Source organism: Punica granatum, chromosome 4 (assembly GCF_007655135.1).
Source record: "Punica granatum isolate Tunisia-2019 chromosome 4, ASM765513v2, whole genome shotgun sequence".
Taxonomy (NCBI): Eukaryota; Viridiplantae; Streptophyta; class Magnoliopsida; order Myrtales; family Lythraceae; genus Punica; species Punica granatum.
In genome coordinates, this window is record NC_045130.1 from 36,058,358 (window position 1) to 36,201,565 (window position 143,208).

General features: G+C 37.2%; 14 protein-coding genes, 2 non-coding genes and 3 pseudogenes across 26 annotated transcripts in view; 12 read left to right on the forward strand and 7 right to left on the reverse strand.

Annotated features, from left to right (window-relative positions):
* The window catches only part of LOC116204374 (uncharacterized protein At4g04980-like), a 3,460-nt gene extending 2,671 nt beyond the window's left edge, over positions 1–789 (reverse strand). Inside the window, exons 1-2 of the mRNA XM_031536454.1 lie at positions 250–789; positions 1–58 (exon numbers count right to left, since the gene is read on the reverse strand). The exon at positions 1–58 is cut by the window's left edge and continues 104 nt beyond it. Of these exons, the coding sequence (XP_031392314.1) occupies positions 1–58; positions 250–312 (121 nt within the window). The 5' untranslated portion in view covers positions 313–789. The remainder of the gene's footprint in view (positions 59–249) is intronic.
* Positions 790–6,716: 5,927 nt separating this feature from the next.
* On the forward strand, positions 6,717–10,363 carry LOC116203308 (ELMO domain-containing protein A). 5 transcript variants are annotated; one of them, XM_031534991.1, is made up of 10 exons: positions 6,717–6,822; positions 7,587–7,804; positions 8,069–8,235; positions 8,321–8,389; positions 8,574–8,689; positions 8,851–8,905; positions 9,052–9,172; positions 9,280–9,327; positions 9,468–9,562; positions 9,692–10,363. In XM_031534991.1, the coding sequence occupies exons 3-10, from the start codon at positions 8,140–8,142 to the stop codon at positions 9,791–9,793; spliced, it is 702 nt and encodes a 233-aa protein (XP_031390851.1). In that variant the 5' UTR covers positions 6,717–6,822; positions 7,587–7,804; positions 8,069–8,139; the 3' UTR covers positions 9,794–10,363. The 5 variants fall into 5 exon arrangements, with proteins under 5 accessions (XP_031390851.1, XP_031390850.1, XP_031390853.1 ...); XM_031534990.1 differs by lacking the exon at positions 6,717–6,822 and adding an exon at positions 7,236–7,361; XM_031534993.1 differs by lacking the exon at positions 6,717–6,822 and adding an exon at positions 7,236–7,361 and having other exon boundaries at positions 8,132–8,235.
* An 8,375-nt stretch (positions 10,364–18,738) lies between these two features.
* Positions 18,739–20,202, forward strand: LOC116205705 ((R,S)-reticuline 7-O-methyltransferase-like). Its single transcript, XM_031538350.1, is given in 3 exon segments — positions 18,739–19,628; positions 19,746–19,761; positions 19,764–20,202. Coding segments are annotated over 3 exon segments (1,164 nt in total). The 5' UTR covers positions 18,739–18,764; the 3' UTR covers positions 20,048–20,202.
* A 7,418-nt stretch (positions 20,203–27,620) lies between these two features.
* Positions 27,621–29,760, forward strand: LOC116205754 ((R,S)-reticuline 7-O-methyltransferase-like). The gene is made up of 3 exons (XM_031538407.1): positions 27,621–28,035; positions 28,810–29,165; positions 29,382–29,760. Exons 1-3 carry the CDS (start codon positions 27,621–27,623, stop codon positions 29,679–29,681), a joined length of 1,071 nt encoding a protein of 356 aa, XP_031394267.1. The 3' UTR covers positions 29,682–29,760.
* A 2,041-nt stretch (positions 29,761–31,801) lies between these two features.
* Positions 31,802–33,154, forward strand: LOC116205975 (annotated as a pseudogene).
* Positions 33,155–54,036: 20,882 nt separating this feature from the next.
* LOC116205650 ((R,S)-reticuline 7-O-methyltransferase-like) lies at positions 54,037–55,682 on the forward strand. The gene is made up of 3 exons (XM_031538283.1): positions 54,037–54,517; positions 54,673–55,028; positions 55,227–55,682. Exons 1-3 carry the CDS (start codon positions 54,103–54,105, stop codon positions 55,302–55,304), a joined length of 849 nt encoding a protein of 282 aa, XP_031394143.1. The 5' UTR covers positions 54,037–54,102; the 3' UTR covers positions 55,305–55,682.
* Positions 55,683–57,674: 1,992 nt separating this feature from the next.
* Positions 57,675–59,546, forward strand: LOC116204375 (annotated as a pseudogene).
* Positions 59,547–60,605: 1,059 nt separating this feature from the next.
* Positions 60,606–61,848, forward strand: LOC116204377 (annotated as a pseudogene).
* Positions 61,849–70,433: 8,585 nt separating this feature from the next.
* On the reverse strand, positions 70,434–74,399 carry LOC116202669. Its single transcript, XM_031534264.1, has 2 exons — positions 72,164–74,399; positions 70,434–71,659 (listed from the first exon to the last, which is right to left on the reverse strand). Exons 1-2 carry the CDS (start codon positions 74,328–74,330, stop codon positions 71,025–71,027), a joined length of 2,802 nt encoding a protein of 933 aa, XP_031390124.1. The 5' UTR covers positions 74,331–74,399; the 3' UTR covers positions 70,434–71,024.
* A 22-nt stretch (positions 74,400–74,421) lies between these two features.
* LOC116204378 lies at positions 74,422–78,067 on the reverse strand. The gene is made up of 5 exons (XM_031536455.1): positions 77,901–78,067; positions 75,465–76,335; positions 74,897–75,422; positions 74,652–74,734; positions 74,422–74,475 (listed from the first exon to the last, which is right to left on the reverse strand). The coding sequence occupies exons 1-5, from the start codon at positions 78,065–78,067 to the stop codon at positions 74,422–74,424; spliced, it is 1,701 nt and encodes a 566-aa protein (XP_031392315.1).
* LOC116206486 lies at positions 75,712–75,818 on the forward strand. The gene has a single exon (XR_004156715.1). It is a non-coding gene; the product is annotated as a small nucleolar RNA R71 (small nucleolar RNA).
* Positions 78,068–86,267: 8,200 nt separating the features above from the next.
* Positions 86,268–88,308, forward strand: LOC116202773 ((R,S)-reticuline 7-O-methyltransferase-like). Its single transcript, XM_031534385.1, is given in 4 exon segments — positions 86,268–86,729; positions 87,343–87,692; positions 87,818–87,997; positions 88,000–88,308. Coding segments are annotated over 4 exon segments (1,059 nt in total). The 5' UTR covers positions 86,268–86,320; the 3' UTR covers positions 88,120–88,308.
* Positions 88,309–89,873: 1,565 nt separating this feature from the next.
* On the reverse strand, positions 89,874–91,232 carry LOC116204379 (transcription factor bHLH104-like). The gene is made up of 3 exons (XM_031536456.1): positions 91,180–91,232; positions 90,834–90,996; positions 89,874–90,125 (listed from the first exon to the last, which is right to left on the reverse strand). The coding sequence occupies exons 1-3, from the start codon at positions 91,230–91,232 to the stop codon at positions 89,874–89,876; spliced, it is 468 nt and encodes a 155-aa protein (XP_031392316.1).
* Positions 91,233–101,910: 10,678 nt separating this feature from the next.
* Positions 101,911–103,376, forward strand: LOC116203079 (xanthohumol 4-O-methyltransferase-like). The gene is made up of 3 exons (XM_031534745.1): positions 101,911–102,389; positions 102,518–102,867; positions 102,942–103,376. The coding sequence occupies exons 1-3, from the start codon at positions 101,981–101,983 to the stop codon at positions 103,239–103,241; spliced, it is 1,059 nt and encodes a 352-aa protein (XP_031390605.1). The 5' UTR covers positions 101,911–101,980; the 3' UTR covers positions 103,242–103,376.
* Positions 103,377–108,298: 4,922 nt separating this feature from the next.
* LOC116205745 lies at positions 108,299–111,278 on the reverse strand. The gene is made up of 6 exons (XM_031538396.1): positions 110,488–111,278; positions 110,155–110,375; positions 109,728–109,956; positions 109,495–109,580; positions 109,305–109,396; positions 108,299–109,181 (listed from the first exon to the last, which is right to left on the reverse strand). Exons 1-6 carry the CDS (start codon positions 110,575–110,577, stop codon positions 108,937–108,939), a joined length of 963 nt encoding a protein of 320 aa, XP_031394256.1. The 5' UTR covers positions 110,578–111,278; the 3' UTR covers positions 108,299–108,936.
* Positions 111,279–136,444: 25,166 nt separating this feature from the next.
* LOC116205182 (putative cell wall protein) lies at positions 136,445–137,248 on the forward strand. The gene has a single exon (XM_031537690.1). It carries the CDS (start codon positions 136,544–136,546, stop codon positions 136,982–136,984), a length of 441 nt encoding a protein of 146 aa, XP_031393550.1. The 5' UTR covers positions 136,445–136,543; the 3' UTR covers positions 136,985–137,248.
* Positions 137,249–137,960: 712 nt separating this feature from the next.
* LOC116205181 (protein SYM1) lies at positions 137,961–141,316 on the reverse strand. Its single transcript, XM_031537689.1, has 7 exons — positions 140,671–141,316; positions 140,054–140,194; positions 139,848–139,961; positions 139,576–139,749; positions 138,866–138,981; positions 138,681–138,762; positions 137,961–138,404 (listed from the first exon to the last, which is right to left on the reverse strand). The coding sequence occupies exons 1-6, from the start codon at positions 141,046–141,048 to the stop codon at positions 138,696–138,698; spliced, it is 990 nt and encodes a 329-aa protein (XP_031393549.1). The 5' UTR covers positions 141,049–141,316; the 3' UTR covers positions 137,961–138,404; positions 138,681–138,695.
* Positions 141,317–141,776: 460 nt separating this feature from the next.
* TRNAQ-CUG lies at positions 141,777–141,848 on the reverse strand. Its single transcript has one exon. It is a non-coding gene; the product is annotated as a tRNA-Gln (tRNA).
* Positions 141,849–141,931: 83 nt separating this feature from the next.
* LOC116204739 (pentatricopeptide repeat-containing protein At1g03560, mitochondrial) overlaps positions 141,932–143,208 on the forward strand; it is a 3,467-nt gene continuing 2,190 nt past the window's right edge. For all 7 annotated transcript variants that reach the window (XM_031536993.1, XM_031536994.1, XM_031536995.1 and 4 more), the window contains exon 1: positions 141,932–143,208. This exon is cut by the window's right edge. In XM_031536993.1, the coding sequence (XP_031392853.1) occupies positions 141,959–143,208 (1,250 nt within the window). In that variant the 5' untranslated portion in view covers positions 141,932–141,958.

Here is a 143,208-nt window from a genome sequence, read left to right on the forward strand (position 1 = left end):
ATCCACATGAATTTTCCATCTCTGTCTCTACCTCATCTTCCGAAATCACCAGCAACTCCTGAAAATTCAGCCGTCATCTTTTTCAGGTATTTGTAAATGTGTATTCACTAAGCTACTTCTTCGATGATTATCGCTTTATTCGATCATGACACTCTGCTCTATTCACAGCTTCTGTTTAGAATCTCCGGATCTTTAAATTAAAAATGGAAACAGGATGCGGTTAATGCATTTCTTGATGGAAATATGTACCTGAAACGGAGCGGATTTGTTGTGGAGTAACATAGGCATCTCCCTATAAATCTCAGAAGCCATTTCTACCTGTCTCTACACCTTAATATCGCCGAAAAACCATTGGCTTGCGATCCCTTGTGAGCGTTTAGACTCAGGATTGCACAAAATCGATGAATACAGAAGCGAAAGTATGAACAACATCGAGATCATGCACGATCCGGGAATATGTTTCAAGGGATAGATATGCGAATGATTGAAACCGGATATTGGAAGGAAGTCGGCCGGCGAAAGAGAGATGTAATGGCAGCAGCCGCCTTTATCCTCGGGAGGGTCAACTGTGACCCCTTGGGGGCAAATGGTGGGATTTCCTCAGGGCTGAGCCTATAATATCTGACGCCATTTGTTTTCCTTCGATTTAGGAATTGTTGGATCCAAAGTCTGCCACTTGTGTTTGTGTACTGTAAATACATCTATGAATTGATGATGGAGATGGCTTTTATGTATGCCATGTATGGCCATGCTGGATCAACCATAATTCATGGACCTTTCAAGACCAGAGAAAAGAAAGACACATGAAGAGAGAGAGACGAAATGCTATTCCATGACTTTTTTCGATTCCATCTCCATTGTATTCGGACCAACTTAAAATGCTCATCAAGATTTAATTTTGTTTATCTTCTTCTGTCAGTAATAATCCTGGGCAGTCACGAGCTATGGGATCCACATTGCAGGAAATGGAAACGCTGCGTTGTGCTGCAAGGATCTGGCAGAGCTACAATGACACAAAAAGCCATTTTCGCATAGACCGGCAGCGGTATTATATTACAATGTCCGTGAGGACTTATGTCGCCTTCTCTACCATGCTATGTAATTGAAGTACCATCTCTTATTATGTCGGTTTCACTTTGCTCAAGTAAAATGCAGGGTGGCTTCGTTTTATTGGGTGCTTGCAGATCTCCCCAGGGCTTATGGACTAGTGAAGATTTGCCTGGAAATAGAATGGTCCGTGCCAAGTAACTACATGCTTCCCCCAAGAACTAGAAGTCATCCTAAAACCCAAATTCTCTTCTCGACTGCCTGTGGATGAGACACACTGATGGCCGACTTGCAGTTGCACGACCTAAGAGAGCGAATTTGGGTGAAAGACAGAGCCGACACAAGTTCCATCTTCAGTTTGATGACAGCCTTCTTCAACTTTGAAGATCCCGAACTCGGGCTCCCCAGGTCACTCTTCGCAGACTTCAACCTGTATGTCTTGAGGAAGATCTGCCGCCTCTTGGCCCGGTCCCGCCGGTAGCTGGAAGAAGCCATTAAGTCTGGTGACGCCGCTGCTATTCTCCGATTCCGCCTTGAGAACGTTCTCAGGCCACGCCCCGATGATGTGCTCCTGACAAGAGTGTCCATTGCTGCACGGTTGGCTCAGATTTGTGGATCTAAGGCACTCTGCGGAAAGCATTTATATATATGTCTGAGGTTTGGTAAGATTTTTGAATTTCGGCTGACCGTTAATTCGTTCATTTCCTCCTTTGGGGCTCACAACGGTCAGAGCCACCGGCGCGATGTGGTGTGAATTAATATATAAAATCATATATTAGCTTTCATAAGCTTAGCTTAGTGGGCAATGATTTGGCTGTGTTAGGGACTAAATTAATTTAATCCTGGACCAAATATGGCATTAGTCAACACCGTCCAACACAACAATACAAACTTCGTGGGTGAGATTGGTTCAGAAGGATTTGATCAGAAGGATTGGAGGACAAATTTAAGATTGTGTTGCAGTCATCTTATGGAAAAATGGGGGGATTGAAAGTTTGAACAGCAAGATAGTCCATATGACTGATGATGGGGATATCTCATGTCGACTTGGTGGGGAAAGCGTAGCATTGGACGCTTTGCATTATATTTGAATGAAACTCTCGTGCAATCGACTATATATTGGGACTACTTAGTAAGCGCCATGCCGAAGTCTGATGGATAATTGCCAATGGGCCCCTTACCAAATAATCAATCTTATTATTTAGTAATGAACTTTTTTTTTGGGAAAAAATATATGCCATAGCATAATCTTTTGCTTTCGTGTCAATTTTATTATAATCTTTTAAAATTACACTATGTAACATAACGTTTAGGATATAGTGTCAGTTATGATCTGATGTTAAATTTTCCATGAAAATTAAACAGAATGCCGATGTGATGTACATGTGAATGAATAGTGGGGCCAGACTCTTATCACATGCGGAATAACTCATATTTGACCTGCTCGGTACCCTTTACCCACCAGACTCCCTCACCATCAATACTCGAATCTCATTCCCGCCTCTTCACATACATAATTGCTCTTTTTGAAAATAACCACGCCATCAATATAGCAAAAAAAAAAATCACATATAGAACTTATTGCAGTTCATATAGTGAATAAGGAATGAAAAATTGTTAGAAAGAAAATGGAAGTTCATACTTGTCAAATGAAATGCAAACTTTAATCCGTTCTCTTCTATGGGTAGAAACTATGGAGAAGTGTGAAGAGAGACTGACAAGCTCAATGGTGAAGAAGGGGAGAAAGGGTAAAGCGTTGAAAGAAAAAGAAATTTGGGGCTGTAGTGAAGTGGGAGATATGTGAAGAAACGTGAATGAGAGTCGAATATTGATGATGAGGGAGTCGAGTAGGTGAAAGGCACCGGGTGAGTCAAAATATGGACTATTTCACATGTGGCAAGAGTTTTTAGAGTGTAGTGTCAATTATAGTATGACATCAAAATTTTCGTGAAAATTATAGGGAAGGCCGATGTGATGCACCCAAGGATGAATAGTGGGCCCAAACTCTTGTTACATATGAAATAACCCATATTTCGACTCACTCGGTGCCCTTTCACCCACTCGATTCATTCACCATCAATTCTTGAATCTCATTCCCGCTTCTTCACACATCTCCCATCTTACTATACCCCCAAATTTTTCTTCCGTTCGGCGCTTTTCCCTTTCTCTCCCTCTTCACCCATGAGCTTGCCAGTTTCTCTCTTTACACTTCTCCCTCTTTTGTTCTGATAGAAGAAAACGAATGAAAGTTTACATTTCATTCGACAGGTATAAGCTTCCATTTTCTTTCTAACAATTTTTCATCCCTTATTCACTATATGAACTGCAATAAGTTCAATATGTGATTTTTTTAAATTCTATTGAGGGTGTGGTTATTTTCAGAAAGAGTAATTATGTATGTAAAGGGCGGGAATGAGATTCGAGTATCATGGTGAGAGAGTCAAGTGGGTAAAAGGGCACTTGACGGGTTGGAATATGGGTTATTCCGTATGTGGCAAGAGTCCGGGTCCACTATTCATCCACATGTGGCCCACATCGGCCTTCTATTTAATTTTTATGAAAAATTTAAAGTTTGACCATAATTGACACTACACCCTAAACGTTATGCTATATAGTTTAATTTTAAAAGGTTGTGATAAAATTGACACAAAAACAAAAAGGTTGTACTATGACATATTTTTCTCTATTCGATTTAACGAGTCAATTGATATTTACTACAATATTTTTAAAAACTAACATCAAATAAACTCATAGATAGAACAATATAATACAAATAAATTGATTGAAAAATTTGTATAATTTAGGAATAAATATAATTGTTTCACATTCAATTAATTAATTTTTTTTTTCAATTTTCAGTGCTACAAATGCTTCATTATATTCTTCAAATTGTAATTGTAATATTTAAAGGCTATTGCAAGTATTATGTTTATATTAAATCCATTTAGAAATTAAAAGTGATGCTAAATAATTGATTTATTTAAAAGTTCATAAAATGAATGAAATATTCCCTACCCTCTTTAATGCATCAAATTAAATGCACTTAAAATAGAAAAAATAATACAAGTAAATTAATCTAACAAGCTTAAATATATTCTTGAAATCAAATTCAAATTTTCAGTTAAAAAAAATTTCAGATATTTTTCAAAAATTTCCACACAAGTTGTTTTACTTACAATTTTGAAATTGTGAGGACCTTAGAAAAAATAATAAAAGTAAATTAATCTAAGAATTCATACCATTTAGAAAGAAATATATCTTTTCAAATTCAATTAATTGAAATTATTTTCTTTTTCATTTCCAATTCTACAAATGCTTAATTATATTTTTGAAATCGTAATTGGATTATTTAGGAAATTGATTGAAGAATTCGTATAATGTAGGAATAAATATAATCTTTTCACATTCAATTAGTTAAATTATTTTAGTTTTCCAAATTTTAATGCTACAAATGCTTCATTATATTCTAAAAATTGTAATTGTATTATTTAAAGTCCATTGCAAGTATTATGTTAATATTAGATCCAATTACAAATTAAAAGTGACGCTAACAATTTATTTATTTATTTAAAAGTTCATGAAATGAATGGAATAAATATAAGTTCTATTCCATTAAATTTACTTAAAGTCGAAATATTTGAACTCTATAAGTGATTTATTTTTGCATAAAAGATATAAATCAAAATATCTTCTACAATTTTGATATTGAAAATTAAGAATCTTCTCTACCATCTTTAATTCATCATATTAAATGCACTTAAAATAGAAAAAATCAAACAAGTGAATTAATCTAATAATTTTCAATTCCACAAGCTTAAATATATTCTTCAAATCAAATTCAATTTTCAGTTAAAAAAATAATGAAATATTTCTTGAAAATTTCTACACAAGTAATTACTTATATTATTGAAATCGTACGGACCTTAGAAAAAAATAATACAAGTAAGTTAATCTAATAATGCATACTATTTAGAAAGAAAAATATATCTTTTCAAATTCAATTAATTAAAATTATTTTCTTCTTTCATTTTTAACTCTACAAATACTTAATTATATTCTTGAAATCGTAATTGGATTATTTAGTTTGAAAAGGATGGTGAAATACTTTTTGAAATTTTTTCACACTAGTAATCACTTACAAAATTTAAATTGTTAAGAGTTTTGGAATAAACAATAACCATTACAAGTTTTGTGTTAATATTAATTACACTTGCAAATAAAAAATTATGTTAAAAGAATTTATTTCTTTAGAAGTTTATAAAAACGAATGAAACAAATTTACTTTCTATTTTTATTAAATTTACTTAAAGTTGAAGTATTTGAATTCTATGAGTGATTTACATTTTGGTGGTGCTACGAGGGACTTATTTTTATAGGAAAGATATATATCCATCTTCTACTATATTGATATTGAAAATTCAGATTCTTTTTAGAAAACTAAAAGGTTTAATTATCACCTTGATTTTATTCAAAATAATGTTATTCATGCTTTTACTAATCTTATTTATAAAATATATAAATTAATGCTTTTTAAATAAATGATATAGTTTCTTATGTATATAAGATAAATTTAAAATTTCTAATTATAGTTATTTTGACAATTATCAAAGAATTAGTTCTATAAATATAAACTAATTAATATTTTTAAAGACACTTTACAATAAAAATATATAAATTTATACTCCGGAAAACAAATCGAGTGTAACGCGGGGGTGAAATGACTAATTTAATATAAATAGATTAAGCATCCTAATCAATAACGTGAATTTTGAGTAAATTACTTGCACAGGCCACTTTGATAACTGGTTAGTGGGCAATGATTTGGTTGTGGGCAACGGTTTACATTTTGGTGTGCTACGAGGGATTTATTTTTATATGAAAGATGTATATCCATTTTCTACCGTATCGATATTAAAAATTCAAATTCTTTTTAGAAAACTAAAAGGTTTATTAATTACTTGCACAGGCCACTTTGATAACTGGTTAATTTGCCTTGGTTTGTGTGGTTTTCTTCGAATAATAACTTTGCATCCCAATTGTTTGAAAGCCCTTAAAGCCGTCCGAGAACCATTCAATTTCATGCTGGAAGATATCGATATTGTCGGGTCAGTCCGAGTCGATTTTTGTGTTTGGGGTTCTTTTCCTAGCATCTACTGATCCATCGACCCATCCACATTCAGACTACAGAATATGTACGGCTGTGGTGGCAAGAAAGTCCGCTAGAGCTTCCGGCTGTCGCAATTTTGCAGGGAGGAACAAAGCAGCTGAGATTTCATGGCAACGGAACAAACAGCAGACGGACAAAATTCTTGCCCGAAACTTCCTCGTCCCCTTTTCCTCTCTCTTCCTTCCTTCCAAAAAAAAAAAAAATGTCCGACCTTTGAAAAAATTAAGGGTGCGTTTGGATTCAGAGTTAAAGTAATTTTGATTTTGATTTTAATTTTGATTGTGGAAAAGGACAAATGAGATGTGATTATAAATTTGACTTGTGAAACGTGTGTTTTTGTTGTGTAGTATGTTGAGTTAAAGTTAAAGTTAAAATTTTTAACTTGAAAAATGTATACTTTGTTGTGTAGTGTGTTGAATTAAAGTTAAAATTAAAGTTAAAATTTTTTTATTGAAAATCCAAACGGGCATAAAAAATGTCATTTTCCTTCTCTCCTCTTCCTGTGACTCTCTCTCTTGTGTCTTCGACTCTGGCAACACCATTCCCTTCAGGGCGGGCCCACGACCATCTCGACAGCCACCGCCATGTCTTCTCAAACGCCATGAAAGGTATCTCTCACCTTTTCTTTTCTTGAAATTCTCCCTCTTTCTCTCTCTGGGTGTTGTCTTTCTATCCCTCGTGCGTGGCCCGATTCGGGAATGTACCTCCCTTTTTGCCCCGCATGTTTGCTCTCTCCATGCCCATGAATCTTCCTATTGCACGACAGGACTTTTTGCCGGGTAAAAGTTGCAGAAAGCTAGCCCTTTGATTGCGCTTGTCAATTGGATCTTGTTGGCTTTAACATTGCCTCCGTCATTGTAGCTTTTTGACCCCTTTGAGAGGAGATATGATTGGCAATTTGTTTCACGTAGTAATAATATAAGGTGGAGATTGGAATCATGATGTATAGGAGAGCATGACCGGGTGCAATGAATTGACTGGTGACTTAATAGGCCTTCTTATGCTTTTACTTCTTTCGGTTAAAACCGACGCGGAAAGACGAAAAATCTCACCTTTGATTTTGGAATATTGGGCCCTCAGGCTCAGCCCCTCAATGAAGTTAAGGAGGCGTAGACAATGCATCCCGTCTTGTTCGTCTCTTCGCAGGGTAATTTTTCATATCTGCTAGAATAACCTCATGCGCCAAAGGATTCTGAACTGTTAGTTATCGGACAGTGTTTCATAAGTTTTCTAGTGTTGTCAGAGGAGCAACTCCTGTGTTGGCAAATGCCAAAAGAGTGTCCGCAACGTGCTTGATGGTTAAAAAACTTCCTTCTTGTCTTTGAGCTCGTATCCGTTGGACACTAACAGGGCTTCTGAAACTCAAATCCAGGTCGACGAGGATGAGATATACTGGAGACACAAGAAGGGTGATGAGGAGTTGGAATTGTCACATTACTCCAGCCACACTCACGTAATATCCCAATTGGGTCGATGTTTTAGTGAGTAGAGCTTCCTCCAGTATATGCTGCTACAAGTAGTTACTGCTGCTTCAATTATAATCTTCCACTGGATCACATTTTCTTACATTCCATGCCGTGGAAACTCGACGTAAGTACCTGTAGTTTTGTATCTTCTACTGGATCACGTTTACTTAGAGTTTTGCTATTCTGCTCTTACTTCTCTTTTTCTTTCTTGTTCTTTTTCCACCCAACCCCATCTTGCATCTCTTCCGAGTTTGTTTTTTATGTAGATTACAGAACCAACTGCAGAATCTTATTAGAGGGTTGCAGATTTTATCTTTTCAGCTTTCGAGAGAGTCGAAGAGTCAAAAGTGTCTTTGAGTTTAACTAAAATGTTAAGGATCATCCACAGGTCTGCGTCATTCTGGCAGATGCAAATTCTCATCTCACTCGATAATCGGATGCTTGGTTGCAGCTAATGCTATGGTTGGACCACGAACATGGATTGGAGGACTCTTTAACCGCCTAAGTAACAGAAATGACAACAAATTTCTTGACTACCCTTTGAGTCCTCTTCAGGTAAACTGGCTCCGATGTAGTTATATGACTTCCTCATTCGTCCCATCTCGAGCCCTCTGATTTTTAATGTGCTTTCCATTGCCAGCAACGGAGGCTTATGAGGCTCCAAGAACGGTTGCAAGTACCCTTTGACGAGACTCGACCTGATCATCAAGTATTGTCTCCGTAATTTATCTTCTTTTTAAGTCAATCAATTTCCTCTCTTTTCGTCCTTCATCAGATTTTCGGTCTAATGTTTATGACTAGTCATCAGTCCCTTGGACATTATATCAAATGCTAAAATCTTTTATATTCAACATAAATTGATGTGCGGAATGCTTTGGTTTTGGAACTGGCAGGAATCTCTTAGAGCATTGTGGAATTTGGCCTTTCCTGGTGTTGTCTTGAAAGGCATGATATCCGAGCAGTGGAAGGATATGGGTTGGCAAGGCGCTAATCCATCAACGGACTTTAGGTACGATGTTTGGGTTCGTGTTGCCCTGCAACCATATAGGATTTTTGTGAGGAAGTTAACCCTTACGTCCTAATCTGTACTCTTAAACCGGAAGCTAATTTGGACCAATTCTTTCCATGAGTAAACAGTAACATCAACTCTTTGTGCATTGGTCTCTGCAGGGGCTGCGGTTTTGTTTCCTTAGAGAACTTGCTGTTTTTCGCCAGGACTTATCCAGTATGTCTCCTAGTTCTTCCTGTGCTTCTCGTCACAAATCTGATTCCTTTTCTTAACTGTTTTGTGAAGCTCTATGATGTCATTTGACATTCATATTTGCATAAATTTTGGGTTTATAACTGATGGTAGGAAAATTCAAAATGAAGAAATCTTTTCATAGGTTGCTATTCAAGCAAGGTGGGAAGAGAGCAGCATGGGAGTACCCGTTTGCTGTAGCTGGCATCAATATCACCTTCATGTTGATTCAAATGCTAGACTTGTACTCTGGTCGGTGTTCATAATGTCGATTTAGTTTGTATTTTGACGTCCCATATGCTTAGAACTTGGTTTGAATTGTTACATTTTACTGAGTTCGTTCTCTGTTTCCGATGCAGGTAAACCTAGATGTCTGCCTGGGGTCAATTTTGTGAGATTATTAGGAGGTATGATTTGAATGAAGTTTCACATTCATTTCTTCTTCCCCGTTCGTTCACTTGTCGGGGTGCTGGTGAAATATTTTGAACTTCAGGACCTTTTTCCGATCTAATGGATCTAAGTTGTTTTCTGACTAAAAATAATGCAGAAGATGAAGAAGCCTTTGACGTGCTATACTGTATAGCCTTCGAATTGATGGATGCACAATGGCTTGCGATGCACGCTTCCTACATGGAGTTCAATGTACCATCTCTCTACCAATTTCCTGCCGTTCAATTTTCCATGGTCATTTTATTGATCTTCCTGTGGTTTGATATTCACACTTAAAATATATCCTTCTCTCATATCAACTGGTTACTTATGTTGTTTCAGGAAGTTGTACGGGTCACGAGGACTCAGTTGGAGAGGGAGTTGTCTTTGGAAGATGTCTATAGAGTACAAGACCTGCCTGCTTACAACCTCTTGTATCAATAGCCATCGCATGTATCCCTGCCTCAGATCCTCTCGTGCAAACTAGCTGTCTGAGAAAGAGCTCAAAAAGTCTCAAATACAACAGCTTTCTTGAGTCAATCCTATCTATGCCGATCTAGAATAATCATCTGTATTCGTAGCTGAAACTTGTACATTCTTTTGAACTCTGCTCAGGGACATACGAGGTTTAGGTTTGGTCCTGAATCTTGGACCAACTTGTCAAAATCACTGATGTATCCTCTGTCTCAAAGTGTCTGTTACGTCCATCGACTCCTCGAAGATGTTTTTCTCCCGTGTTTTGCTTTATTTATAGAGAGTTTGAACATCAAAGCAGAGTTTAGACTGTTAGAATGCTGAGTTATGGCTAGTGGTGAGTTGGTCATGAAATAGTTGTAAGGAGAATATTCTCCATGTGAGCATAGATCAGTCGATGATGGCTAAAGATTGGGAGCATGTCCGGGACCGATGGAGCTCCAGTCTATGGCTTTCTGTAATCCGAAAAGCCCGGAAAAACCGGGAATCCTCGCTGTTGGGTTTCTGATTCTGAAATGGATATTTCTGAAATGGATGCCTGCAGGTTGCAGCTTCAATCCATAGGCATAGGCTTAAAGTAGGATTTTAAAATCAGGTTTTGATTTTGAAAAATAGTGATATAAATGGAGCTAACCATTTGACTTTGTGTGAGTTATTTTGTTTTGTTGTGGAAAAAGAGTGGTATAAATGAGGCCCACCATTTGATTTTGTATAAGTTATTTTGTTTTGTTGTAGGTAAAATTAAGTTAAAGTATAATTTTAAAATCCTACTTTGAAACCAAACAATCCATTAACATCTATGTAGTACTGCAAAGTTTGATTTTGATACACTTCCTAACAGTTCTAGGATTAGTTTTCCTTAATATTAATTTATGCTACTATATTAAGCAGAAAAGTTTCCTCATTGGTGCTACTTTTCACATGCAAATTTATTCATATTACATTAGTTTTACTAATTGATTACCATTAGATTAAGGACACGGTAGTAAATTCAAAAGGATAACCACTTGATCACTCCTCACATTTTTCTACCTCCCCCGCTCTTTTCTCTCCCAACTGTCTCTTTTTTTCTTTTATATTTTGGGTTATAAAGGAGATTCATAGTACAATGAAAGGAAATAATGCAAAATAAAATGGCACATAAGTCTTACTAACTCTGGACCACTTGATTTTGAGTCAGATGCCTTGTACCACTTGTCCTCTTTTGCAATTTAAGAAGATTAGAAATTTTATTTTATTTTATTTTCAAATTTCAATCAATTATTATTTCATTAACAATTTTACTTTTTTAAATTTTTATTTTTTTATTGTTACTTACATTTTATCAAGAAAAACTTACATTTATATGTTATTTCATTTTTTTAAATCACAACATCTATAATAAATTTTAGGGTAAACGACCTAAACAAATATAAATTTTTGCTCATTTCTCATTTCTAGCCTGAACTATCGAAAATTGCATAGAAAATCATCAATTTTGATTTTATTATCCCCCTAGCATGCCGTCAGTTTCCCCATCAAGTTTAACGGATTAAACTGATGTGGCATTAATGGTGGGCCCATAAATTTTTTCAAAAAAGAAAAAAGAAAATGAAAAAGAAAAAAGGAAAAATCAAAGCAAACTACTGAAGGAGAGGGTGTTGATATGGAAAGTTCATGCTTAGGTTATTTACCTTAAATTTTATGAATTTTACTAACTTTTAACTACAAAGAGGCTCATAGACATTCACCAAAATTAAAAAAGGAGGCTCATAGACCAATAGAGGATAGGTTAAGGGAGAAGAAAGGAGCACGAGATCTCATTAATGAAATTTGAATATGAAATCTTTCATTTCTGTTTGTGGTTGAATAACTTTTCTTATCAATTTAATAAGACCTACGCAAAGCGTTGGCTGTATCTAGTAATTACTCAATACCACATTTTATTAATAACTGAAAAAAGGTAGACACATGTCAATATTTCAATGGACCTAATTTATTAATCGAAGTGATTTTTACAGCCTTAATTGTACGAGTATGATCATCATCGCCTAAAATTGATTTCCCCAACTCTTTGAAGGCATTTATTATGTTTCTCCGGATTGTACAAAGTTACTCCGCACAAGTCCTCGGCCATTCAAGCGGCGAGCGTGTCAAAGGTAATGACTATTCAATGCTATAGCTGGTATGTACGAGTTATAAAATCCGATAGACTACGAGGGTTGGCTATTTTTTGTTATCGTTCTATAGTCACAGTTGAATCGTACAATAAGGCCTACGTGTTTTAAGGCACTACTGTTAATTACGATGAATTCGGGCAAGCTTTCAGTTGAGAATTTACTATGCCGTTTACGTACTTAAAGTTAGATGGGGAGAAGACACGGATGGGATTACATTAATTAATCCCACGTTATTCACGAGATTTGCTTGACGGAAAGGAATCCGTCAGATTGATGTCACAACTGATTTTGTAAGAGAAGTTTTTACATAATTTCAATTATAATTTGTTTTCCTCATGGTAGCTATCTAACGTACGTATAGGGCGAGATGGACAGTTATTGAACATTGTGAAATTTTCAAGATTATGATGACCGTATGCTCTAAAAGATAGTGCCATCTCGAAATTTAATAAGCTAGCCGGTTGAGTGATATGATAACTCATTCACGATTGATGTCAGCTGATGTGACATTAAAAGATTGGAGCCGTTATCTCATCTAAATTTCATACGACGGATTATTATTTTTCATGTGATTCATCCGGAATAAAAAAAAAAAGGGAAGAACAAAATATGACAAGTAGTTATTTGTCATACGTGACCAAGAGTTCCCATTTAAGGAAGATTTGCATTGATTTTCGCATTATTTTCTCACAAGTAATGTCTTATATATATTATTACAAGGAAGACTTAGTATATGAATGAGAAAACTAAATAATTTTATTGGTGAGAATTGAACTTTAACCTCTTAATATATAGACGAGAGTGCAGGGACAACCTCAGAGTTTGAAGTTAAGGGGGGCCAAGTTTCCCGGAGGGACGAATAAGAAGATGTTTTTCTCCAGTTATGGGGTGATCATAATAAATTTCCTCAAAATTTGAAGAATAATATGTAAATTTACTTATGCCGTCAAAATTTTAGGAGGGGCCACGGCCCCCTTGGTCTATCCCTGCGAGAGGGATGCAAATCTTCCGTCCCCATTTCCTGTCCCATCTCTTGTCCCCTAGACTAGAAGATAATTAAAATTTAAAAAAAATCTTACATAGAACATAGAATTTCTATAACTATTACCACTTCGTATGGACTTCTTCTATGTCTGCTCAAAAGATTGAAACTTCAAAAAAAGAAAAAAAAAAAAGAAGAAGAAGAAGGAAACCCTACCCGGGTGTTAATTTTTTCTTCTTTATCAAACATATTATGATTCGCGGCATATCATCTTCAAGCATTTCTTCATTGTTAATGCATAGAATTTCTATTAATCCAATCAACGTGAAATTTGTCAAAAGCTCAAATCCTCAGCTTCTCATCACGTGATCCTTGACATATCTCATGATATTAATTAACTATTTCCCTTTATTACACGGTAAACCCCATTAGTTAGTCAGGGCTTCAATGCAGACTTATGACATTAATAAACCATGAATTTTATTTAAAAAATATGAAGCTCGTGGTGGAGGAAGACTACAAGGCCACAGCTAAATTTGTCCATTTCAAGAATAAGCCCGCTGAAGCGGTCCGTCTGGTGAATGAATGGGCTAAGAAGGAGACCAATGGACTCATCGACCAGATTAATATCACATTGATTAATCAATAATATTAATTCAATTTAACAAAAAATTCAATAAAATTAGTATTTATAATCTATATATTATAATATAAATTTTTTTCAAGCATTTACTATAATTAGCCAATTTACTTAAAAATTGTACCCTGACTTTCTTTTGTCAAAATTTAAAATCAAAGAGAGAAAATTACAAGAACGAATTTTGATTTTGATCACGATAAATAAATATATCTGAAATTAAATTATTTGTTTTTAGGCAATTCATTGTGTAACATAAATAACATAACAATATTGAAAATATATAAAAAGGAAGAAAATCAAATTCGATGAATAATTAATCCATTTTATGTATTTCAATAGCATTTAACAACGAACTTCAATTTGATGACAATGATTTTCTTTAAATAAAAATTAAATAAGAATATTAATAAAGGGCATGAAAAACAAATTATTGTAGAAAAATTTAGAAATAAATTCATAAACATAGTTTTTCAAATCAAAGCGTTATAATGAAAATGTTATCCAGACCATATAAGGCATGCATGCAATAGTAGACCATATAAATTAATAAAAATAATATACTAATTTAAATTGAAACTGTAAACTCTTAAAGTGCTTTTATTATGTCTAAAAGATGTAAAGTAAACTCAAAATATGGAAAACATCTTTAATCTTTATTTTAAAAATTGAAAGCATAAAACTGATTATGTTAATTTAATTTGGTTAAATAACTTTACTAACTTAATTCTACTACTCTTATTCGTAAAATATTTTAAACTTTAAACTCTTTTTTTTAATTTATAAATTTAGTTTTACTTTCATGTAGATAAAGCTTTGGTAGTTGGCAAGGAAAATTATTATTAGTTGGAATAACTCATGAATTTAATATACTCTATTAAGAGAGAACTTAAAGATTATGTAAGAGTAAATTTTTTATTGACAAAAAAATTACTTATTTCAAAGACCAAATTAACTATGATTAATAAAATAAATCATGATATATAATTAATTAGAAACTATGTTAATTTTTGTCATGAATAATAATCCTGCGCAACGCATGGAGAAGTGACTAGTATATATTATTCACTAATTCTCAGAATTTATAAGAATCAAATTATTTAAGTACCTCGACAGCAGATGCATTCCAATCAATTTAATTAGAACAAGTATGACAACGATGAAACGTATTAGGTGGAAAGTTTCAAGAAATTAAATCTTTTAAAAATCTTATTTTGCCAATCTACATTGTATGACGCAACAACTATATGTATATAGTTCTGAGTGTATGTACATATAAATATTCGACTTAAAAAATCAAAATGAGAACACTACTAGATAACTAACAAAAATAGATTTTTACCCAAAAAATGAAAAATAGATACCGATATTACAAAGTACTTGGAATTTATATAGCCTTTTTAGTTAAGAAAATATTTACCCGGTACAACTCACTAATACAGGGGTGAGTAGTACCCCCTCAACATGTGGTAAGTAACGTATAGTGAATGTTTTCCCGGATCTAATGGTCGTCCACATTTTAACTTATGTTTTTTAGGAAAATCCAATGGTCAATATTCCTTTATTGATTCATGACTATGAATAATATCAGAATGAGTTGCTCAAAGCGACCGCAAAAGTTGAAAAATAGAGTGTTGTACAGTGGTACAAGCTCTCACTTGAGAATTATATGAAATTTCAAATTCAATTTTTACTCTTGGGGCTATTTATTCCATGTTTAATTTTTTATTTTCTCGTATAAGATACATGGATCTCTTGTAGCCAAAAAATAACAAGTGATTGCAAAACCTTTCAAAAATATAATATACACCTTCTTTGTGGATAGTCTGTAAAATTTCAAATCATATAGACGCTGCTTAAATTAACTCCCAAGGCTTGAACTTTAGTCATTTAAAACGTTGTATCAAATTACCCAAGAAAAAAAAAACGTTGTATCAAAAGTTATTGGGCTTTGGCCCCGTCTTCAAAATACAAAAAAAAAAAAAGAAATAGAGAAAAAAACATTGTGGTGCTAGATAATAAGCTATGAAATTTCTAGCATGACTCCGTGTCATTATAATACGAAATCTCCACGTCGTTGGATGTGTAATAGGTCAAGGGATCCACTCACATCTAACGCAGGAGGACTGTGTTAATATGACACGAAGTCATGCTAGAGGGATTTGGCCAATAAGATAACAGTTGTCAATGGTGATTGGCATGACTTTTTTTTTGTTTTATTTTTTTCCCAGTAAGAAAGGGTCTAATAAATGAAAATGAAAGATAAATAAATAGGTATTGAAAGCCCCACGTATGAGAATTAATCAAATTTGAAACTTTTTAGTTTTTAGGTAAGAGTGTGCGTGCTAATACATCACACCCTCTTTAATTGAAAAAATTCTTAAATGATCTTATCTCAAAATGATGTGGTAATAAAGAAACAATAAGATTCTCGCAAGGCTGAGGCTATTTCCACCTCTTTTGGCTAATCCACCCCCTTTTTTGTTCATCATACCAAAAGACTGCCGATATCTATTATTTACTTTAACTAATATAGATAGAATCCTTAACTTGCTCTCTAATTTACTTTCCATTTGAATATATTATCTCTCTTTACTCTACGTATTCACAACTTAAAATTATTTTAAAAATTATTTTTAACCTTTGTACACTAAATAAGCAAAAAATATAATATTTCTCATACAACATAAAATCCCAGTTATTGTGTTCCATTGCTCATTTAATCTTTTTACCAAAAGAAAAAAATGTAAAAGAGCCAAATCTTCATATTCAATTGAAATTAATTTCAATGACATATATTAAAAACAAGATCACATAAATTAATATGAAATTTAATTTAAATTGTTACTTTTAATATTAATTGTATTTTAACTTTTAATGATGTTTACTTTTTCAAAAATGCATTTTGGTGGTTATTACACTAGATATTGCATGGTATCACCCGTGTCTCAAATCTATCTCATGGTTTAAAAATTACCCTAAAAAGCCCATGGTTTACATCTGATTTCCAATCTACCCTAGCATTAATTTCTCCTTCAACATTTAACGATGTTGCTGACGTGGAACATAAGTGAACCCATTCTTGCTACTATGACCCTTTCCCCAGGATAAATTTGAGAAAAAAATTAAAACTATAGGATAAATTTGAGAAAAAAAATTAAAATCATGAAATAGGTTTAGAGTCCACTTATGTTTCATTGATGGATAAATGGATAACATGATAGATTTGAAACAAAAGTAAACCATATGCTTTTTTTGGTAATTTTAAAATAGGGTAAATTACAAAAAAAAAACCCAAATTTTGTAAAATGTTTCAATTTTGTCCTAAATTTTGTTTTGTAACAAAAAAAAACCATAAGTTTTCTAAAATGTCTCAAAAATGACCTCCGTTATAACTTCTGTCAATTTTTGCTGCTGATGGTGGGTCCCTTTAACAGTCCACATAGGTCACACGTAGGCTAGTGGGTCCCTTTAATAGTCCACGTAAGTCACATGTAGGCAAAAATTGACGGAAGTTATAACGGAGGTCATTTTTGAGACATTTTAGAAAATTTATGGTTTTTTTTGTTACAAAACAAAATTTAGGACAAAACTGAGACATTTTACAAAACTTGAATTTTTTTTTGTAATTTGCCCTTTAAAATATGAGATAGATTTGAGATAACAGTAAAACTATGGGATATATGACATAAAAACCTATAAATAATGAATTCATAATTTTCCAAATAATCGATTTATACAATCATTGTCATATACTTGTGTTTTTTATTTTTTATTTTTGTATTTTCGTTTAGCTAGATTATGATCTTTTAACTTATGCAATATCAATTTAAAAAATAATTATAAATTTCTAATCCAATAGTTAGTGTATAATAAATTAGATATATTATATGAAAAAATAATACAATCCTTGCCATTAGGAAACAACCAAAATAAAGGATGAAAAATATAGCATCCACTACATCGACTTCATTTTGAAAAATTATATCTCTCGGAGAAATTATCCAATGAGCGAGAACATCGTCTCTTAAAGGGCATACATGTTCTATATATATATATATATATATATATATATATGTGCTTTTAAAAAATATACATATATTTTACAAGTAAAAATTTATTTTTGTAGATATAAATATTTGATTGTTATTTTTTTTTGCATCAAGTTTTCTAACCAAGTAATAGGATACTGGAGAATAGATATTTGGTACTTAGTGATAACATCATTTTTTTTTTATATTCATTCCACAAGAATTAAATTTTTTTAATTAATATTATGGGTGAGTGGGCTAGAGTAAAAGTGAGACAATTTTCAAATGGTTATAAGTTGAATACATAGATTAAGAAAGTGATTTAAGGGGTTTATCCATATTAATTAGAGCAATTAAGGTAATGCAAAGGTAATTTGGTACCATGGATAACAAATGGAGTGGATTAGCCAAAGTGGGGGTGGAAATAGCCCCGGCCTTCTTGCAATTAGCAACAATTATGATAATTATCCATATTATTAAAACCCTATTTACAAATTTACTGCATCTTAATTAGTTTTTCCTCACGTCATATGGCAATATAAAATCACCAGAAAATTTCTTCTTTTAACTGACATAGAGAAGTTAAAAATGTTCGTTGCTGTTTTTGGAAAATTTCCAGAAAACTTAAAAAAGAAAATAGAAAGAACTTTTCCAAGAGGTAGAACTGGCACTTGACTATATGATAGACGCGGAAAGGCCAATGAATCTCCCTACTCTGGCCTATTTAATTTTAACATAAAATAGAGAGGTGCGGGAAGTTACACTGGCAAAACATCAGAATTGAAACTTTAAAGTTCTGAATTTCACAACTTGTGTCCATGCATTAAATTTCTTTCCTTATTATAAAAAAAAAGTGTAATGCAGTCACGCATATCTTTGCTTAATAATCAAAATGTTTCAGATTCGATACTCGTTGTGGGACTATCCATACCCCTTTATTAACTATTCGGATTTTTATTTCATAATATTAGATCCATGGACTTTGCTCGTAACCAATAAAGAAAAATAAAACTTCCTTCCTTACTCCTGTGCCTATTTATATCATTCTTTCCTTACAGATTCCTTACTTCACTTGTCTTCCTCTATTTATCAGTGACATAGCAACATTGATTGGGAGACTATTACCAAAAATATGGATGCAAAAGAAGCCGAGGCAATGCTGAGGGGTCAAGTAGCCATATGGCATCACATGTTTGGATTTGCGGATTCCATGGCTCTCAAATGCGCTGTGGAGCTCGGCATAGCAGACATCATACACTCCCATGGCCGAGCAATCACATTACACGAAATCGCCGCTTCCATTGACGGATCCTCGTCCCCAGATGTTCCCTCCCTTGCACGCATCATGAGGCTGCTAGTTCGAAGGGACATCTTCGCCGCCCATCAGCCATCAGAAGGCGGAGACACGCTCTACGGGTTGACATACTCGTCTAGGTGGCTGGTGATGAAGTCGGAGTTGAACCTTTCTCCGTTGGTCAGCATGGAGAACCACCCGCTCCAGTTGGCTCCATGGCATTACCTCAGTGAATGCATTAAAGACGGTGCTGCATGCTCAATAATTTCCACTGAAAGGGGCTTGTTTTATGTATATGTGGAATTGTTTCGATTAACTCGCATAAGATATATATTTATTACACTAACAGGAGGGTCGACACCGTTTAAGAAGGTGCACGGGTTGGAAATCTGGGAGATGGCGTCGAAGAACCCTATGTTCAACAAGTTGTTCAATGATGCGATGGCGTGTACCACCCAGATCATTATGCAGGCGGTCATGGTGGCTTACAAGGACGGTTTCAGATTCATTGGATCGCTCGTGGATGTTGGTGGTGGGACCGGCAGGGTGATAACCGAGATTGTGAAGGCCAACCCCCACATTCGAGGGATCAACTTCGACCTGCCGCATGTTGTGGCCACTGCACCAGCATACCCGGGCGTCGAGCACGTCAGTGGCAGCATGTTTGAGTCCATTCCCGATGCAGATGCAGTATTCTTGAAGGTAATTAAGCATGTTGGTTTTCTTACAATATTACATATTCTCCATATCTAGTAAAAAGTGAACGGCTAAAATTGAATGCTCTCATTACACTGAACTCCATTTCATATATTTATCCAGCACGTGTTGCACGACTGGGAGACGAAGAGTGAGTGAAGATCCTGAAGAACTGCAAGAAGGCGATACCCGAAAAACGAGGGAAGCTGATCATAGTGGACGTGGTTCTACAGCCGGAAGGAGATGGGCTATTCGATGATGTAGCCATCATATTCGACGTGCTGATGTTAGCGCACCAATCGAGAGGGTCGAAGGAGAGGACTGAGCTCGAGTGGAAGAACCTCTTGGCCGAAGGGGGCTTCCCTCGGTACAACATCATCAAGATCTCTGCCCTTCCTTCCATAATTGAAGCCTACCCTAATTAATTAATTTCCTCTGATATCTTGTTGGTTTTTCACATTTTATTATTATAAGTTCTTTAAAATAATAAGGTTGCTATGAAAGAAGGTGTAGCGTAGCAGGACACATCCTCACTTGACAACCAAGAGGTTGTAGTTTTGACACTCAGTGAAACTATTTATGTCCCTTTGTTAGCTATTAGAATTTTAATTTCATTGTACTAGACTTATGAGCCTCCTTTATAACCGAGAAAAAAAAGGTTACTCAAATGAAATCATGAACGATCGGAAATTGTTCCATCCTAGGTCGTTTGAACAAAGTTATATGTATTTTTTTCGGTGTGTACCCCGATTTTTCAAAAGCTCACTTGGCTGTTCTAATCCAATTTGAGTAGGATTTGTTCACTAAGGAGTAAATTTCTTCTCACATTGATTTTCTTCATTCACAAGACCTGAATCTGCGACCTTATTTCGGAAAAGAAGTGCCAAACCACTTGAATTAATTCAAGTTTGTTGAAAAAAGCTATAATTGGCTGAAAATGGAATTAAATATGTATGTTGCGTTTAATTTCAAAATATGATTTTAAAATTAGATTTTGATTTTGAAAAAGAGTGGTATAAATGGGGCTCACATTTTGAATTTGTGTGAGTTATTTTGTTTTGTTGTGAAAAAAAGTGGTATAAATGGGGCACACTTCTTGACTTTGTATAAGTTATTTTGTTTTGCTGTGGGTAGAATTAGGTTAAAATTGTGATTTTAAAATCACATTTACAAACCAAACAAGTCAGTAGTTTCTTTTCCGTCTATTCATTATAAGATGTTTTCCGACACTATGAAAAGCTAATCGTTAGTGTTCCAATCGGGTAGTTTATCGTATATATGTACATTGGATATGTGACTTAAGCTTTGAAGCCAAAAGTTTTTTTTATGAAAGGAATGTTAATTGGATCTTCGTACCCTTTTTTTTTTTTGGGTAACAAAGCTTAAATAGGCCGATTGACTTAATATAAATAACAGGGCTCTAGAAGTCCACCAATGAAAATCAAATACAAAAATCTATTAATTCTATATCGAGGCCCGAATAGCATTGCACAAGGCCCTTTCTTTTTCACGTCTTTGTATCATTTAGTTTCATGAATCGAAGGCCTTGATCTCGTCATCTGCCAATAAATTACAAATTTAAAACAAGCAGAATTTATTTTCGACCAAAGATAATCATTTTTGACAAAGTAAAAACGTCCAGCCACTGGATCATGATTTCTTCTTCTTCTTTTTTTTTGGTTACATAGACAAGCTCATGAGTTTAATACAATGAAATCAAAATCCGAATAGCTAATTAAGAGATACAAGTAATCCCACCGAATATGAATATAGAATATCTAAGTTAACATGTGAGAGCATGTGTCAGTGGATACCCTCTTTGATAAGTTAAACTAGCTTTCGCTGGAAAAGTGAATGGGAAAACCAAATTCTCAGTTTAATGGTCAGGCCTAAAAATCTATGAAACTGATTATATTAGTTGGGCCACTCTGCTAGTAGTGTTCAGCCTTAGCCATTAAGCCTCTGCGCTGGCCCATAAAATTAGGTATATCGTCGTATATTTTTTTTTTCCGATTATAAGAGAGGTCTATGGACGTATTATAATGAAATAAAAATCTTAATAACTAGGCAAATGGGCATGGATAGTCCCACCAAGTATTTAACCTGAAATCTCTTGATTATCAGGCGATGCTATGCACTACACTACGTTACACTCTCTTTGGTTCATCATATAAATTTCAGTCATGAGAGAAAGAGCACTGTGCCATATTATTCGCTCTTGTGAAATCAAAATGTTGGAGCTAATGGTATCCCTGTCTCTTGTATCAAACTAATTTCTCTCCAGACTAACCCAATTAATCCTTTATCGGTTTCAGACGAATTACATTCCGTATGATTGAGGTAAACTCCATGCATGGGGGAACTTTCCATGGTCTACCGATAGATCTACCGACTCTATCATCTATGATGAGCAATTCTTTTACAGTACATGCCAATCCCATTTCGGTTTGCTCAACTATCGCCCTGTTAGATGAACAAGCCATGTCTAAACTAATTCCTAGTCAAGAAGCGATGTTAGATTTCCTTTACTCAAGTTTCACAAGAAGTGCTAGTTTTAACACATCAAAATGTTGGCATATGTATAGTATAGTCGAGTTTGAGGATGGATATTTAAAGACAAGTATACTAGGGAGTGTGTGAAAGACCCAATCAAACTTTTCAGAGGACTTGGACTATTTTTTGGCTCGAATCCATGGTTCACTATCAAACACCTATCGAGTCTCCACAGCTTTCACTCTCATTGCTGCAGGAATTTTTTTTTTTAAGGAGGCTTATGAACTCTAATATAATAAAAACATATTTTTTTATAGTTAATAAAGGAGCACATATAGTTTCTCAACAAGTATTAAACAATCATATATGTCACGGTAGTGAAAAATACTTAGTATAACATTGTTACAACTAACAATAATAACGAAAATTACTCCAGTGGTTAATACATATTCTTCGGTTTATTATAATTTGATTGATACTTCCTCACTTATAAAAAAAAAAAACTTTCTCATGTTACATGACAAGTAAAACCACCAGAAAAATCTCTCCATCCTCCAAGATAACACTCTACCATTATTTTTCATCAACAAAATTCCAAAAAACGACGCAAAAGAAAAGAATATCTAAATCGACATATGAAGGCATAAACAATAAGATATTTCAAGTAGTAAGTGATTTAATTATATTTAACATAATTTTCTTCATATGGATAAATTACTTAGAAATTTTTCAAAGGAGTGGGAATGAATTAATCCACTTTTTGGTTAGAAGATAGAGGTCTAATACCTCTATTTTGAACAATTTTAATATAGAGGCAATGTTTTTCATGGAAGTCCTTTCGTGCCGGCAAGTTTTTCATTTTGTTATGGGGTATTTACCTAAAATAGCTCATGGTTTGTCCGTTTTGTCAAATCTTTCATATGTTTTTTTGGTCAAATCTATCCCATTATTTACTTTTTGTATCAAATCTATCTCGGCGTTATCTTTTTCGTCAACATCTAATGGCCGTGCTGATGTGACACATGGAGAGATAGTGGGCCACACTTGCCACGTAGGCGCCACGTCAACACGGCCGTTAGATGTCGATGGAAAAGATAACGTCGGGATAGATTTGATACAAAAGGTAAACCATGCGATAGATTTGACAAAAAAAAAGCATATGATAGATTTGACAAAACGGGCAAACCATGGGTCATTTTAGATAAATACCCCTTTTACTATCAACAAATGCATCTTAAAAATAATAAAAAAGGACATATACTTAATTTATTCTCTCCAGAGTCCGCATTGATTTTTAGTGTGAAACATACGTTTTTTTTTTTCCAAAGAGAGGAACTCTTCAAATGCAAAGGGACTAGTAGAAGATAACGGCTACAGCCTAAGGCTCGTTCTTTTATAGATGGTTAGGAGCAAGAGATGTTGAGAGTTAAGAATGAGTTAAGTTCCATATCGGAAATATAAAAGGAATTCTACAAGTTTATAAGAGATTGAGTACCACAAGCTATCAACTCAAGGTTTTAGGTTGGAGATGAGCCCAATGGGTATTTAACATGATTTCAGAATGGGTAACGCTTCCGCGTGCACATGTGTGGACTCACACTACGCTAGGTTTAAGGTCTATTTGTGCGGGTAGCCGACAAATGAGTTTGTGTTGGCCCGAGAGTGGCTAGGTCCAGTTTCGAAGCAACCAAAAATGCATCTCTTGTTAAGTCAGGCCCGAGTGCGGAACTTGTGGTTAGTTTGATTTGTCCCCCTCGCCTGAGCACGAAAGAGGATGTCTAACTTGTAATCAGTTGTTGAGGACGGGTGTTTAAAAGCACGTGACAAGTGATGAACTACACGTTGCCATGTGAGGGCGGGTGTTGAGAGTTTGGTTTGTCCCCCCTCGCTCGAGCACGAAAGGGGATGCCCGACTCGTGGTCAGTTGTTGAGGGCGGAGAGTCTTTAATGGCATGTGGCACGTGATGGACCACACGTTGTCACATAAGGGGGTATTGAAAGTGAGGGCGGGTGTTGAGAGTTAAGAATGAATTAAATTCCACAAAGAAAATATAAGAGGAATTTCACAAGTTTACAAGAGATTGGGTACCACAACCTATAAGCTCAAGTTTTTGAATTAGAAATAAGTCCAATTGCTTATAGGCTCCGTGCATATTTTACATGGTATCAGAGCGGATTATGTTTCCGCGCGCACCTGTGTGAGTTCATACCCCGCCAGGTTTAAGGTCTGTTCGTGAAGGTAGCCGAAAAATGCGCTTGTGTTGACCCGAGTGTGGCTAGGTTCATTTTTGAGGCAACCAAGAATGCGCCTCATGTTCAATTAGGCCCAAGTGTGAAACTCTAGTTTATCCCCCCTCGCTCGAACACGGAAGATGATGCCCCGCTTGTAGTCAGTTGTTGAGGGCGGGTGTTTAAGGGCACGTGGTATTTGAGAGTTTGGTTTGTCCCTCCGTGGATCACGCATTGTCACATGAGGGCGGGAGTTAAGTCCTATATCGAAAATATAAGAGGAATTCCACAAATTTATAAGAGATTGAATACCACAATCTATCAGCTCGAGTTTTTGGATTGAAGATGAGCCAAATTACATATTTATCCAATGAGTATTATGACAATTAAAACCACCAAATTATGCCCTATTCATGTAAAAAAAAAGATTATTGACCTAACATGGGAGGATATTTTTGGTGAGTAAATAATATTCAATCAAATCTGCTATATATTCATTACACCTATTTCTTTTACCTTATTCTTAGCATTTTTTTCGATGTAAATCTTGGTTTATAGGAACCCAACGGACCCTGACTAATTCAGTCGAGTCGGGTCAGCTCATTAAGAGGTAAAACTCTCTCAGCATGAATTTTTTCTACCATAAGACTTGAACCCGAAATCTTATTTAAGAAAAATAAATACTGAACTACTTAAACCAATCAATGTCATTTTCTCAGGATTTACATGTCATTTTAGTGAATTAGTCTTATTTAATATTTTTTCTTTTCTGGGCTACAGTACCAATTCCAATAAATTACGAATTTGGAATGGTAGTTGATCCAATTAATGCACTCACTTTTCTGGAGAGAATATCGTACGGCACACGTATGCATGAAAGAATTGATTAGCATTTATCTCTTTTGACTTCTTATTTTTATACTTTTTGGAAATTTAAGTGAAACATTCTCCACCGTTATTCCATTTTTCATAATTTCGAAGATTGAATCACATCTTTCCACTTTTTATCAATTGCTTTCACTCTGAGGTAGATTTGTTGCCATCTTAAGTCAATTTTAACATATGCATACTTGGTAGTGCTCTATTCCCTGCATTGCGCATAGATTCAATTAATATGTATTTATTAGTAATTCACCCAAAAAAATATGTAGTTATTAGTATTTTTTTAATCTTATCGATACTACTAAATGTAATAAGAATTTTAAAGTTATTTTTAAGGTTTAAAAGGATAATGGTGGTAGACTATATTAACAGTAGAAATTTAGAAGATTTAGTAATAATTAAGCAGCAACTTCTGTTAATTCTTAACTTGTTTATTTCAATACATTGTTTAGATCGCAAAAAAGTGGAGGATTATTATAGATTTTTGTATGATAACCTTCATAATCCTTTGCTCTCTGCGATCCAGGTAAGTTCTACATTACAGAGCTCTTTCGCAGGTTTCTAATACAATTCTTCAGTTAATATTCGTTTTTCACATTTGTTTTTTCTAAGTGTGCTGATTCGAAAATCCCGTGAATCTCGACTAATTCAGATTCGAATATGGTGAGCTCACTAACTACTTAAACCAAAGTACCAAACCATATCAGTTTCCATATATATTTTAGGATGATACCAACTAGCGAAAATCTAATTTGATTTTTCATATTACTATATAATGGCAATATTAGTAACCTGTAATAGCATTTTTCTAAGATTCCTAAAAATTCCAAAACAAGTCAACAAATTACTTTTCAAACGCCGTGGTACTAAAGATCAACCTATCGGTATTTCTTACTTGTATGTATGGATTATCATTTAATAAATTTTAAGATACTCATCAGAAGTTTCTATTTTGTTAAATTATGCGGCGTTAATTACTTTTCTAGACAATTTTACTGTATGTCTATATAGAGATTAAACGCTATCTTTTTTTTCAGGACTTAATTTTCTTTTTGGTATATTCAAGACTAAATTAAGTTTTATAACTTCTCACTTTCAGAAAAAAAGGCAAACTAAACACATATGTATATGTATATGTATATGTATATGTATATATATATATAAATCGGAGATGGGTTCAGCCTAATGGCCTAGATTGCCCTAACTGCTGAATGGAATATTCTAAGATTTTTAAATTTTTTAAATTTTTATAGTAATTTCTAATAAATTCGACCTTCTTATTTTTAAAATATACTTCATAATAAAATCTAAATAAAACATAATATTTTTCTAATATTTTGATGAGGTGCCATTAGTTACATAATATTTAATAAATCATGAAACTTTGAATTTTCGAAATTGAATAAATATTTTTTGACATATAGATATAACAAAATATTATTAGATTTTTTAGAAGAATTTATTATATACATAATATTTAATAATCTTAATTTTTTCATTTAAGATAAAAAATTGTGTCTAATCACATCAATAGTAAAATTAAAATAAACATTAGTTTTTATAATAATTTTAATACAAACAATGTAATTTTTAAATGTTATTTTATGAAAGATCTAGAGAAAATAAAATATTTTTTAAACTTTTTTATTCCATGTTATGAGATACAAAATATTTAATAAATCGCGATTTTTAAAATTTTAAAACCGAATGAATATTTTCTGATCAGATACTAATTTAATAGAATATTTTTTAATTTTTTTATATGATTTCATTATATAATTAATAATTAATAATTTTGAATTTTTATTTAAGAGAAAAATTAAATTTCAATAACATCAATATTAATATTATACATATATATATATATATGTAACATATGTATTATCTACTAAATTTTCAGATAGAATATTTTTCAAACTTTTAATAACTTTAAATTTTCTGAGATTAGAAATCTTTTAAATTTGAGCTTTCAAACTTTACATATTTCATTAGTTTCTCAATTTTTAGTACTGGCTGAGATTAGTCTAAATAAGTATGTTTGAACAAAATATATATTATCCGCAAAGTGATTTTCAAACTTTTAATAGTTTAGAAAGTGGCAAAAAAAGATCAAGTTCTACTCTGTCTAATGCATGGAGTCGATGTCTACTGTCTATTAAAAGGAAAAGCCTTTCCCTAATGGGCAAGCAGCTGGCAATTTTGTGATGGAAAAAGTAAACTATGTATATCTCACATCACTCTTTGCTATTTATTTTATTTTATACTATTTTTTCATAAGTACATCACTCTTTGCCTATTTATATCCCTCTTTGTTGCTGATCAGATTTAGTTGTTATATTCTCAACTATCTCATAAGATTAAGAGCGTTAAATGGGAGGGAGCATTACAACAAATATGGACGCAAAGGAAGACGATGCGATGTTGAGAGGTCAAGTGGCTATATGGCATTGCATGTTTGGATTTGCAGACGCGATGGCCCTGACATGTGCTGTGGAACTCGGCATAGCCAACATCATGCACTCCCATGGCCGACCAGTTACGTTGCACCAAATCGGCGCTTCCATTGATGGTACCTCGTCCCCGGACATTCCCTCCCTCGCACGCATCATGAGGCTGCTTGTCCGCCGGGAAATCTTTGCTGCCCATCAACCATCAGATGGTGGAGACACGCTCTACGGCCAGACATACTCGTCGAGGTGGCTAGTAACGGAATCAGGGTCGGAGTCGAACCTTGCGCCCATGGTTATCATGCAAAACCACCCGCTTCAATTGGCTCCGTGGCACTACCTTAGTCAATGTATTAAAGAAGGTACTTAAAAAAAAAGAGCGTTCTCCTTAAAAAAAAAAAAGAAAAGAAAAAAAGGAATTAATTGCATTATAAAAAAAAAGAATTAATTGCCTTTTCATCGATGAAAACTAGGGCTTGTGTAAAGCGTAAACTTTTTTTTTTTAAATTATGTTTTCTCAGATAAGATATGATAATATCATTATGTTGGAGAAAAAGTGGTGATGTGAGAGGACACAATGTCCCACATCGGTTGAAAAGAAAAAAATGAGGAAGTTTATAAAAGACAAAAACCCAGTAACCCATTGACTTAACCTTTTGGATTGCATATGGGCTCGAGTCCAAATTAGGCCCATTTTTAATTTAAAAAATTTATCCAACTGCTATCAAAGCCCATGGTTATAATCCTGGGTGTGTAGGGCGGCTTCGTGCGCATAACGCGCATCCGTGTGACCCGTAGGCTCGAGTGTAAGCGTAACGTGCGCCTCGAGCAGGCACCCGTTGTGTTCGATGTCGGGACATCGAAGTAAGGGCGGGTGTAATTAAGTCGTGTGGTCTCGTCCATTGATTAAGGTCACGTGGCTCGTGTAAGACGACACGATACCACGTGAGGGTTGGATGTTGGAGAAAAAATGGTGATGTGAGAGGACATAATGTCCCACATCGGTTGAAAAGAAAAAAATGAGGAAGTTTATAAAAGACAAAGGCCCATTGGCTTAAGCTTTTGGATTGCATATGGGCTCAAGTTCGAATTAGGCCCATTTTTAATTTAAAAAAATTTATCCAACACATTAGCAGGAGGGTGGTCGACGCCGTTTAAGAAGGCGCACGGCATGGAGATCTGGGAGAAGGCATTGAAGAACCCTATGTTCAACAAGTTGTTTAACGATGCGATGGCATGTAACAGCAAGAACGTTATGCAAGCAATCATGGCCGCTTACAGAGACAGGTTCGGGCCAATTGGATCGCTTGTGGATGTTGGTGGTGGGATTGGCTGGGTGATAGCCACGATTGTGAAGGCCAACCCCCACATTCAAGGGATCAACTTCGACCTGCTGCACGTCGTGGCCACTGCTCCAGCACACCCGGGAGTCGAGCATGTCGGGGGCAGCATGTTTGAGTCCGTTCCCACTGCGGATGCTGTCATCCTGAAGGTAATTATGTAATTTTCTTACTTTTATTGCACTGATCTCAAGTCACCGTGCGCTTCATTTGTAACATACAATTATTCAGTCAGTTTCTTGCTGGTCCGTCTCGAACCATGATCTTCGCAGCTGGAGTCACTCCAAACCATGATTACAAAACTTATCTCGGCTATGACATACAATTATTAACTCTGGGAAACTTGTGACACCTTGCTATTTATGAAGCATGTGTTGCACGACTGGGGAGATGAAGAGTGCGTGAAGATCCTAAAGAACTGTAAGAAGGCAATACCCGAGAAAGAGGGGATACTGATCTTAATTGAAGTGGTTCTGCAGCCAGAAGGAAAAGGACCCTTCGACGATATAGCCACCATATTCGACTTGCTGATGTTTGCGCACCAATTGGGCGGGAAGGAGAGGACCGAGCTGGAGTGGAACAACCTCTTGGCGGAAGGAGGCTTCCCTCGTTACAATATCATCAAGATTCCCACTCTTCCTTCCATAATTGAAGCCTACCCTAAATAATCCCGTTCTATTTAATTGGTTCATTCCACATATCAAGTGTTTAGTGATAAATGTGTGCATGTCTCTAATAATAAGGTTGTTTCGCATTAAGACATGGGAAAAAAAAAAGTTCTTCTGCATTAGTGGAATGAACTCGTGTGTCCTTTGGATTGTGGTACGCCCGACATCTTATACCCACCATTACTTAGAAGACTTTCTCCCTCCCACACAGGCCCCAAAAGCTAGCGTTAGACCAAATATGGATGTAAAAGAAGCCGAGGGGATGTTGAGAGGTCAAGTTGCTATATGGCGTGACATGTTTCGATTCGTGGACTTAATGGATCAGAAATGCGCGGTGGAGCTTGGCATGGCCAACACGATTCATTTCTATGGCTGACCAATTCCATTGGACCAATGGTCCAAATTGCCGCTTCCATCAACAAGTCCTCGTCCCCGGACATTACATCCCTTGCACACATCATGATGCTACTGCTATCTAGTCCGTCGGGGCATCTCTGCTGCCCATCAACCGTTGGACTGTAATCAAGACAGGCTCTAAGGACTGACCTCTTCAAATTTTTTTGGTCACGCAATCAGAGTTGAACATGGCTCCCTTGTTCATCATACCTCCTATTTGCTCCATGTCATTACATACTTTGGTCAATGTACTGTAATTGTATTATAACAGGAAGGATGCCGCTTAAGAAGCCGGCCTCATGTTGCGGAGGGAGGGAAGGTGTGGAAGAACCTTGAATTGAACATGTTCAATGATACTATGGTGATATGTACCATGACCATATATGCAGGCGACCCCTGCCGCTTACAAGGGACGGGCTTGGATCCACAAGATCGATCGTACACGTAAGCGATGAAACTGGTGGGGGCTATAGCCGAGATTGTGAAAGCCAACCCTCACACTCAAGGGATCAACTTGGACCTGCGCAACATGTTGTCGCCGCCATTGTATGTGCCAGCATTACCCAGGAGTTGAGCCTGCTGGGGGCAGCATGTTTGAGTCTGTTCCCCTTGCGGATGCTATTCTCCTATAATCCTAATGTAATCATGTCATTTTTCTTAACATTTTTTTTTATTTCCGAATGGGGCATTCCTAGTCTGAAAAAATCGTGCCGGCTGTCACTGCAGGGACTTCTATTTCTTATGAGTTATGTATAATTGTAACTCCTGGGAACTTAATTAGATCCTCTTTTATGTATGACATTCTTGTTGCACAACTGGGGAGACAAAGATTGTGCGAAGATCCTATATAAATGCAGCAAGGCAAATAACCGAGAAACCGTGGAAGCTAATCACAGCAGACGTAATTCTAACACTGAAGTGAAATGGGCTCTCTGACTCCGATGGCATAGCCACCATATTCGACTTGCTGATGCCTGCGCACCAGTCGTGTGGGAAGGATAGGACCGAGCTCGAGTGGAAGAAACTGTTGGCTGAAGGAGGTTTATAATCACAAAGAATGCCAATCAATGAACGTGGTCTAGAAGATTTCCGAAATCAAGGAAAATTGCAATACACAAAGAAATTGCCAAGGATTACAATCACGATGTTCAAGGAAAGAATTTGGATGGCAGAATGCATGGAATGCACCGGGAAGGCAACGGGTATATTCTTGGAAAGTATTTAATTGTCGACGGCTCATTTCTAGGAGGCATCAACTCTATTTTGTTTTATTTTTCCTTGTAATACCTTCCTCTATATATGAGCTTGTTTGATTTTAGGATAGTATTTTAGAATCACAATTCTAACTTAACTCTACTCACTACAAAACAAAATAACTCATACAAAGTCAAAGAGTGGGCCCCATTTATACCACTTTTTTCCACAACAAAACAACATAACTCATACAAAGTCAAAATGTGTGCCCCATTTATTCCACTCAAAATCAAAATCAAAATCAAAATCTGATTTTAAAATCTTATTATGAAACCAAACGCAACCATAGATTTCTTGTACTCATACACAGAAGCCAAGTAAGGAATACACAGAGCCTCTCATACAAGATTGTTCTCTCTGTCTCGTCTCCTCTTATGCTCCAAGTATAGCATCCATATATGGATGCAACCAATGCAATGCTGAGAGTGCAAGCAGCCATATTGCAACACATGCTGGGATTCGTAGTCCGCATGGCCTTGAAATGCGCTGTGAAGCTCGGCATAGCCGACATCATACAATACCATGGCTGACCGATCTCGTTGCACCAAATTGCCGCTTCCATAGACGGGTCCTCGTCCCCGGACATTCCTTCCTCATGTGCATCATTAGGTTGCTCATCCGCCGGAGCATATTTGCTGCCCACCAATCATTGGACACGACTGGAGACCCGCCACACCGGCTCTTCTAGGTGGCTGGTGAAGGAATCATGCAGAACCACCCAGACCTATTGGCTCCTTGGCATTACATCGGTCAATGCATTAAAGATGGTACGTATATACTGTCAAAAAGTACTTCTTTCAAAAAGCACGCATCTTGAGGCTGCTAGTTTGATGGGACATCTTCGCCACCAATCAGCCATCAGAAGGCAGGGACACGCTCTACGGGTTTGACATACTCGTCGAGGTGGCTGGTGACGAAGTCGGAGTTGAACCTTTCTCCCTTGGTCATCATGGAGAACCACCCGCTCCAGTTGGCTCCACGGCATTACCTCAGTGAATGTATTAAAGACGGTGTTGCATGATCAATATATTTCCACTGATATATATTTATTACATTAACAGGAGGGTCCACACCGCTTAAGAAGGTGCACGGATTGGAAATGCGGGAGATGGCATCCAAGAACCCTATATTCAACAAGTTGTTCAATGATGCGATGGCATGTACCACCCAGACCATTATGCAGGCGGTCTTGGTGGCTTACAAGGAAGGTTTCAGATTCATCGGATTGCTCGTGGATGTTGGTGGTGTTACTGGGGGGGTGATAACCGAGATTGTGAAGGCCAACCCTCACATTCGAGGGATCAACTTCGACCTGCCGCATGTTGTGGCCACTTCACCAGCATACCCAGGAGTCGGGCACGTCAGTGGCAGCATGTTTGAGTCCATTCCCGCTGCAGATGCAGCATTCTTGAAGGTAATTAAGCATGTTGGTTTTCTTACGATATTACGTGTGGTCTATATTTAGTAAAAGGTGAACGGCTAAAATTGAATGCTCTCATTACACTGAACTCCATTTCATATATTTGTGCAGAACGTGTTGCACGACTGGGGAGACGAAGAGTGCGTGAAGATCCTGAAGAACTGCAAGAAGGCGATACCCAAAAATCGAGGGAAGCTGATCATAGTCGATGTGGTTCTGCAGCCGGCTATTCGATGATGTAGACATCATATTCGATGTGCTGACGTGAGCGCACCAATCCAGAGGGTCGAAGGAGAGGACTGAGCTCTAGTGGAAGAACCTCTTGGCTGAAGGGGGCTTCCCTCGGTACAACATCGTCAAGATCTCTGCCCTTCCTTCCATAATTGAAGCCTACCCTAATTAATTAATTTCCTTTGATATCTTATTGGTTTTTTCACGTTTTATTATTATAAGTTGTTTAAAATTACTAAGGTTGCTATCAAAGAGAGTGTATCGTAGTAGACACGCCCTCGCCTGACAATCAAGAGGTTGCAGGTTCGACACTCAGTAAGACTACCTATGTCCCTTTGTTAGCTATTAAAATTTCTATTTTATTGTACTAGACTAATAGACCTCCTTTATAACCGGAAAAAAAGCTATTAAAATTTATATTTAATTATACTAGACCCATGGGCCTCCCTTATAATTGGAACAAAAAAGGTTGCCCCGCGATCGTGGAATGAACTCGTGTTGTGTGATATATGGCTTCACGGTAATGCATACTTATATTGTTGATGATCTTAATAAACAATGTGCTTTCCTTGATGAAGAGGATCATGAACGATTGCAAATTTTTCCATCCTACGTGGTCTTAACAAAGTTACGAGTTTTTTTTTCGGCGTGTACCTTGATTTTTCGAAAACCCACTTGGCTCGACTAATCCAATTCGAGTAGGATTGGTTCACTAAGGAGTAAATCTTTTCCAACATGAATTTTTTCTATTCATGATACTCGAATTCGTAACCTTATTTAAGAAAAGAAGTGCCGAACCACTTAAATCAATTCAAGTCGGTTGGAAAAAAGCTATATTTGGCTGATAATAGAATTATATATATAGTTTCTTTTCCCGTCTATTCATTATAAGATTGCTACTGAGACTATGAAAAGCTAATCGTTAGTGTTCCAATCGGGTAGTTTATCGTATATATGTACATTGGATTTTTTATTTACGCTTTGAAGCCAAAAGTTCAAAAAAAAAGAAGAAGAAAAGGAATGTTCATTGGAATTTCGTACCCTTCTTTTTTTTTTTTTGGTAACGAAGCTTACATAGGCTGATTGACTTTATATAAATAACAGGGCTCTAGAAGTCAACCAATGAAAATCAAATACAAAAATCTATGAATTCTATATCAAAGCCCGAATAGCATTGCGAAAGGCACTTTCTCTTTCATTTCTTTGTATCATTTAGTTTCATGTATCGAAGGCCTTGATCTCGTCATCTGCCAATAAATTACAAATTTAAAACAAGCAGAGAATCATTTTTGACAAAGTAAAAAGGTCCAGCCACTGGATCATGATTTTCTTTTTCGGTTACATAGAGAGACTCATGAGTTTAGTACAATGAAATCGAAATCTGAATAGCTAATTAAGAGATATGAGTAGTCCCACTGAATATGAACATAGAATATTTAAGTTAACATGTGAGAGTATGGCCCACTGAATACCCTCTTTCATAAGTCAAACTAGCTTTTTATGAAAAAGTGAAACAGGAAAACCAAATTCTCAGTATGCGGACTCAAATTTCGTATCATCAGAGCCCCATGTGTGCAAGCGATCGCATGACTTGGGAGTGTCCACCTTCTCGGGGGAAGTGTGATAGACACGCATGAGAATAAGTCGTCACTACCTGTTTACGACCCGGAGGTTGATGGCCGGTGAGTTACTCGGGTCTAGGGATAATAGATACACCTAGTTGGTGAAGCATATGGTCTACGAAACCGAGGGCTCCAAGTTCGGGTGTTTTATTACATGCGGGCCTATATCCCGCAGACATTGTCGGTACTTTAGTTTGCGTAGGATTTGCCTTTTTAATTTATTTACCGTTTAATTAGGTTTCGCTCATCTCGCTCGGTTTGACACTATAAATTCATATAAATAATTGATTCAGATTAAGAAGCCGAAAGAGGAGCGGATCCTCGTATCAGGGAATCGATCTACCGTCTTCATATCTCTGCTAATCGGACCGTGATAGCCGATCAACTGCGTGGACCAGGCACGTAACTCGTGTGGTCCCGCTCGTCTCAGGGACCCATAAACTGACTCGACCGATTTCGACTCTCTGACTTCTCACTCGCTGACCGGGATTGTTACATGAATGAATGTACAAATAAATACCTCGCAATGTGCTCTCAAATAAATATAAATTACAACAAATGGATCTTAGTCGGTTCGCACTTGGTCAATATTCTGCTCGTGCTCACCATAAGGTTGGAAAGACTGAAACCGAAATTAATGCGACGCGGGCTCGTGAGATCCGGAGTTGAGTCCGATCGAACCGACGAATCTTGGAGGACCGAATGGTCCTTGAGATGACCGTGGGGGTCAACCTCCCGAGTGATTGTCTAACCTCGTTTCGCCCATTCGGACCTAAGTCATCCTCCGCTTTGATACTACTAGGGTCGAAACGGTGATTCGAGGCTAGATCCCATTCCGCACTCGGGTTGCGCGCATTCAGTATGTGTGAGACGTTGGACCCCGTGATCGATGGTTGGGGGATTGGACCCCGTGTGAACCGTGTCCTATGGATTCGAGCTTGAACCATCACAAAATAGACAAAATAGATAAAAACAGATGAAACAGACAAGTGGTATGAATTGATTGCCATGTTTATGTGATTATCAAATTATGAACTGGGGTTGCTTAGCAAACATGTCTATATCCTAAACGGACAAAAACAAAAAAAGGCACATGTGATGAAAGTCAATCACAGCCCGCGCCGGAAGGGCATGTAGCATTTGGGTTTGCTTAAAAATGACTTGATAAACATGATGTTTGTTGTCAAGCCTTGAGTGTGTGGGTTTCTTTTAAATTCTTTTGTTTTGTGATATTGACAAATTAGCAGATTATGACAAAAGTGTGTTTTGCTGGAATCCTAAAACCTAGGGTATTGCCCCACCCAGTTCTATGTGTTTTATTATGTCGAGTGTGTGATTAGTTCGGTTTAGTGTTTTATAATGGATAAATCTGATCTAATCACAAACTTAGGAAAGTGGGAACGCGAAGCACCATGGGGGTGCCAAGGTGTCTGCTCATACCCTATCAAAGGGAGAACAATTTTTCATGGGCCGTCCCCACTCGTGTCTCTGGTCCACCTTCCTAAGCACTTGAATTTTTGCTATGATGACAAAAACACTCCGGTCGAATAAAAAGAGCTTTACAGATAAGACTTGTGCCCGCATGGGTTTTTAGCAAGTCATGAACAAATAGTCGTGCCCTTAAATCAGAAAATGTGTGTGTGTGGAGTTAAATTGAGATTGCGCGATGCGAACTGTCGAGGTCAGTAGCCAGTGTTGAACGATCCCTTGGATCCTCCAAGGTCGTGTGGACCCCGAAGGAGCTGAAAAACCGGCCACTTCGTCTGGAAGTGGTCTAAGGAGGACTCCTACGTTCCGACTCGAGACACCTCAATCGGGACTAAACTCGAGCCAGAACACTTGAGTCTACCCTAGATGTCCATCCTACGTGTACGCGTGTCTCGAGATTTTATTTAAAAGTGAGTTTGAAAAAGGGCATGGTTACGGGTTCATGATCTGTCGATGCAATTACAGATTATTAGCCGGTTTGTTCAATTCATTAAAGAGTCAAGTGAATTAATTAGTCGAATGAATCGTCTCAATTATTATGTGTGTAGAATCGATTAAATTGAGTGAATTTGCCGAATGCATTGGTTTGCGAGTTTCAAACCTGCTGATGGACCGTTCGATAAAAGCTCTAATTCCCAACCGTATTGAAATTAGATCCGATTTTTAATCGAGTTTACGTGATTAAACTGGTTTCTACAAGGTCTTTATTAAAATGCATTCAAACATTCCGAAACACACGAATCATGGGCATATACGATCACAACAAAACTTAATTTGCCGGTTTTAAGTTCATGTGGATTTGTTTTCACTTCAAACAACCGGTTTTAAGTTCGTTTCTTTAAAATATTCAAATTCGTGCTCATATTAGTTTTTATCACATGTCTCGGTTTCAAGGGTCCGAGTTTAATCATTAAACCGATTTGTGCTCATTATCGTTCGAAACAACATGTCATATCGTCATACCATCCACGCAAAAAGAAAAAAGAAAGTGGGTCCTAGGCATGCAACTAACTCGGAATTTGATACCTCTCTTGAGCTAGTGTCGGGAGGAGCCACTCAAGCTTCGAAGATGCCTCAAACCAAACCTCGTACGGGCTATTCAAGCTCACTTTAGTAGCAATGACCGGGACAAAAAAACCGCACAATGAGCTAAAAGAGAACATGGATAGCGCAACCACGTCTTATGGAGCTCGAGGAAACGGCTCAACAACTTCGAAAGGGGCAGCAACATCAGCAATAACCAGTAGCACGGGGAGCTTAGGAGGAGTAGCAGTAGTAGCTGCTCGATGTGTGGAGTTGGGAGGAGCTTCACCAACAACACAACAGCTTCAAGACAATGAGGATGGCAACTCATGGAGCTCACAGAGAAGGGAAGGAGCAGCACACCAATGAGCTCAGGGAATTTGAAGTGGAGCTAGTTATAACTATGCGCATAGGAAAGGAAATGAAGAGAAAGAGATTGAAGGAAGAGGTTGCTAGCGTGAAGAAGAATGTGAGAGAGTGTAGTGAACAAAGGCAGTAGTTGAAGCTTGAGAAAGTGATGGAAGTTGGTACGGATGATGATAAAGGAATAAGGAGGCGATGGTGAGCTCATGGGAAGATGAGCGAAATGGGGTTGGTGATGGCCATATATGTGGGCGGAGGAGATGTGTGCTGGTGGTATTAACAGGGCGAAGAGAGAGTGAAAATGAGAATGGCAGATCAAAAGAAGTTAGATGGTGTGCTGGTGTTTTGAAGGAAGGAAGAAGATTATGAAGGGGTGATGGCCATGGGGCTGTCATGGTTAGAATGGAGCTGGGACAAAAGCAAGCAGTCGAGGAGAAGCAAGCGGAAGAAGTTGGGAGGTGATGATGATGATGATTAGTAGAAAAGGAAGAGGAGAGGCAGATGTTCGTGGTTCAGTAATGATGGGTGAAGATCAGGGAAGTGAGCTAATTTGGTAGGTTTTTCTGGAGGAGCAAGAAGCAGCAGCATGAAGGTGGCATAAGGATGAGGAAGTTGATATCTCTGTTTCCGTTGTTACTGACTTTTGCAAAGGGATCGAGAGGGAGAGAGGGACTCGAGAGTGATAGAGAGAGCCACTGGAGAGAGTTAGAGATGGCAGGGATGGTCAATGAGATGGCCGAAGAGAGGAGAGGGAGACTGGGATGGTCATTATGGAGAGGAGATGCTAAGGACAGAGGGAAAGCAGAAGATGGATCATGGTCATTTTCCAAAAAGCAGTGTTATCATAACCGGACCGGATGTTGAATCGAGCAAGGTATGGGTTCACGGGTTCGATAGGTTCAACCGGGGTTCGATGGATCGGACCGCACATTTAATTAAAAATTATATAATACATAATTATTATAAAAACAGACCCAAATTTTTTTAATTTTTTCAAAAATAACCCCACTTTTCTCTTTTTCTTCCCCTATCAGCACCTACCCTACCTCCTTTTCGTCTGAAACCTCTACACCCCTCTTCAAATTTTCTCAGTGTTAATCGTGTCTCATAACACAGACACATCAAGTCACACTGTTGACCCACCCACCTCCCCTTTGTCTGCCCTAGTTGTTGTTCATCTTCTCCAAAATAACTCCCCTGCTCTTTCGTCCCCTTCTAACCCGCTTTCTGTCTCCATCACCACACCAAATATCACAAATCTCATTTACGTTTAACTCAACAATTCAAATTACCTTGTCTAGAAAACACTATTCTCCACTTTTCTGAAATCTCATGACCTTGATGCTTACTCTGTAACGTCCTCAATTTCTCTAGCCCCGGAGCGCTCAGACGAAGCAGAGAAGAGGGACTCGATTCTCACCAGCAACGCAATTAGCTATCGGAGACGGACATGGACGCCATCCGTTCGGACCTGGCTTCGAACGACGAGCAAGCTCCTGCTGCGTTAATAAACAAGTTAAGGGATGGAGATTCGATTTACAGTTTGCTCACGAACCAAAAGATGAACTTGACTAATCTTCGATCAGGCGGAGCAGGTGACTTGCAATTGAAATTTCGACCTTCGTTCGTCAGTTCACATGGAAACTTCGAGATCGAGATTTCCTACAACAGAGAAGCGGTGAATTGGTGAAGATGAAGACTAGGGTTTCATAATTTCATTTGGCCTTTTAAGGGTTTTTGTTTCTCAGATTTACCTTTAGGTCCTTCATGTTTAAAATATTTTGAACCCATCCAACCGGCCGGTTCACATGGCTTCGATGGGTTTGTCTAAAAACCGTCCGATTTTTTGGGTTCACCAGTCCATTTGTGCATTTTCGATTTTTAAGCTAACTGAACTGGACATAGGTCCGTTTTCCAGTTCGACCGGTCGAACAGCCCAGTCCGGTTCGGTTTTGATAACATTGCCAAAAAGGGCTGCTACTGTTGTTGCTGCTAAAAATGGAGCAACCGAGTGAGAGAGAGAAAGAGAAAGCGAGAGAGAGAGAGGGGGAGGGGTGAAGGAGCAGATGTAGAGAGTGCATCCGAGAGGCATGGCTGGTTGTCATGATGATCATCAGCTAAAGAGTGTGAGAGTGATCCGCTTTTGGCTGAGAAAAAAGCAAAGAATCATATTTCTCATTATGGTCCAAGTTGACTGTGTAGATGAAGATGTTCGTGAAAGAAGCCGAGAATGCAGGATGAAGGAAAAGCTATTGTGACTATGTTCAGTTGATGTTATTGGTGATGCCAAGAGAAAGGAGAGAGTGCAGGAACTAGTCTGTTATCTATTATCTGTTGTCTGTCTGTCATCCCCAGCCAGAGAGAAAGAGATAGATGTAAAAACGTAAATTTAATTAGCCTTAATAAGTCACAAAATTGAACGATAATTCAAATAGCAATTCGGACAAATAGAATACTATCAAATTAACTGAATTTCACTAGTGTAAGAACTTGGAAATTCAAACCGAAACAAGGCGAAACCGAAAGATACGAGAGAGCCGAGTTCTGTGTTAGACACAAACCCCTTGAAACAGAATTGTCCCCTCCTGGATGCTTGAGGTCACGTGGACAATCGTTTCCCAGGGTAAAACGGCAACAAGCGAAGCAGCAGCACAAACAGCAACGCTTCAGCGAACTCGAAGAGAAGCGTGAACACTTTTGAGAACGGCTACAGGAAGCAAATGGCATGAGGCTCTTATATTTTTTTCCTTTTTGCCGTGTGCTCCTTTTATAGACTACGGGTTCCATCCGTTATATGACTCCTCCTATTCTCCTTTTATGAGGAATAACTCACATATATTCAATATATGTGTTAATGGTATTTGATTATTCATGAATGCAATTCACTTATTTCTTATAACCACCAAGAAAATCAAGAGTCATTAGCTCGTGAGCAATTTTCTCATTCACCCATTAGCCATAATTTCCAACAATCCCCCACATGAATGGAAATTGTTTTGTTTCGACTCGTAGATAGTGTTCACCAGTTGAACCTGTATAGGATAGGTAGGTGTCACTACCCTTGAACCTTCCCTTGTGAAAATGCATGTACTTTACTAGCAGTCCAATAGACACGATGTCCTTGAATTGTTCCGCTGTTTTGTGTAAAGATATTACACACCTCACACAAGATTCAACTGACTTCCTTCGGTTCTCATAGTTGTGTCCATTTGTTGCCATGGAACACCGTTCTGGTTCTGTGAGAGTTTCTGAAGAATTAAGTCCATAAAAATTCTCCTCTAAAGCGGCCCCACTTCTCTCTCACATAGGTGATTTCACATATCATTAAAGCAATTTAGATTGCTAGCCTTATCCGTTTATCACTGTTTCATCAAGGAATGGTCCAGGGATTTTCTCCCCTACAGTGATTTGATTCGGTTCTATAACTTGGTTGTCCCATTGAACCTAGATCTTGGGATCTCCAGTCAGCTAGGTTGGGTGTCCGCTATAAAACCTTTCCTCTAATGGACTTTAGACTCATTCCCTTTGACAACTTCTCAAACTGCTCTTTACTTAACCCTTTGGTTAGCGGATCCGCTATATTATCCTTTGACCGCACGTAGTCAATAGAGATAATTCCAGTTGAGATCAGTTGTCTAATGGTGTTGTGTCTACGACGTATATGTCTAGACTTACCATTATACATATTACTTTGTGCCCTTCCAATTGCCGTTTGACTGTCACAGTGGATACAAATTGGTGGCACAGGTTTTTCCCATTGAGGAATGTCCTCTAGAAAATGGCGTAACCATTCAGCTTCTTCTCCACATTTATCCAGAGCAATAAACTCAGATTCCATTATGGACTTAGCGATAACAGTTTGTTTCGAGGACTTCCATGAAACTGCTGCACTTGATAGTGTGAACACATATCCACTAGTGGATTTTGAATCCGTTATATCAGATATCCAATTCGCATCACTGTATCCCTCTAGGACAGCTGGATATCTAGTATAGTGCAGCCCGTAATCTCGAGTGTATCTAAGGTATTTGAGTACCCTGACAATTGCCTTCCAATGGTCTCCACTCGGATTACTCGTATATCTACTGAGTCTACTAACCGAGTATGCAATATCAGGCCTAGTACAACTCATCAGATACATCAGACTTCCAATGACCCGCGAGTATTCTAACTGAGAAATACTCTCTTTTCTATTCTTTGATAGATGAAGATTATTGTCTATTGGAGTCTTTGAAATTCCAGAATCATTTTTGGTAAATTTTTCCAGAATTTTATCTATGTAATGTGACTGACTCAAAATTAGTCCATCTGATGTTCTCATGATTTTAATTCCTAAAATCACATCAGCGAGTCCCATATCTTTCATATCAAATCTTGAATTCAACATATTCTTCGTAGATTTGATCATTCTGTCATCACTACCAACAATGAGTATGTCATCCACGTAGAGACATAAAATGACGTAACCATTTTCTGTTTCTTTAATGTATACACATTTATCACACTCATTGATCTTAAAACCTTTGGAAATCATTGCATTATCGAATTTTTCGTGCCACTGTTTTGGCGCTTGTTTTAACCCATACAATGATTTGACCAATTTACAGACTTTCCTTTCTTTTCCTGGAGCCACGAACCCCTCGGGTTGTTCCATATAGATTTCTTCATCTAAATCTTCATTTAGGAAAGCTGGAAAGCTGTTTTCACATCCATTTGATGAACTTCCAAATTACGCAATGCCGCAACTGCAAGTATCATCCTAATGGAATTTATTTTTGTCACAGGAGAATAAGTATCAAAATAGTCCAAGCCTTCCTTTTGCTTGTATCCCTTAATTACAAGCCTGGCCTTGTACTTGTCAATGGATCCATCTGCTTTCATTTTCCTTTTAAAGATCCATTTGGATCCTAAGGGTTTACAACTAGTGGGGAGATCCACTAATTCCCAAGTGTGATTTCGCAGAATCGAATCAATTTCACTTTTGATTGCCTCCTTCCAGAGAGGTCCCTCAGAGGAATTCACTGCTTCAGCATAGCTTTGTGGTTCATTTTCTAACAAATATGTCAGAAAATCATTCCCGAATGATTTTTCAATTCTAGCTCTTTTGCTGCGTCTAGGTTCAATCTCTTCATCCGAACCCTGCCTTTCATGATTTACGTCATGAAGTCCATCATTCATAGTGCACGAGGTTCGTTTCGATGAACTCGATGCCTCATTCAATTTACATGGAAATACATCTTCAAAGAACGATGCATTCCTTGATTCCATTATCGTGTTCTTGTGTATATCGGGAATCTTAGATTCATGCACAAGAAATCGATAAGCACTACTGTTATGTGCATAGCCAATAAAGATGCAGTCCACCGTCTTAGGACCGATCTTTACTTTCTTTGGTGCCGGAACGACTACTTTTGCCAAACACCCCCACACTCGCAAGTGATCGTAGGATGATCTCTTACCTCTGAATAATTCATAAGGTGTCTTTTCCCTTTTCTTTCGAGGCACCTTATTTAATAGGTAATTGCTTGACAATATTGCTTCACCCCACATATTTTGAGGTAATCATGAACTTAATATCATCGCATTCATCATGTCTTTCAATGTGCGATTTTTGCGTTCAGCAACACCATTCGATTGAGGTGAATAGGGTGCAGTCACTTCGTGTATAATTCCGTATTGTGCACAGAATTCTCCGAAAGGCGTTACGTATTCGCCTCCTCTGTCACTCCTCAATCTCTTGATTTTCTTGTTGAGTTGATTCTCAACTTCATTTTTATAGAGAACAAATTTCTCTATGGCCTCATCTTTGCTTTTCAACAAATATACATAACAGTATTTTGTACTATCATCGATAAAGGTAATAAAATAATTATTTCCTCCTCTTGTTGTTGCGAACTTTAGATCGCATACATCACTATGAATTAGATCAAGTGGCTCGGTGTTCCTTTCAATCGTTTGAAAGGGTGACTTTGTCAATTTTGCCTCAACACAAATTTCACATTTGTGCTGTGAATCAATTTGGAATGTAGGTATGTGATTCAAGTTAATTAATCTACGCAAAGTATTATAATTAACATGACCTAGTCTTCCATGCCACAAATCAGGAGACTCAATCAAATACGCAGAAGAACCAGAATTCTTATTGATTATGGTCATTACATTGAGCTTAAAAAGCCCGTCACACACATATCCCTTTCCTACGTACATTCCAGACTTGGACAAAATAACTTTGTCCGACTCAAAAACCATCCTGAACCCATGTTTGTTCAGCAATGACCCGGAGACTAAATTCTTCCGAATCTCAGGTACGTACAATACATTGTTCAGAGTCAACTCCTTTCCTGAAGTCATCTTTAAGACTACCTTTCCTTGACCTTCAACAGCAGAATGGGCAGAGTTTCCCATATAGATCCTCTCCCCAGTGACTGGTTCGAGCATTGTGAATAGGTTTCTGTTTGAGCACACATGTCTGGTGACACCGGTATCAAGCCACCATTCCTTTGGGTTGGACCCAATGAGGTTCACCTCTGAAACCACAGCAGATAGGTTGATATCTGCCACATCTCGAGCCATTTCATTAACCACGTTTGCTTCATGGTCCTTTTTCCTTTTTGGGAGCCTGCAGTCAGCAGATCTGTGACCTTTCTTATCACAGTTGAAGCATTTCCCCTGAAACTTGGGCTTGAAGACTCCTCCATTCGTACCCAGCTTCTTCTTGCCTTTTTTGTTCTTAGAGCTTTGCCCTTGCTCCATGACATTTACCTTAGCAGCAGGGAGGATGAGATCCTTTCCGGAGTTTTTATTGTCTTTTTCAATTCGAAGCTTGACAACAAGATCTTCCATTGTCATCTCCTTTCGTTTATGCTTCAGATAATTCTTGAAATCCTTCCAACCAGAAGGCAGCTTCTCAATGACAACAGCTACTTGGAAGGATTCACTTAGAGCCATTCCCTCAGCCTGAATCTCATGTAAGAGCACTTGCAATTACTGCACTTGACTCATTACGGTCCTTGAATCCACCATTTTAAAATCGAGGAATCGTCCGACGAGAAATTTCTTCGCACCGGCAGCCTCTGATTTATATTTACGGTCCAAGGATTCCCATAGTTCCTTTGCCGTCTTAAACCCCTGATAGACACTATACAGGGAATCATGAAGACTATTCATGATATAATTCCGGCAGAGATAGTCGGAGTGCTTCCAAGCGTCAACCGCACTGAGAGCCTGCACATCTGACTCCCCCACAGATAGGGTTGGAGCATTTTCAGTCAAAAATCTTGCAAGGTTCAGAGTTGTGAGGTAGAATAGCATCTTTTGCTGCCACCTCTTGAAGTTCAACCCATTGAACTTCTCGGGCTTCTCGACATGGTTCACAGGGACCATCGAGGGAGCAGCCACGTTTTGGCTAACCAAATGGTTAGGCAAGATAGGAGCAGGGCCGGAGCCAGTAGTCTGGCTTCCGTTGGTCGTATCTCCATCGTTCCCCGACGCCATTCGAATCGTTCAAATAACAAAATTCTGTTTCAAGATTGTAAAAACGTAAATTTAATTAGCCTTAATAAGTCACAAAATTGAACGATAATTCAAATAGCAATTCGGACAAATAGAATACTATCAAATTAACTGAATTTCACTAGTGTAAGAACCTGGAAATTCAAACCAAAACAAGGCGAAACCGAAAGATACGAGAAAGCCGAGTTCTGTGTTAGACACAAACCCCTTGAAACAGAATTGTCCCCTCCTGGATGCTTGAGGTCACGTGGACAATCGTTTCCCAGGGTAAAACGGCAACAAGCGAAGCAGCAGCACAAACAGCAACGCTTCAGCGAACTCGAAGAGAAGTGTGAACACTTTTGAGAACGGCTACAGGAAGCAAATGGCATGAGACTCTTATATTTTTTTCCTTTTTGCCGTGTGCTCCTTTTATAGACTACGGGTTCCATCCGTTATATGACTCTTCCTATTCTCCTTTTATGGGGAATAACTCACATATATTCAATATATGTGTTAATGGTATTTGATTATTCATGAATGCAATTCATTTATTTCTTGTAACCACCAAGAAAATCAAGAGTCATTAGCTCGTGAGCAATTTTCTCATTCACCCATTAGCCATAATTTCCAACGATAGACAGAGCAAAGATGATGGTGAAGATCGAGATCAGATGGGGCAGCAGAGGATAGAAGCTACAGAAGGGATGTTGATCAGCAGAAGGATAGTTGTAGAGCTGTAGAGGGTGAGGGCTGCAAAGGAACTGAGGAGAAGGTGGATGATCAGAGTTGATGGTGATGACGTGAAGATTAGCTGCCACAGGTCAGACCAAGATTTGTTGCGGGTGGGCAGAACAACTTGCATAAGAGCTGTAGATTATATATATATATTTACTTGTACGGGCATCTTTTGAGCGAAATTTGATTTCTCGAGATCCGTCGATAATTTCGAAATGAAAACTTCGAAATTGAGAAATTCGAAAAATAATCGGCTCCATGAGAATTCCAATTTGCATCGACGGAGATCAAATCTCGATAAAAATCGACATCGAGCCTTCGCAATACGTCGGTCGTAATTGTTTGATTGTTGCCAAATTTCTTGTCGTTTCAGTTGGATATTCGAAAAATAATCCGAGACCACTGCTATTTTCAGAAAAATTCGAGAATCAATATTATGTGGAAAATTATTTTTCAGCCTCTAGTTTTGTTCCATATTTTGAAAATTAAACTTAATGCACGTAAAGTCCGAAAACACATTAGAGTTTTTTTTTCTGAAAATATAAAATTAGAGTTAAATTAAAGAGATGCCCCGAGCTCATAATCAGTGAATATATTGAGGGATAGTCAAAGATGACTTTCTCGATAAATGAGAAATATAGTTGGGTCCTCTTCTACGATTCCCAAGCGTTGATAAATCAAAACGGGATGCTGACGCTCAGTTTAATGCTAGGCCTAATAATCTATGAAGCTGATTATATTAGTTGGGCCACTCTGCTAGGAGTGTTCAACCTTAGCCATTAAGCCTCTGCGCTGGGCCCATAAAATTAGGTATATATGGTATAATTTTTTTTTTCATCCTTCAATTGCAAGAAAGGCTCATGAGCCTGATATAATGAAATATAAATTTTAATAATTAAGTAAATGAACACGGGTGGTTCCACCGAATATCAAATCTAGAATCTTTTGATTATCAGGCGAAGGTGTGCACTATATTGCGTGACACCCTCTTTGATTTAACATATATATTTCAGTCATGAGAGAGAGCACTGTGCCATATTATTCGCTCTTCTGAAATCAAAATATTGTAGTTAATGGTATCCTTATCTCTTGTACCAAACTAATTTCTCTCCAGCCTAACCCAATTAATCCTTGCCAGTTTCAGACGAATTACATTCCGTATGATTGAGGTAAACTCCATGCATGGGGGAACTTTCCATGGCCTACCGACTCTATCATATATGATGAGCAATTCTTTTACCGTACATGCCTATTCCATTTCGGTTTGCTCAACTATCGCACTGTTCGATGAACAAGCCATGTCTAAACTAATTTCTATTCAAGACGCGATGTTAGATTTACTTTACTCCAATTTCACAAGAAGTGCTAGTTTTAACGCATCAAAATGTTGGCATATGTATAGTCGAGTTTGAAGATGGATATTTAAAGACAATCATACCGGGGAGAGTGTGAAAGACCCAATCAATCTTTTCAGAGGACTTGGACTATTTTTTTGGCTCAAATGCATAGTTCACGATCAAACATCAGGGGTGATCGGTTCCGGGTACCCTGTTTTTTTCACGATACCCGAACCCTACCCTGTAAGGGATCGGTTCCAAGATTTTGGAACCGGACCCTACCCTGTTGAATCCTGGAACCGGAACCTACCCGGAACCTGTATTATACCACAGGTTCCGGGTACCTTGTTGGAACCTGTAAAATTTTTTGTCTCGTAAATAAAATAGAAAATATCACGCCCATAATCAGTAATCACGGTAAATATAATATCGACATAAATTTAGATTAATTATATAAATAATCTTAATTAGTAATTACAGTGCAAACTCTTTCAATCAAACCAAGAGAGATTTAGCCCCACATCTCCAAATACGGACAAACTCACAGTAAACACGAAGACTTCCCTTTCCCCCCTTCATCTCATTCTATCCCATCTCAATCCTACAGCAGGGATTCAGCCCCTCACTCTCCCCACCGGTCAAATCCACGGTTCCCGTCAAATCTCCCCCGCTCCTCCCTCGCCTTTCGAATCCTTCATTCTAACTAAACTCAACGGGGAAAAAAGCCTTTCGAATCCTTCATTCAGCTTTTGAATGCTTCAACAACAGCACTAGGTAATCATTTTGTGCGATTCACCAGCCAATGGATGATTTTCACGAGCATCCAATCAATAAAATGTAAGTTGAATCAATCACATGCGGTGAAAAAGAAAAACGGAAACAGAAACTACCACCTATGTATATAAGCCCTTTCACGAAATTGACCATTACTACAGAAAGGCCCACACATTCTCGAAGTTTCAACCATGGCAGGCAGATCCAACAATCACATAAAAGCGTTCCTCTGAGGAAGAGCAAACCCAGCACCGCAATTAGCAACACATAGCTTCGCTCGGGACGTGATATACCGCTAGCTAACTACACATATTAACAAATAATATCTAAAACGACAACAGTTTCATGACTACAAGTCTCGGTTGCAGTCTTAAGCCTCTAAGTCCAGCAGATTGAAGAAAATCAAAATTGACGTTTTCGGGTGAGAAGTAACAGAACATTCGTCCTGTATCGATTGCATAGTAGATGGGCATCCCTCTATCTCTCTCTGTTTCAAGTTTTGCACCCGCAGCAACATAAATAAACAACAGTGGAGCGAGCGAGGGAGGGGGGAGAGGGACCTGTTGAGCAACACCGAGGGGCGAAGCAGTTATGTAGGTGAGCTTAAAATCGTAGAAGACGTAGGGATCAGCAGCAAGAGAGAGGCTCGAGAGCAGGGCAATGTGAATGACATAAAATCGTCGCCGGACTGAGGGTGAGATCTGTCGTCTTCAGCAGAATGGTGGAGGGAGTGGTCCGAGGGCTCAACTTCGTGAGCTTCCCCGTCGAATGCCGCCTCATTCTCCTGCGGGTCCATTAGGTATCGGACCAGAGAGGCGTCAAGAAAGCCGCTGAAGCGGAGGAGACCTTCGGTTCCGGATTCCGGTTTTTTACCCTATTTTTTTTTTATTTTTTTTTGTAATTACCATTCGGTTCCGGATTCCGGTTCCGGTTCCTTATTTTGATACCCGGATCCTATCCTATTTTCAATACGAGCTACCCGGACCCTACCCTACCCTACCGGGTAGATTCTGACCGGTTCCGGGTATACCCGGTATCCGTGCACACTCCTATCAAACACCTATCGAGTCCCACAGCTTTCACTCTTAGCGCTGCAGGAGTCCCTTTTTTTCTTTGGGTCATGAAGTAAAACGACCAGAAAATTTCTCCATCCTCCAAGATAACACTCTACCATTATTTTTCAGCAACAATATTCCAAAAAAAGACGCAGAAGGAAACAATCTCTAAATTGACGCCTGAAGGCATAAATAGTATGATATTTCAAGTAGTAAGTGATTTAATCATATTTAACATAATTTACTTCATATGAATAAATTACTTGGAAAATTTTCGAAGGAGTGAGAATGAATTAATCCACTTTTTGGTTAGAAGATAGAGGTCTAATACCTCTATTTTGAACAATTTTAACATAGAGACAATGCTTTTCATGGACGTCCTTTCGTGCCGGCAAGTTTTTCATTTTACTATCAACAAATGCATCTGAAAATTAATAAAAGAGGAGATATACTTAATTTGTTCTCTCCACATTGATTTTTAGTGTGAAATATACCTTTTACTTTTCAAAAGGACTAGTAGAAGATAAAGGCTCCAGCCTAAGGCCCGTTCTATTATAGATTGTTAGGGGAGGAAGATTTTGAGAGTTCCGAATGAGTTAAGTTTCACATCGAAAATGTAAGAGGAATTTCACAAGTTTATAAGAGAATGTGCGCCACAATCTATTAGCTCGAGATTTTGGATTGGAGATTGGCCCAATTACTTATAGGTCCAATAGATATTTTGCATGGTATCAGAGCAGGTTATGTTTCCGTGCGCACATGTGTGAACTCACATCACGTCAGGTTTAAGGTACGTTTGTGAGGGTAGCCAAAAAATGCGCCAATATTGACTCAAGTGTGATTAGGTCCAGTTTCGAGACAACCAAGAATGCGCCTCATGTTAAGTCGGGCCCGAGTGTGGAACTCGTGGTTAGTTTGGTTTGTCCCCACTCGCCCGAGCACGAAAGAGGATGTCCGACTATTAGGTACCACAACCTATCAGCTCGAGTTTTGATTAGAGATTGACCCAATTTCTTATAGCCCAATGGATATTTTACTAGGTATTAGAGTGGATTATACTTCCACGCGCACGTGTGTGGACTCACACCATGCTAGATTTAAGGTCTGTTTGTGAGGGTAGCAAAAAATTGAGCCCATGTTGGCCCGAGAGTGGCTAGGTCCATTTACAATGCAACCAAGGAAGAGCCTCATGTTAAATCAAGCCTAAGTGTCGAACTATGGTTTGTCCCCTCTCGCCTGAGCACGGAAGAGGATTCCTGATTTGTGGTCAATTGTTGAGGGCATGTGTTTAAGAGCACGTGACACGTGATAGACCACACGTTACCACGTGAGAACGGGTATTGAGAGTTTGGTTTGTCCCACCTTACCCCGAACACGGAAGATGATGTTCGGCTCGTAGTCAATTGTTGAAGACGGATGTTTAACGGCACGTGGTACATGATGGACCACACGCTGCCACGTAAGGGCTAGTTGAGAGTTAAGAATGAGTTATGTCTCATCTCGAAAATATAAGAGAAATTCCACAAGTTGAAACAACGGATATACCATAACCCATCAGCTCGAGCTTTTAGGTTTGAGATGTACTTAATCGCCCAGTGGCTATTTTACATGAGACAATTAAAACTACCAAACTATGCCTTATTCATGTAAATAAAATTAAAGGTTTACTTGTAACTCAAAAAAAAAAATGATTGTTTACCTACTATGAGTAGATATTTTTTGTGAGTAAATAATGTTCAATCAATCTGCCATATATACTATGTGAAATTTATAATACCTATCTCTTTTACTTTTTTCGTAGCATCCTTTTTCGATGATGGACTACATGATGGCGAATGTTTAACGGCATGTGACACTTGATGGACCACACGTTGCCACATGAGGGCTAGTTGAGAGTTAAAAATGAGTTAAGTTTCACATCGAAAATATAAGAGAAATTTCACAAGTTAAAACAGAGACTATACCATAACCTATCAGCTCGAACTTTTGGGTTGGAAATGGACCCAATCGCCCAATGAGTATTTTACATGAGACAATTAAAACTACCAAACTATGTCCTATTCATGTAAAATAAAATTAAACTTTTACTTGTAACTAAAAAAAAATGATTGTTGACCTACCATGAGAAGATATTTTTAGTGAGTAAATAATGTTCAATCAAATCTGCCATATATACTCCGTGAAATTCATAATACCTATTTCTTTTACTTTTTTCGTAGTACCATTTTTCGATGTAAACCTTAGTATTCATAAATCCAATAGAACCTGACAAATTCAGTGGAGCCGAGTCAGCCCACTAGGGGGCAAAACTTACCTAGTGTGAATTTTTTTTTTATCTACAATACTCGAACTCGAGAACTTACTTAAGGAAAAAAATGCCAAATCGCTTAAATCAATCCACGTTGATTTACTCTTTTTTTTTTTAGCATGTGATTGAAATTTATACTTGCCATTTTAGGGAATTTGTCTTATTCATTTTTTGGGCTACTGTGCCAATTCCAATAAATTAGGAATTTGGAATAGTAGTTGATACAATTAATGCACTCACTTTTTTGGAGAGAATATTGTACGGCACACGTATGCATGTAAGAATTGATTATCATTTTATCTCTTCTGACTTCTTATTTTTATACTTTTTGGCAGTGTTATCAGAACCGGACCGGATGATGAACCGGAAGGGGTACGGGGTCATGGGTTTATGGGTCCAACCGGGGGTTCGATGGGTCGGACCGCTCGTTTATTTAAAATAAAATAAATATTCATATTATTAAAAAAATTATGATAATTAAGATAAAAGTATGATGATTTTAAAGAAATATAACAATAGTATAAGAAAGTATCTATATTTAATATTTCTTACTTCAAAATAAATATTTTATTTTAATAAGTACTTAAAAGTAGAGTTAAAAGAACAAAAAAGTGGTGGTGGCTTGGTTGGTAGTATGCTACTATGAAAAGCAAGAGGTCATGAGTTCAAATCCTTACACAACCAACCAATTTTTACATTAAATAGGAAACCCATAAAAACCCATAGAACCGGCCGGTTTAATGAAATTTTGCTTAAAACCGGCCGGTTCAATGGGTCCGGCGGTTCAAAGCTGCCATTTCGGTTTTTAGGCGAACCGGACCGGATTTGGTGCCGGTTCCCGGTCCGACCGGTCGAACCGGCCGGTCCGGTCCGGTTCTGATAACAATGCTTTTTGGAAATTTAAGTAAAACGTTCTCCACTGTTATTCCATTTTTCATAATTTCGAAGATTGAATCATATCTTTCCATTTTCCATCAACTGTTTTCACTCAGAGGCAGATTTGTTGCCATCTTAAGTCAACTTTAACATATGCATACTTGGTAGTGCTACGTATTTGTTAGTAATTCACCCAAAAAATATGTACGTATTAGTACTTTTTTTTAATCTTATGGATACTAAATGTAATAAGAATTTTTAAGTTATTTTTAAGTTTTAAAAGGATAATGTTGGTAGACTATATTAACATTAGAAATTTAGAAGATTTAGTAATAATTAAGCAGCAACTTCTGTTAATTCTTAACTTGTTTATTTCAATACATTGTTTAAATTGCAAAAAAATGAAGGATTATTATAGATATTTGTATGATAACCTTCATAATCTCTGCTCTCTGCGATTTAGGTGAGCTCTACATTACAGACAACTCTTTGTATGTTTCTAATACAATTCTTGAGTTAGTATTCATTTTTCACATTTTTTTTCTAGGTGTGCATACACTGCCTGATTCGAAAATCCAATGAACATCGACCAATTGATATTCAAATCTGGTCAGTTCACTAACTACTTAAACCAATGTACCAAACCATATCAGTTTCAACATATTTTAAGATGATACCAATTTGCAAAAATCTAATTTTATTTTTCATATTACTGTATATTGGCAATATTAGTGACCTGTAATAAAATTTTTCCTAAGATTCCTAAAAATTCCAAAACAAATCAACAAATTACTTTTCAAAGGCCGTGGTACTAAAGATGTAATTATGGATTATCATATAATAAATTTTAAGATGCTCATCAGAATTTTCTATCATGTTAAATTATGCGGTGTTAATTACTTTTCAAGACAATTTTACTGTATGTCTATATAGAGATTAAACGCTATCTTCTTTTTTTTCAGGACTTAATTTTCTTTTTGGTATATCCAAGACTAAATTTTTATTTATAACTTCTCACTTTCAGAAAAAAAAAGGCAAACTAAACATATATGTATATGTATAAGTATATATATATATATATAGAAAGCAGAACTTTGGTGGGTTCAGCCTAATGACCTAGATTGCCCTAACTGTTGAATGGATTATTCTCATATTTTAAATTTTTTTTATTTTTATTGTGATTTCTAATAAAATCGACTTTTTTTAATTTTTAAAATATACTTCATAATAAAATCTGAATAAATATAATATTTTGATGAGGTGCTATTAGTTACATAATATTTAATAAATCATAAGACTTTAAATTTTTAAAGTTGAATAAATATTTTTTGACATATAGATATAACAAAATATTTTTAAATTTTTTGAGAAGAATTTATTATATACATAATCTTTAATAATCTTGATTTTTTATTTAAGATAAAAAATTTCGTCTAATCACATCAATATTAATATTAAAATAAACATTAGTTTTTATAATAATTTTAATAAAAACAATGTAATTTTTAAATGATATTTTATGAACTATCTAGAGAAAACAAAATATTTTTTTTAACTTTTTTATTCCGTGTTATGAGATATATAATATTTAATAAATCACGATTTTAAAAATATTAAAACTGAATAAATATTTTCTAATAAGATAATAATGTAATAGAGTATTTAAAAAAAAATTAGATGATTTTATTATATAATTAATATTTAATAATTTTGAATTTTATTTAAGATAAAAATTAATTCTAATAACATCATATATATAACATATGTAGTATCTGCTAAATTTTTAGATAGAATATTTTTTAAACTTTAATAACTTTAAAATTTTCCCAGATTAGAAATCTTTTAAATTTGATCTTTCAAACTTTCATGAGAAAAAGTAAACTATGTGTATATCTCACATCACTCTTTGCTATTTTTTTTTTTCTTAAGAACATCACTCTTTGCCTATTTATATCACTCTTTGTTGCTGATCAGATTTAGTTGTTATATTCTCAACTATCTCATAAGATTAAGAGCATTAGCTGGGAGGGAGCATTACAACAAATATGGACGCAAAGGAAGACGATGCGATGTTGAGAGGTCAAGTGGCTATATGGCATTGCATGTTTGGATTCGCAGACACGATGGCACTGACATGCGCTGTGGAACTCGGCATAGCCAACATCATACGCTCCCATGGCCAACCAGTTACGTTGCACCAAATCGGCGCTTCCATTGATGGTACCTCGTCCCCAGACATTCCCTCCCTCGAACGCATCATGAGGCTGCTCGTCCGCCGGGAAATCTTTGCTGCCCATCAACCATCCAATGGTGGAGACACACTCTACGGGCTGACATACTCATCGAGGTGGCTAGTAACGGAATCAGGGTCAGAGTCGAACCTTGCGCCCTTGGTTATCATGCAAAACCACCCGCTCCTATTGGCTCCGTGGCATTACCTTAGTCAATATGTTAAAGAAGGTACTTAAAAAAAAGCGTTTCCCTTGAAATGAAGGAAAAAAAAGAAGGAATTAATTGCCTTTTCATCGATGAAACTAGGGCTTGTGTGCAGCGTGAACTTTTTTTTCTTTTAATTCTGTTTTCTTTTAGATAAGATATGATAATATCATTAGCAGGAAGGTCGTCGACGCCGTTTAAGAAGGCGCACGGCATGGAGATCTGGGAGATGGCATCGAAGGACCCTATGTTCAACAAGTTATTTAACGATGCGATGGCATGTAACAGCAAGAACGGTATGCAAGCAATCATGGCCGGTTACAAAGACAGGTTCGGGCTAATTGGATCGCTTGTGGATGTTGGCGGTGGGATTGGCGTGGTGATAGCCACGATTGTGAAGGCCAACCCCCACATTCAAGGGATCAACTTTGACCTGCCGCACGTCGTGGCCACTGCTCCAGCATACCCGGGAGTCGAGCATGTTGGGGGCAGCATGTTTGAGTCCGTTCCCACTGCCGATGCTATCATCCTGAAGGTAGTTATGTAATTTTCTTACTTTTATTGCACTGATCTCAAGTCACCGTGCGCTTGATTTGTAAGTTTCTTGCTGGTCTGTCTCGAACCATGATCTTCACAGCTGGAATCATTCCAAACCATGATTACAAAACTTATCTCGGCTATGACGTACAATTATTAACTCTGGAAAATTTGTGACACCTTGCTATTTACGCAGCATGTGTTGCACGACTGGGGAGATGAAGAGTGCGTGAAGATCCTAAAGAACTGTAAGAAGGCAATACCCGAGAAATAGGGGAAGCTTATCATAGTTGAAGTGGTTCTGCAGCCGGAAGGAAAAGGACCCTTAGACGATATAGCCGCCGTATTCGACTTGATGATGTTCCAATTGGGCGGGAAGGAGAGGACCGAGGTGGAGTGGAAGAACCTCTTGGTGGACGGGGGCTTCCCTCGTTACAATATCATCAAGATTCCCACTCTTCTCTCCATAATTGAAGCCTGCCCTAAATAATCCCGCTCTGTTTAATTGGTTCATTCCACATGTCATGTGTTTAGTAATAAATATGGGCACGTCTCTAATAATAAGGTTGTTCCGCATTAAGACATGGAAAAAAACAGTTCTTCTGCATTAGTGGAATGAACTCGTGTGTTGTGATATATAGTTTTATGATGATATAAATGTACGTACCCATAAGTGCCGTTGATCTTTGGAATAAAAAATGTGCTTTCTTGGAAGGAATATTTAGAGCTCATTCATTTACCTGCTAGCGCATTGGTTATGTAATTCGTGGAGCTCCTTTGAGCAAAACCGATCGTGGTCATCTAGTTGTTGTCACATTCTCATTATTATTTGAGAAAACAGAGAAAAAAAATTTGAATGGGGGTGATACTGTGATATAGAAGTCCTTTGGATTGTGATACGTGCCACGTCTTATACCCACCATTACATAGAAGACTTTCTCACTCCCACACAGTCCCCACCTTGGTCGATCCCTGATTTTAACGAAAAGGGCAATTCATCTCACTCTTGCTTATTTATATCACTCTTTCTCGCTGAGATGTGTCGTCAATCCGCTTCTTCTACTCTTAACTATCTCCCAAATTAAGGTCAATTGGGAGGGCTAGCATTAGACCAAATATGGATGTAAAAGAAGCCGAGGGGATGTTGAGAGGTCAAGGAGCTATATGGCGTAACATGTTTCGATTCGTGGATTAAATGGCTCGGAAATGCGTGGTGGAGCTGGGCATAGCCAACATGATACATTCCCATGGCTGACCAATCCCATTGGACCAATGGTCCAAATTGCCGCATCCATCGACAAGTCCTCGTCCCCGGACATTGCATCCCTTGAGCACATCATGACGCTGATGCTATCTAGTCCATCGGGGCATCTCTGCTGCCCATCAACCATCGGACAGTAATCAAGACAGTCTCTACGGACTGACCCCTCTCTTCGAGGTTTCTGGTCACGGAATCAGAGTTGAACATGGCTCCCTTGTTCATCATACCTCCTATTTGCTCCGTGTCATTACTTACTTTGGTCAATGTAATGTAATTGTATGATAACGGGAAGGATGCCGCTTAAGAAACCGGCCTCATGTTGTGGAGAAAGGGATGGCGTGGAAGAACCTTCAATTGAACATGTTGTTCGATGATGCTATGGTGATATGTACCATGACCATATATGCAGGTGACCCCTGCCGCTTACAAGGGATGGGCTTGGATCCACAAGATCGATCGTAGACATAGATGGTGAAACTAGTGGGGCTTTAGCCGAGATTGTGAAAGCCAACCCTCACACTCAAGGGATCAACTTGGACCTGCGCAACATGTTGTCGTGGCCAATGTTACCAGCATTACCCTGGAGTCAAGCATGTTGAGGCAGCATGTTCTAGTATGTTCCCATTGTGGATGCTATTCTCCATAGTCCTAATGTAATCATGTCATTCTTATTAACATTTTTTTTAGCGAATGTGGCATTCCTAGTCTGAAAAAATCGCGCCCGTTGTCCCTGTAGTGACTTCTATTTCATTGGAGTAACGTATAATGGTAACTCCTCGGAACTTAATTAAATCCTCTGCTATGTATGCCATACTTGCTGAACAATTGGGGAGGCAAAGATTGTGCAAGATCCTATATAAATGCAGCGAGGCAAATAACCGAGAAACCGTGGAAGCTAATCACAGCAGACGTAATTCTAACACTGAAGTGAAATGGGCTCTCTGACTCCGATGGCATAGCCACCATATTCGACTTGCTGATGCCTGTGCACCAATCGGGTGGGAAGGAGATGACCGAGCTCAAGTGGAAGAACCTCTTGGCTGAAGAAGGCTTATAATCACAAGGAATGCCAATCAATGAACGTGGTCAGAAGATTTCCGAAATCAAGGAGAATTCAAATACACAAAGAAATTGCCAAGGATTACAATCACTATGTTCAAGGAAAGAATTTGCACGGCAGAATGCATGGAATGCACCGAGATGGCAACGGGTATTAATCGTCACCGGCTCATATCCAGGAGGCATCAACTCTATTTTGTTTTCACTTTCCTTGTAATATTTTCCTCTATATATAGATTTCTTGTACTCATCCACAGAAGCTAAGCAAGGAATACATAGAGCCTCTCACACAAAATTGTTCTGCTCCAAGTATAGCATCCAAATATGGATGCACAAGCAACCGATGCAATGCTGAGAGGGCAAGCAGCCATATTGCAACACATGTTTGGATTCGCAGACTCCATGGCCTTGAAATGCGCCGTGGAGCTCGGCGTAGCCGACATCATACACTACCATGGCTGACCGATCTCGTTGCACCAAATCGCCGCTTCCATAGACGGGTTCTCATCCCGGACATTCCCTCCCTCGCATGCATCATGAGGTTGCTTGTCCGCCGGGGCATATTTGCTGCCCATCAACCATCTAGAGACCCGCTACACGGGCCGACCAACTCTTCTAGGTGGCTGGTGGAGGAGTCGGAGACGAACTTGGCTCCCTTGGTCATCATGCAGAACCACCCTGACCTATTGGCTCCTTGCCATTACATCGGTCAATGTATTAGAGATGGTACGTATATACTTGCCAAATAGAGGAATTACAGCATTTCAATCATTAAGCTGGATAATAATGAAATACTTGTTTTAAGCGTAAAATAGCTTACGAGGAACGATGATATGTTAAATTTACATTTTCTCTTGAAAGCTATAATTACAATTATATATGAATTAACAGGAGGGATGCCGTTTAAGAAAGCTTATGGGATGGAGGTATTTGAGATGGCATCGAAGAACCCTCAGTTCAACAAGTTGTTCAACGATGCGATGGCATGTACCAACAGGATCATCCTGCTGGCGATCGTGGCAGCTTACCAGGACGGGTTCAGATCCATTGGATCTTTCATGGATGTGGGTGGTGGGATTGGCAAAGTGATTGCCGAGATTGTGAATGCCAACCCCAACATCCGGGGGATCAACTTCGACCTGGCCATGTCGTGGCCACTGCCCCTGCATATCCCGGCATTGAGCACGTGAGCGGCAGCATGTTCGAGTCTATTCAGCTGCTGATGCTGTCTTCATGAAGGTAATGATGTCGGTTTTCTCATTATTGTTGTATTATAAGACAAATGAAAGTTATCTACCACGATGCTTAGGTTGCGTTTGGTTTCATAGTAGAATTTTAAAATCAGATTTTGATTTTGATTTTGATTGAGTGGTATAAATGGGGTCCACCTTTGACTTTGCATGTGTTATGTTGTTTTGTTGTGAAAAAAAAGTAATATAAATGGGATTCACTTTTTGACTTTGTATGAGTTATTTTGTTTTGTAATGGGTAGAGTTAAGTTAGAATTGTGATTTTAAAATGCCATCTTGAAACCAAACAGGCCCTTAATTATGCAGTTGGTATTGCACAACTAGGGAGACGAAGATTTCGTGAAGATCCTGAAGATCTGCAGGAAGGCGATTCCCAAAAAACTGGGGGAGTTGATTATAATAGAATCGGTTTTACAGCCAGATGGTAACGGGTTCTTCGATGACGCTGCCTACTTATTCGATTTGCTGATGTTCGCGCATGCACCAAGAGACTCAACCGAGTTAGAGTTAAAATGTGCTCGAGAAGCAAAACGTCCACGTTTTAAATAGGGTTTCACACTTGTGATTTTCTTTAACAGGTGCAGGATTCCACTATAAATTGAAGGAACGCACTCTAATTCGAAAAACTCTATCATTTAGTCAGTTGCTATCGTCCTATCTAACTTAAGTATCGGAGGGTCAAATTGAGCCATCACCCCAAATTAGGCAGTACCGAAGAAACAGGAGAAGTTGATAATAGTACAAGCGCTTTTACAGCCAGACGGCAACGGGCTCTTCGATGATATAGCCCTCAATTTCGATCTGTTGATGTTCGCTCATCTATCAGACGTGAAGGAGAGGACCGAGCTCGAGTGGAAGAACCTCTTGGCTGGAAGGCGGCTTCCCTCATTACAATATCATCTAGATCCCCACTCTTCCCTCCATCATCAAGGCTGTCCGTAATTAATATCCTGTGTGATTTTATCGGTTTTTCGCATTTCTATCAGAATGCAAGATAGTGCGATCTTTCTTGATTTTTTTTTCCCAGTTATATAAGGGTTTATAGATTTAATACAATAAAATAGAAATTTTAATAGCTAATAAAAATGTATAGTAATCTTGAAAGAGCATCGAATCTGAAACATTTTAGTTACCGCATACGTCACAGCGCTAAACTCTCTTTGATATCTTTCTTGAACTTTAGCTTTCGGGAAGTTGATGCAATTTCCTATTGGCAGAGTTAAACATTTTGTAAGTGTTATTTTGAGTAGTTAATTCACCACCACTTGTCAGGAAAAAAAACTATTAATTAATTTATGAGTTACTGTCAATTGGTCGAGCAATTAAAAAATGCCATAAAATAATATATCGAGTGAAAACACGAAGTTCGCAAAACGCAAATCTTCGTTTTCAAGTAATTGGAAGTATTAAAATGTGTTTAATATAAAATATGTCAGCTTATCTACCCAAACATATATATATATATATATTAGCTTACCAATGTTCAAGTTTACTAGAAGGATGGGCTGAGAGAAGGATTGAGAGAGACAATCGCCCATCATATAATTCTAATAATATCGAAAAAAAATTATATTATTACTCAAAATTTCATGAATTTTTTATACCCCTAACTGCACTATTACGATCTTTATGTTTGTCCTTTGAAAGACCTCGTCCCTACCCCTCAGTTTAAGTCCAGTGTCCGTCCTTATTTTAGACCTTTGGCTTTTAGGTGGAAGAGGTTATAACTATATATATATATATATATATATATTTGTTACAATAGAGGATCATGGCTGAGCCAAAAAAAAAAAAGAAGAGTCTAGCTAGTACAATTAGATATATATATATATATTTTTTTTTATCTTTTCTTAGATTTATGTGTCTAGCATGTTTAATATCAAAAAAAGAAAATCTTATAACATATTCCCATGATATCACGCTTGCCTGTCTATATCATCCTTTCTCCCAGAGGATCAAGCGTCCAAAATCCATTTGTTCTAAACTCCGACTATTGTTGCCAAATATGGGTGCTAAAGAAACCGAATCGATGCTGAGAGGGCAAATATGGCAGAACTTGCTCGGATTTGCAGAGTCCATGGCTCTGAAGTGCGCTGTGGAGCTCGGCATAGCTGACATCATCCACTCCCATGGCCAACCGATCACGTTGGGCCAGATCGCCACTTCCATCAGTGGATCCTCATCCCCGGACATTCCCTCCCCTACGCACATCAAGAGGTTGCTCGTCCACGGGGACATCTTTGCTGCCCATCGACCGTCGGACGGTGGAGACACGCTATACTGGCTTAACCACTCTTCAAGGTGGCTGATGACGGAATCGGAGTATAACCTGGCACCCTTGGTCATCATGCAGAACCACCCGATCCAGCAGGCTCCATGGCATTACTTTGCTCAATGTATTAAAGAAAGTATTGCCAAAATCATATCCTTTACATATCTCTACAAGGCGTACGTACAATAATTACGATAATATCAACAGAAGGGATGCCATTTGACAAGGCGCATGGGGTGGAGATATGGGAGATGACAAACGATGCGACGGCGTGTACCACCAGGATTGTCATGCAGGCGGTCTTGGGGGCTTACGAGGACGGGTTCAGGTCCGTTAGATCAATTGTGGATGTGGGCGGTGGGATCAGCGGAGCGATCGCCGAGATAGTGAAGGCGAACCCCAATATCAAAGGGGTCAATTTGGACATGCCCCACCTCGTGGCCACTGCTCCCGCGTACCCGGGGGTCGAGCATGTCAGCGGAAATATGTTTTTGAGTCCATCCCCTCCACTGATGCGGTCTTCATGAAGGTGTAATCATGTAAGTTTTATTATTATTATTATGATTATTATTATTGTAATTATTAGTCAAACATCATTCATTTTCATTTACTGAAGGTAGAACATTATATATTCCTAGTTAGAAGATTAAAAAGTGGAAATCATCTATTACGTACGTGCATTGGATATTGCACGACTGGGGAGACGAAAATTGCGTGAAAATCCTGAAGGACTGCAAGAAGGCAATACCAGAAGGTAGAGGGATAATAATAGATGCGGTTCTACAGCCCGAAGGTAGAGGGAGTCTTTAACGATATAGCCGCCATATTTGATCTGGTGAAGTTCGAGCACGCATCTGGCGGGAAGCAGAGGACCGAACCCGAGTGGAAGAGCCTTCTGGCGGAAGGAGGCTTCCCCCGTTACAACATCATCAAGTTCCCCTCTTTTTATTCCATCATCGAAGCCTTCCCGAATTAATCTGCTTTGCCATTGTCTGTGTTGCGCATGTTATGTGCACAACGGTGAATGTTACACGTTCCTTGTAATTGGGGCAGCTATAAATAATAAGATTGTTTTACTATCATGGCCCAGTTTGAGACCCGTGCATACCATTCTTTAGCAGTAATAAAGTTCATTCTCACTATTGGGACTCTGAGGTGGGCCCATAAAATATTTAGGTTATGTTTGATAACTAAAATTAAGTACTGAAATTAAATTTTCAGCACTTAAACTTGTTTGATAAAATAAAAGAAAAATTAACTTAGCTTAGTTATTCAGTCAAAAAAGTGCTTAATTATCAAGTAAGTCATAACCTTTTTTTTTTTTACTGACTCGCTCATCCTGGGACTCTTTATACTATGTTTGCAACGTAGCCCCTCAACTTTTACAATATTTTCAGATCAGTCCACTCGTGTTTGGGACATTGGGGGGAGAGGGCGACGGCCCGACGAGTGGGGAGGGTGGTGGCAGCTAGTTTCATCGGCGACCTTGTCAAGGTTGTGGTGGCCGGGATCGAGGGTCTCCACTGCCTAGGATCGAGCTTCTTCTGTCTTCGATCGAAGAGAGAGAAAGCTCGATCTTGAGCGGCAGTGGCCTCCAGTCCCAGCCACCACCACCCTCTCCCTCTCCAATTGGAAAACCTTGATCTTTTTTTTTTCAATTTTCATTTTTTAAACTATTCTGAATTTTAAAATATTAAGATAAAATGTGGCCAAAAGTGAAAAGAAATTAAAGTATTGAGCATCTATCTAAATATAATTTTAGTCATTATAATTTTCACCTAACCGAACACTTTTCAATCAATTAATTAAGCACTTATTCTATTTATATCTTAAATTTTCAGTACTTAAGTCCAAATAAACGCACCCTTAATAAGAGGCTCCACTGCATCCTCAGCTCCTACTTATACCGAACTAATTCCTCTCTAGTCAAACCCAAAAAATCCATCTAAGTTCAACCCTATCACTTCCACGTGATTTTTAAGCATTCTTCCTTTTTGTTGTAAAGAAGGTTTATGGTTATGGATTTAAGATACTGAAATAAAATTTTAATAATTGATAAATAATATTGGTAATCCCATGAGAGATCAAATCTCAAATCTATTGATTTATGCATCAATGCACTACGACATCTTTTCTTTCAGTATCAACCTTGGTATTCGGAAACTTATCATGTCCTAATCAATTCAGTGTAGCCGAGTCGGCTCAATAAGAAGTAAAAGCTTTCCTATTCAAAGATTTTTTCATTTCACAAGACTTGAACCTGAGACCTTATTTAAGATGAATAAGTGCGAAATCGCTTCAACGACATCTTTTTCAAAGGAGATATATAAGTGTAATACGAGTAAACTTCCACTTTATACTTACTTTCCATATGCTCCCAAAAGATCCACTTCATCTCACTATTGTGACATAAGTTAAACGGCCTTCCTTAGCTCATTTTTCTAATAGATGTTACGCACGACATTGCAGCATCTGAAGATTCAGAACTTGACTGCGGAATTTTACATCCCTTAACTTCATAGGCTCTCAGCTGATAAAACACGGTTTCCGTCATATATAATCTGCAATGGCCGCAGTATTTGGTCTTTGTGCATACCTGGTGACTGCTCAAGGAATTGGAGGAAACTTCTGCAGCTCCGTCCTCTGATGTTTCCATTTATTAGTTATCGAGTTGGTTCTGGCTCTTCTATCTCTTTTTGGCATGACTCCTGGCTCCCAGTGGGTCCTTTGATCAAATTTTGCAGCAGAGGTCTCCATTGTTTCCCTACTCTTGGAGAGCACGCACAGGTGAGCGCTGTTCTGACGGATGGTATATGGTATTGGCCGAGAACTTCAAACCCTCAAGCCCCCATGATCCAGGACATGGCTGCAGCACTCGAACTTTCCTATCAAGACAGGGTCTTTTGGACCCCTCACAAATCGGGGCAGTACCTTTCTTCTACTGCCTGGAAGTGTTTACGTCCCATAAGTCCAAAAATTGAATGGAGCAATGCCATTTGGTTTTACGGGCACTTTCCTCGTTCTTCATTCATAAGCTGGCTTTGTGTACATAACAAATTAGCGACTAAGGACCGTCTTTTAAATTGGGGGATTCAGCTCGTAGCAGCTGAATGTGAGTTTTGTAGTTCACAGTGGGAGACCCGTGACCACCTCTTTTTTGAATGTCCCGTCACCCAAGAAATCTGGAGAAATCTGTTGGCTAGAATTGGCTTGCATCGCTCTATGGTCTGCTGGATTTCGGAATTCAATTGGATAACCTCCCTTCGAGGTAGGAAACTTGATGTGATTTATCTGAAACTTCTATGGACGCATTATATTTACAGTATATGGCGAGAGATGAATGCTAGAATCTATCAAGGTCAGATCTCATGTACAGCAGCCATGGTTCGGAAGATATTTGCAGACGTGAAAGCAAAGTTAATTGTACTCCCCCGGTTCTCTCACAAAGTTGTAAATTTTGTCCTAGTCGATTATATATTTAACCCCCCTCATTCTACTCATAGCTAACACATTCTACGGTGTAATTAGGGGTCTTTTAGTTTTGTTGATTTTTTGGGGTAAATGGTACTTGATGTAAATCCCTTTTGATTAATGAAAGTCTCTATCATTTATCCAAAAAAAAAAATCTGCAATGGCCACATTAACAGTTTTGCGTCAGTGTTCTCTCGAGCTTGATTATACGTAACTGTGCCTCCTATCATGCCACAACCTTATGCTGGGGTGATTTAAGGAGAGCCCTTAAATGGGATATGTGCTCATAGCTCGCCAGGAACAAATTAAGAGGTTCCATCTCCCGGCAGAAGTTGAAATATATTTGGTGGACAAGAACCGTGCTTGGATAGGAAGTTGATAATATATATATATATATATATATATATATATAGTAGATGTACGTAAGTACATATAAATGAACTTGAATTTTGTGTTTTTTTTTTGTGAATGAACTTGAACTAATTAATTCCTATGAGGCACTAATTTTCCTAGTTGTCTTAGGAACGAGATGGCAGTGTAGTGTAGGCACTTAATTTTGTCTCAGATATCCCGTATGTGATAAATGGATCTCTATAAGAATGACTTAATATCGGAATACCGAACTGATTGTACCCTCGGAAGCTTTTTTTCGTAGTTTCAAATGGTATTTGATCGAGGCGGCACATAGATCTTTCTATAGGACTCTAGTTATAAATAGCTTCGATTTGACATATCAAGGACCCCTAAACACTAATCAACCTTCTTATCAGGATGAGTTTATAAATCTACTCTTGTGTAATTTTGTCCTTAAACTTTTTATACTTTTTACAATACATGGCCAAAAATGAACTACTTGCCAATCAGTACAGGTTGTTCATTCTTCCTGACCTTCCCAAGTTTCTGTCTTTTAAGTGCGCATCTTAAAAAAAGAAAAAAAGAAAAAAAAAGTTATCGCTCATTTAGTAAAATTTTTGCGAGATATCTGTACTCCCGAGATCCTAACTTCTTCAATCTTCTTCAATATTCGAAAGGAAAATCTTCTTCAATCTTCAAGAGAAAGGATTTTATAATAAAAAAAAAAGGTTGATTGAAAAGAAATTAAGGTAAAAATGGGGTGCCGAACCGATGGTTCTACGTTCTTGAGCCGCCTTGGCTGGAGGTTGCGTGTCACGTTATTCAGAATCCTATTTTCTTATAATAAGATCATTGACGCCTTTATACTAAAAAAAAAAACATATACCACATACTATACCATCAATTTATGAAATATCTATAATCATATTGTGATCCTACTTTAGTCATCTAATGGAGACCGTGTATATATATAGTATATATACTAATGAATATATATATATATATATGACTATATAGTGAGCAGTAACAATCCTTTTTCAAGAAATTAGGATTACTGAATTCACTATCCCTTGGAATTGGAATCGTCATTATTAGGGGTTAAGAATTAATGGGCTGTGCTGACCGTTTCTTTTTTGTCAGTATGAGCCAGTGCGTGTGCATGCAAAACCGAAATAACTAAACGTGCGTAGCTCTTTATATAGCAAGTCAACCCTATCTAGATTACCTTATTGAGAGAAGGAAATTGGGCCATGAGGGTCAACATCAACAATTTGCACGTGAATTGTTCATGATCGAAGGTGGATTTTCCATCCGTAATAGTTATTATATGAGTAAATATTTTCTAGATAATGGTCCAATTTTACTTCAAGTATCGTTCTATATATAGGATCGATCCAAGACCACCTTTCGTACACGAGAATAGAATGGAACGGGAATGGAATCTATAGAATGAAATCTAAGGCTATGTTAGACCGTCGGATTTGGCATGGGGATTGGGGTAGGATGAAATGGGATTTGAAATTCCAAGGATATTTATCCTAATCAAGTGTTTGGGAGATACCAAGGTATGGAAATAATTATATAAGTTAAATGAAAAATATGTCCAAAAATAATTATTTTTTAAAAGCTTCCTAAGATAGCTACCCAAAAGAATTTCTTCAAATGATTCTCAAATAAAATAAAATAACTTATTTTTATATTTTAAAATAAAATGTTCTGAAATATTTTTTTGGGTAAATGAGAAGGGACGAGGCCCAATTGTATTAAAATAGAAAATTAAGTAATATAAGAGGCGTTTGGTTTCAAAGTTAAAGTAATTTTGATTTTGATTTTGATTTTGATTGTGGAAAAGGACAAATAAGATGGTATTATAAATTTGACTTGAGAAACGTGTGTTTTTATTGTGTAGTGGGTAGAGTTAAAATTAAAATTATGATTCTAAATTCATTTCATCAAGCCAAACGGATCCTAAAGTCTAGGTATAGTGACTCTTACAACATTTCCAAACAAAACAAGATCAAGCCCATGAGGGTAGCTATTCATCCCATGAACTCCCAAAGGAAGTGTTAGCGAATAATTCTCCAACCGATCCGCATACATGTTCCCCTAGCGATATAGATGTTCCGGTACAACTGACTAGTCCCGATGACACAAAGCACGAATGTCTCTAAGACATAAGGCAAACAAATATGGAGATAGCAGGCACCCCTAGTGAATGCCTTGACCCATAAAAAAGGTCTCAGTAGTCTCTCCGTTCCACAAAACTCGTAAGTTCGGAGTGGTCATGCAGTCCAGAATAACACTATGGAGCGTTACCAGTATACCTACCTCCTAGAGAGTTTCAACAATGAAATCCCAAGATAAACTATCGTACGCCTTCTCCAGATCAACCTTCACTGTCATGAACCCTTCTTCCTGCGCAAAGTTCTCATGATATGGATGAGTTCATGAGCGACAATTATGTTATCTTGGATATGCCTCCCAAGAACAAAGCTAGCCTAGTTAGGGCCACCCACGATGGCATAAAAGGGCTCAAGCGATTGGCGATGAGCTTAATAACCAATTTATACGACACATTGTATAATCTTATTGGGGCAAAAATTATGAATTACCTCAAGATTAGCCACCTTCGAGATAAGCACGATCAAGGTGTGGTTAATCTCCCGGGCTAATTTTCGACCGCTAAGAATATCCCGAACAAGACGTACCACCTAGTCCTTAACCACTGACCAGTTCGACTGATAGAAAAACGCACGAAATCCATCCGGCCGTGGGGCTTTGAATGGGAACATGTCCCATAGAGTTATTTTAACCTCATCTACTGAGACCTCCTCCTCCAAACACGGCAACCAATCGGATGCAACCACCGGGAAGGGAGAGTGAGAATGAGTCGTGAGCCAGAGATCTCCTCAGAGTAGAATCGGCGGAAGTGGTCTATGACAAAATTCTTCAAAGTAGCTTCATCGAAGCACCATTCGTCGTTCCCCACCCTAAGACCCTCAATCCTTAGTGCGTTCCTTTTAATTATAGCTTTTGAATGGAAATGCTTGGTGTTACGATCTCCAAGCTGCACCCAATCGCTCCATGATTTTTGATACCACAACAATTCTTCTTGTGCCAGCAGCTCCTCAAGTTCTCTCTCCGTTTCCATTTCGAGCTACTTCAAAAAGTAATAATGACATTGCTTCAAGGAATGTTTGTATCCCGCGAAGGCGTGCCAACAACTTGCTCTTCCTCTTGTTTATATTGCCGAATACACCTCTGTTCCAACATAGCAGGTCTTGTTTGAACTTCTCAAGACCGATAGGTAGCTCTACTTCCCGTGACCAACTTTGAGAGATAAAGCCCTAGAAGCTCGGATGGCGTTGCCAAGCTGCCAGGTAGTGATCCCTTTGCAAATATATATAAAAATAAGCTCAAATTCTACCAGCAAGTGTACTGGGTCAGATCAAGTAATATAGTGATGAATAGAGTGTCGATCCCACAAGGATTAATTAAGTACTAAACCTATATTAGATTCTATTATTATCTAAGCAATCAAATTAAGAGAATTAACTAATTAACTACTAATCAACCTAAATCGTCACAAAGAGCAGAAAGAGAATTGTACGAAAATATATCAATTGAAAGTGGGAAAAACAGAATCCACCCTAGTTTCACTAATCAGATTGCCATCATGTTATATAGACTGATAGCTATGTGATTATTCAAGTGAGTTTATCAAGCCTTTAAAATTAAAGTCTTAAACCTCTAATTAATCAATCAGCTCCCGCATCTCTAATTAATAGTGGACTCTAAATTATAATCATACACCTTCCAGTGCTATGATTGTCTAATGCCCTAAATTAATTATCCCTAATGTCTTAGCGAATAACTAACTAGAAACATTGCATTAATCCCTGGATAATCTCTAATTAAACTAATTAACGCAGCTATCGCATTTAACTAATTAGTCTAATCAAGAATTCCTAACAAACACTATATCAACTCCCGTATCAATAGTGTTTCTAACAATTATAACCAATTAAGAATTAAAATTGAAATTATAGGAATTGCAATCATGAATCATCAATACATCTATTAATCCTATAACATGGCGACAATCATCATATTAGCTACCTAGGGTTTCATCATATTCCCACAAAAGAAGCTTAGAATATCATGGAATTGAAAACACAATTATAATTCCAAGGAGTCATTGCAATAGAATTCATATTCAGCAGTAAACTCAAGATATTGAATCCTAAAACAAAAACCCAACAATTCCTTTAAGGAATTATCTCTTCCACAATTCTTCGCTTCAAATCAATTGATCCAGGTGACGGCTCCAGACAAGACCCTCTCCAAAAACTCTCTAGGTTAAAAGAATGGTGAAAGATGGCTCCCCCCCTAGGGTTTCCTAATCTTGTTATGAGGAGTATTTATATCCACAACAAAAAAAAGATTTCCGAAAGATATATGCTGGCTCCAAATTGCGCAAAACTCCTCAATATTGCTCGTAATTCCATCTAAGTCCTCAAAGACCTACAATATCAAATTACACATAATTAAGCACCGACTTCTTATAATTTCTATAAAATTAATAATAATTTAACATGAATTGCACAATAAAATATGAGTATAATATGCCCTTATCAACTTCCCCACACTTGAACTTTTGCTTGTCCTCAAGCAAAATAAATAAGACCAAGGAAAGAAATCTATCAGAGAGAGTACAAATTTTCATATTCACTGATTTAAGCATTTGATATCTCATAATTTATTACTCGTTATTTTGTGGTGCCCACTGCTCAAACCAAACTGGAAACATGTGATCAGAGTACTACAGTTGAAATTAACCAGCTAATCTAGAGAAAGCAAATTTTAATCCAAGCGTTTAGCCTAAGATTTCTATTTCAAAAGTAAATACTCAGTCCTATAAGGAAAAATACACATTTAAACTTCATAGCTGTTAGCAGGCATATAATCCCTCTAATTTTCCCTCCAAGCAAGTCAACAAGGTAGTGAAAGCATATGGTATCTGCTTCGTCCCTAGGTTTTCTTCCTTTTTATTACAAGTCTTAATTTATTTTTTTGTTTTTGCATTCAATTTTTCCTTTCTGTTTAAGAAGCAAAATTTTTTTTTTTTTTTCAAGTCCAATTTTTGTTTGAACTTGTGCCTTTCCGCTCTTCTCGTTATAGTGAGTTCATTGAGTCGGCACATCCCGGGCTCATCACCCAAGTGACCGGGTTTTAAAGGGACCCCTACGAACTCTTCCTCACTCTAACATTCAAGTTAGGATACTCATAACTCAATTCTTGAGTCATTGGAGTAAAGGCTATGCTTGCTTTTTTTTTTTTGAATGCTCACTAACACTTTTCAGACTTCTTTTATAGGAATCACTAAGTACAAAGCTTCTTCTACCTCTTTCACTAAATGTTAAAGTGCTATTAGAATAATTAAAAAGAGGATATACTAACTAACTTTGCTTAGAAGTAGACCTGTTTATTTTTCACTTAAGGACTTGACCGACTCTTAAACTTCAAACTCTAGGGCTAAAAACTAGGTAAATTTGATTTCTAAAGATTTGACTAATTAATTTTAACTAAGTACAAAAATCACAACAGTGGTGAGTAGGGCGCCTAAGTGAGTCAATTTTTTTCAAACAATTCCTGAACAAATGCTATCAACAGTATTCTTCGTACAATCTCTAGATTTCAATAATTAAAAAAAATTAAAAAAAAAAAAAGAATTTGGCCTAACAATTGCCAGATAACTTAAGGACAATTATAATTCAAGGTGACAGGGAAGTATAACTATTTATCAACAAAGACAGGCATCAGATGTCATGAGTAACAAATTAAATCGCAGAATTCAGACATCAACACTATACTCAATTTTATACTCCATCTGTTTAGTATCTCCCTTCCCCACACTTAGATTAAACAGTGTCCTCACTGTTCCTAATGTAGCTCTAGTAAAACGAAAATAAAAATAAAGAACATAAGAGAAAAAGAGATACTAGTACTTCCCCGGTTTCGAAAAATTAAGTTGAAGCAATTGGAGTTCCAACTGGTATAGCAATAGAGAGAGTCAGCAGTTGTTATCCACCCTGGCTTCAAAAACAAAAAGAAAACAACAAAAAGAACAAAAATAGCAGATAATCCATCTTAACTAAAACAATCAAATAGCAAATATCCCAAGTCTACCCAATGAGTGGGTGCTTGATAAAGTACAAACCAACAGCAAATCAAAATAAAACAAATGAAGCAAAAGAATTGAGAGCCAACAGGGACTTTAGCTCTTAGACATGGGCTGCCTCCCATGAAGCACTTAGTTTATAGTCGCTAGTTCGACTTTTCCAATTCTTCAACCGAATTTGCTAGATCCACCGTAGTGGCATCACCATCAATATTTTCCCCTTCAAAGTAATGCTTGAGAAGATGACCGTTTACTTTAAAAGTGCGGTCATCTTCTGACTTCAGCTCAACTGCACCATAGGGAAAAACATTAGAAATAACAAATGGTCCAGACCATCGAGATTTTAACTTACCTGGGAACAACTTCAAGCGAGAGTTGTATAATAGGACTTTCTGACCAGGCAAAAACTCTCGCTTTAGGATGTTCCTATCATGCCATCGCTTGGCTCGCTCCTTGTATATCCTAGCATTTTCATATGCTTCCTCTCTCATCTCAGCCATCTGATTCAATTGGAGCAATCTCTTTTCACCTGCAGCTTGTAAATCAAAGTTAAGGTATTTTATGGCCCAATATGCTTTGTGCTCAAGCTCTACTGGTAGGTGACATGATTTACCATAAACAATCTTGTATGGGGACATTCCTATGGGGGTTTTGAAAGCTGTCCTGTAAGCCCACAATGCATCATCAAGTTTTAAAGACCAATCTTTCCTAGATGCATTGACTGTTTTCTCTAAGATACGCTTTATTTCCCTATTGGACACCTCAACCTGTCCACAAGTCTGTGGATGATAAGGGGTGGCAATTTTATGAGTAACTCCATATTTTGATAATAATTTTTCAAATTGCCGATTGCAAAAATGTGATCCCCCATCACTTATAATGGCTCTAGGTACCCCAAATCTTGAAAAGATGTTCTTTTTCAAAAATCTGATTACAACTCTGGCATCATTACTTTGTAGAGCAACTGCTTCTACCCATTTTGAAACATAATCAACAGCCACAAGAATATATTTATTTGAAAAAGAAGAGGGAAAAGGACCCATAAAGTCTATTCCCCACACATCAAAAAGCTCAATTACAAGAATGCTATTTTGTGGTACTTCATGTCTCCTAGAAATATTGCCAGTTCTTTGGCATGGAGCACAAGACATAATGTAATTCCTGCAATCATGAAATACTCTAGGCCAATAAAATCCACAAGATAAGATCTTAGTTGCAGTTCTTTCCACACCAAAGTGGCCTCCTGCTTCCTTAGAATGACAGTGTTGTATTATGCTAAGTTGTTCAGTTTCAGGCACACAGCGTCTAATTACTTGGTCAGCACAATATTTAAACAGATATGGTTCATCCCAAAAATAGTATTTCACATCATGCAAAAATTTCTTTTTCTGTTGAGATGACAAACCATATGGTGTGATGTTGCTAACCATGTAATTGACTATATCAGCATACCAAGGTAATCCTTGGATTTCTGCTACATGCAATTGTTCATCAGGGAACTTTTCATTAATGGGTGAATCTAAACAATCAGATTCCAAACGGGATAAGTGATCAGCCACTACATTTTCAGTTCCCTTTGTGTCTCTAATTTCCAGGTCAAATTCTTGTAGCAGTAGAATCCAACGAATTAGCCTAGGTTTAGCATCAGCTTTGGCAAACAAATATTTCAGGGCAGCATGGTCTGTGTATACTATGATCTTAGAACCTATCAGATAAGGCCGAAACTTGTCACATGCAAATATGACTGCTAAAAGCTCCTTTTCAGTTGTGGCATAGTTCTTTTGGGCCTCATTTAAAGTTCTACTAGCATAGTATATTGCATGAAATACCTTACCTCTCCTTTGCCCAAGTACTGCTCCTACAGCATAGTCGCTGGCATCACACATCAGCTCAAACGGAAGCTCCCAATTAGGTGCAACGATCACTGGTGCAGAAGTGAGTTTCTCCTTCAATAAATTGAATGCCTGCAAACAATTGTCATTAAAAACAAAAGCAGAATCTTTTTCAAGTAAATTACAAAGAGGTCTAGAGATTTTAGAAAAGTCCTTGATAAATCTCCTGTAGAAGCCAGCATGTCCTAAGAAGCTCCTTACTCCTTTTGTTGAAGTGGGTGGTGGCAACTTCTCTATTATCTCCACTTTTGCTCGATCAACTTCAATCCCTTTCTTTGACACCTTGTGACCTAAGACTATACCCTCTCTTACCATAAAATGACATTTCTCCCAGTTCAGAAGCAGATTAGTCTCCTTACATCTTTTAAGCACACAGCCTAAATTTGTCAGACAAGATTCAAATGACTTCCCAAAAACAGAGAAATCATCCATAAATATTTCAATAAAATTCTCTAACATGTCAGAAAATATAGACATCATGCACCTCTGGAAAGTGGCAGGTGCATTACAGAGACCGAAAGGCATTCTCCTAAAGGCAAAAGTGCCATAAGGACAAGTAAATGTGGTTTTCTCCTGGTCCTCGGGTGCTATATGAATCTGATTGTAACCAGAATAACCATCTAGAAAACAATAATAATCATGCCCTGCAAGTTTTTCTAGCATCTGATCAATGAAGGGGAGGGGGAAATGGTCTTTACGGGTAGCATCATTTAGTTTTCTGTAATCTATACAAACTCTCCACCCAGTCACAGTACGAGTCGGGATTAATTTATTGACCTCATTTTTAACCACAGTCATACCACCCTTTTTGGGCACTACTTGAACAGGACTAACCCATTTACTATCTGAGATAGGATAGATAATACCTGCATCCAACAGTTTAAGCACTTCTTTCTTCACTACCTCTTTGAGAGTTGGGTTAAGTCGCCTCTGTGGTTGCACTATGGGTTTGCACTCAGCTTCCAACATTATCCTGTGAGTGCAAATCAAAGGGCTGATCCCTTTGATATCTGCAATAGTCCATCCTATTGCCTCCTTGTGCTCTCTCAGCACGCTTAGGAGCTGTTGCTCCTGATCACCTGTCAAGGAAGAAGAGATAATTATTGGCAAAGTATCATCTATTCCAAGATAGGCATATTTTAAATGGCTAGGCAATGGTTTAAGTTCTAGCACCGGGGACTGTGTCAAAGATGATACTGGTTTTGTCGCACTAGTGCCCAGCTCCTCATAGTAGCGAGCCTTGATTTCTGATACCTTCTCCACAGATTCTTCCTCATGCTCATCATCATCACTCCAATCGTCCAGATCCCTAAGGACTGATTCCATTGTATCCACACCTGCTTTCTCCTCCACAGACTCAGAGATAAGCTCATCAATAATATCAATGGTGTAACATGATTTGCCATCATCAAATTTCTTTATGGCGTCATAAACATTAAAAGTTATTTGTTCATTCATAACTCTTAAAGTGAGCTTACATTGTTCCACATCTATTAATGCTTTACCTGTCGCAAGGAACGGTCTGCCAAGGATCATGGGCACCTCTCTGTCCTCCTCCATCTCCAAGACTATGAAGTCGACTGGAAATATGAATTTGTCTACCTTCACCAGGACATTCTCAACAATACCCTTTGGATATTTGATACTCCTGTCAGCAAGTTGCAAGGTAATATGAGTTTTCTTGCATTCTCCAAGTCCAAGTTTCCTGAAAATAGACAGAGGCATTAAATTTATACTTGCACCTGAATCAATAAGAACGTTCTCAAAATGAAAATTCCCTATAGTACAAGGAACAGTGAAACTCCCCTGATCTCTTTGTTTGCGTGGTAAGTTAGGCAAGTCCTTTTGGAGAATCATAGAACACTCTCCTGTAAGCATCACAGGCTCACTCCCATCAAACTTCCTCTTTTTAGTGAGCAGATCCTTCATGAATCTAGCATATGAAGGCATCTGCTGGAGTGCTTCTGCAAATGGAATGTTGATTTGCAGCTTTTTAAAAACATCTAGGAATTTAGCAAATTGGGCGTCCAACTGTTGTTGCTTCAATCTTCCTGGAAAAGGGACAGGAGGAACATACGGTTTCACCCCTAGTGACTTCTACCTTGGTTCCTCCACCTTTTGCTTACCTTTGTCTTTCTCCGGACTCTCCTCCTGAGTTTGAGCTTTTCTATTGACTATTTCCAATTCCTTGCCACTCCTCAGCATTATAGCATTGACACCCTTGGGGTTCTCTTCAGTGTTGCTGGGTAAAGACCCTGATGGTCTATTACTCAATTGCTGAGAAATCTGACTAATCTGACCCTCTAGGTTTCGAATAGTGGCTTGTTGATTCTGTAGCATGGTGTCAGTCTTTTGCATATAGCTCAACATGAGCTCTTCCATTCTCGACTGACTTTGCTGAGGTGGAGCATTCTGAGCAGGGCCTTGCTTTTGGAATCCAGGTGGCGGTTTAAGTGCATTATTCTCATTCCTCCATGAGAAATTAGGATGATTACGCCACCCGGGATTGTAAGTGTTCGAATAAGGCCCTTGATTACTCCGTTGGAAGTTGTTGACAAAGTTCACTTGCTCTCCATTGGGTGAAGCCGAGGGATTTCCAGACATGCATTCAAGAGTCGAATGTGGTCCTGAACACAACTCACAAAAAGCAACCTGATTAGTATTAAAAGAATGTGCTGAGGTGAGTTTACTTACCTGGGTAGTGAGAGCTGAAATCTGGGTTGTCAAATTAGCAATAGTGTCCATGTCATTGACTGATGCCACTCTTGATTTACTTCTTTCATTCTGCCAATTATGTGCACTGGAGGCCATCTCTTCTATCAAAGCACCTGCTTCATCATAATTCTTACCCATCAGTGCGCCTCCTGCTGCAGCATCTACTAGAGACCTCAATGTATCATCCAGGCTAAGATAGAAGACCTCAATTAGGAGATTATCTGGCAATCCGTGATGTGGGCACTTTCTGATTGCCTCCTTGAATCTCTCCCATGCCTCATAAAGTGATTCACCATTGAACTTGGTGAAGTTAGTGATTTCGTTCCTCAATCTTGCAGTCCTAGCTGGTGGGAAAAATCTCCTGAGAAACTTAGATGAAAGGTCGGCCCAGGTGGTGATGGACTCTTGTGGCAGTGAATTGAACCAGGCTCTCGCTTTATCCCTAAGCGAGAAAGGAAAAAGCTGTAATCTAATAACATCATCAGTGACATTATTCATCTTTACCGTGTTACAGTATTGGAGGAATCCTGCAATATGCTCATCAGGACTCTCGTTGGGATATCCTCCAAACTGATTTGATTGAACCATCTGGATGAGTGCTGGCTTCAGTTCAAAGTTATTAGCTGGAATAGTGGGCCTTCTGATCGCAGAACCCATAATAGTAGGTACTGCATAGTCTCGAAGTGCTCTGGCAGCACCCTGTATTTGGCGGTTGATGTCATCATCTGCCATCTCAACTACCTGCAATTCTTCCCTTCTTCTGTTCTCTCTTCTCAACCGATGCAAGGTGCGCTCTATCTCAGGATCTAATGGTAGAAGTTCAGCACTTCTACTCCTGCGCATAGAATACCTGCAAAGAGAACAAGAAATAAACACACAGTAAAGTGCGCCTAAATTAACAATAGAACTAAAGGTGGTCTAATATTAAGTTAATCCCCGGCAACGGCGCCAAAAACTTGATCCCTTTGCAAATATATAAAAATAAGCTCAAATTCTACCAGCAAGTGTACTGGGTCAGATCAAGTAATATAGTGATGAATAGAGTGTCGATCCCACAAGGATTAATTAAGTACTAAACCTATATTAGATTCTATTATTATCTAAGCAATCAAATTAAGAGAATTAACTAATTAACTACTAATCAACCTAAATCGTCACAAAGAGCAGAAAGAGAATTGTACGAAAATATATCAATTGAAAGTGGGAAAAACAGAATCCACCCTAGTTTCACTAATCAGATTGCCATCATGTTATATAGACTGATAGCTATGTGATTATTCAAGTGAGTTTATCAAGCCTTTAAAATTAAAGTCTTAAACCTCTAATTAATCAATCAGCTCCCGCATCTCTAATTAATAGTGGACTCTAAATTATAATCATACACCTTCCAGTGCTATGATTGTCTAATGCCCTAAATTAATTATCCCTAATGTCTTAGCGAATAACTAACTAGAAACATTGCATTAATCCCTGGATAATCTCTAATTAAACTAATTAACGCAGCTATCGCATTTAACTAATTAGTCTAATCAAGAATTCCTAACAAACACTATATCAACTCCCGTATCAATAGTGTTTCTAACAATTATAACCAATTAAGAATTAAAATTGAAATTATAGGAATTGCAATCATGAATCATCAACACATCTATTAATCCTATAACATGGCGACAATCATCATATTAGCTACCTAGGGTTTCATCATATTCCCACAAAAGAAGCTTAGAATATCATGGAATTGAAAACACAATTATAATTCCAAGGAGTCATTGCAATAGAATTCATATTCAGCAGTAAACTCAAGATATTGAATCCTAAAACAAAAACCCAACAATTCCTTTAAGGAATTATCTCTTCCACAATTCTTCGCTTCAAATCAATTGATCCAGGTGACGGCTCCAAACAAGACCCTCTCCAAAAACTCTCTAGGTTAAAAGAATGGTGAAAGATGGCTCCCCCCCTAGGGTTTCCTAATCTTGTTATGAGGAGTATTTATATCCACAACAAAAAAAAGATTTCCGAAAGATATATGCTGGCTCCAAATTGCGCAAAACTCCTCAATATTGCTCGTAATTCCATCTAAGTCCTCAAAGACCTACAATATCAAATTACACATAATTAAGCACCGACTTCTTATAATTTCTATAAAATTAATAATAATTTAACATGAATTGCACAATAAAATATGAGTATAATATGCCCTTATCAGGTAGCGAAAAGGTCTAGATGGTTTCTTCAAATTTAGGTTTTCACAAAAATTAATCATAATGAGGGTGATGATCCGATTTAACTCCAGGTAGCACCCTGACCACAGCATCCGAGAAGCAAATTCTCCAGTTCGAAGTACGCACTGCTCGATCAAGCCTTTTGAACACCCGGTTATAACTTCCAGACCGAGACCCAATCCACGCGAACCTTGGTCCAGTACTACCAAGGTCCAATAGATTACATGAGTCGAGAACTTCCCTGAACTTGAGACACTTAATCGGGTTAGCTAGAGATGCCCCAGATTGCTCCTCTATGGCAGCAATTTCATCAAAATCCCCTAAAACCATCCACCACCACCACCACCCCTTCTCCATTCTTCTTCTTTCATTGGTAGATTTGGTAAATTTGAAACAAAATAAGGTCGATAATGTCATTTTCACAAATTATTATCTATATCCAACCACCAACCCTAATTGGGATTAGTTCCTTAACAAATATACTTGGTCTTATTCCGATCCCAATCCCCACCCTATTATCACTAAATATGAGTTTAGGATTTTAAAACTTTTATCCCAATCCTTCTCCCAATCACCAAATGCAGCCTAAGTGTGCGCACCCGAATTTCGTCTCGTCGGGGCACACGTGCGCGCGCCTATGCAACGCGGCTTGGGAATGTCCACCTTCCTAGGGACGCGCGACAGACGCACATGAGAAGGAGTCGCCGCTACCTGTTTACGACTAGAAGGTCGAGGGCCGGTGAGTCGCCCAGGTCTAGGGGTCTGGATACACCTAGTATGCTAAGGCAATGGTCTTGTATGGAACCGAAAATTCCGAATTCGGGGGTTCTATTACGTGTGGGCCTATATCCCACACGCCCTTTCGGTACTCTAACTTGCTAGGCTTGCCATTTTATTTATTTACCGCGTGATTTAGGGTTGCATTTGACTCGTCCGTTTTGACACCGTAAATTCGAAGAAACACTCAAACCGTCCACTTTCCGATCGGGATTATTACATGAATAAATATACAACATAAACCCTTACATTGTTATCTCAAATAAATAAAAGACAAATTACAATAACTGAATCCCGGTCGGTTCGCGTTCGGCCATTATTTCACTCATGCTCACCGTCTGGTTTTGGAAAAGACCGAAAATTAAATTAAATGTGCACTCGGTGTATGAGGGCATTGAATCCCGTGATCGACGGTTAAGGGCGTTGGACCCTGTGTGAATCGCCTCCTAAATGATCGGACTCGATCCACATAACAAACAAGTGTTAAAATATAACAAGCAAGCTCAAATAAACAAACAATGAGGTTTTTGTTATCGCCGAATTTACGTGAATTAATTTATTATTAACCGGGGTATCTTGGTATACAAATCCTACCTTAAAACAAACAAAATGAGTAATAGATAGGGCATGTAGCATTCGGCATTATTTTAACGGACCCGACAGACATGATATCCGTAGTCAAGTCCTGAATGTGTGGGTTATTTTTAGATTATTCTATATCGTGACGATATGACTTTTACAGATTAAGAGTATTTTCACCTAAAACCCGAAACCTAACCCTCTGCTTGACTATTTGCCCATGTTTGATTATGCCGAGTTTGTGATTAATTTATTTTCCCATGTTTTGACCAATTCTATGCACAAACCTACGCTAGGATTATTGCAGGACAAGAAACGGTAGTCATGCCATTAAATCGGTAAATATGTATGTGCATAAAAATCAAGATTACGTTGCGCATACCTCGGTACTTTTGAAATTGTGAATTTGAAAAGGGCATGGCTAACAGTTCTTGAACTGTCGACGTGATTACAGATTATTAATCGGTTCGTACAATTCATTTAAAGAAGTCAAGTGATTTAATTTCGCCAAATTTAACGTCCCGATTATCCCGTATGTAGAAATTTTAGGTTAATTAAAAATTTACCGAATGCTTTAGTCTACGAATTTCGAGTCGTCGGAATAGCCATTAGTTGACCGCCCAGTAAACTCTAATTTCCGACCGTCTTAAAATTTTTTAAAAAATTGATTTTAGGCCGAGTTTGCATGATTAAACCGATTCATGTGAGGTTTCAATTAAAACGAGAAAATAAAGCGTTTAAAACACAGATCAAGAGCACATTATCACGTCAAGCACGATAAACATACATATTTTTACACAATCGGTGCCGCCATGATCATGATAAACATACAAACATATACAAACATTATATTAACGGAATCGATAAAACGGCACCAACTCATGGAAGCGGGAAAACATAAAAGAACACACATTGTCATGTTATATACATATGATTACTAAAACAAAAAAATTTGAGCGGCGCACATACGTCAAGAATCCAAATAGGAAAGGATTGGGTATCTTTAGAAAATGTCCAGGGACTGAATTGAATAATTTTAAAAGAACAAGGACTGATCTGAACATTCGAATAAAGTTCAGGGGACTGATTTGAAAATTCTGGAAAAATTAAGGACTGTGTAAAAATTACTGAAAATGTCCCAGGACTTTTTGAAATGAATTTGAAAGTTCGGGATGATCTGAAAAGTGAAAAAATGTCCTAGGGACTGAACTGAAACAACATGAAAAGTTCCCGGAATAGGTTTAGAAATTCTGAACAATTCAGAGACTGATTAGAAAATGGTAAAAATGGCTGGGACTTGACTGAAAGGAATTTTAAAATTCGGGACAGATCTGAAAATGGCGGAAAATAGCCCCGGGACTAAACTGAAACAATTTAAAAAGTTCCTTAGGATGATTGAAAAATTCTGAAAAATTCAAGAACTGATTGGGAAATATTAAAATGACCAGGAATTGACTGAAACGCATCGGAAAGTTAATGGCTGATTTTTTTAAAAAGATGTCCTCAGGACTGAAGTGAGACAAAACAGAAAGTTCATAAAACCAAGTTCGGGACAAATCCGATCATCCACGCAGCCCAATAACGCTCATTTCACATCATGTCCATCCAAGCAAACGTTAATATTCAGAAATGGAGTCCTAAACATGCCACTAAGTTGGGAATTTACCTAGTTCGGGAAGTCGAGGGGCGATTCTGTAAATTAAAAAAAATCGCCAGATGAGTTAGGCTGCTGGGGGAGTGGGCCGAACTGGGCCGATGGGCTGACTGGGCTAACGGGGGCGAACTGGGCCGAATTGGGCTGAGATCCGGACTGGGCCGAGCTACCGCTGAACACGGGCTGCACTATTGGGCCGGCATTAGCTGCTGAACCGGGGCCAAACTAGGCCGTAAGGTTGGGCTGGGCCGCACTGCTACCTATGAAAGGAGAAGGATGGAGGCGGTTCGAGGCTCCCGTGATGGCTGGATGCGGCGGCTTCCGACTTCCAAGGACTCCCGGCGTCCTGCCACAGGGTGACTCACGCGCCAGAGGGGTCTAGCTTATCTCGCCAACACCTGGAACCGACTAGGAGTCGACGTGAAGTCGCGTCCGCGATTCGGTGCCCCGGGCCGAAGGAGTTATGGAGGAGCTGAGGGTGTTCGTCTGCGAGATGGGGGTGTTCGGAGGTCGAGCTCCTGAAGTCCAACTCCGTTTTTTTAAAAAACCGAGAGGGAGAGAGTCCGGGCGAGAGAGAGAGCTGGGCCTCCTCAGGTAGGGTTAGGTTTCGATCCTTTTTTTTTTTTCTGGAATCCCCGGCGCCGAGGTCAAGACCGCAAAGTTTTTCTTTCCCCTTTTTTTCTTATTTTTCATTTTTCTTTATTCTTTTCCTTTTTAGCCGAGAAAGAAAAACGGAAAGAGGAAGAGGAATGCGGCTAGGGTTTTCGAATGTGATGGAAGGGCCAGCTGGAGATTGCGGGGAATCGGCTAAGAAGAGGAAAAATCGGAGCCGAGATTTGTTTCCTTTCCGGATTTTTTTTTGCTCAGGAAGAAGGAGAAGGAGGAAAAGTCGGGGGCCAAAAGGAAGGGAAAAGAGGAAGGAAGAAGAGGACAAACTAGGGGGAGGATGGAGAGGAAAGGTCAACTAACCGTTGCCCTCCTTTTTTAAAAAAAAAATGGGGTCAGCAGTCGGTCAGACCCGCTCTGACCGACTCTGACCCCTTTTGTCCTTTTTCAAAAATTAGTCGGTCAGACCGGCTTTGACCGGTTCTGACTGACTCTGACACCACGCGCGTACAAAATTAAAAATTCTGTCTTCTTGATCGGACGTCGGAAAAATAAATCGAGACCGTCATCGTGCTTAGAAAAATTCGTTGATCGATATTATGAGATGAAATTATTTTCAATCTCGAATTTTTGAAAATTGACGTCGATGTACGCGAAATTCGAAAACGTCCCAAATGGTATTATTTTTTGAAAAAATCATAAAATTGATGTTAAATTAGGAAAATTTACTATTTCCAAAACATCGTGAATACTCAAATAATTAATCAGAAATACTTTCCTCACGGGTGAAAAAATGACGATTTTGCCCCTCTGAAGCCGATGGATCAAAATTGAGTGCTGACACTAAGTTTTTTGAAAGAAAAAGTACTCTATCAAGTCGAACAAAAAATGTTGTTTAAATTGAATGATTTTTCCAACACTAAAAACAGTGGAAATATAGAATATTATTTCGTTCTATTTTGATCCCATGTACCAAAGGGGATTTAAGTGATGCCAAATGAAAAAATGAAATGACAGTATGAGATATCAATTTCATTCCATTCTTTTATATCCAAACGAGACCTAAGTGTAAAGAAATGTGCTCAGCTGACACACTTAAATTTCAAAAAGGTCGTACCAAAATAACTTTTCCACTTTAATCGTCTCTCCCTCGCCCTTGAAAAAATATAAAATGAATTTAAGGATTGGTCAATTACTCTCTTTTTTTTTTCTGGGTATTTGGTCAATTACTTGATATTATTTAGCATCTAGTAATTCACTTATATTTCAATACAATATACTTGAGTTACAACTTACGTAAAATAGATTCACTTGAAATCTTTTCTGACAAGTGGAAATATAAATTTTCTTGAAGATTTTTTTATAATATGGGACCGGCATGTATGATATATAAGCTTCTCTCAATTTTGATTTCTTTTTATAATTAACTCATACTGGCTGAGTTGAACAATATGTAATTATATACCTTTCCATTAGTTTATCAAGGAAAAAAACAGTTAATTATAAGGTGTTGATTGATAAAATAAATACTTAAAAATTAAGCACTTAATTAGTTAAGGGATGAAATGTTTAGAAAGTGAGGAAGAATGATAAAGAAGAAAAAAGTTGAGAAATAAAGAGCATCAATAAGTAAAAAATGACTTACTTCATTAAGTTAAAATTTTCTACTTATTTTATTAACTAGTTTAAACTCTCATTTATCAACTTTTCACATTTTTTACATTCATTTTCTCCTATAACTAACTTGTAATAAATTTTTAGATACTTATTTAATTAAACTGAAATAAACACATCCTAAGTTACCATCAGATGGTTTGGTATAATTAAAAATAGCCATAAAATAATATGTCGAGTGAAAACACGAAATTTGGGAAACGCAAAATGCATCATGTCCAACTTCAAAAAATTAGAATAACGTACCAACCAATAAAAAAACCTAGCGCAGTGAGAACGTAATGAGTTTGAGCTGGAGATTATCAAGAAATTCTTATAAAACCAATTGTCCTTCGAGGTTGAAACGTATAATCAGTTTCAGACGATGACGTGTTCACCTCATGTCCACAAGTGACCGTTGGATCAAAGAGCAGACAGTAATGGTATGTTTAGTTTCAGAGTTAAAATAACTTTAATTTTAATTTTAATATTGATTGTAGAAAAATGACAAATGAGATGGGATTTTAAATTTGACTTAATTTTAATTTTAATTTTGTTGTGTAGTTTGTTGAGTTAAAATTAAAATTAAAAATTTTAACTTGAAAAATATGTAATTTTTTTATGTAACATGTTGAGTTAAATTTCAAGTTCAAATTTTTTTATTACAAATTCAAACACGGCATAATTTCCCCCTTTACTTGCCAACAAACAATGAAAGCAGCTCCGTCTGTCTCTTGTGGGTTTGGGTGTTGGTTGAAGTGGATATATTTTTCCCACTCGCGGCCCCACCATTCCCTTTTTCTTTTTAATTTTGTAAAATTTACTTTTTAAATTTCCCCCGCTTTCTTTGGCATTTTTTAAATTCGATCCGAAAATTATGTCGTGTAATCCAATCGATGCATTATGCCAAAAGATCTGATAATATGGTCAACACATTGCCCCTGTTTATTGAATTCATATTCGACACCAATAAAGTTCTATGTAATTCGGTCAACGTGTTATACTAAATGGTATGATCTAGATCGAAATGTTACGCCTTTTTAGTGTTTTCAAATCTAGATCAGATAAGGCACTATGTAATCCCATCAACATGTTATGCCAGATGATCCAATTATAAACCTTTTTATTTCATTTTTAGTAATTTTCATTTTTAAAAATCCCCCTCCCCTTTTTTTAAGCGTCATCAAATCTGATCCGACCGATGGCACGTTAACCAAAAGACCCGATCATAAGGTCGATGCATTACGCCTTTTTAGCGTTTTCAAATCTAACCCCAATGAGCTTGCACACAATGCGGTCAACTCGTTACGCCAAATGATCTGATCATTAGGTCAAAAAGTTAAGCCATTTTAGTGTTTTCAAATCTGACCCAAATAAGATATCGCGTAATGTGATTGACGTGTTATGTCAAATGATTCGATCGTTATAAAAAATACTTTTACCGTAACTTTTATTTAGAAAAATCAGAAGAAATTTGTACTAGAGGTACTAGATATACAAATTACAACATATATAAAGTTCTTTTTCAAATTTTAATTTGTGAGTGCGAAGCCATTTCCATCTCTCTCGCTCTTTTTTCCCTCTGTTGTTCAATATTTTTAATTTTGGCCCGATAAAGTAGTGATGTAACCTAATTGGTTCACCAAGTCAAATGACCCATCATTATGGTTGACAAGTTATTCATTAAAAAATATAATGTCATGTTTTATGTTCATGGTGTTACAAGTTTTTCACTTCTATTTATCACTATAAGATTTAACACCATGCATCTTACTATATTCTCAATATCTGTTTTGTCTTTTTATGAAGAGTTACAAATATATCTGGCAAATTCTTGAGTCCAGATGCTGAATATTTAATCGTTGCCCTTTTATGAAATATTTTCCTACTTAAAGAATAATATTTTGTATGAGAAGAATAATATTTCGTATTTTTGAATCACATGTAATATTTTTCTCCTTTTATCCATATGGGAAGACCTGGCGTTATTTTCATAAATTTACAAAATGCAAATAAATTTAGTTTCTTAAAATCTATCATGTCTTCCTTTACTTAATATTATTTTCAAACCTTATTTTACTTATCCTTTTAAGAGCAAAACTATAAATTTTACATTCAAGAATCCACCAATTTAACACACTCAAAACATACTCCATGAAATAAAAAGAAAAATGATATAATATATGATAACATGATATAATCTTTTAAAAATAAAAATAAAATTATTTACTATTGATAGAAAGTTCATAATTTTTACAAATAAGTAAATTTATTATAGTTTTATGTTATATACTATATTGATTATTACACAAATTATGATGATGAATCAAAAAATTGAAAAGAAATTTAAATCGGCGCGGGGTCGCCCCTAGTTCTTATAAAACCAATTGTCCATGTAGGTTCAAACATATACAATGCGTTTGTTTTCGGAGTTAAAGTCACGAATTTGTGATTGTGATTGTGATTGTAGAAGAAGACAAAAATATATGGGGCCCACCAGTTTGACTTTTGAAATATGAAATGAATGGAAGGTATAGATAATTAATTATAATATGATTGTATTTTAATAATATATGGGGCCCACCAATTTGACTTTTGAAATGTGTGTTTTGTTGTGTAGTGTTTTGAGTTAAAGTTAAAGTTAAAATCTTAAATCACGACTTTGAAAACAAACGGAGCAATAATCACTTTCAAACGTTGATGTGTTCACCTCATGTCCACAAGTGACAGTTGGATCAAAGAGTAGACAGTGGAATTTCCCCATTTACTATAAGAGGAGTTAGGTGGGATGGGAAATTATGGGCCCCAAACTTATCCAATCAGATGTTTGGTCCACGAACCTCACGGTTATCTTTAAAGAAGTCCCTAAACAATTAACGATGGGAAAGACGTCCAACGGAAAATGCATAGTTCTCAGGCAAAATCCGAACTTCCCATCAATCCATGCGTCCCCTAATAGCATATTACCTGTGAAATGATTTCAAAAATAATATTAAAAAAGAAATAATAGAATAGTTTGATTTTCAATTTAAGAATATGCCGATGACTTGTGTAATTTAAAATAATATTATTTTGATTAACACGATGAATTTTATGAATTTAATGTGCACTATTTAATTCATGAATATGATACGCATGCATGTGGACTTCTTGTTGTATCTATTAATAAAAAATCTTTCGTTTTTTCTTTATGTGTCTGGCGTGTATAATTAGAAAACAAGAAATTATAACATATTCCCTTGAAGTCACTCTTGCCTATTTATCACGCTTTCTCTTCTCCCCGAGGATCAAAGTACTGTCCAAAATCTATTTGCTCTACACTCTAACTATAGTTTTGAAATATGGATGCAAAAGAAACCGAAGCGATGCTGAGGGGGCAAGTAGCCATATGGCAGAACTTATTCGGATTCGCGGACTCTATGGCCCTGAAATGCGCTGTGGAGCTCGGCATAGCCGACATCATACACTCCCATGGCCGACCTATCACGTTGGACCAGATCCCCGCTTCCATCAACGGATCCTCATCCCCGGACATTTCCTCCCTTGCGCGCATCATGAGGCTTCTCGTCCGCCGGGACATCTTCGCTGCCCATCAACCATCGGACAGCGGAGACACGCTATATGAGCTTACCCACTCTTCAAGGTGGCTGGTGAAGGAGTCGGAGTATAACCTGGCTCCCATGGTCACGATGGAGAACCACCCTGATCTATTGGCTCCGTGGCATTACTTTGGTCAATGTATTAAAGATGGTACGTACATACCACCGAAATTTTATTTTTTTTCTTTTTAAGAAAGAGCGAAAAATTACAGTGTTTCAATCAATAAGCTGAATCATGTCTATTGAATTTCCATTGGGATTGATTAGTCTCATTTCTACTTAAAATCTTAAACTGATAAGGATTAGTACTCAAGTATCATATAAATCAATAAATTTTAATTTATCTTTTTCATGTGGGATTAAAATCATCAAACCCAACCTTGCGTGCAACACATGGCCTATTTATGCCTACACATTATCACATGCCCTTAAACACCCGCTCGGAACAATTGACCTCGAGCCGGACTCATTTTCTGTGCTCGGGTGAGGGGGGAACTAACACGAGACGTACTTTTGGCTGTACTCGGACATATAGGCCTGACATGGTGTTGGTGCGCACACATGCATGGACATGCATACACATAACGCATAATCTGACTGTGATACCATATTGAATTTCCATTAGGTTCATACGGAATTAATATCCTCAGCAATTTCAAAATGAATAATTGTTTTATGTGTGCAAAAAGCTCACGAGGAATGATGATATGTTAAAATTACATTTCCTCTTGTAAGGTATAATTACAATTATATGAATTAAACAGGAGGGATGCCCTTTAAGAAAGCTCATGGGATGGAGGTATGGGAGATGGCATCGAAGAACCCTCAGTTCAACACGTTGTTCAACGATGCGATGGCATGTACCAACAAGATCATCCTGCAGGCGATCGTGGCAGCTTACCAGGACGGGTTCAGATCCATTGGATCTCTCGTGGACGTGGGTGGTGGGATCGGCGAAGCGGTTGCCCAGATTGTGAAGGCAAACCCAAACATACGAAGGATCAACTTCGACCTTCCCCATGTCGTGGCCACTGCCCCCGCATACCCGGGCGTCGAGCACATCAACGGCAGCATGTTCGAGTCCATTCCGGCTGCTGATGCTGTCTTTATGAAGGTAATCTTGTTGGCTTTTCTTATTTTATTTGTATCTATCAGTCTTAATACATGTTTCGTTTCCATTTGACGAAGGTAAGAGTTCCTACTCAGCATATAAAATTCATATCACACGTTACTGTGCAGTGGGTATTGCACGACTGGGGAGACGAAGATTGCGTGAAGATCCTGAAGAACTGCAGGAAGGCGATTCCCGAGAAACTGGGGAAGTTGATCATAATAGAGTCGGTTCTACAGCAGGAAGGTAACGGGCTCTTTGATGACATTGCTTACATATTCGATTTGTTGATGTTCGCTCACGCGTCGGGGGGGGGAAGGAGAGGACCGAGCTCGAGTGGAAGAACCTTTTGGCAGCAAGTGGCTTCCCTCGGTACAACATAATCAAGATCCCCACCATCCCTTCCATCATTGAAGCCTTCCCGAAATAATCTTTTAGCATTTTATATATGTGCTCTATGGTGAATATCGCAATTCGAATCATCCTTATAATTTGGATATGTAGTTGTTTGTTGATATGTAGGATTTCCTTTGACGGTCTTGGAATCAGTTATTCGCTTTGTGATTATAGAATTCCATGGTGATATACGAACCCGTATTCATGTGATGTTTGCGGTAGATGATTGTCCTGTTGCAACTTTTGCATGCCATATTATTTTTCTTTACGCTATATGTATTTTTTGGGTAAGTTTATACTATATATATTTCCTCGCGGGTTTCGGCCCGTTTATCTATCGAAAAAAGAAAAGAAAAGAAAAGAAAAGAAAAGACACACACTTAAATGTCGCAAAACATAATGTGCAGTTCCTGTAGAAGGTAGAGATATCTGTATCGGTTTTCATGCATTATTTTTTCTCGCAGTTTTAGATTTAGAAGAATTGGAATTATAGATGGACAATTATTTTTTTCAATTATAATGGAGGTATGTAAATCTAATACATAAAATTTTAAAAAAATCTTAATAATTAATAAATGAATAGTCTCAAAATAAATGTCGAATATGAAACATCTTGATTATTAGGCGAAAATATGCTACTGCATTGCACCCTCCTTGATTTGTATGGGGCAACAATATAGCGGGTCAAACGTTAATTTAGAAAGATGCAAGAAAAATGATCCATAAGTTATGGCTTCAGGAAGAAACGTAATTAACAAGTGGTATTGGGGCAGTACAGGACATAATCCAAAGCTCAAGACATGTATGGTAACGTAACCTCCAATTTCAGCTAGATCGTCAAAGATATTAATTACTAGGATTTTACAAACAACAGATCTTTGACTTTTGGATAAGAAGATTTTGATAGCAATCATTAGTGGTGGCAATTTGTATCGTGTCGCGTCTAAACGGGTTCGTATCTAAATGGATTCGTGTTATCGAAGTCATAACCCGTACACGACACGATTATTAAACGGGTCAGGTTTTGGAAACCTGTACACGACACGGTTATATTCGTGTCAACCCGTACACGACACATTTAAATCCGTTTATCGAAACGTGTCATAATAGGTACACGAATACACGATACGATTATAACCTGTACCCAAACATGTTAACACGACATGTTTATCCGATAAATCCGATTACCAGAACACGTTTACACGACTCGTTTATCCAATAAACCCATTTATCCGGACACGTTTACACGACCCGTTTATCCATGCAAGCCGATTACCCGGACACGTTATACGATCTGTTTATCCGTTTATTTCCTTCATGCATTGCATAGTTGCACTGCAGCTCAACAAAATTTCAAACACCATCCAAATTTTACAAAAAGCCAAACACAAGTCTCCTCCATTAAATACAAGTCCCAGTTCTCATTTCGGATGTTCTGCAAAATTTTGAGCAAAACCTTCACAAAGATCAACCAATAATAACAAAACAGATGTTGAGACAAGGAATTCATTCAGTAGACACGATCCTGTTAATTCAAACAAAAACACGAAAACAGATATAAAGGACTAAAACGACAATCGAGTGAAGTTACTGGCACCGATTCACCTTAAAAGTATAGCGGTCAAATCACAATGACAGGGATCAATATATATACACCTTAATGGAAGAGAAGATTGCCAAATTATTGCACAGCAAATTTAAGCACCACTTCTCTTTTTCCCTAATGGAAGAACCAAAGACAACCCAAAAAGAAGAATTGAAATTATCCGCAAAGATGAAAAAATTTCACTAAGCAGCAGGTGGCCTCAGCTCATGGTCAGAAGATGTATCACGGGCAGATGGAGGCATGTACTGCCACATCGGGATTAAGCCATAGCTTGGATATACAGCCATCTTGTTTACTACTGGATGATGATAAGCTGCTAGATGAGTAGGCACGAACCCAGCAGGTGGGATGCTCATGGTTTTCAACTGCTGTTCCATTCTTTCTTTGTCAGCCTTCAGCGTCAGTTTCTCTTCTCGAAGCTCATTCTTTTCCACCTGTTACAAGTGAAAGGTTCAAAGTGTAAAACTCTGAGCAATTATCATAATTCAGTGATTTCTAGCACTTGAAATGGCAAACCAACTGCAAGCTTATGCCTCTAAAGCCCAAAAAAACTGTTGTTGGTTCAATCTCTGCCCCTCGCTCCTCTCTCCCTCTCACACAATAATTGGATCCGAAGGGCAATCTATTCTTAGATACCGCAACAGGATGGCCACGTATTTGTATTTGATGAGAAGAAAAGTGAAACAAACTATATAACGCAAGAGACCTCGTGTTGAACAGTACTCTGCAATTAGATTATTATAAAACCATTGGGCTGCAAAATGAAATATGTAATAGGCCACCATTGCATCCACACAATTTCATCCTTACAATGCCTATATCAATCAAAATGCAGCTCACACTCTCTTTTTGCAACCAGGCCTCTCCGTCAAGTTACTATGCCTCCCAAGCTATAGTCGGTGCTTGTGGTTTTACAGCAGTTTTCGGATCCTACCCACATGATCAATCACTTCTATTTTATGGCTTTTGACAGCCTCTCTAATGCTCTTCAGGAATGAAAGTAAGAAAATCAATTGCATTAACAGGTAAATGAGGGTATAAGAAAATATGAGAGATGCCATAAAGAAAAAGGGATAATCATTAGCACGGGTACACCATGTTGTCATTATCAGCCAAATTATAATATCTTCAATTGCACTTACCTTCAGGCATTTTATTTCTTCGAGCAGCTTCTCATTTGTTTCCTTGAGCTCTAGAGACTCAGATTTGAGTTGGGTCAACACTCTGATAGCATCATCAAGTATGGCAGGTTTTTCGGTTTTGCAAGATCTTCCAGGTTCTAAAACAGCACTCAAGTCTAGAAACCTGCATTATATATATACATATATATAATACCAAAACCAAAAGGGTATCAACAAAATTTCAAAGACTCATCCAAACTATACTGAAAGCCAAACACAAGTCTCCTCCATCAAAGACAGGTCCCAATTCTCAATCAACAAAATTTCAAACACTCATCCAAATTATACTGAAAGCCAAACACAAGACTCCTCCATCAAAGACAAGTCCCAGTTCTCAATTTCTGACTTGTAATCCTCCATCAAAGACACAGATTTATAGTCCTTGCCAGTCGCCCCAGTAAAAAAAATGGCAGGACACTGGGGGGTCACTGAACCTGAGTGGAGTTTCTTTCTAGGAATGAGGTTGTTAGCGACACAATTCAAGAGGAAATTCAAGGTCGTTGATGTACACATATTTGGGCAGACGTAGATTGGCCTGTGCAGACTTTTTTGGGTCTATGAAAGGAATAGCTTCATGTGATTTTAGGATGAAGCACAATTTTGTTGTTGGGGATATTATGGGCAGTCAGTCTTTTGTAGAATCTATCATTTCCTGTTCTTGGCTGAGGAAAAGAATGTCAGGACATAGAATGTTCAATAGCCAGAGTAACTGCCTTCTTCTTTTTTATCTTCCGTTAATTTCTGTCACCAGAACAACCATGAAAAGAGCGATGGCGGGCAAGAGAATTTGTCAGTGGAAGCATCTTCCTTTTTACTTTGTATATGGTGAGTTGTATTGCAGAACCAGTGAGGATTGGGAAAATTGAACAACACACAGCATGTTAGTTATACGTAGAGTATGTCCCTAGATACGACAAATGAGCAGAAGTAGGGCCGGCAATATTTGACACGACACGATAACACGACATGGATACGACACGAAGTTAAACGGGTTCGGGTTGAGATTTTTTGATATTCGGTCTAAACGGGTCAACCCGTTTAGACACGGTTAATAAACGTGTCTTAACGGGTTGAACCCGCATAACCCGATTCGACATTATTAAACCTGTTTATTTAGACGTGTTTAATCGTGTTACTTAATCGTGTAACCCATTAACCCGTTTATCTAACTGAATTTACCAATATACCCTTCCACTAACCCTAATTTTGAAATTCCTCCTGCCGTGTTTTCATTCTTGCCTTCCCGTTCCTGACTTCCTGTTGTAACCCTAAATTCCTAACCCGTAAGCCCTTCCTCCTTTGGTTCCGCCTCCAAGCCCTCCACGGCTCCACTGTCAGTAGAAGAAATTGAAGAATCCTCCACCGCTCCACCGTCCAAGCGTCCACGATCCGCTTCGCCGTTCTGTTTTTCTTGGTTTCACTCAGTTCGGGTACTTCATTTTCCTCGGGAAGGGCATTCTGCCAGAGCAGCAGCCGATTGTGGTGAAGGCCAAGCTCGTGTCCAAGACCCTTGAGAAGAAAATCAAGGAGGCCGGTGGCGCCGTCGTGCTCACCGCTTAGGTGATTTTTGTTAGCAATTTTACCTTTCTCTGTTTACATTGATCTGTGAACTCTGCTAGCCATATGGATCTCTGGAGCTTTCGTTATTGCTGCAAATTTTGCTGCTTTGACTCAATTCCGATGGACTCAATTCCATGCCTCTCTGTGATTCATATCGTGGGTTTGAGCTGAATGGATTTTGCTCATTAGCCGGACTCGCTGCTGTCGTAATGTCGAAAAAAGTTAGGACATTTGCACATTTGAAATCCGGCTATGATAATAGGAGAAACTCGCAAACATGATTTGATTTAGTACTAAGTAATTAATTCCAAATTGATATATATGAGTAACCCGAGGAGCGAATTGTGTTTGCTGTTGGTTCTCGCTGTACTGATCTGGGTAATGTATGTTGGGATGGATGGGTTACATCGTTGGTATACAAAAGTTTAATTAACGCTTCACTATCTGGTCATTGAGGATATTCAGTTCCCATATGACCCGTTCCCTTGAAGCAAAATCAGTTGTGCTGCTCCCGGACATCTCTGTTCCACAGCACTTTGCAGTAGAACACTGTTGCCCTAGGATAGCTCGGCCCGCTTGCAGAAATTGGTTCAGAGTTTTTCAGGTTTCGTAATGTGTGGGTCTTTAGTCATTGCTTCTCTATCCATAGTTTAGAGAACCATTCTCAATCATAGGAACCTTAGTCCCTATTCGTTGAATAGGGGTAAGAATTGTTTTTGGAGTTCGTTGAGAGGGGCTTTGTCATGCTCGAGAAGGAAGAGTTTCTGTTGGCTTTATTTTCCATTTGCAGGATGACTTCTGCTAGAGTTGTAGTGGTTGTCTTCCTTTCGCTTGTTTTAGCTCCGTGCTTTAAGATGATCAGTTCTGGAGATCAGAGGATGGGAAATCATTTCTAGGCTTGTTGTACTTAGTTGGGATGTAAACATTTTAAGATTTATCATTTCTTCTTATTTCGTTGTCTACTGACTTGGCATATATAATTAGACTGTAGTATGATACCTTTTGTTCTGCCGTGTTTATCTCAAGCACAGAAATTTCAAGCAGTAATACGTTCAAAGAGATATTTTTTTTTAATTAAAGTAGTTGAGGCAATTAGTTTGAGCAGGATAGTTTGGTGACAGAATGTAGCTTTCGTTGTGGTTGGCCAAAAGTTTATCTCTGAAGAGACTTCATGCGGTTCTCTTTTGTTTTTTTAATAAATGTTTTTCTTCACAGGGAGTATGTAGTTGATCTGGTTGGTGAACCCGGGAATGTGCGTGGTCCAGATTCATCGATCAATGGTTGTTTAATCTCTTTGATTCCCTCACCGTTCCAAGTTTCGTACCTGAAAGAATTCCAGCAGCCCTATGTGGATGATGCATCCTTTCATCAAACTCTGAATGCAGAGATTTCACAAGCTCGTCCGAATGAGCAGCTGGGGTAACTTCATTCATCGTGAGCAGCTGAACAATGCTACCTATTTTGGAAGAATTAATGATATGATGCTATTATAAGTTATTGTGATCTATTTTAAGACTAGACTTACATATCATGATATTTGTACTTCCTAGATTATAATCCATTTCTATGAATGAAATGAGCATGGTTAACTTTTTAGAAATTTCTGTTCGGAATAAACAGGTCGTAATCGTGTTAATGTGTCGAATAAACGGGTCGTGTTTACGTGTCAAATAAACGGGTCGTGTTAACGTGTTCGTATAATCGAGTTGATCGGATAAACGGGTCGTGTTAACGTGTCCGTGTAACCGGACTAATCGAATAAACGGGTCGTGTTAACGTGTCGGGTAACCGGTTATAATCGTGTCGTATACGAACACGTACCTATTATGACACGTTTCGATAAACAGGTTTAAACGTGTCGTGTCCGGGTTGACACGGATATAAACAGGTCGTGTTCGTGTTTCCAAAACCTGACCCGTTTAATAATCGTGTCGTATACAGGTTTAGATTTTGATGACACGAACCCGATTAGACACGACACGTATAAACACGACACGACACGAATTGCCAGGCCTAAGCAGAAGGTTAAATCCAAGAAACTAACCGTAAGAGCACCAAGCAAGCACTAAAATCGAAATGGTTGAGAAAACAACAAGATCGATAGAGCAACGCTAACACATAAATTCCAACACAACTCGAGAGGGTAGCAAGACAAACAAATAAATCCATCTTTTACTCAAATCAAGCAGGCGGAGAGGGGGGAAGAGAAGATCGGAAGAGACGAATGATACCTGCCGCCGGCAGGTGATCTGAGGTCGGAAAGGGGGAAAGATCTGTACTTTCTCCTTCGATTTTGGAGGCACAGAGAGAAGCAGAGACCTTGAGGTCGACGGCTCGAGGGTCGTTGGGTCGAGTCGAGGTCGCGGTCAAGGGCCCGAGGGTCGCAGCTCGCGAGTTCGTCTTCGTCTGGTCAGCTAGTCTGAGCAGAGGGCTTCGACTTGTGAAGATTGTGAAGATGAAGGATGAAAGGGGGCGTGTGAAAGTTGAAACCGGGGCGGAAGCTCAAGCCTACTGCAGTCAGGAAGGAAATTTCGAAATTAGGGTTAACCTAAGGATATTTTCGTAAATTCAATTAGATAAACGGATTAATAGATTACACAATTACAGTAACACGATTAAACACTGTTAAATAAACAGATTTAATCGTGTATAATCGGGTTATACGGGTTCAACCCGCTAAGACACGTTTTTTAACCGTGTCTAAACGGATTGGACCCGTTTAACCCGAATATTAAAAATATCCCATCCAAACCCATTTAACTCCATGTCGTGTCCGCGTCGTTAAATAAACAGATTTAATCGGGTATAATAGGATTATACGGATTCAACCCACTAAGACACATTTTTTAACCGTGTCTAAATGGGTTGGACCCGTTTAACCCGAATATCAAAAATACACAATCCAAACCCGTTTAACTCCGTGTTGTGTCCGCGTCGTGTAATCGTGTCGTATCAAATATTGTCGGCCCTAGCAATCATGGGGAAAAAGCAATATAATACGCGGCACAAAAAAAATCGAATCATTTATCAAATTTGGAAAAGTCAATTACGGATCTGTGGCCATTGCAGTCCTGCAGACAACTACATCTCAATTCTCTCCTTATATAAACCCAAAAGTTAGTATCAATCGAGGGCCATTGGCCAAGAGGGCAAATGCAATTTATTAAAAAAATTTGTCTGCGCATCTTTTTTTTTATTTTTTTTTTCTAGTTATGAGTATGAATAAGATAAGGGAGTTTCTATGTGTCCGGTGGATCGAGTCCAACAAAAGCGGAACCTCTGGGCCAGGGCCAGCACCGGGCAAGGCTTCTAAAGTCTCTTCTCGTTAGGGATTGTTTGGATTGAGGGATTAGGAGGGATTGGGAAGGGTGGAAAAGGGAGGGCGGCCAAATCCCATGTTTGGGTATTAGTTTTTAAGAGAGGGGGAGGAACATGGAGGGATTGTTAATCCCACTAAATCCCTCCAAACTCCTTATTCACCAAAATTGTGTAATTAAGAGGGATTGGTCAAAAAACAACTATAATCCCTCACAATCCTTTCTAATATTTAGCTTATCCAAACAAGATGAGGGATTTGAAGGAATAACTTATCATTTTCTATCACTTACTTATGTAAACCAAACAAGAAATTTCATTTCCCTCCCCACCACTCCCCATCCAAACTCCCCTCCCAATCCCACCCCTTAGGCTAAATAGGCTTTTCAATTCATTGCCCTTCAATTAATGAAAATGTTATTATATAATCACTAGAATTATTATATTGCGACATAATTTATTAAAGCTCCGAATAATAACTCTCCTAACTTAATTCTTAAAATCTCATTCTCTCTCATTTTACTAATACATGGTTACAACGTGCTCATTTGCTCATTTGTATCTATATATTAGTAGAATTAACATAAAAAGCAATAAATGCACTTCAATTAATACATTTAAAAAAGTTTGAAAAAATAAATACTATTTCAAAATTATAAAAATAATACTAAAGAAAAAATACAATATCTTTTTTATCATAAGCAAATAAAAACGAATCATTAAAGTTAATGAAATCATAATTTTGATCAATACATTTGAAGAAGTATAGAAAGATATATGCTATTTCAAAATTATAAAATAATTATAACAAAAAATGTAACAATCTTTTTCATCAAAAGTAAACAAAAATGAATCATTAAAGTTAACAAATCCATAATTTTGATTAATGCATCAGAGAAAGTATAAAAAGATAAATACTATTGCAAAATTATAAAATAATAATCTATCTATGTATATAAGCAAATTTAACTTGAAGAGCAATAAATGCATTTCAATTAATGCATTTAAAAAAATTATAAAAATATATGTACTATATATTTCAAAATTATAAAAATAGTACCAACGAAAGTACAATACTTGTTTTATCAAAAGGAAGCAAAAATGAATCATTAAAGTTATTGAAACATAATTTCGATTAATGCATTTAAAAATAAATACTATTTCAAAGTTATAAAAATAATACTAACGAAAAATACAATACCTTTTTTATCAAAAGCAAGCAAAAATGAAATTTATGACTAAAACTGTATTTGACACTTCCAATTTTATCAGATAATATTTGCATTTTATATACAAATTGATAATCATGTTTGAAGATTGAAATTAATAGTATATATAATTTTGAATATTTGACATAATAAATGCTTAAATCCTATACGAAATAAATATATATAATTAAAATAAGCATGTTCAATGCAAGGGACAATTAGTTGCAGAATTATTATTGAATCAAAGTAAGCCAAAATGAGTCATTAAAGTAAATGAAAATTTCAAAATTTTGCCAAAAAACATATAATATTAACAAGTGATATCTATGAAGGAATCTGTATTGCACACTTTCAATTTTATTAGCATTATATTTACCATTTATATACAAAATTGATGATCATATTAAAATATTAAAATTAATAAAATATATAACTTATTATATTTAACATCATTTACGCTTGAATATTATATGAAATATATACATATAGAATTAAAATAGCATGTGCAATGCACATCATGATTAGTTACAAAATTATTATTGAATCGTACAATGTACTCTAACTGTAATTAAAAATTGCTTATTTTACTCAAAAAGTTATTCCATCTTCTCTTATTGTTTCAAATTTGCATTTGATAATGAAAAAGATTGTAATTATAAATAAGCAAATTGATCATTCAATTAAAATAACATGATAATTGATACAAGAAAATCAATTCGTGCAACGCACGAGATAGACCACTTGTTATTTCTGTTTATCTCTATGAACAGCTCAAATTTATTTCTTACTATATTTTCCTCTTTATCTACCATTGTCTTTATTTCTTGTTCCCTTCATGGCAGTCAATTTTATTATTTCCGCCAGTAACCCTCTTTAACTCTTATTTTGTCCATGACATTCAACTTCTTTTTTTCCTAGAAAACGAGTATTGTTTTAATCATGTTGGCTCTTTTTTTATTATTATTATAAGTACTTAAATAAAAAAGCACGAACCGTTCATTTTTTTTACAGGTATTCAAGCAACAAAATTAACTTGAAATAATCACATAAGGTGAACTCTTTTAAAATGGTAAAAAAAAACTATATCAATAAAAAGTAAGCTAATTTTATTGAATATTTTTGAAATCTCATAATAATAAAATTTAGTTTAGGCCCGCAATATTCTCGGACTGTCCTTAATATATATATATACACACACACTGAACTGGACACTTGGCAAGTGGAGATGCAAAGTTACATATTTGCTGCAGCAGCATCGACTATAGGGTGGGAAGCTCGAGCAAAACCTAATTTATTTATTCGGTCTCGAAGAAAGAGTGAAATAATGCTATATTATAACAATTTAAGAAAGATTCCTAATCACGTGAATTGTGTTGGAACTTGAATCTGACCATTTGTGTTGATGACTTCCAAGTTTCAAGTATTGTCAAGTAACTTGGATTGATTCCGCGGTTGAACGCATGTTTCTCCTAATAAAATTTTGAATTCGTGTATAATTTCGAAATACTGGAGGAAACTTCAAAAAAATATATTCGAGAAAATTATAGTTAAAGTCCTAAAAGTTTGTGATTTTTGTTAATTGAGTCTTATATGTTTAGTTTTGAGTAAATCAATCCTAAAACATACAATCTGTTATACAGTTTCAGTCCAAATCGTAACTGAGTTGTATCGGACGATAACGTGAAACATAACGGTCGTTAATTGCTGATGTGACATTCTCCACGTGGTACTCTCTTCTAATGTGGCATTATTTAGGCGAATAAAAAAATTAAAAAAAAAAGAGATAGAGAAACTAATGGAGATCCCCGATGGAGAGCCTAGCGGCGCTCTCAGCAGGGAGGGGCTAATGGCCTCACCCACGGCTAGCAACCCTCTTAGTGAGGTCACCGAAGATGTCAATGGAAGCCGTTGACCTCATTAAGGGGGTTGTGGTCACCGGCGTGGCCGCTGCCCCCACTTCCCCTCCCTTTCACATACAATATCACATCCTTCGCTTCAGCTTATGTTTTCCCTGCAGATCCCATCTGGGTACCAGCGCGCCCTTTGTTCTCTTCATTGCGTGTAGAATTTTCCCAATTGGGGGATTAGCTTGTCCATTTTTGGCAATTGTTCGAGTTCTTGAATAGATTGCTGGCTCATAGCAGATCTAATGCTTTGATTTTGTGAAGGCATACAAGCCAATCTAATGCTTTTGTTTTTTGCTAAAAAAAAAATCCCATGCTATTGGCTTGTAAAACTATATCAATGTCTGAAGCAGATGTCATTAGTTGATGTCAACGCCACCAAGAATTGGGGTTTTACCTTTCTTCCTCGTCCCTGAGTGGAGACCAAGTACTATCTCTATTGAGGAGTAAAATGGGATAAATCTCACATCGAAAAAGAAAAAGAATATTCATGGATTTATATGAGCATTGGGTACCACCACTTATTAGTTTGAGCTTTTAAGTGGAAATGGGCTCAGGTCTGTATAAGCCCATGAAAATTTAATATGATATCAAAGCCTAGGTTACGCGTATGCGTACTTACGCGCGTGTGCGCACCTACACCACGTCAAGTCCAGTATGTCGAGTGCAGCCAAAGTGCGCCTCGTGTTAGTCCCCCCTCACCGGAGCACGGAAGAAGAGCCCGACTCGAGATCAATTGTTGAGGGCGGGTGTTTAAGGACACGTGACAATGTGTAGGCAAAAATAGACTACACGTTGCACGTGAGGGCGGGTGTTGAGGATATTAATCCCACATAGAAAAGATGTATCAAAATTCATTGGTTTATATAAGACTTTGATACCACCACTTATCAGCTTGAGCTTTTAAGTGATACCATATAAGATAGAGATAATTTGCTAGAATGTCACACATACCAAATGGTGTGAACGTGCTCTTATTTATAGTAGGTGGAATTCAACAATTGTAGAAATATCGTGTCAGTCCCCCCTCGCCCGAGCATGAAAGAAGAGCCCGGCTCGAGGTTGCACGTGAGGACGGATGTTGAGGATATTAATCCCACATAGAAAAGATGTATCAAAATTCATTGGTTTATATAAGACTTGTATACCACCACTTATCAGCTTAAGCTTTTAAGTGATACCATATAAGATAGAGATAATTTGCTAGAATGTCACACACACCAAATGGTGTGAACGTGCTCTTATTTATAGTAGGTGGAATTCAACAATTGTGAAAATTTATCAAAAATTACACAATATCATAAATATCAAATATTCTTTGATATTCCTAATTGATTTTCTCCATATCATATCCCTTGATTCTCTCCTTAATATAGCGATTTATATGGGATTGGATCTCATAACTTATCAGCTCGAGTTTTTAAGTTGAAAGTTGAGTTCAAGCCCATGTAAGCCCGATAGAATTTAAGATGATATCAGAGCCCATGGGAATGATCCTGGGAGTGCGTATGCGCAGGAGCCCACACTACGCCAGTGAAGTCTGAGACCGGAAGTAGAAACCCAGCTCATAGTTGTTGATCCCCCTCGCCCGAGTATGGAAGAAGTAGCCCACCTCGAGGCAGTTAAGGCCCGAGTCCGGAAGAGATGAGAGACCGGCTCGAGGGTAAGTTCTTGAGGGCGGACAGTTAAGGTTCACGTGGCTCGTGTAGGCAAATAATGAGAAATATACCACACGTTACACGTGAGGTTGGGTGGTGAGGAGTAAAATTGGATAAATCACACATCGAAAAAGAAAAAAGTATATACATGGGTTTATATGAGACTTGGGTAGCACCACTTATTAGCTTGAGCTTTTAAGTGGAAATGGGCCAAAGTTTGTATAAGCCCATGGAAATTTAATAGTCTCCATCCTTTCCCCAAGAAGCTCCTGCCCTATTCACCTTCTTCCTCTAATCCTTCCCAGTCTCCCTCTGCAGTTTCGAGCAAATTTCAAAAAATAATAATAATAATAATAATAATAAAACCCCAGCCACCCATCAAACTGGGTGATTTGTCCAAGGGGCGGCTCCCACCCCCGGGATAAGGCCACAGGCACCTTGAGAGATCGCCGACGACCTCATCCAAGGGGATGGGGGTAGCCAGCGAGCCCCCCACCACCGGGAAGCACGGAACCTGAAAAAGGGCCAGGACGACTTCTTCTTTTTCCCTATTCTTTTTATGTTTTATAAAATCATTTTCTATTTTTATATATAACAAGTGGAAAATATTTAATGGTATTAGTGGTCATGTCATTCCCATTACAGCTCAGTTATGATATGGTCTAAAAGTGTATAATGGACTATACATTATAGGACTAACTTTGCCAAAATAAAATATATAGGACTCGATCAATAAAAATTATAAATTTTTAGAACTTTCACTGTAATTTTTCCTAATGTATTCATTATCCCAACCTTGGTTGGACTTGTTAATTAATTTCTATATTTTATTAATTTATATTGACATTTAAAACTATATCTGGTGAGTTTTCCTATGGCATTTTCGCCTTAACCTATCACTCTCAGAGGAGTTAGGTGGGGTGGGACCAAACTTATAAAATCAGATGGTTTGGGCCCCGAACCTCACGGTTATCTTTAAAGAAGTCCCTAAACAATTAACGATGGGAAAGTCGTCCAACTGAAAATGCATAGTTCTCGGGAAAAATCCGAACTTCCCATCAATCCATACGTCCCCTAATAGCATATTACCTGTGAAATGATTTCAAAAATAATAATAATAAAAGAAATAATAGAATAGTTTGATTTTCAATTTCAGATTATGCTGATGACTTGTGTAATTTAAAATAATATTATTTTGATTAACGCGATGAATTTTATGAATTTAATGTGCACTATTTAATTCATGAATATGATACGCATGCGTATGGACTTGTAATTGTATCTATTAATCAAACAACTTTCGTTTTTTTTTTTTTAATGTGTCTAGCGTGTATGATTAAAAAAAATTATAACATATTCCCATGATCTCACTCTTGCCTATTTATCACGCTCTCTCTTCTCCGCGAGTATCAAAGTACTGTCCAAAATCCATTTGTTCTACACTCCAACTATAGTTTCCAAATATGGATGCAAAAGAAACCGAAGCGATGCTGAGGGGGCAAGTAGCCATATGGCAGAACTTATTCGGATTCGCGGACTCTATGGCCCTGAAATGCGCTGTGGAGCTCGGCATAGCCGACATCATACACTCCCATGGCCGACCTATTACGTTGGACCAGATCGCCGCTTCCATCAACGAATCCTCATCCCCGGATATTCCCTCGCTTGCACGCATCATGCGGTTGCTCGTCCGCCGGGACATATTCGCTGTCCATCGACAATTGGACAGTGGCGGCACGCTATACGGGCTTACTCACTCTTCAAGGTGGCTGGTGACGGAGTCAGAGTCGAACCTGGCTCCCATGGTCACCATGCAAAACCACCCGCTCCAGCAGGCTCCATGGCATTACTTCGCTCAATGTATTAAAGAAGGTATTGTCAAAAATTATTTTGTTTCAAAAGGAATTAGTCGTGGCCTTTTCGGCCAGTCGGGCCAGTCCAATAGCTGAGAATGATCATACTTTTAATTTTACGGTCTCATTAAAACTATATTAACTCAGGAGGAATGCCGTTTATGAAGGCACACGGGGTGGAGTTATGGGAGATGGCATCGATGAACCCTCACTTCAACAAGATGTTTAACGATTCAATGGCATGTACCACCAAGATCGTCATGCAGGCAGTCGTATTGGCTTATAAGGACGGGTTCACATCCATCGGATCGCTCGTGGACGTGGGTGGTGGGATCGGCGAAGCGATTGCTGCGACTGTAAAGGCAAACCCCAACATCCGAGGGATCAACTTCGACCTGCCCCATGTCGTGGCCACTGCACCGGCGTACCCGGGAGTCGAGCATGTCAGCGGGAACATGTTCGAGTCCATTCCGGCAGCTGATGCTGTCTTCATGAAGGTAGTTAATATTGATTTTCTCATCGTTAATGCATCTAATGAATAGCTGGAAATGATTTGCTACTCATGCAACAGTGGATATTGCACGACTGGGGTGACGAAGATTGCGTGAAAATTCTGAAAAACTGCAAGAAGGCGATGCCGGAAAAACTGGGGAAGTTGATCATAATAGAAGCGGTTTTGCAGCCGGAAGGTCACGAGCTGTTCGATGACGTTGCCAACATAATGGATCTGGTGATGTTCGCGCACGTGTCGGGGGGAAAGGAGAGGACCGAGATGGAGTGGAAGAACCTTCTGGCGGAAGGAGGTTTCCCTCGATACAACATAATCAAGATCCCCGCTCCTTATTACATCATCGAAGCCTTCCCTAATTGATCTACTTTCGGCTTATCGGTTTCACGAATTTTATGTGCCTAATGTTGATTATTATTTTTTTGATATGTGCCTAATGTCGAACGTTGCAGCTCCTTATAATTGGGCAAGTGTTAATTAATGACTGTTTTACGATCATGGCCCAATTCGATACCCACACCATTCTTTAGTTGTAAAATTCAACCTTATCATAGGGCCCCATCAATTGGGACCCTCTTGTACCATCATCATTTTTTTTAAGGTACAAAAACCCCCATATAGTTTTAGTTTGGGACAAATTGAACCATGTGATTTTTCGAAATATAACTAACACCTTATGATTTACTTCGTGAAACATAAAAGATCTCACCGTTAGTTTTTTATTACTTTTAGTCCTCAAACTTTTCCTTTAATCGTTATCACTCTCAAACTTTTAACTTTTTTCAATTTAGTCCTAAAATTCAAAACAAAAAGGAAAGGGGCTAGGGCTAGGGCCGCCTATCGGCGATCCCGATCACACCACCGAGATCGCTACACCCATAGAGGATGCCAGCTACTATGAAGGTGGGGGGCTGGGTTGCCTTGGATCTCGAGTTTGAAATCCTAGTCGATTTGGGAGTAGGGGCCACCAATCGACAACCCCAACCCCACCTTCTAGGTTTTTGGCGTTCTTTATGGGTGTCCGTGACCTCGATGGTGGGGTCAGGGTCGCCGACTGGCTACTCTAGCCCCTTCTCCTCCTTTTTTCGAATTTTAGGACCAAATTGAAAAAAAATGAAAGTTTGAGGGTGATAATGATTAAAGGAAAAGTTTGAGGACTAAAAGTAATAAAAATTAACGGTGAGTTCCTTATGTTTAACGAAATAAACCACTGGATATTAGTTGTCTATCGAAAAATCACATGGTCCAATTTGTTACAATCTCTAACCATAATGGGGATCTGCACGAGTGTTATTAAAACTGGACCGGATAGCGAACCGGGTAGGGCATGGATTCATGGGTTCACGGGTTCAACCGGGGGTTCGATGGGTCGAACCGCATGTTTAATTAATTGTATAATAAAGGTTTACATTATTGCTTTAGATAAAATAAATTGATAAGAAATACATAACATTTGTATAGTTAATTTAAAAGGGACATGTGGCTTAGTTGGTTAGTGAGATGGTCATAATTTGGGTGTGAAGTGGAGGGGCAGGGGTTCAAATCCCACCAGGGCCACCACATTAATTTATTTTGATTTAAATATAGTAAAACGTTAGACCCATAAACCGGCCGGTTTAGTGGATTTTTAGATTCAAACTGGCCGGTTCTGTGGGTTTAACGGTTCAAATGTGCATTTCCGGTCTGAAGGTGGAATCGGACCGGAATAATGACGGTTTCCGGTCCGGCCTGATAACTATGATCTGTACTTTTTCACTTTCTTTTCTTTTTTAAAAAATAAGTTCGTACGGTCATTTGTTATACTAATTCTCTCACTAGCCTTACCCGAAGAATCCATCCATCTTAATCTATAATGTGGCATTTACTTTTTAGTTAATCCTTCGTGAAATTGAATTTATAAAAATTAATTTATTATATTTAACAAATATAATTGATATGTCTCGGAATATGTCTTTTCCTTAGGAATGCTTTAGCTGAACTAAAGAGAGTGCATAAATCGAAAAGTATATGATAACTGCATAGTGCGAATGCATTAATGCAAATGAGAGACGAAGGGTTAATCAATGAGTTGAAAAATGATTTCAAACTAGGGTTTGACAATTATAACCTCTTTATTTAATTAACTCAACAAGACGTACGCGTTAACTGCCGTTATCTAGGGAGCCAACTTGCTGAAAGAACACCGAGTAGTAGGTCCCGTTTCCGAATTAGTCATTGGAACATCGGAAAGGATATTACAAAACTTTACTATTTGTCCTAATCACCCCTCGACCCTAGCTCAATTAATCTAGCTGAGATTCATTGATGATTCCGATTAAATCCATCCAAGTAGTCTAACATGCCAAGAATCTTTTCAATATTTCGATATGACCCTAAGGAGTGATTCTAATTTAGGTTGTAAATTTAATGTCCCATCACGCTCCGCATCTTATAATTACTAGACACAAAATCCCGCTCATGCGTGGGCTAGAATTATTATGATAATTAATAAAATTAATATTATATATTCTTCCATTATAACCTTTATTAAAAATGATTTTTATTTATTTTACATATAAATAGCATTTTATGCATACATGCCTACTATCTTGACGAGTCAAGTGATCTCAGTAATCAACCCAGTGTAAGAATAATAAGATATATCAGACCTCTCTAATTCAAAAGTCCCTCAAGGAATTTTTTTCATTCATACAAAAAAAAAAGTTTGGCCAAACAAAAAAAACAATGAATAATATACTAAACTCCACGATTATATTAATATATTTTCTCTAAAAAATAGAGAGTTCATAAGCTGTCCAAATAATAATTTTGGTTTGTACTTAATATTGAATCATCTTCCTCTAATCTATATAAATATAATCTACTCACCTTAAGATGATGGGCGGCTTTATGAATCCCATATCTTTGTAATTTTTATTCTAGGCAGTTGATGAGAACTTTTATGCTCAAATTTTCGTTCATGTAAGAGACCATAGAGCAAAAAAAAAAAAAAGGAAAAATTTGGGTTGTTTCTCCCTAACTCTAAATTAAGCCCTTAATAATAAGATCTAATCTATATAAAATAATAAAAGCTGAAACGACCTCCCAAGATGCGCCAGGTAAGATTCAAGAGACAACATGACAATGAGTCAAATGTCACATATTTATTGGTGATGACTTGAAAGGTCTCGCAATCAGAGACATGTTTTGTCTTATGTGACACATCCTGAGACCTGATTCCGGCTTTTATTATTTTATATAGATGCATATATGGAGAGCTCTCTCAGCAGTCCAAATATATATGTGTATGTGTGTATGGATGACTAGAGAGAGAGAGAGAGAGAGAGAGAGAGCGAGAGAGAGAGAGTAAAATGACTGATGTTCGTTGAGCAAATTCTCTTTACATGTGAGCTAAGTCTATACCGGTTAACGTTACTATTGCACTGATATAGTCCAATGGCCTGCCTAAACTAATGTCTGGTAGACCTCATATCCACGAGTTTGCATCAAAAGATTTTATAAGTTAATGGGAGATCTACTTCTCGTGACTTCACAAGAAGTGCTTAAATGTTACGGCACAATCTCCATTGTATTAACGTAATCAAAGGCCCTTCCTAAACTAATTTCTTATAGTCCTTTTACACGAGATTGCAGCTTCAATCGGAAAATTCGAAAGCTGATAAAAAATGTGCTTCTTGTGACTTCACAAGAAGTGGTCGCTTATAAGACACGGTCCCCATCATATATAATCTACAGTTCCACACGCCTTCTGTTCAATGTTCTCTCTCGAGTTTTAATTATGCGTAACGTGTCACCTAGCATGCCACTATCTTATGTTGGGGTCATTTAATAAGAGCCCTTAAATGGGGCATGTGCTCATGGCTCAAAGGGAACAAATTATAGGTACCATCACCTGGCAATGAAATTATTGTGTAATGGGGAGAGTGGGACTCATGAAATCCAAGCAACTATATGTCTATGCCTTCAGCCATATAAAGCCATGCCATCATCATCTGAACTGTTTGATCGATATAATTCCCCCCTTTTGACAAAAAAAAAATGTACGAAGCTTCTGTGGTTGGGAGTGATGATGGATGAGAGATTCAAAAGTGCAATCCCACCATGTGTCTACAGCTCATTTGACTTGCACGTATATAATGTCATGTCTCTATGATCGACCGCATCAAATGTTTCGGGCTTCTTCTTGTTGGTGGTTGGAACAGCCTTATCTCCTCCTTAACTCGATAACAAGATCCACGAGACACCGATAATGCGACTAACAAATAACTCTTTTCATTACATTACAGATCATCCCGAGCTGGTAATCAATCACTAACTGGAAAGAGGGTCGATGACGTGTCATCTGTCGGCATGGAGCCTCTCTCGACTTGATGCCCCTTTCCCATTTTCGGGTGATTAGTTATTCAATTATTTGGTGGGGATTATGACTGATAATGGCTCGGGGTTTGCATATATGAATCTGGTTAGTAGTTGCACTTGTGAGATCAAAGTGTGACGTTTACTTGTCAGGATAAAGATGGAGGGTTTCAACGCCCATGGACAAGCTCAAAGTGGATGACAATTTGATTGCACTCATAGGAAGAAAAAAGATATAAAAACTAGCTTCTTTCTAATTGTGGGCATATTCATAATTTCATTCAAGGTCCAATCAAATTCATTTATCGAACTAACAGATGCTATTGCATTCCGTAAATTATAAAACCATTTTGGATAGTCCGACAGATCTGATCCCTAAAAGCATATTAAATTCATATGATCCGTCGGTGGGAAGATCATATGTCCAGATTTATCGAGAAAAATCTGTAAAAAAAATCTTGTCGTGGGCACTTAGCTTATCTACTGATGCCATGCCATCATTCATTTATTGCATGTCAAAAAGGATAATTAATTAATTAATAGAATCTTAGTGGGGAATATGAGCTGACTATTATTTGGAAGATAAGGCCGGGGAGCTCTTAGTGGCCCGACCAACAACTTCCTTTTATCATCTCATCGTACTCATATTAGTTGGATGGCTAATTAAAAAGAAATTCGGATTTAAATCTTGTTAATTGATAATATTCAAGACCGGAAGAGCTTTACCCTTCAACGAGCATATTCAACTTGAACCTGCACTAATCGAGGTTTCTTGAATTTTCATATAATAAAAAGGCGTACATCGAAAAAAAAAATGGTGCAATTCCTTTATGGAAAATTTGAAAATTATGTCATAATTTTCCACCCAAAGTTTACATCAATTCCCATCCCAATTCCCATCCTATGTTTGTATCATCCTCTTCTCATGCCGAATAATTCACGTTGGTTTTATGTTTCCGTTCCGATTCCTGAATATACGCTAAATGCTTCCACTCAGATACAGTTTAGGTATTTTGTATGGAAAGAAAACAGTTACCGCTGGGAAATTTTGTCTCAGTCGATCATGGGGTAACTGATCCCTCGTGTTCCAGGGCGATTTCTGGATTGAGAAGATCTACAGAGCTCCGAGCGTATCAGAGTTGAAACCTATTGATCAAAATCCGGTTTTCCAGCAGGGGGGAAAAAAAAAAGGAAACAGAAAGCTGGTAGAATTGGCAAATTGGTCCAGCCAACTGAAATCTCAATCACAGACTAATCTACACCAAATTTCTCCTCTTTTTTTTTCTTATTTTTACAGAAGCAGTAAAATTACAAAACCTATTAAAAGCTCCTTTTTGGTTTTTTTACCTGATTTTCACAACTGCCGCACCTCAATCAGCATCTGCTAAAAGTCAAAGTACACCAAAAGCCTTCCCTATCCTCTGCATCCAACTGCTCAGCTATAACAGCCCATCAACAGCTTCTTTGGATTGTGTCAATGAAAGTAAAACACCTCTCGGGGCCACTCAAACCTTAGCCTCTAAACAGGAGGAAGGACCAAAACATCTGAAAAGAGACTAATTCCGGGTAGTTGTTCGATGCCCGTTGTTTTCCTTTATATATATATATATATATATTTCATTTTACGGATTTTTTCGGGGCGAGACTATGAAGCAAGCAAGTGGGGAGGTGTGAGTGTTAGACCCTTGATAGGCCTTTTCAGTTAGCCACGCCGAATCCCCGTGAAGTAGTCGAAGTCATGGTGCTGGACCCGAAGTTGCTTTAGCCACGAATCAGCCACGCTCAACAGGGACATCAGCCTCTCTTGGTCCCTCCCACACTTGCCCGAGACCCAAACATTGCCTTGCATCTTGTAAGTGGCCAACCCAAAGGGAGGGAGAGCGACCCCTTCCCCTTCCTTGCTCCTATTCCTCTGAGTCCACTCTATGTCATCGTCGAGGTCCATATCTGTGGAAGCATAAAGTTGCGTCTTTGTGAGATAAGAATATGAGAACAAACTGACACTCAACAAAAAACGTGATAGAAGATCGAAAGGGACTCAAAATGAAAGGCTTTTTGAGCTTTTGGTACCTTGGAATGAAGAAGACAGGGTGTGATAAGTGAGGAAGCATGTTGACAGGTCCTTTATGGTTCTTCCCATGGGGATGTGATATATAGGATACCTGAAAGAAAGATTTGTTAAAATCTTCCGGTAAGTAATCCATCAATAACCCATTCCCGTATTTCGAAATGTCGGGAAAGTGATAGAGCGGAGACTCACCAAGCTACTGCCATCCAACTAGCTGGTGAAAGATCAACACTCCTCAGAGACATCAAACCTGGGAACTTCTGAGCTAATTCATTAACCTGCAGGCGCATTTAGTAATGTCACATTGGGGAACACCTTAATCGAGATCTACCATACCATACCCGTTTAGTAGTTTCGCCGTTCCAATGCTTATTAGAGAAATCAGAGAGAAGTTGAATGGAGTAAGACAGAAATCAAAATCATACCTTGTCCATGAGAGGAACTCTTCCATAAGGATTCGAGCTTTCAAAGAACTGAAAGTAAAGGTAACCCAATCTATCATTCAGAGGCCATAGACTACTGTCAGGCTCAAACCCGCCATCCTCGGAAGAACATCCGTCGAACCTCCACAGCTTCTCGCTCTCACTCTCGTCGCTGCAGGAATCGCTGCTGAAGGAATCCCTCGTCTCGCACTCCCCAGAATCGGTCTCTTCCCTGATCAATAACACATCTCACAATGTAACTCTCTCCCATTGATACCATTACCCAAAAACTCCAAGAAAAGACCAAAAAGGAAAGAACAACCAAACAAACACGGACACAAACAGCCCAATGATCGATAATCGAACTCGATACGCAAAAATTCGAAACGTCGGGACTCGGGACATCACAAGAAATTGGATGTTCCTTTACCTAAAGCCGTTAACAGAAGAGCTGCTTGTGAAGATTTGGATTGCTGACAGGTACGGAACGTAGTACTGAACTAAGCTCTCGCCTGTGCTGAGGACGATCGGGACCCCGGCGCCGTAAGCGCTCCATTCGTCATAAGACCGCCACAGATCGCCCAGCGTAAAGTACTCGATCTTTTCTCTCTCCCAGGGGTGCCACAACCTATTGAGGCTCCTCATCTCAGTCTGCAACATGGAATCAAAGATATTGTCAAACGAAGGAACCAACCCACAGTCAGTCTTGTCTTGAGAGAGAAAACAACAGCAGCTCCGGGAAATGGAGGGGAAAAGGCAATACCTTTGGGAGGGTTTGGGAAGGGACTACGGGGGTTGTGCAATTGAGGAAGCAGCAGAGATTGGATTGCGTTGAGTCCTTCTCAATCACCATGGTAAAAGCTGGAGAGAGAAGGCGGAAGAGAGTGGTGGAGGGGAGGGGAGGGGATGGGTTATTCCTTTATGTTGGAAAATCCCCTCTCTCTCTCGGAATCTCACCTCCCGACCCTGAAGAAACAGAGGAAGAGGGGGAGAAGAACAGAGGAGGGTGGGGGGAGGAAGGAGGAGATGAGAGATTCTCGGATAGGAATTACCCTTCAAAATAGAAAATCAAAAGATCAAAGAGAAAGGGGACCGGAGAGATGGATTAACCAAAGGAGGGGTCTTTGAAGTTTCTATTTCTCGATAATGGGGACAGCTAATTTTCAGGGAACAAGAAGCAATGTTTCTCCCCTGTCTGTCTCTCTTTGTTTTGCGTTCTTTTGCCAGAGAAGACAAAGGGGCTCCCTCGATCCTTAAAAGTCACGAAGAATCAACAATCAATCAAAGCCTTGAAGTAAGATCAATCAATCCGAGGATTTATCAAGAAGAGACCCGAAATCCGTGCGGAGCATGTCAGGGGAAACGGGATGAGAAAGCGAAGGAGAAACTCCAATCTCTCTCTCTCTCTCTCTCTCTCTATGTGTTTCAACAGAAACCCAGAATTTATGCGGAAAAGATTGATGATTGGAACTGTCCGGAGGAAGGAATCGACTTTCCGCGGAAGAGAAAAAAGCAAAGGTGAGAGAGAGACAGAGACAGAGATGGAGGGAAATGGACGAAGAAACAGAAACAGAAGACCGCAATTAAAAGCAGACGTTTCTTTTTTTCTTTTTTTGTCTTCTCGGATCCACAAAAGTGAAAAAAAAAATGTTGGATAAAATTTTATTCATCGGTTAAAAAAATATAAAAGTTTTTTCTTTCAAAAATTACAAGAGAAATACGAGAGTTCATAATGGACTTTTTTGTTCCTAGTCAAGAGTATTATCATAGTACTAAATCAATTTTTCAATGATAGGAAAACGTTTTGGTCTTTCGATACCTAACGTGTCATTAAGCAATTGAATTGGATGATAATCGGATATTTTTTCATTGTTGGAACTCATCCGTCCCTCTGCGAACTCCTCCATATGTCTTAATCTATGAAAGATACATTTCTTATGCATTATTATAATTAATAAAGATTTCAATTTTATTATTAATATTTATAGTTTCACAAGGCCACGAAAAATCTAAAACAAATTAATGTAAAATAAATGTCCTTATGAGTGGTTGGAAACATTCACACGAAGATTATATATAACCAATGATTGCGAATTGATTTTCGTGATTAATTTGGAGGAATGGCTAAAGATTAGGCAATGAATTTTGGGAGGATCGAGTCTATGGGAATGTAAAGGAAGAAGCATGTGATCTTTGCTTACACAAATAAAACTCCTTTTAAATATTGGAAGACTGGATGGGATAAGAAAGAAAATCCGAATTTCCGCGGAGCGAAATCAGCTTGACTTTCTTTTATTTTCTCTTTTTGGAAGTTTTGATGCAAACAAAAAACACAAAAAAAAAAATATCGATCCAACTTATTATCACGTAGGATAATGCAAGCATTATTAGAGAGGAGTTTATAGGCTTCAAAGACGTAGGGCTTGTTTATTTCTGGAGAATTTTTCAATTTTTTTATGAATTTTTTCTAAAAATTGCAAAATTACGAAAAATACTATTTTTTATATTGAATTAAATTAATTTTTCAAAGAAATTTTTTTTTCTCCAACTATTCTAAATTGTATATAAATTAGAGAAGCTATTTATTTAGTTTTTCAGTTTTTCATTTTTCCATTATTTTCTTTTTATATTCAAATTAATGGCTTTCCTTTTCTATTGAGTTTTATGTTTATAAATTTATTTAATATCATCTTTTTATGGTGATTACTCCAATTATTCTCATATTAGAAAATTTTCTAATTTAATATTAGTAAATATATTCTTATATTTTTTATAGAGAAATAAATTTAGAAAATAAAAATAAAAGTAGAGATAAAAAGTGAAAATTAATTTTTTAAAAGTAAACAGGTTCGAAAACTTTTTCATGCACTTTTTTTTTAATGGATAACTCTCCGTGCACTTAGGATATATGGTAAAAGCATTCTTTATACATACACGAGTACTGATTGTATGATCCGATGCAGTCGTATTTAACTAAATTCCATACAATAATTGGAACTCGTGTATCTATAATCATATTCAAATTTTTTAGATAAAAATTGACATAATTATAATCCGTTATCGATTGGATAATCAATACATGTCATCATATGATGATAGAACTTGCGTACCCGTTACTAGCCGGGTAACCAGTGCCCGTTGTTATACGTCTCTAGTGCTTTGAATGGAAATTTGAGGAGTGAGCAATTTTGGGCTATTTTAAGTTTTCCCCTCATTTATTTCTGCAATGAGTAAAAGTCAAAATTAGCTTCTAACATTTTCTTTTTCAGTAATATTATAAATATTATCAATTTATTATTTAAAATTACTCTCGTTACAACCTCACTCAGATTATAATTGTGTGATACTTTCAGTGAATTTTAGATTTTCCAAGTGCAAGTAAAATCCTTCTAACATTGCTTTAGACTATCTTTCTTATTCAGTGAGTTCGCGATGCGTATTTAGCATTGGCAGAGATTAATCTCTGTCTGAGCATCATCTTAGCCCATGCTGTGAAATGCTTACAATAATTTTTGAATCTATTCATGTACTTTGTATGTACCTTCTTTAATGAAGATAAAATTCTTTATCTTACCCAAAAAAAAAAAAGATAAATTTCTTTTCTCTGTATGTCAGCACATAGATAAGATAAGATTGAATTGAAATCTTATATCAAGAAGAAAGAATCTTCTAAAATTGAGAGACTCATTCTATAGTCAATATGTTGAATGATTCTTTTATTCTTCTAGAGCTACCTAAGTTTCCTAACCGGGTGAAAGGTTTTGATCTGTTGGCGCGCAGTTCCATTCCATGCAAGAGCTCACGCTTGTCAAGGCCATTCATTTCTGTCGATTAATATATAAAATAATTGAATTATATCGAAATTCTTCCAGAAAATCGAGCAAGAGAGTTAGGTATTTTATGCATTCGTTAAAATCGTAAGAGATAATAAGAGGACTCTGTTGTATTTTCGAAAAGACTCGTCGAAATGACGTGGCAACTTTACACGGGTGAATAACTCTTTTCAAGAAGAAACTCTATGCCCCGAACTAAACATCCAGGTTCAAAAGTCCTTCCAAAGACTCATCCATCTCGATCGAGGTAAAAATCTCGAACATAAAAACCTTTATTCTAACATACATATATACATATGTAACGATAACTCTGGAGCCCACGACTTAAGTCAATACGGCATTAAATCTGATTTTGTTGATCTTTGTATCCTCGAGGTTATCCAGATCTATATGTACCTTAGTTATTATTATATAAATAATGTCATCTTTAACTATCAAAAAAATATATACATATATATATATATATATTAATATATATAATTTGGAAAAGGCATGCATGTATCCATTTTCGACCAAATTATTTGGACATTTGCTCAAAAAGTTTAATGGATAAGATCATGTATTCAATTAAGATATCGACCCTCATTCGGCGAAAATTTCTATGGTGATATGATATCACCATCATCCCTTTTTGGTTTTACTGATCTCAACAATGCGTAATGGACGGAATGATAAGAGGGTCGTGGTGATGTCACGAAATTAGCTAGAAATTACGCCGCCGATCCCTCGATGACATCACAAGGCTAGCTAGCTATTGCGCGTCCTCGTATTGTCTAGCTAGGGATCACATTGTCCTAATCAAAGCTGGTATCTACCAAAAATCAGAGGCAGATACATATAAAGTACATTTCATGACCAGTCCACCGAGTAACTTTTAAATAAGGTCACTAGTTTTTCTTTCTTTTCTTTTTTCTTTTTTAGTGATATTTCATGATTTAAGATTTTACTTAAATCTATCTTGCCATTTAACAATTATTTAAAAAGATTCGTGATTTGCACATTATTTCATATATATATATATATATATATATATATATATATCATAGCGTCACTTTTTTCCTTTTAATGTTTGACAAAGTTATCGACGTGACTCGTGGACGTAATGTGAGCCTATCATTGCCACATCAACAACTTCACTGAAGGAAAAAGTGACATCGAAATAGATTTAAAATAACATGCAAAATATGATTTTTAAAATAATTTTTAAATTATATGATAATTTTAAAAAAATGTGTCAAAAATATACAGTATTATTGTCATTATTTATTTTTATTATTTTGTTTTACGAAATGTTAAGGTCGCAATTGCACGCGGGTGGGACAGAGATAATTGAAGTGTGGAGCCCTCTACTTTGACTGCTTGGTCACTGCCATGGGATGTGCTGGTCAGGTGAGATACAAGGGCGCATGCACAACCAGCCACATGCACGATCACCACCAGGGAACTGTACATTATGTGATATTATGAAAAGGAAAATTTACTTAAAATGGCATATGATTTATTCATTTTGTCGAATCTATTCTATATTTTTTTATCAAATTTATCTCATGGTTTACTTTTTATATCAAATATATCACGGTGTTATCTTTTCCTTCGACATCTAACGGTCGTACTGACATGACGCTCACGTGGTAAGTGTGGCAAGTGTGGCCCACAAAAAATATATATATATATATATATATATATATATATAAGTATGTGCTACTTAAATAAAACTAATTCAGACGACTAAATCAAGTGCATGGAGGGTTCAGATCGACTGATTGACGATGATCTTATCCTTTGGGAGGACGCAACTGATGTATGTTCAACCTCGTACGCGGCGGGATGTCTTATGTTTTTGTGGCCTTTCGGGCTTATTTGTCTATTAAGGAAATAATGTCTCGTGCAAAAAGTTAAATTAACTTTATCACTAAATAACCACGTCAAAAAAGAAATTAAACAACAAAAATAAATAAATAATAAATAAATGAAAAAGTAATCCAAATTGCATGGGTTGGGTTGGGTCCACCTATGTTGACGATCGAGGCTCGTTCATAATTCGTTTCGTATGCTCACTCAATGTGGCCCATAGACTACATGCATGCTTCTGATTTTCCAAGCACATCGTACACCCATTTACACTTTGAATTAGATATGAGCCCGGCAGATCAGTCCCGGTCAGCGACTGACTGTGGATTCAATGGGGCTAAGGAAGTCCTAGGGTTGAGTCCATTCAGGGGAGTGTGAATATATGACCTTGTTGACAAAAAATCATGTTGAAAAGTTGACAAAATAAAAATAAAAATCGGGTCGAGAAGGACAAGTGGGAGGGACCGGGAGGTCAACTATATGCTATTATGCATTAATTTATAAGATCGTAAATATATGTATATACATATATGTATTTTCGATATATATATATATATATATATTAACCTTAATGAAAATATATTCATGAAAATACATTTATGTGTGCGTGTAAGTTTATTACTGTTATGCTAGCAACAGTAGACTTGGGGATATTGGAGAAACCAAAATTTTCTGCCTTCATTTCGATACGAGGCCGAATTAGAGACTCTGTCAAATTATATCTTATTGACAAATTATCGTATTAACTACAGTTGGTATGATCTATCTTGCTTAAATATATCATAAAATAATACTAGCCTACGAGATTTTTTCCCGTACAATGCACAGGTTCATTTTCATATATCGTTATATCATTTATTATTGTAATTATTTACATTTTGAAATATCAATTTTCTTATTAAAAATGATAGTCATTTTTAATTTTAAATTTCAACAGTCAAATAATTATTTTCAATAATTATTTTGTTATAAATTAGAGTAAGTTAATAAGTATAATAATTTGAAATTAATTATTTCAATTAAAATGTGTCATATTTTAAAGTTAACTGTTAATATGGATCGGATATATTAAGTTTTGTCATTAGGATAAAAATTTGCTTCATCCTTTTATAAAATATTATTTAAGAGATCCTTATTTTTAAGTTTTGTTTTTATTTTATTTATGAGCTTAAGTTCATACCTCTAAATACATCATTAATCTTTCTTTTATAGGATCAGAATTTTTAAAAATTCTGTATATCATCAATTAATTTATTTGTGTGTTTATATCATTTGCATTGCACATATATATATATATATAAATATATTTGTTTTGATAGACACATATATATCATTTCTCATAATAATTCTTCTTATTTTTGAAAATTATATCACTTCTTAATCCATTAATATATTTTCAATATTAATTTCAAGTTTCCTATGATGATCGATAAATAAAATTAGATAGTCGAATAAATATTTTCAACTAACTGTTTCAATTATTGTGCATTGTGTATTTATTTAATCAGCATATACTACATATTTACACAAATGTGATGACAAATTTTTTAAACATGAATTTTTTGATAATCTTATCTTAAATATTTAATTTTTATTATTTATATTACTATAAGTTCATAAATTATAATAAAAAATTATATGAGATTATGAAATTTTTTAAATCATCTCTGATACTAGAAATTAAGCCCGTGCATTGCACGGGTTGTATGAAGAAAATTATATGATAGAAATAATTATATATTATAATTTGTATGATTATTTACTTTTAATGTTTACTAATATCAATTAGGTATCGAATGGATTATTATACAATGAGTTAGGTATGTTTATAAACAATATCGCATAAAAAGGGGGTAAGAAGGATCAATACAGATCATTATTTTGTACTGTTTATAACTGGTCTCAATCCTCAATGAGTCAAGCATCTTCAAAAGAAACTCGATTACAAAAGAAGTCTGAACGATGAGAAGTAAATATTTGTTTAGAACCTTGCCTCAGTTTTATATATATATTTATTTATTTATTTATTTATTTTTGTGTAGCGATTAACGATCTTATTTGGTAGGCACAATTATTTTCTTGTATGAGTTATCTATATTTAGATAGAAGGTCAAATACAGAAAAGGTTAAAACTTTGTACAAATTAGAAGAGAACTGTTAAAATGAATTAAGGGAGCATTTGTTTCTATTTCTATGTAAAGTTCGAATCTACATAGTATTTTATAGTATTTGTTTGTAAAAGTTATAAAAGTTAATCATTGTAATCATTTGCTCGAGTTAGAACTTTATAATCATGGTCGGTAAAAATTTTGCATTTAAAATAGGTGGAATTGTTAAGTTATAATGGAAATTATGATTGTGGGACCCACAATCATTTCTACAAAAATAAATCATATATTAGATTATTATTATCTCTCACATTTCTCGTAATCCAATATAATTTATCATATACAACAATCTCACATTTCAACTTTTAATCCAGGAAAAAAATTCCATAGTTAAACTTTCTATCCAATCTTCACATTTCATGTAATCTAACAATCTTTATATCCAATAAACACTTCATTTACCCAATTTTCTTAGTGTATCATGCGTAATTCCCGTCGTCCTCTAGAATTAGAATTTTCACAGCCTCTGATGAGGTCACTTTGGTCCTCTGGAATTAGAATTCCATAGCATATCCAAATTCAAATATATGTTGCTCGACCAAGAAGTAGAAATGGACAAAGTATCTGAAATTACACATAAATGCTTTCGATTAAACTGTAATAAAAATATTTAAAGCTTATGATTGATAACAGTAAGATATTTAATAGTCTTGCAACGAAACTCCCGAACTCTCGTCGATAAAAAGATAGCTACATATTAGCCTTTAAGATATTATTATGCTTTAGTTCCTCAAAGAGTGCAACATAGGCATCTCAGATTGTGATGTTCACTTTGTTTCCCCTGCAATAATAAATTGATATAAATATTCTAAATAAAATAATGTGCAAATACATGATCGGCTAATATAATTTCAATCAAGTTCAATCTTTTCACCTCGCGTCTTGTAATTGGACACTCATCATATCTATTTTGCCCTCATCAGTCGTTCTTTGTTCGATTGGATTCACCGATTTGACAACACCGGTAACATCTGAAAAATGAAGAGAAAAATGTTAAGATTATACTTGATTGAATAAATAAATTTCTAATGCAAATCATTCTTCACATATTTCAGCATGTGCTAATTGGAGAATTACCGGTTACTGGATCATTCTCACATCGAGACTGCAGCCTCTCAAAGGGAACAAACTAAAAAATATGGTGAGGAATACTATCTATTGAAAAAAATATATGGTGAGGAATACTACTATCATCATATTTAATTTCTTTCACAATAGTTATTGCATAAAAATACAACATGAAATCGTTCTTTTTCCACCACAACAAACTTTTCCTTGTTCTTTGTCACGGAAAAATTTTCCATAAAATAAATTTTCCCTTCACAGAGAATATTCTTAAACTTGTGAGAAATATTTTTCCAGATTGTAGCATGAATGTAGTTTCCCTGTAAAAGAAAGAAACAATTAGATTTAGATAAGGAATTTCAAAATTGTTATAACATAATAAAAGTGGCGAATTTAAACCTTTTCATCAATAAGAACCATAGCGGTGCTCAATAGCTCTTTCTTTCGACGTATATTCAGACTATCCCATAACCTTGAGACACGCACTTTGATTTTCTAGTCATCTCTAGTCGGAGATATATCTTGAGCAACACATATTGCTTATCATCAGAGGATGCTGTCCTCCTGTAGATATAATATATTAAACATATTAATATTAATATTAGATTGAGAAAATCATCAATTGGCAGCAAACTTGGATATAAAGTAATCTGATACAGATGGAAAAATTCAAAACATGGAGCTTTCACCCACTTGTTGAAGTACTTCATAGCGTACGACATTTCTCCAAAATGAAAGATTCACAGATTGAAGTGATTTTGGAAGAGTGATTCTGGAAATTATTTATATTGACGATGAATAAACACTTCGAATTCCAGGTCCCATAACTCTAGCAACAATGAATTAGAAATAAATTCACCGCAATAAAATTAATCCAATGAAGTGGAACAATCAGAAGTAAAATAATTTACTTACTATGAAATTAATATGCTCTTTAAAGTGGGATTGATGAGAAGGAGTTGAGGAATGAATCGTCGATTGCTGAGAAGAAGCTAACGAATCGTCACTAACTTCTCATGCATTGAACGTAACAATCAGAAGTAAAAGAATTTACTTACTTGAAATTAATATGCTCTTAAAATGGGATTGAAGAGAAGAAGTTTGAGGAATGAATCGTCAATTTGTGAGAAGAAGCTGAAGACCTCGCTGACTACTCCTGCAGTGAATGTTTTAGAGTTATGGCCATTTCGATGTTGACCTATTTTTGTTTAGTGGCCTCGGCAGTGGGATTGAGTGTAAATTGAGCTTGACCTTGGGCTTTTTCTAGTTTGGCTTCTTTATTTTAATATTTTTGTTCTTTTCGGGAATAACTACTAATGCCAGAACATTATTGTGCTTGAACTTGGGAATTGTTTTAGTTGGGTTTCTTAATAGTTATTATTTTCATATGTTTTTTTCTTTCCGTGAATGATTAATGAGAGAGTATTTATTGCTTTGGGAGTGAATTATATATATATATATATATATGTGTGTGTGGATTATCCGTGCAATGCATGAATTTGTTGATATATTTATTTATTCAAATATATAAAATAATATTTTTAAAAGATGAATATTATGGTTGAAACTTTTGCTTTTCAATAATTTCTTATTCCAATAGTTTTAATGAAATTAAGGTCATAAATACAAATTACATGCATAATGTAAGATCATATATAAACCCCTGGAGAACACAATTATGAATAATTTACTTTTAATTCTTTTACCAAATAATTTTTCTAATAAAATGATACGTATTTGCAATTTAAAGTGATTATTATATAAACTATTTAATTAATTTTATGCAAATATCATAGTAAATAAATAAATATACATAATAAAATTTTCTAAAATTAATTTCTTCCAATTAATATTTATATTACGATAATATTTATAAATATGTCAATTCAATAAATTTAGAGATAAATATAAAAAATATCATATACATTATAGTCGATATTTAAATAGCATATCAGATATAATTTTGCTACTGAAAAGTTATAAGTATTTCAAATTTATAGAATGACCTATTATAATGAAATTAAATAAATTATGGTATATGAAAATTATAGATAAAATATATATATATATATATATATATTGAAAGGCTGCAATATTAATAAGAACCAAAAAATGCATATAAATATCTTTAAAATATTTTAGATTTTGAAGAAGGAATGCAACAAAAACTTATATTTATTTGGTGCATGAAAATTTGAATTTTTTAAATTATGAATCATACCTAGGGAATAAAATATAAATCGATTAACTTTTTATAGAAAATAAAATTAATTATTTACATAAATACATTTAATGTGAAATTAATGTACCAATTTTTCTTTACATTATGTATCATAGATACCTATATATATAGGTGCAATATCTACATTCTCAATTTCATAGATAAATTTGATTTGTACCAAGCGTTTGGTTCATGCTAGGAATATTTTATCCTACTTTTATCCAGTCCCCTCCATATGGGCAATATCGAACGAATGGACCAGTCTATCCGAAGCTCGATCCTACATATTATATAGGATTTTATTGATTTCGGATATCTTGACAACCATGCAGGTGATCAGTGATCTATATCCACATTAACATTAATAATCTAGTTATGTCGCGATTATCGCGTACATGTAAAACAATTGGAGATATATGCATGACGTCCCTTATCTACAACGAGAAATATCGGAGAGTTCTTAATTGTCCCATTTATATCTCTCTCTCTCTCTATATATATATAATCTATCTTTATCAGGGAATGTATTAATTATGAATGGAGTCTGTGTGCAGTCGTACCTTTTCCTCAGTACGTGCTATATATACATATTCATACATATAGATAGATATATATATATATATATATATATAATTTGTATGTAGCTCGCGTCTTGTCAAGCTAGCAGCCTGTTTAGCGTTGATATATGCAACCCAATCGAGTAGATTTTGATGGGTTTTGTGATCGATGAATTTCTTAGCAAGCCCACCAACTTTTCGTTATTTCTGGTAAAACCACCTCTGGTTTCTCTTATATATTATTTACTTTTTTAATTGTCAGTTCCTTTGGAGGACTTGAGCTTTTTATTTTACATTATTTGTTCGTTTGTTGATTTATGCGTACTCTTTTCCTAGTTTTAGTTCCAAAGTTGTTATTTGTTGAATCTACGGATTTCGTTTAGCCAATGAACGTAAACCTCTAGAGGTTACCAAGGATGGTCAAGTGGCAGTACGTACATCTCGCCCTTTGCGGCATTCTAGAAGATTGGTTTTACAGTCGACCCGCCGCTACGGAAAACCTCTAGGCTGTAGATGCCACATCCCATATACACTTGTGCTATATTATGCACAATACGCTTCTTATCCTGTCTATAGGAAAGTGAGGTCAATAAGGCATTTGGAATAAATAAGGGTACAAATGGGATGAAATGATTTGCAAAGGGTGGTTTGAGCTCGACTGAATGAGACCTTGCATTTGGCGCAATCTTATCGAGCTCGAGCTGAGCCGAGCCAAACTAAACTTGCCAGTCAAGTAAGCCGAGCTCGAGCTCGATAGTATTTGACTCGAGAAACTCGGAAGCCTAATCGAGTTTTATATGTCTTCACACGCAGACAACATTATATATATATATATATATATATAAGATCCATATGGCCATAGCTATTGGTTTTGTCTAAACAAGCGAACTTGTAGGAGCTCGAGCTCAAGCATAATTGAGCTAGGAGCTCTTTTTCTTCACTGAATCGACCATCCGAGCTTGAGTCCGGAATTTCAGGCTCAACCGAGCTTAAACTCATGAGAAAATAATCGAGCCAAACTTGAGCCTTCTAGATTCAGGCCTAGCTCGGCTTATTTACAAACTATAATAAATCTGGATCATAAAGAAAAGGAGAAAAAAAGGACGATTTGCGATCGCTATAATAAAATATTTTCTCTAATTTCCGTTTACCATTTTCTACGCAAATAATTAATAGTTATTTATTTAGAAAGAAATTAAATATTTCAACTCCCAGCTTTGGTCTCTCTGTCTTTCTGGTCTCTTCTTGTTTCTTCTTCTTTTCATTAATCTATCACTTTATTTTCCAAACGTGAATTGTATATAATTGTTTCCATTTTTAAAGAGAGTATAGCACAGTAACACACGCACTCACTGGTAACCAAGAGATTCCAGGTTCGATGTCCAATGAAACTACCTATGCCCATTTATTAGTTTTTAAAATTTTTATTTCATTATATTAAGTCACGAGTCTCACTTATAAAAAATAAAAATTGTTTCCATGTTTTGCCTTTCCTTTTTACTCCGGGCAGTCAATTAATTCTCGGAAATCGCAACATTAATTTGTCCTTCTGCATAATTGTTGTATGCTTGATATCAGGTTTTTATGCCTCTTGTGTATTCGAAGGTTTCCCACTCCCGGAGGTCTCAATTCAGTTTTAATGAAGTTATCTATAATTATTTAAAAATATATATAACTAACATTGTATTACGAGCGTCGAGTGGGCGTCTACATAAGATTTAAACGAAATACCTAAAAAGTCTATGTGGAAAGTTATCTTAAATCAAATGATCGACTCCTATTATCGGAGCCCACTTTAATTGTATTTACATTTATTCTAAAACTTGTCAATCATGCCCACGCAATCATTAAGCAAATTTCGATTACATCTTGAGCATTTGTATTTTTTAAATTAAATTTAAGGAGTAGGACCTTTAGAATAATCTATGCATGTATTAATGAATGAATAAAATTAAAAATTTTACAGTCGAAAAATATTTTGCGATGAACAATGTTTGCATTAACTAAAAGATCAAATTAGAATATATTTTTTAAAAATTTAAAATATCCAAAATTTATTAATATAAGGAATTCAAAGGGACGTCTAATCACGTGCTATGGGATTGCTCAAGAAGCTTATGTGGAAGTCTCTCGTTGAATTAATTGAGCAATCTCGTGAGTTTGCGTGGAAGTCTCTCGTTGAATGAATCGAGTAATCTCGTGAGAATAGTTTGAATTAATATATATTTATATATATATATTGATTATTAAAGGGGTTGCTCAAAGAACCGAATAATCAAAAACCCGAAAAACTAAAACAAAATTAATCCAAAAAATCTAAAATCCGAAAATACGGTTTGGTTTTGGTTGGAAAATTCTAGCATGGGCCACTAAACAATGTCCAAAACAATCGAATATACTTTTTTCAACCTTTAAGTATTAAAACTTACATTTTAACCCGTAATTTTTTCAATCTTGTTACAATATCATCGGGTCACATTTCCAAACAATCAAATGTTGGATTGATGATGTGTTGCATGTAGACACCGACACGTGTCATAATTACTACCCGACCCTTTAACTGTTCCTACTCGAACCACGACAAACCGAACCCAACTTTTAAGAACTGAATGGTTTTTCAAGAAAACTGTTTTAACACAAAGCCGTTCATAATTAAATCAACTCGAATTTATCTGTCTGATTCGTAGACTTGGTTTAGACATTTAGTTATTCTTATGAAACAACATAGTCTGCCATGGCATCCATTGACGCCGGAGAACAAAAAGATGGACTTAGGTTTTCATTTGGAGAATTACAATCGAATAAAACAATATATAATCAACTAAATCAAACAAATGAATTTAGTCAACTTATGATTAAGTTTCATGAACGATTTCTGTGCAATTGGACAAACACAACATGGGGGAATGCAAATTTATAAAATGGAAATTAGATTGTGGAAAGGAAACGATATTTTTGCAATAAAGCTCAACATATTTTAAAGATGATGAATGCCATCGTCGATGGTGGCTTCCGATAAACGAATGGTTCCCTTTTATTTTCAGTTATTTTAAAAAAAATGGGGAAAAAATAACTTCCCTAATTTAACTTCCTAAAATTATTAAATGTTAGTTTTTATGGGGATCACTATCCCTAAAATTATGAAATTAAATTTAGGAAAATAGGTAAAAAAAATACTGGAAAAAAATGATTCCTCTAACTGCCATTTACCTTTAACTGTACAATAACTCGTTGTTATACTTTTCGTTAGATTTGCTTAAGCATATTACAGAATTGGCCAAGGCCAATATATAAATATGTGAACTTATTAGTTTTTCATCAAAAACTTATTCACTGATACTTGTGTTTTCCCTCCTAAAGAAATTTATATTCCTAAGACTATTTATAGCACAAATGAGCTCTAGTAGACATAACAATTAGCTTGAACCAATATAAAGAAACAAAATAAAAGTTAGTTTTGCAACTATTTGTTTCTATCGGATAGTCGTCATCATTGCTACATTCATCAACAATTAAGATAATAAACAGGATATAATATCAAGGCCGCCCTTGGCAAGTCATTTAATCAACCAAAATCAGTATTGTTCTAAGTCTTTAACAATCACTCATTGTTATCCTTTTAGTTAGATTTCTTTAAGTGGATTACAGAATTAGCCAAGGTCAATATATAAATATACGAACTTATTAGTTCGTCATCAGGGTCATCTTCACTGATTCTTTTGTTTTTCCTCTTAAAGAAATTTATATCCCTAAGACTATTTATTGCACAAATGGGCTCTGGCAAACATTACAATTAACTTGTGCCAATATAAACAAACAAAATCAAATTAGTTATATTCCAAATATTTATTTCTATCATATGGTCGTCATCATTACTGCATTCATCAACAACCGAGACTATAAATAAGAATAAAATATGAAGATCGGCTTTGGCAAGTCATTCAATCGGCCAAAATCTTTATTGCTCGAAATCTTTAACAATTACTTGTTTTTATCCCTTTAGTTAGATTTGCTTAAGTGAATTATAGAATTGGCTTAGACCAATATATAAATATATTAACTTATTAGTTTTTTTATCAGGGTCTTCTTAACTGATACTTTTATTTTCCCTTCTAAAGAAATTTATATTTCTAAGACTTTTTATAGCACAAATGACCTCTAGCAAATAAGACCATTAGCTTGAACCAGTAATACAAACCAGTTCTAAAAAGAAAAATTAATTCAATTAACGAATAAAATATCCTTGAAAATATAAACTTACGGGAAAATTTTGCAAAATATCCCTGAATATCAGGGAATAACATAAGGAAATTATTGTTGCCAAAAAGAAAAATTGATCGGAGGCTGGGAAAAAAATGAGAAAGATCAACATGGCCACCCTCCGACGAACTCTCCGAGAATATTATGGGAAGCCTTGAGCCATGGCGCAGTTTAACGATTTGAAGCAAAACATGTTGATAGAAATTGGCCATCGTAATCGACACTAGTTTCATGTCGCAACGGCGGGGCATCCCGTTACGAAATTGATTTGAAGTTTCAATTTCGGTGAACAAAATTTTCAACTAGGTACAAAGAAATGCGAAAACCGGTTGTTTGTGGGAATAATTTGATGATCGAAAAGGCAGAAACCTCTATACCAATTACTAGATGATGATCAAATGCGGTGATTGGAATTGAAAATGATATAATGAACTAATGAAAAATTGAAGAAACTAGTTAAAAATGATAGAATGAACTAATGAAAAATCGAACAAACCGGTTGAATAAATAAGACCATATTGGATTTGCAAAAACCCAGACTATCGGTACGGTATTAGTCTGATTAATTAGGGTTAGATTTCGCCCATTACCCGATTACCCTTTGTCTCGCATGTGGACACGTGTGATGGTGTGATTGGGCCATGTGTCGGATGAATGAGGGACGAGTACAAATTATTGTGGGGAAAAAACGCTAAATGAATAGTTGAAGGATTACAATTTGAGGGGGAAAATATGTTAATTATGAATTGTCAAGATTTCACGTTGGAATATCTAATGAATAGGATTAACGTCTCACCTGAAGACGTTATTTAGTGTCTGATACTAGAATCACTTGTTTTGGTTGGTTTTTCCTAATATGGTTTGAATTTTGATTATTAAGATGAAAAACTAAAAAAATGAGAATATTCCGAATCTTTATCTATATCTATATCTATATAATTGGTAATTCAGACTCTTTCTACGAGAGCTCATCATAATTCTTCATTCGATTGAAGAGAAGCTTTCATTCGTAACTCTCTGTTCCTGGACAATTGATCCTTCGCATTCCCTCTACATTAATATATACCTAATTTTTTTCATATTTTCATAATTAATTTTTTTCATATTTTCACAATATATTTATATATTAGATATTTTTTAGGAGATTATTTATTTCATATTTTTTAAGTATAAAAATCGTAAATACAATAATATCAAGATAAAATAAAAATAGCAAAAAAAATTCACGCAATGCGAGGGTTGGGTGAGTAGTTTTTATGAAAATTACATTTTTCTTTCCATATGCCTTCAACATGGATCTATTGCACTTGCAGATCTAGTATTTGGTTATAAGTATGTTGTTGTTGGAGTGGATTTAGCAACTGCTTGAATCATGAACTTTATAGTTTTTTTTTAACTATAAAAAAAATAACTTTAGTCTTTTAGTACTTTTTGTTTTCTACTATATATTTGATCTCTTAACAAAATCAACATTTATCAAATTGATTTTGACATGACAACGGGAATTCAGTTCCCTATAATGTGTATATATATACACACACTAGGTTTATAGACCCGTGTAATGCACGGGTTAAAAAAATTATAATAAATAATAGAATTTATGAATATTAAATAAAGAATCAAAATTAATAATAATTATAAATTCAAATATTTATCAATATCTTTTGTGAATAAGTTATCATATCGATATTTTTAGTAGATAAGTGAGGAAATTTATAAATTTTAGAAACAATTAAGAGAAAAAGGTATACATAATCTAACTGTGTAAGGCATAAATTGTATGAACAAAAGTAGGAGAATATAAAAAAATTTACCTAATATTGGGAGAAACAACACGATTCACTTTGTTGCTTGTAATATTGATTCATGATGAATTTGATAATACGCTAATTAAATCATACTTAAAAAAGAGATTTTAGATTAAAATTATAACTTAATTGAAAGAAATTACTTACAATATTGTACTTATTTCATCTCCCAATTTTCTTCAATCTTCTGAGTGTGAATTTTGTGGAGAGGAGTTGGAAACTCAATGTCATCTCTTTTTCACTTGCAGAGTGACTCAGGGAATTTGGATGAGTCTGCAATCTAGAGCTGGTTTTACTGATTTAACAACAAATTGGGATTCTGCTCTTGCTTGGATTGTGGGGATCAACGGTAGATCTTTGGACGATCTACATTTATGAAGTTTGGGCTGAGAGGAACAGGAGGATTTTCCAAGAGAAGTCTTTGTCTGTGGTGGTTCTCGTGGGAAGAATCATCCAAAGTATCAAATTAAAAATTTTGTCCATTCCGAGAGATTCATTTAAGCTTTCTTCTTTTATAGTTGCAAGCTCTTTCGGTTTAAGGATGGAATAATTATGTAAGAACTGAAGAGTCTGTATTTTTGTGTGATGGTTGGCTGGATGTTTGTATATGGGTGAGGGGTTGTATACTTCTTCGTTATTAATCAAATTTACCACTTATCCAAAAAATGAAATATATTTTATTCAATAGATAGGAGTACTCGAATCAAGAGTTTGTATTGATATTGGCAAAACAACCTCACCACGTGCATATGAGCTCCAAAATTGACTTATGTAGAGATATCTATGCAATTAAAATAATTCAAAATTTAACAAACATAATAATACTATTCCTCTTAATTGTCACTAAATTTATATTTTCCTTTATCAATTGATGGCATTGGTGGTAAAACTTAGATTATGACATTGAAGGTAAAATCATATTATGAGCTCATTTAGTACAAATAATTATTAGAGTTTGTCATTCATAAATGATTTATAATATTGAGAGGCCAAAATTAATATGTTTATAATTTTACTCTATGTAATTCGCTATTAAAATGACAATATGTGATTTGAATTATTCTTGGTACTGTTTTGAATATTTTCTTCATTTTCGTCTACGCTATTACTAATTATAGTAATATGTCTTCTTATTTAATATTCTTTTATATAATTATAAGTATTTGCAATATGCTATTCTTAATTACAATAATATGTGTTATTATTTAATTTTTATTTATATAATTGTAAATACTCATAATTTTCGTATTAAGTAATTTGAATTAGTAGTTTCTTCATTTCATATTTGCTATTGTTAATTACATAATATGTATTGTTATTTAATTTTTGTACGACATATGAATCTATATTTTAGTAAGATTGTTACTATTATACCCCCAATTTATTACGGCGTAGTGGTCGGGACACAGATGCGCGCGCCTATGCAATGCGGCTTGGGAGTGTCCACCTTTCCGGGGACACGCGACGGACGCACGTGAGAAGGAATCACCACTTGCCATTTTACGACCCGAAGGTCAAGGGCTGACAAGTTACCTGGGTCTAGGAGTACGAGGTACACCTAATTGCTAAAGCATATTTTCTATGAAACCGGAGGTTCCGAATTCGAGAGTTCTGTTACATGCGAGCCTATATCTCACATGCCCTATTGGTTCTCTAGCTTGTCTAGGCTTGCCATTTTAATTTAATTACCGCGTAATTAAGTTCCGTTCATCTTACGCGTTTTAACACTGTAAATTCGAAGAAACACTCCAACCGTCACTCTCCGACCGGGATTCTTACATGAATAAATGTACAACATAAACCCTTACATTGTTCTCTCAAATAAATAAAATACAAATTACAATAACTGAATCCTGGTCGGTTCGCTTTCGGTCATTATTCCACTCGTGCTCACCGTGTGGTTTAAAAATACTGAAATTGAAATTAAGATGCACTCTTAGTGTTTAGGGAATTAGACCCCGTGATCTACAATTGGGGCGTTGGACCTTGTATGAATCGTATCCTAAAAGATCGGGCTCGATTCGCATGACAAACGAGTGCAATAATGTAACAAATGGACACAAATAAACAAACAATGGGGTTTTGTTATTGCCGAATTTACGTGAATTAACTTATAATTAACCGGGGTATTTAGGCATGCAAATCCTACCCTAAAACAGACAAAGTAGGTAGAGGATGTGAATCGATCAAGGATCGCCCCGAAAGGGTATTTCGCATTTGGCATTATTTTCCGAGGGCTTGACATATGTAATATCTGTAATCAAGTCTTGTATTTGTGGGTTGATTTTAAGATTGTTCTATATTATGACACTACGATCGTTACAGGTTAATACCGAACATGGATTCCACCCGTAAATCCTAGAATCTAGTGCCTACCCCGCTATTGTCCGCTTTTGTCTTAACCAAGTACATAATTAGTCTGGTATTTGTATTTTGAGCCAATCCACCCGAACTAACTACCCGAGACTATGCTAGAATAACAAAAACTCATCGGTCGGATAGAGCGGGCTATGCAGATGAACCTGCGCTTAGACAGATAGCCCATTCCTACCCTGATACCATAGTGTTTCTTTTATTCTAACCCTAGGGGTGTCGCTAAGCTACAAATAAACAATTTAGCCCTCAAGGTGAAAATTATTTTCGAAAAAGAGAGATTACGCGATGCGGGTCACCTCGGCCTGTGATTGACGCTAACCAATCCCCTGGACCTTTCAGGGTTGTCAAGAACCCTAAAAAGCCAAAGGACCGATTAATCTATTCGGAAGTGATATAAGAAGAATTTCCACACCCTGACATCAGTTTCCTGAAATCAGGTGAGACCTCGAGTCAAGACGCGCAAGTCCTTTCAAGACGTCCATGTCACATCGAGCTACGTGTTTCGAGTTTTATAAAATTTGCAAGTTTTGAGAAAGGCACCAACGCATGTTTGCAACCTATCGACGCATGTTACCAATTTATTATCAATTCGTGCAAAATTATTAGGGCCAAGTGAGTTAATTAATCGCATGATTATTCTTATTACCCCATTAGTGGAATTATTGATTAAATTAATTAATATTTTGCTAAATGCTCTAAATCTGTAGGTTTCAGACCGTCGAGCCGATCATTGATAGACCGTCCGATGCGAATCATAATTCCTTACCACCTTGGAATTTAAAAATTAATTTTAGGCCGAGTTTGCATGATTAAATCGATTCATGTGAAGTTTCGATTAAAACGAGAAAATAAAGCGTTTAAATACGGATCAAGAGCACATTATCACGTTAAGCACGATAAACATACATATTATATACAATTAGTGCCGCCATGATCACGATAAGCATATACAAACATACAGAACAATAATATTAACAGAATCGATAAAACGACACCAACTCATGGAAGCGAAAAAACATAAAAGAACACACATTATCATGTTATATACACATAATTACTCAAAAAAAATTTAAGCGGGACACATACGTTGTCGGTCCGGAATCCAAGTAGGAAAGGGTTGGGTATCTTTAGAAAACATTCAGGGACTGAATTGAATAATTTTAAAAGAATAGAGACTGATTTGAAAATTCTGAAAAAATTCGACTCTGTAAAAATTACTGAAAATGTCCCAGGACATTTTTTAAACGAATTTGAAAGTTCGAGGCTGATCTGAAAAGTGAAAAAATTCCCAATGGACTGAACTGAAAAAACTTAAAAAGTTCCCGAAACTGGTTTAAAAATCCTGAAAAATTCAAGGACTGATTGGAACATGCTAAAAATGGCCGGGACTAGACTGAAAAAAATTTTAAAATTCGGGGCATGTCTGAAAAGTGCTGAAAATAACCCCGGGACTAAACTGAAACAACTTAAAAAGTTCCTTCAAGTGGTTGGAAAATTCAAGGACTGATTAGAAAATATTAAAATGACTGGGACTTGACTGAAACTTATCGGAAAGTTAAGGGCTGATTTTTAAAAAATGAAAAGACGTCCTCAGGACTGAGGTGAAACAAAACGAAAAGTTCATAAAATCGAATTCGGGACAAATTCGATTATCCATGCAACCCAATAACACTCATTTCACATCATATCCATCCAAGCAAACATTAATATTAAAAAATGGAGTCCTAAATATGCCACTAAGTCGAGGAATGGGGTGGTTCTGTGAAATAAAAAAAATTCGCCGGACTGGGCTATTGGGCCGAACGGGCTATTGGGCCGAACGAGCTGCCGCTGGGCCGAATGGGCTGCCGCTGAACTGGGCTGGGCTATTGGGCCGAACGGGCTGCCGCTGGACTGTGTTGGGCCGGTGGAGGCGGGCTGGGCCGCTGCTGAACGCGAACTGAGCTGCTGGGCCGGCACGAGCTGGGCTGCTGGGCGGCGCGTGTCTGTTTAACCCGGAAAAAAGAAATCGACCCGGTTAGAACGAAAGACGGAAACCGAGGAGAAAGGTCGCGGTTCGGGTGGCCGTGCGGTTGCACCCGACCCCGGGAGATCACGGGGCGCAGCTGGAGGATACGAGGGTCGCCCAGAGAGAGAGTCGGCCGAGCTGAGGGAGTCTCGGGCGTCGAGCTTGCGCGGGTGAGAGAGAGCAACGAGTTAAGGGAGTTAGGAGGAGCTGAGAGGGAGTCGTGGGGAGTCGAGCTCCGGGAGTACGCGGACCGGTCTGAAGCTGAGGGAGAGCCGGGGTGAGAATGAGCGAGCTGGGGTTTTCGGGAGTTCGAGCTGTGGTTTTTTTTTTTTCGGGACCATGAGCCAGGCGAGGGAGAGTGTGTGTTGTCGAAAAAAAAAAAATCGAGCTGCCCGTCCCCGTTTCTCTGTGAGCTGCGGGTCTTCTTCAAAACCGTGAGAGAGAAAGAGAGAGAGAGAGAGAGCCTGAGTTCCGGGAGCTGAGAGAATCCGAAAAAAAAAAAATCGAGCTGTGGGCCGTGTCCGATTTTGGACGAGCTGAGGGCGTCCTATCTTCGCGAGCTGAGGGTTGTTTTTTTCAAAAAAAATCGAAAGCCGAGCCGAGAGATATCGGGCGTTTGCGTGCACGGAATCGAAAGCTAAGCTGCGATTTTCGGCAGTGACATGACCGGAAAGGAGCAGAGAGGGAGGCAGGTGCGCCAAGCTTGCGTGCACGGGAGCTTCGGTAGGCTGCTCGGTCAGAGAAAAGTCGGGGAAAGGAAGAAGAAAGAAGAAGAAGAGAAAAGAATGGTACAGGTGGCAGGGAAAGGAAAAGGAAAGAAGGAGAAGAAGGAAGACAATGGTCAGAAGTCAGACAGCAAGTCTGACTTCTGATCGGTTTTTTTTTTTCGAAATTCGAATCCGACGCGCGAATAAATTAAAAATTCCTCTCTTTCTTATCGAATGTCGAAAAAATAATTCGAGATCGCTATAATGTTCAGAAAAATTCGTTGATTAATATTATTCGATAAAATTATTTTCAATCTCGAATTTTGTCTTGAATTTTGAAAACTGACGTCGATGTACGCGAAATTTAAAAATATTCCGAATAGTATTATTTTTAAAAAATTATAAAATTAGTGTTAAATTAGAAAAATATGCTATTTTCAAAAAGTCGTGAATACTCGAGTCATTAATTGGAAATACTTCCCTCACGAGTGATAAAATGATAATTTTACTCATTTGGAGTCGGTGGATCAAAATTTGATGCTGACAAATAAAATGACGGACCAGGTTTTCTCTTTTTTTTTTTTTTTTTCCTTTTGTTGAAGTAATCATTTTTTTGTAAGTTTTCTCTTTTTTTATTACCCTTTTTTTGTGATTAAAGAAAATAATAGCCCAATTTTAGAGTTGCTCTCTTCACGTCTACCCACAAATTCTAGGTCAAGTCATTAGCTTATTCTTCCCGGCGTAATTAACTAAACTACGATTATGTAAATTGTCTTAGTTCAACGAACAACATGAAGTTTATATACACAAGATTATTTTATTGTAAAAATGCAGAAAGAACATTCGAAAATAATTTGACATACACAAACCAAGCGAAACGTGCGAGTAATTCGAGTAATATTTTCATATGTTAGTCCTAAGTTTGAAATTGTACATTTGGTTTTAGCTAAGTTCATTTAATTAATATTGAACAATGAATATAACTTAAGTCAAAGGCTCGACATGATGACTTTGTTAATTGTTCTTTTCACGAACATTGACTTAATTAAATTGTTGTATTATTCGTTCGGCTCGAACGATGATGATCAATATGATAAATATCAGAATCGATCCATGAAGAGCAGCGGAAGTCAATCGACGATATCCGTAGATTGTAATGTCTAATTTCAATCGCGACTTGGCACATTTTCCGGATCAACTTCATAAAACTATCATTTTAATTTTCCATTTGATAGCTTGCCGGGAGTCGACTGGTACTGGCTAGTAGATGACTAGCGCCTAATATAAGTGTTCGTTGATTAAACCGAATATGCTGGAAGCGTTTGCCTATAGTCGCACAAGAGTCTTTAGGGCCAGACACCCCAATCCCCAAAGACCATGATTAAGTAAGATCAGAAAGGCGAAAGGCATGATAAAAAATTAAGGAGGTATTTGATTACTTAACTATTAAGCGCTTAAATTAATTTTGCACTACTAGGTATAACTTAGTTTTTTTTTTTTTTCGATGTGTATCCTAATATCCGGAAATCCAATACGTCCGAACTATTCCAATTCGAGCTGAGTCGACCTACTAAAGGGGTATAGTTCTATCAGCATAAATTTTCTCAATTCATAAGACTCGAACACGATACTTTTTTTAAGGAAAACAAGTATCGAACCGTTTGAATTAATCCATTCGATAAATGAGCTATCATTTAACCTAACTGAACAAGTTTAAGTAGAAATTCGCTTACTTATCAAGTTATGAGAAACCTACTTGCTAGTGTGTGAGAGAAAGAAACGGACGGAGGACAAATGAGTAGGAATAACTGAATACGGGTGCGTGCGCTAGCTCCGTCGCTAACCACCACCAATGCAAGCAAGGCCGTTAACGAAAGAGAGAGAGCGGGGAGATCCTAGAGATAGGGACTCGTCGGCCACCGCCGCACATGCAACTGTTTTGGTAGAATAAATACTTAGACTTTGTTTGTGTTTGAAAATAATAATTTTACTTAACTCAATTCAACTTTATTTTTTTTCAAATTTATCAATATAATCATTGTTTGGTCTTTTTTTCTGTCATTCAATAATTAATTTCTCATTCATTTTTTTAATAATTTTTATAACTAAATTTTTAATAATAAATGTTATATATATTCACATTTATATATACATACTTACATTTCAATATATTTATTAACACATATCATCATTGTACAAAATCAAATTGAGTTGGATCATTTATCCAACTAGAAAACCAAACGCAAGCTTAAGTATTAAGTTTTTAATATTTAATTTTCAGTTCAAACGTACACAATCTAAGTTCAATGCACCGGCAACGATCTGTGGAATCACGCTACCAATTTCTTACCCCCACCCCCAAAAGATAAAGTTAAATGAGGAGGAGAGGCGAGAGGAGTCACATCAAATCAAAGAGCAGTGGCGATGGAGGAGCCAATGTGATAAAATTATTGATGGAGTGAGCTGATAGACATTTTGGAGTGATCAAATTATATTGATTTAAATTATTTGATGTTTGTTTTTTTTTTAAGTTCAACTTTTATAAATGAAAAAAAATCGTGACACGAACAGTTTTACTACTTAATAGATCAATTCAGTTCGAATTAGATTAGTTGTGATCAGTTAATCTTTTAAATATTATTGTACATATCAAGAAAAAAAAAAGATTTTGGAGTGGCCTACTGGCACTGAAATTTCCAGCAGCAGCAGGGAAATCTCTCCGCCACCAAAAAAAGTACGTAACTGGTGAATCATTGGGAGGCGATTTAATTTCCCATTCTTACAGCCTCTCCATGCATTCATTAGCCGCCCAAACCGTTTGGTCCAATGCAGCAAGCAGAAGCTGCCCTTCCATATTCCAAAGGCCTTCACTCCTTTACCCCCGCAAGTTTTACTCGAATTTAGTTGGCATTCAACACTCCCAGATTATGGGACTCTCTTCCGTCGAGATGGACACGAGAATATCTCAACGAACGAGAAAAGAACATGTACAGGGTCGAGTTTAAGAGAATGAGTACGCTTCGTGATCTATTAGCCCCGAGTTTTTTGGACTTAATCAATTTGAGTTTCAAAATGCATGTGGTCAGAATAACAGATTTTGAAGAAATTGCATTCATCAACCTCTTAACCTAACGGGTAAGAATGTCAATTAACCATCTTGCTAGTTACTATTAGCAGTTGTCATAATCTCATCTAAAGGCATGTGTCAATTGGGTACGAGGGACTAGGCTCCCCTGGGAAGGGCGTTGAGTTGAGGTTGTCCTGATCTTAAAAATTAATATCGACAGTTTTGTGGATCTAACGTGTACAACTTTTATCGGCCTATCAGTTCAAACTTTTAAACTGGACATGCATATATATTTTCCAGCTTTTGAACATAGAATTTGTTACATCTTTCAGTAAAGATGATGATTCGGTTGGTTGTTCTAAGCTCGTCAAACCAAGGGAAGAATTACGGAGATTTTCCTAATAATTTTTTTCAATTACAAAGAAAATTCACGTACCTAGTAAAAATAAGATTACACGAGAAGTTCTATCAAAGAGAATTTAATCCGAGATCGAAATATTATGCCAGTGCAATATAACCCTTTCTCAATGCTCTCAACCTTAAGTCATCTTTAATTTCCCCACTTCATCCTCCTGCCTTCTCTAGATCTACACCACATTTTCCACATTAAAAGTTTACCATCTTCCACCTCCTCCATTTAACTACCAATTTGCTGATGATGAAAAGAATACTCATAAAAATGAATTTCTTTTTATTTTATTTTTTTGCCATAAATGATCTCTTCCAATTGAGAGCCATAAATTTGCCGCCTCGATTTCACCCAATTTTTGGTGAAAACCGAACTATATAAGAAGGGACGCTCTCCCTTCACATTCACTCATCACAGCCTTCTCATTCCCTATCCTAAACCCAGTGGCAAAAAACATTACCTCTAGTGATCATACACACACGACGCAAAATGTCTTTCGGGATCCGGACACTCTCCCTCTTCACCCTACTCTTGGCCTTCGCTGCCGTGCTCAAGCAGGCGGCTACAGCGAGGGATATCCCGGCAGGTCTCAACAAGAATGACAAGAAAAAGCCGGACTGCCTGCTCGACCCTGATGGCAACCTGCTCATCCCGGGCATCGGCAGAGTTATGGTTCCACCACAGTCCCGTCTCCCCCTGCCGCATCTCGGGCATGGTGGCCTGACAGTGCCTGTGGCAGGCCGCGGTGGGAGTGTCAGCACCCCCACCGGGGGAAGCCCTTTGTCTGGAGGAAGCCCCCCGGTTGGAGGAAGCCCCCCGGCTGGAGGAAGCTACATTCCAGGAGGTGACGACACGTTCGTCCCTAACCCCGGAGTCGAGGTGCCGAACCCTAACCGGGGCGCGAGAACCCCTGCACCTAACCGCCCTTGAGGGATCGATTGATGATAGATATATCATCGAATGCTAGCTACTTGTAGTCGTGCACAACAGATTCATCACCAGCTAGTAATGTTCGAGTTTATTATTATAGTGTAGGTCGAAATAAGTAATGCTACGTATGTATTTTCAATCAGGGTGACGGATGAATGTGCTCCTCCTTCACAGAGAGGAAGTACGCTAGTCCCAAACCGTTTCTTTTCTTATGGAGTGTGTACTATGTGTTTCTAAATCGTATGGAATAGTTTCAACGCATAAGGAAGTATATGGTTCCTGAGAAAAATGGAAAAGATAAAAGAAGAAACCGAGTAAACGGAAGCATTGCCCGAACGAGAATTAATTTCATCCAATAGGTTGTCAAATATATATGAATTGTACGGTAAATGGTTGATTCAAAAGTTTCTGACGTGGTCAACATGAGACCAAGGGCCCCAATGGAAGCACATGGAAATGATGGTTTTACTAATCAGAGGAGAGCCCAGATAGAATTCACTGAACTCCTCCACACATGGAATGAACAACGAGAGACAAGCCTTTATTACCTGACAAGTGATAATGGCCCGAACCCCCCAATCTACACCAAATTCTGCAGTAAAGGATAAAAATATAGCACCATAGTTATTGATATCAATAATCATTTACTACTTGGAATAGTGTGGTCCATCAAACTTGCTAAGAACATGAATCCAAACATATACTCCAGAAAATACATCGAACATCAAAATTTACATAAACCAAGACTATCTATGTCTGAACACCAAAAGCGACCTGCAAATATTCATAGGAAACAGGTGACCTGTTCGGTGCATATTATAGAAAGGAAATGGATGCAGTTCTTTGATAGTGCAATTTTCTCATGTTCAATTCTATCTTCATGTCAAATCATCGTAACAGATGACCCCGTCGTTTTCTGGCACGGTGAAACATATCAATATCCAGTTCATAATTTGGAAAGCAAGACAAATCTAAGTGGATTCGCAAAGCACCCAGCCAGAGGTGCAAATATTATGTAATAATTCTCTCAAATAGACAAAACTCCAGGTATATATACGAAGGCAAATCGGGAAGTGAGGCTTCACATTATTGAGGATTCATGGAATGAATCGCATACTTCAGACCAAAAGTTCATCGATATAAGAGCGTACAACCTGTGCACCATATAGCTAAATGATTCCTATTGCATGCCTCGTGTAATTATAACCTTAGATCAGAACAAACCTGAAACATCATCGTTGAGCAAGATCTCAGACTACGACTAAGGTATTCATACACAATTTTCGAGAGGAAGGTTTCTGGCCGGTCTCGGTAGGTCGGTCCATGACCGTAGGCACACATGTAAGGTCAGTTTTATCTCTTGAAGTGGTACCACGGGTCTATAAACTTTCTCCAAAACGTTCGTCCAACCAACTTATTCCTGCAGAGAACAAGAAGAGTAAATGTTATTCATGTAATTGTAATCTATGTTCGCCGTGCTGTGCGACACTTCCTAGTCATCATTCCCTATTAAACACCCAAAGACAAGGCCTGTGTTGTGTTTGCTTCATCATCTCTTTCCTAGAGAAGGGACATGGGGGCTTAAAGGCATCCTAAAGAATCAAAGATCAAATCAGGCTTTGCAAGCTCTAAGACATTACTTGAATCAAATTGAGACTCTTCATTGAGCCTAGAAAGAAGTTGGACAGTGACCGACCTTAGGAGAGCTACTTTATTGAGAACCAGGGCCTCCTTCTGATGCATCTGAGATTCTTGCTTCCGATTTCTCATTGGAGTAGCTGCATAAAGTAACAAGTCAGACATTCTCATGAACATATTAACCTATCCGCCCAAGAAATTCATTCATTCAAAATCTGAGTTGAGCTCGGAATTTATTTTTACGTTGAAAGTATTGTGACCCAGATAAGTTCCACACAATCAACCCAGAGAAGCCTCTGTTCGACGGGGATCACACCATAGGTGATCAGGTGAGCAAATGGCCAAAGCTTCCACCCAGCCTGTACATTTTTGTTAAACCATCAATTAGGCTTCAAGAACGAGTGGTATAAATGATTAGATTAATGCCTACTCACCATGGAAAATATTATGCCTCAACAGAAAATGAAAAGACAAGAAAAGAGAGCACCAATGAAATTATGAATTAACTAAAACGATAGTTGGTGGAACCATCATACCAATTTGGACTACCATGTCATAATTGTGCTTCTAGTCAGGTTCGTAGCAGCAACATTCAGAATTAGCATATTCTAAATAATAAAATTTATAACATAAATGTTTTAAAACAGATTATTTGTACCGAGAACTACTAGCTCTGTTTGAGCAGAGATGAAATGCCACTTAATGCACTGATAGATGAGAGAACTGCTATAAACAGAGGAGTTTTTGGCAAATAACCTGCACCAAAAAATCCTCATACGAGCCCGGAAGAGCACTATCTCGATTAATAAAGGCACTGATAGTAGTTCATTCACACAAAGCATGCTCAGTGGTAAGTTTCCAGATTCAATAGCAGAGCGACAGCTCACAGAAATTCAGATCTTCAATTATTAAACAATGTCATATCAAAATGTGAACAAAGAAAATGTGCTTACTGTCAGCATCGGCCAAAAGGTTGCTCTGAGCTCCTCAAAGATGTTTGATGGAGATTCGAAACGCAAGAACCCCAAGACCACAAAATAGATGCTGTTCCAAACTGCCGCCCACACTGTCTGATCAAAGGCAACCTTTGCAGGGACAACCCACCAATCTTGAAATGGAAAAAGAGCCTAAACAACAATATGAGTGTCCTCAATTGATAGAACAATTTAAGAATACCAGTCGAGAGACCCAAAAGAGGTTATCAAATCGAGAAAAAATTAATCACCTCGCATAATTGGTAGTAATAATGAGAGAGGGACCCATGAAGAGTAAACCCAACAAGACCTGATCTGAACATGCGTGCTCGGTCAAACTCAAAGAGCGGCTTCCCTTCATAACACTGCACAATGCATTGGAAAGCATTATTAGAAAGATAAAAGGACTCACTAACAAGAGAACTGAGGAACAATGGTCGCTGAAATAAGCAATCACCTGCGCAATCCAATCTCCTATTGCATAGACCACCCCACTTATCATCATTTTTGCTAGCACGGGATTAGTTTTAAGAGCTTCCTCGTAGGCAATCCAGTTGTGTTCTGGTGCGTATCTTAGAATCTCATAAATGGTCCATCCCTGAGAGAGATGTGGTATGTCAGGATATTTCTTGGCATGAATAACCAAATACAGCTCATGACAAAGTCCAATCATATTTGATGCTTAGCCCAAAATAATTAGCCAACAGTCCAAGACGAGAAGCAACAAACTATAATCCTAGCCAGTGTTTCACCATATCTTCACCTATCTTCAGGATTCTAGAACCTAAAAGAATTCATAGTTCCCCCGTAAATGACGTCCTATTGTGAAACAACGCCGGCTAATGTTCATATTAACATAATCCAACATTGCAAACATGAAATTTTACAAAACAAATTTACGGCAAAGCCAAAACATAAAGTCAAGTATCATCGTAATACATAGCCCCACATATATAACAAACAGGATCAATTCAATCGATATAAAGCTTTTCTTGCAGGGAATCCAACTTCTATCAATTCCTTATCCGTATAAAAACTTTATGCAAATTCAAAGTTCATAGAAGGGTCACTTACATGCCAGTAATCATGATCAATGCTGAGCAACTTGGTGACAGCAAGAGTCCCCATTCCCAGAACTATGGTCGCATTGATTCCTCTGCTAACTAACTTCTCAAACTCATCACTCTCTCCTTTCCCGTCAAATTTTGGGTTCTTGAAATCATCCGATCCGTTCCCTGATGCAGGCTTCTCGTCGTCCTTCGGGTAGCTCTTCCCCACGGAGACAACTTTGCTGTCCTCCGTGACCGACGCCACGGCCCAATTCCTTGTCGATTTGGTCGACGACGATTGTCTAAATGAAGAACTGAACCTCCCGGTGGGTTCTTTGATTGCGGGTCTGATGAAAGACCGGAGCTTGGGGCCGTGGGCGGTGATGCTGTTCATAGCGGCCATCAAACAGGGGCTTCGGGCTGCACGGGGTTGCAAGAAAGAGCTTCGAGTCGATTCCTTTATCTACAGAATTCCTGTTCTAATTCTTGTATGGACGACAGGACAGCCACTTGTTTCTGTTCTTGATGACTTTCCTAGGACTCTGCTAGTGGTGAGCAGAGGTTGCTGAACGGAGGAGGAGAGAGCATTCCCATGTACGACGATGTCTTCTACTTCACCGGCCATTAAAGAAACACGAATACATTACTATTGAATCGTTTTACAAGTCGCCCAATGGCCGACCTTCCAAAATCGAGCAAATATTGGACATGTAAAATGAAAAATGGAAACTGACCACACAGATATTTTGATTGAATATTTGGACCGTTCCAATATAATCTGTGTGCGTTTGTTTTTACAATAAAGTTATTATTTTCAATTTAACATCGCAATCATTACTTTTTTATTTTTAACCATTCAATTTAATTTTTAATATTAAATTATCTCAACTATTCATTACTTTTTCACAATTCAACAACACAATTATTACTTAATCATTATTTTTTCTCAATTATTTATTACTTTTTCACACTTTTTCTCATAATTCAACAATACAATCATTACAAACCAATTAAAATTAAAACTAAACTCAACTCTCAATTCAAACACACTAATCTTTTTTTAAAAAAAATTCAACTTTAACCCCAAAGAAAAATGAAAAATGAAAAATGTAAAAAATTATGAAAAAAAAAAGGTCCCACCGAGATTTGAACTCGGGTTACTGGATTCAGAGTCCAATGTCCTGACCACTAGACCATGGGACCTTAGATACACCGGTGTGGAAGAAAATAAGTTTATGTACAAAAGTTTCTGCAAAACGGATATGGCCGGTCTGTGAGAAAACGCGCACTCGAAAGGAGAGTTTTTTCGCCGAATGTATCGACTATCGAGTCGGCCTTCTCTCACTGACCCCCAAACCCCGTCCAGAGAGATGAAGGCGCTGCTGAGACCTTCCATCTATCGAGCTTCGACCCTCTTGCTGAAGCCCAAGTGCATGAACTTCATCATTTCGCGAGCAGAAGCCACAAAGTTGAGTCGTTTACCAATTCCCAGCTCAAACCGGAGATGGGTCTTTGCCGGCTCGCTCCCTCCCCCGGAGTGGATCGAGCCCTTCACCGACATCTCCGACGTGGCCGCTGACCCTCGGAACCCGACGCCGTCTCCATGGGTGAGCAGAGTTCTCAACCTGCTTGACGGGTCCTCGGAGATGGAGTTCAATTTGGATGATTTCTGTCGGAAATTCTTGATTAAGCTGTCTCCCAATTTTGTGTCCTTCGTTTTGCGCTCCAACGAGCTCAGGGAGAAGCCCGATGTTGCCCTCAGGTTCTTCGAGTGGGCCGCTAAGCAAAAGAAGTACACCCATAAGATCGAATGCTATGTTTCCCTGATCGAGTTACTGTCGGTTTCGGGTGATTTCGATAATGTGAAATTGGTTTTTGATGAGCTGAAACGGAAAGGCTTTCTGATGACTCTGTTTGCTGCTAATTCACTGATCAAGAGCTTCGGGAATGCGGGTATGGTGGAGGAATTGCTGTGGGTATGGCGGAAGATGAAGGAGAACGGTGTCGAGCCGAGCTTGTACACTTACAATTTCCTGATGAACGGTTTGGTGAATTCGATGTTCATCGAGTCAGCAGAAAGGGTGTTCGAAGTTATGAAAGGCGGACGGATTGGGCCTGATGTAGTCACTTATAATACCATGGTTAAAGGGTATTGTAGGGTGGGCAAATTCCCGAAAGCTATAGAGATATTGAGGGAGATGGAGGCGAGAAATGTGGAGCCGGACAAGATCACGTATATGACCTTGATCCAGGCGTGCTATGCCGAAGGAGATTTCAGTTACTCGCTGAGGCTTTATCACGAGATGGAAGAGAAAGGGTTGGAGATTCCACCTCATGCATATCTCTTAGTGATCGGAGGGCTCTGCACAGAAGGGAAATGTATGGAAGGATATGCGGTTTTCCAGAAAATGATTAGCAGAGGTTGTAAACCAAATGTGGCGATTTACACTAATCTGATTGATGCATATGCAAAATCTGGAGGCATAGAAGAGGCCATTAGACTATTTGAGAGGATGAAGAACGAAGGGTTTGACCCTGATGAGGTAACTTATGGGGTTATTGT

Excerpts from the sequence above, each read along its gene's own strand:
- LOC116203308 (XM_031534994.1), top strand. The coding sequence starts at position 7,308 with ATGAAGTTAAGGAGGCGTAGACAATGCATCCCGTCTTGTTCGTCTCTT. Across the intron at positions 7,690-8,104 it reads AATATCCCAATTGGGTCGAT|ACTCGATAATCGGATGCTTG; the intron begins GTTTTAGTGAGT and ends AATTCTCATCTC. Across the intron at positions 9,173-9,279 it reads AATGCTAGACTTGTACTCTG|GTAAACCTAGATGTCTGCCT; the intron begins GTCGGTGTTCAT and ends TTTCCGATGCAG.
- LOC116205754 (XM_031538407.1), top strand. The coding sequence starts at position 27,621 with ATGGACGCAAAGGAAGACGATGCGATGTTGAGAGGTCAAGTGGCTATA. Across the intron at positions 28,036-28,809 it reads TAGTCAATGTATTAAAGAAG|GAGGGTGGTCGACGCCGTTT; the intron begins GTACTTAAAAAA and ends ACACATTAGCAG. Across the intron at positions 29,166-29,381 it reads CGGATGCTGTCATCCTGAAG|CATGTGTTGCACGACTGGGG; the intron begins GTAATTATGTAA and ends CTATTTATGAAG.
- LOC116205650 (XM_031538283.1), top strand. The coding sequence starts at position 54,103 with ATGGACGCAAAGGAAGACGATGCGATGTTGAGAGGTCAAGTGGCTATA. Across the intron at positions 54,518-54,672 it reads TAGTCAATATGTTAAAGAAG|GAAGGTCGTCGACGCCGTTT; the intron begins GTACTTAAAAAA and ends TATCATTAGCAG. Across the intron at positions 55,029-55,226 it reads CCGATGCTATCATCCTGAAG|CATGTGTTGCACGACTGGGG; the intron begins GTAGTTATGTAA and ends CTATTTACGCAG.
- LOC116202669 (XM_031534264.1), bottom strand. The coding sequence starts at position 74,330 with ATGGAGGAGGACAGAGAGGTGCCCATGATCCTTGGCAGACCGTTCCTT. Across the intron at positions 71,660-72,163 it reads ACGCTGTGTGCCTGAAACTG|AGACTTGTGGACAGGTTGAG; the intron begins AACAACTTAGCA and ends CTTATCATCCAC.
- LOC116204378 (XM_031536455.1), bottom strand. The coding sequence starts at position 78,067 with ATGGAGAAGGGGTGGTGGTGGTGGTGGATGGTTTTAGGGGATTTTGAT. Across the intron at positions 76,336-77,900 it reads CTTGGTAGTACTGGACCAAG|GTATTCTATGCGCAGGAGTA; the intron begins GTTCGCGTGGAT and ends TTCTCTTTGCAG. Across the intron at positions 74,476-74,651 it reads AGTTTGATGGGAGTGAGCCT|GAAACTTGGACTTGGAGAAT; the intron begins GTGATGCTTACA and ends GTCTATTTTCAG.
- LOC116204379 (XM_031536456.1), bottom strand. The coding sequence starts at position 91,232 with ATGGAGGATTACAAGTCAGAAATTGAGAACTGGGACTTGTCTTTGATG. Across the intron at positions 90,997-91,179 it reads GACTTGTCTTTGATGGAGGA|GTTTCTAGACTTGAGTGCTG; the intron begins GTCTTGTGTTTG and ends TATATAATGCAG. Across the intron at positions 90,126-90,833 it reads AAGAAATAAAATGCCTGAAG|GTGGAAAAGAATGAGCTTCG; the intron begins GTAAGTGCAATT and ends CACTTGTAACAG.
- LOC116203079 (XM_031534745.1), top strand. The coding sequence starts at position 101,981 with ATGGATGCAAAAGAAACCGAAGCGATGCTGAGGGGGCAAGTAGCCATA. Across the intron at positions 102,390-102,517 it reads CGCTCAATGTATTAAAGAAG|GAGGAATGCCGTTTATGAAG; the intron begins GTATTGTCAAAA and ends ATATTAACTCAG. Across the intron at positions 102,868-102,941 it reads CTGATGCTGTCTTCATGAAG|TGGATATTGCACGACTGGGG; the intron begins GTAGTTAATATT and ends CTCATGCAACAG.
- LOC116205745 (XM_031538396.1), bottom strand. The coding sequence starts at position 110,577 with ATGGTGATTGAGAAGGACTCAACGCAATCCAATCTCTGCTGCTTCCTC. Across the intron at positions 109,957-110,154 it reads TCTTCTGTTAACGGCTTTAG|GGAAGAGACCGATTCTGGGG; the intron begins GTAAAGGAACAT and ends GTTATTGATCAG. Across the intron at positions 109,581-109,727 it reads GAGTTCCTCTCATGGACAAG|GTTAATGAATTAGCTCAGAA; the intron begins GTATGATTTTGA and ends ATGCGCCTGCAG.
- LOC116205182 (XM_031537690.1), top strand. The coding sequence starts at position 136,544 with ATGTCTTTCGGGATCCGGACACTCTCCCTCTTCACCCTACTCTTGGCC.
- LOC116205181 (XM_031537689.1), bottom strand. The coding sequence starts at position 141,048 with ATGGCCGCTATGAACAGCATCACCGCCCACGGCCCCAAGCTCCGGTCT. Across the intron at positions 140,195-140,670 it reads TTGATCATGATTACTGGCAT|GGATGGACCATTTATGAGAT; the intron begins GTAAGTGACCCT and ends CATCTCTCTCAG. Across the intron at positions 139,750-139,847 it reads ATTACTACCAATTATGCGAG|GCTCTTTTTCCATTTCAAGA; the intron begins GTGATTAATTTT and ends ATTGTTGTTTAG.